Genomic DNA, 114,153 nt, shown 5'->3' on the forward strand with positions numbered 1-114,153 from the left:
AAAAATTGCATAGGTGAAGCAGATGACTTTATCTGCTTCACCTACACAGATAGACGTATGAATCTGCGTATGTGAAGCAGATACGTTAAGTTTATAAAGTCGTCTTCACGAAGAAGACGACCTTATAAACGCACGAATCGACATCGTAAAGCGTTTAAAGGCACTTCTCTCAGAGACATTGTCGTTTTTGCCTGTCGGCTGGCCACCATCTAGTGTTAGCCGCGGGCAGACGCCACGCGGCTTATAGAGACTGCAACGTCGGACGCCAGGGTTTTTGTTCGAAGACTTGGGAGCGTCCATGGTCAAAACTCTTAGTGTTTTTTCCACAACTCGATTCTGAAAAAGGCTGGACATTCCCAGACAGGCATTGGTCGGCTGTTCCAAAGCAACTTTATGACCCGATTCCGATCTATAATCTACGCACACTATCATCTACATTTACAAAGCCTTGCACACCTCAGAAAAATTCCGTCAACCTCCTGATTGCGCTCGGCTAAGGAAATTCCACTGAAGCATTACAAAATGAATATGGCCGGTGGTTTATTTCACGAAACCATTTAATGTCTGGATCTTTCAGCGCCTTTGGCTCCCATTTCAATAAAAGAAGGTAAATAGTAAAATAAAACGACGAAGACCGTGTCACACGAAATCGGGTGGGTTATATCCGGGGACTTTTTGTCTTGGGCCTTTCACGAGGACGGGCCCTTTGTCAACCCTGTGTCCCTCTCCTCAACTTGCCAAGACTCTGGCTGCGCCCCGAGCGCAGCCCGGCCTGGCCCTGCCAGGACCCAGTCTCTTATATAAAATGGATCAAGCTGCGGTTCTGCCCAGGTAAAACCAAGCTTGTGCCAAACTGGGCATGAAGTGCGGTTTTTCCGCGAATGTCGTTGCAGAGTGTGAGTGGGATCTGGTTCGGCTCAGGCCGATTGCCCAGTCGCATTCAAATTCTGGCGCGGCATTCGCCAGCGGCCGCACCACAGCTGCACTCGTACGTGCGGTGGTGTTAGTATTGTGAATGTCGTTGTGCGCGGTTTTCCTATGGTGTGAGCTGGGAAAACAAATCGAAGTGTGTTCCAGCCGTGCAAACATTCAGACAGGCTGACTGCATGCTTGTTAGGACACTCGTTGGCAACATGCAGCAGGACCAGATGAGTTCAGAAATCATATTTGAACCGTGGATTCAAAAACATTAGGTGTGCGTTATCAGCTCCCAACAAGTTCTAAACTATGACCTATACAATTACTTACGTTACTAAATGGTGATAACAAGGAATTAAACGACCATTTGACCTGTGGATCACTGCTTTTCGAGATCCCGTTCAGTTAACCGAGCATCCTCACTTTAACGATGTGGTCGGTGTGAGCTGTAGTACGTGGCGCCAGTCCAGCCAGAAGTGAGCCCTGTTTTGAACTCCTCAGCGGCGGATGATGATAGCATTGCCGGTGATAGAGGGTTCCAGTCATTTACGATCTGCTGGGTGGGTTCCGACAAACAAAGGTCCTGGCTTGAGGACTTCTCAGCTTACGCTGGTGTCGTCTTGTCACTTCCGTGTCGTGCCGTGTCAGGAAATCTCCCAGTGGCAAATGTATGCCTTCGTGAAACATTTGGAACACTGCAGCCATGTCTCCCGTTGCCACGTCGGTAGTACATCGAAGGCAGTTGGAGGAGTCTGAGCTCTCAGGACATGGCCGGTGCCTTACTTCTCGGACAAGACGAGTGACTCTTCATTGAAGCCGTTCTAGACCCCCCTGATCCAGTTTGTCGAACGGACCTCAGGTGAGGGTGTCATGCCCTCTAACAGCTGCGCCAAAGCGAGAATACCGTGGTCCTGGCAAGAGTGGCAGCGTGAAAACGTCAACGTTGGCGAATGACAGTTTCCCGACTGCCAACACCTGGTTGGTCTTAGAAACTGTGTCCGCCGTCTGTACGCGGAGTATGAGCCTGCATGAGCCTCCACGAAAACTCCATGACACTTTTCAAGGGGCACGTCCGCGATTTCGGCGTCGTTCAGGAAGTTGGTCAGTCGCGGGTTGCAAGTGCTGATGTGCATTACTTTACATTTGGATGCGTGGAATGGAAGCAATCGTACTTCTCCGACCATTTGGCCAAGCCATCGAGGTCAACATGTAGAGGAAATGCGGCTAGGGACCTCGGAACGCGGCAGAGCATCTTACCATCATCCGGGAACATCTTGACCACGCCTCGCACTTCTGGTAAATCGCTAGCTAAAATAATGAACAGCATTGGTGCCAACACCAATCCTTGAATGGTACCGCTGGCGGCGTCGGTCCAATCAGACTCCGAGCCGTGGACCCGCACTCTCTGCTGCTGGATGGAAGCAGAATACCCGCAGACCCGCGCCAGGCCGGCGAAGTTGACTTCCCGCCGCGGTTTTTCCAGTAGAGGTCAAAACCGAACGCTTGCATCTGCACAGAATTATCAGCACCTGTTCATTCATTGATTGCGTATCGTGCGAATTTGAAGCATTTATGCACCAAGATCAGCGACCAAGGTCAGGTCAAAAGAGGTCAACCTAAAAAGAATTGGCCACGCATACCTTTTTCGGGTCATTTGCCATTGTTCCAATTTGATTTTAAATGACAATTTGAAAATTGTGGAGTTAGTAACAAACCATGATAGTACCTATAGCTTGGAGATTGCGAAGCTGTTCAAAAAAAGACAGTTCAGTGACCTGAGGGCAGGTAAATTTTAGTTATTTTTCGTAAATAATGTAAATGTGTACGTATTTTTGTGTGGTTTAGGTATTTGTATACAAAGAAAAAAAAGTCAGCCACACGCACAATCATTATAGGATCACAGAGCACGTGACCTCGGCCCGGGTCGTGACCTACCTCTACGGATGCCTTCTACAAAAAAACATGATGAGCTTAAAATCGGTAGTTTTATAAGGTAATTTTGGATGCAGAATTCGAGCACCACTGAAAACATGTCATATCGTTATAATGAATGATGATGGCACAATAGGTCACGTGAAAATATGCAAGATCATATGAGGTCAAAGGTCAGTGACCTATGTTGTCAGTAGCGGAAAGGCCAGGTGGACGAGCGCGATGCGCGTGACCACCTCCTTACGTGTTTGTGAAGCTGATGACGCACAATTTCATGCACCAACGTGTATGTTCCTCGTTCGCTACGAATACATTACCAAGCGTCGAAGGTACCATGTATAAAGAAGACGACAGGTGTGCCATCTTGAATACCTGCAGATGTGCAACGCACAATCTCCTACCACGGAAAAGCATAACATGGTCATATAAACCCGGTTAGCATTTCAGCCTTTTCACTTAGATGGCTGATGAATGAAGCTGAGTTGCCTTCGGATGACCTCTAGATCAGCTTAAACTGACATTTGTGTGTCTGGAATATTTTTGTCCCACAGCTAAACCTAATGAAATAAACTTGGTCAGAAGCACGTTGCAAAAAAGTATTGTCCTTGTAGATTACTGGTAGACTAAGCTCGAATGGTGACCTGATCTGACCTGACCCTTGTGGGGGGACAGAAATGGTCGATATGGACTTCCCTCAGTCTTAACGCTTATTTCCATGCCCTCAATATCCACCCCGATGTGTTAACATAGGTTTTAACTGCATCCAGCAGAACGACCGTTTTTTTCCTTTCGTGACCTCTGCTGACGTCACATTTGACGTAAGGAAAACATTTGGTGTGCATTCTTCATGATTTGAGGACACTTTTACAACGGTTTCTTTGTTTTTTTCAGACGGCGTCTGGAAGTTGGAGATACTAGGGGGAAGCCAACTTCCCCAGTCGGGTGCGGTTGTCTTAGACCCCCGGTCGCCGGGTGCCTCTTTTTTACAGTTGCATCCACAACTTAAAAGGGCTGCGGGGTGCTGCAGTCAGTTGATCGCTCAGATTCAAGCGTTAAACTTCGAAAGGTCTTCCACCATTCGTAAGCTGGCATAGCATATGACTGAGTTGACATGGCAAAGAACGATAAGCCCTTTTCGCACCAGCATCCTCAGACATGTGACAGCACCTGCGAAGCACCTCCCCACCAACATCAGATCGTTTGCCATCAGATCTATAAAACTGTTCCGTAAGTGTTACTCTGAAAGCGATGCAAAAACTGCACTCGATGTTGCCGACTGTGAGGCACCCCCGTTGCAACGCTACGTTACTGGATGTCATGCACGAACGGTCTGCGGGGAAAAACCAGGCCATGCTTCCAACCACCACACGGCCGGAGCTGTCTCTGGGTTGACGTGTCTGGTGACGAGGCGCCAGTCGGGGCTTTATCAGTCATGTGTCGCCGGTCAGGGATGTCCCCTGTGGTGGCACTAAATCCGGCTGAGTGTCGGTGTTTTGTGGTGACGGCGGAAGTCAGGCATCCACGGCAGCCGTTGGACGTCTCTTGGTGCATTTCATGCATTATTGAGTGTTATTTCAATTTCGGAAGTGTCCGTTTAGCTCCATCATTCCTTTTTGGTGATCACGACTGAGATGAGAGAGGTGAGACGTGTACTTATTTTCCGGTGTGGTAATTTCCAGTCCCATGTGGCTAAGCAAACTCCCATCAGGTTCAATTCATCAGACATCCCCGACTCCAAAAACGACATCCACTCCCAATTAATTAAACTGTCGGTGAAAAAACATTGTCCAGCATTGTGGTGAGCAACATCTGTTCCATCAATGGCCGGTTGTCAACGGGCATGTCCTTTAAAAGTACCAAAAGTGATATAACTATTTTGGTTGAAGCATTGCTTTCCACTCTTTATTGCGCGTAATTAAACATATCGATCTTGTTTTCCTTTGTTTTTGTATTGTGTGGCTGCGATCCACTGAATGAAAGTGACTGGACTATTTCCTTTATTTGTGATGATATCTCGAATGCAAGTGATCTTTCCTGTCGGTGTTTCGTAGCGCCTCTAATCTGTGATTTTCCGGTGGGCTACTCAACACACATTACCGTTGACTTGGAATAGAGTGAAAAATGACCCCACCAGTTCATTGTGAGGAACCAGCCATAAGCAAAGGCGGTTTCTCGTTTGAAAACTTTAATTTCAAAACAATGACTTCTTAGTTCAAAATGGCAGAAGTAAAAAGGTGCATGCTTTCAGGCATAGTTCAGAAGGGCGACTATGCGAGTGCACATCCCTTGCCATAAGCTGCTGATTTGTATTTTTTAGGGAAAATTAAGAAGACCCAGCAACTACAGCGGTAACCGTAAAATAGATCCACGCAGCCATCTCCAAATGGCTCAAAGTCACGGGGCCAGAGGGGGGGGGGGGGGGGGACGCGCCTCCTCCGTGTGACGGGACTGCATGCCATTACACCGTTGACATCAGACCGTGCTGCAAATCATTTGGTGAGTGGAGTCTGCTGCGTCACGGGAGCTGACATTCACCGAGCTGTACCCTGCTTAGCTGCGAACAAAGCCAGTTCCTATGACGCACTGTTCACTGTAAAAGTTCGAAGTCAAAATGCTTCTTTGCAGCGTGGTATTTAGCTACGGAACTCGGGTTATATCGAGCGCTCCTCACCCACCATACTGTTGACTCATCCTTAATCTCATGTTTCGGCTGGCATTGATATTGATATAAGGGTAAGACCGTGAGGCTTGAAGCCATACATCGCAGCGATTGGTCAGTGGCGGGACATGGTTCATGACCTTGTTTACAAGCCTGCGCTATCTATTTTCCAAAGCTCAAGTATGTTTGATATTTGTCCGAGCCTTGCTAGCTTGCATGCCGCTTAATCGGAATAGTTGAAGAATATTTCTGAAGATGTACTGCAAAAGTTATTTAAAAAAAGACAATTGGCTTACATCAGATCCCACGAGGTCTTAACCGCAGTTTCGTATGACTTCTGAACGTTTGATGGGTGACGGTGAGATTACGAGTGACACATAGAATTGGGGCATTTCTCGTGTGGCCAAAACAATGCAGGTGTGAATTCCTGCACCCTTGGAGGCCCCATTTATTGTTAAAGGGTAGCTGGAAACCAGACTGCAAGACCAGTCAAGCCTGAAGACCCTGCCGAACGATGGCATTGCTAGCAAATGCAATCCAAAACGTCATGATCGTTATTCGGAAACGTGCATCATCGAATTTCGTTTTCGGAATAGGAGGACGGGATTTCAGGTTTACTCTCTAAAACGCAGTGAAGGTTGTTGGTTAATTTCATGCAATTCAAATTGACCTTGGTCATTGCGGAGTGCTTTCCGGAGTTGACAAGACTTTGGATACCTTTTCCTGTATTGTATGACCTTTTCAGATGACAGAAAAACATGGGTCATTTGGGTTCAGACTGTTTCCGAAGCATTTATAGAGCAGGAATGTATCCAAACTGAAACAACGCAGTGCCAGAGACAACTTCTCACTTAAAACGACCTTCGCTTCGGTCAGGGGATGTTAGGACCCAAATATTGAACTTTAAATCCATTTTGGCTTTACCTAGTACTAAAAACATTGAGTCAATCATCCCTCTGCGTGGGATGCACTGCGCACTCTATGTACCCCGCTCTGCTGCGCGAGATTTCTTGCTATGCCCAGCCCAGGTGCGGAATTGTACCCGGCTGGTACATAGCGCTTCTACCAGATGGGGCCAGGCAAGGTCCCAGCTGGAGCCGAGCGCCTGCCCAAGCCACGCCGATATCCCAGGCAGGGCCCCAACTGGAGCCCAGAGCCAGCCCAGGCCACGTCAATATCCCAGGCAGGGCCCCAACTGGAGCCCAGAGCCAGCCCAGGCCACGTCGATATCCCAGGCAGGACCCCAACTGGAGCCCAGAGCCAGCCCAGGCCACGTCGATATCCCAGGCAGGGCCCCATCTGGAGCCCAGAGCCAGCCCAGGCCACGCTGATATCCCAGGCAGGGCCCCATCTGGAGCCCAGAGCCAGCCCAGGCCACGCTGATATCCCAGGCAGGGCCCCAACTGGAGCCGAGAGCCAGCCCAGGCCACGCCGATATCCCAGGCAGGGCCCCATCTGGAGCCGAGAGCCAGCCCAGGCCACTGCCGACATACCAGGCAGAGCTCCAACTGGAGTCGAGAGCCAGCCCAGGCCACGCTGATATCCAAGGCGGAGCCCCAACTGGAGCCGGGAGCCAGCTCAGGCCACGCCGATATCCCAGGCAGGGCCCCAACTGGAGCCCAGAGCCAGCCCAGGCCACGCTGATATCCAAGGCGGGGCCGCAAACGGGGTCCAGCACCTGCCCAGGCCACGCCGTCATCCCAGGCAGAGCCCCAACTGGAGCCGAGAGCCTGCCCAAGCCACGCCGATATCCCAGACAGGGCCCCAACTGGAGTTCAGCGCTTGCCCAGGCCACACTGATACCCTGATATTTTACCAACATGTACTCAGCTGGTGCAAAGCTAGGCCGCAGGCAGACGGACCGGCTGTGGCCAGGCCGCGGCCCATCAAACAAATGTTGCAAGGCCCATCTGGGGCCGTACTGGGCATCCTGTTACTGCCCACCCGGTGTACCCGTCCGAGGCCCGGTCGAGTCGCGATAAAATGCTGGCTGGGCGTATGTGGGCGGACTCGTTGAGCATCCAGCATGCGCACGCCAGTAAGATCGCATGGTTGTTGAAGAGCCAAATAAATTACCAACGCTGTTACTGACGGGAGTTTTATTTGCCACATTTTCGAACTGAAGCGCATGAGGTTCGCTTTCCCGTGAGAGGCGCAACAGTTTGGAGCAGTGTCCCCTAGAAGTATAGCTGGGCCGCACTGTATATATATATATATATATATATATATATATATATATATTGTTTACGCTCTATTCTTATGAACACATTCACAAACACACAACAAATCACCAAGGCACATATGGCGAACTATGTCCAGATTTTCCTTTCCAGCATACTAGAGAGGTGCAACTGCATTCTTTCAGCTTTACAAAACGAGTGCGTTTATAGCAAACTGATTCAAACTGCCAGATGTCCACACGCAACTGCTGTACTGACTGGTATCCATATCAGCGTTCAAAAGGTAATACATGTCGAATGATATACGCTTACACATTTACTATACATATGCAATGAATGAGCAGAACATAAGTGGACGGAATCCGAGAAGAATTTCGCTTAGGTCCCCTTATGGCGGCTTCAAGCCCCTTTCCCTTCTGACTCTGACTCTGACCACCCTCCAATCATTTTGAGAAATCAACATCCATGAGAAATCGACGCCCATGGGTGCGAGTCTTGCCACCGCACGGTGCGACGCTTCCATCGCAAGTGCAAGTTCTGCCCGGCTCCGAGGTTTGAGTACGAGCACGACTTAAAGCCGGCACCGCTCGCCAGGAGGCCGGTCCAGGCCTGAGGCTGGTCCTACCAGGAGGCTGGTCCTGCCGGGAGGCCGCTCCAGGTCTAAGGCCAGTCCTGCCAGGAAGTCCGTCCTGCTGGGAGGCCGCTCCAGGTCTAAGGCCAGTCCTACCGGGAGGCCGGTCCAGGCCTGAGGCTGGTCTTACCAGGAGGCCAGTCCTGCCGGGAGGCCGGTCCAGGTCTGAGGCCGGTCCAGGTCTAAGGCCAGTCCTGCCAGGAGGCCGGTCCAGGTCTAAGGCCAGTCCTGTCAGGAGGCCGGTCCAGGTCTAAGGCCAGTCCTATCAGGAAGCCGGTCCTGCCGGGAAGCCGGTCCAGGCCTGAAGCTGGTCCTACCAGGAGGCCAGTCCTCCCGGGAGACTGGTCCAGGTCTGAGGCCGCCCCAGGTCTAAGGCCAGTCCTACCGGGAGGCTGGTCCAGGGCTGAGGCCAGTCCTGCCAGATAGCCGGTCCAGGCCTGAAGCCGGTCCTACCAGGAGGCCGGTCCTGCCAGCAGGCCGGTCCAGGTCAGGAGCCAGTCCTGCCAGGAATCCGGTCCGCGTCAGGGCCCGCTTGTGCATGCCTCAACTTCTGCAGTGTTGACGGTGTGCGCCGGGCGTTCCGGACATTTAGCATCGTGGTTTCCTGGGAGACTTAGGTCACAGTGTTGGCTTAAGCATCACTTCCGCGCAAGAGGGTCTTGGGCTCAGGATGCAACTCGGCCAGGAGCATTTCCGAAAAAGCGGTGGTTTCGGGGCGGGGAACACCGCGGGTGGCCACTGACGTTATTCGTGTTAGTGTGCTAGTATTTCGCTGCGTTCGTATTCTCCAAGATTTTGAGGAAGTTTATTGATAATTGTCTCACATATTGCGCGTAGGTTTGGGCGTTTGCGCGTAGTTTGGGCCCTTTCCCATATAACGCCGGGCGTGCTGAGAGTGCTCTGCGGTAGACGATAACAGGCCGACCGTGAACCCACCACGACCGCGGTGCGGGCAAGGCGCGGAGGGCCCCACGAGCTGGAATTTGTTGTCAAAAACTTTGGCTCGGGTTTGTGTGCTTAGCGTGCTCTAGGAGTCTAAACTTTATGCGATCTGTTACAGAAAAGAGGACGCTTCAATAACGGTCCTAACGAAATTGGTTTTACTACGCGCTTGGGTGGAAGCGCTTCGACCCAAAGTCTTTTCAAAATAGCTTCCGAACAATGCGTCGTAGCCGCGCCAAACTTATATGTCTGTAGCCAGTGGAGTAGCCAATCTTTAAGGAAAGATTTTGATGTACCTTGTAAGGTCGCTGACCTATGGCAGACATGTCGGGCCATAACTGTTAGCGAAGGCAGTTCTCAGGGAATCGTTCAATCTGATGCGATAACGGGGTGTTAGACAAAGCCATGCATCTTTGAGACGGTTTCTTCGACAATTAGATAATGTAGCTTATGATTACGACTGATTCGGTTGAATTACGGTAGGTATGTAGGCCTAGTCAAGGTCAAAACTAAATTGATTTTTTGCTGGGGACCTCGCCTTCTTGACGCTACTTTCTAATTTCTTGATCACAGGGAGGACGACAAATGTGTCATTTGAACCTCACAGAGATTAGAAGAGGTCGCTGACCTACACTAACACCAATATCCCCTTTTGACAGCGCAAGGAGGCCCTTATTGACTGCGAGGCCCCGACCAATGTGGATCGGGGCCCGGCCGTCATCTACCGAGGGAGCCCCTAATCGATGCAAAGGGCCCTCTCACTAGCATTTGAGTGTCCGGCCTTGCGGTCCTCAAATCAAGCCCCTAATCGGCGGTCCCGAGAGGCGCTTCGCGCACCTCTTCGGGCACCACTGAACGCTGTCCCTGGCCGGACCGATGCCCCAAAAATAGGACCCCCTGGTAAGTGTTCTGGCAACACAGGGGGCCCCTCATCGCTTAATGGGCACCGACCAATGTAAATTGCGGTCCACAGCCTGGTCCCTGCTTGAGAAGTGGGCCCCCGTGCCCCGATCGACGCGGACCCGACACGGACATCATGAAAAACCAGCGTAGTGCATGCTGCATATATTTGCACCCCTTCGCACTACGTTGTCCACGTGACACCGGAAATCACCTGGCACAGAGAAAGTAACGCACATTTTTGCTCCATTAGTACCGACATTCTAGAGCTAGGCGGAAGTCACATCCAACCGGGCAGCGCCAGGTTCTACGCACCGCGCCAGAATGTTGGAGTCTGCTTACGATTGACAGGGAAATCACCTCAGAGTGACACTAAGTCCGCTTCTTTTCAGCTATGCCCCTGCTACCTCACGCAGATCTTGGTGGTTTCATGACATTACAACCGATAAGGCTCTGGCACCGAAAAGCGATACTCTGCCAGAGCCATTCGTATGCAAGACACATGTCTGACAGGCGCCGACTACTCGTCGTCCAAATGACCTCAAATGGGAACTGATATATTTTTTAAAGAACACATAACCACATTATATGCAGAGCGAGCACTACAGAGAAGCCTGAGCACATCGAGCAGTAGTATGGATGTCAACAAACCCGAATTAGGCAGTTGAAAGAACACTTGTGTTCCGAGAAAAACTGACTGAACCATGCCCATTTAGATGATTTTGCATTGTTTTTTGTCCTCTTCATTGTACACAAACAGAAGCAGTTCCGGGATTCAACTAAGAAAACATCTTTGCTATTCAATGACCACGCAAAACTAGAACAACGTCGAAGGTTTCGACAGTACCTGCAGCTTATTGTGTACCATTTCTCCAGCATCAAGATAATCACACACATCGCACAAAGGCGACGCCAACTTCTGCGGTTATTAGAAACGTGTTTTACTCCAGGACGCCCATCAATGCAACACACCAATGCTGGATCCACTCACTCTGCCCACAAATGCGCTTCTCTGTTCATCACTTTGGCGAGTCAACGGAAATACGGCACGATTACTTTATCATCGGCCATCAGCGCACGACACTCCGGTTTACAAGTCGATGTGACTTGCCGAGCGAAATTCAAAACCGAGGAAACAAAATTCAACCCGGATGACGAAGACATATGCTGATCTTTGAAAATGTCTAAAACTGCCCCGACATATCTTTACTTCACGCATCACAGAGGAGGTATTCACCCCTGTCGAAAAAGCCAGGGAGACAATTTTCATCTTGAACACATGACTGATGTTGCTGAAGAATCATTCCACCCTCTGAAGGAACATAGTCCTTCGGCTGACCGATGTGATACAAATGGTAATCCGTCTCACTTTGTGATCCCTGGTAGTTATCCCCACACAGCACGATATCCATGGCGTACACTGAGAAGTGCACGTGACAAACACAGGAGCAATACCTAAACACACAAACAATCGAACGGAATCGAGACTAATGCATTGCATAACATAATACGCTGGGCCCGGCGCAGCCTGACCGCACGACCCGTTGGCTGACGTGCAACTTCAGGTTTACCCTCACCGACGCGCGGTTTCCAAGGCAACCGTCATCCAGCAGTCGGCCAACAGCTGGCGCGACCAGACGCGTTAGGCCGCCGCTTGCCGCACGGGCGGCTAAAAATTGCCCACGTTGTTCGTTCCCGACCAGCGGATCTGGTTTTCTAGGATCTGAGCCAGCTCCGGAGGATTGGGAATTCTCCCTGTCTCCAGCTTCGACCAGACAGGCACGTCTGGAAAAACGGCGACACGATCAGCACGCCGGCAACATGAAGCCGTCGCATCGGGTGAAAAACCACACACACACATCCACGTTGCATGCTAACATGTGGAACACTACACTTTTTCTACGGCGCTGCACGACGAACATATTGTTTGCACCGGTTTGTACAGATGAGTGGGCCCACAGCACCCACATGCTAGGGGGAGCTTTCTCAGATCAGAGTTGTGCCCGGTGCTCTAACGATTCCGAGTTAGTCTCCCCTTTTACGGAAACGATGGGAGAGCGACCAACGGACCATAGACATACTGTTATATGAAACAGAAATGTCGTCACAACCAGTAAGTTTTGTGCATTAGCTGCGATATGTTATGCTAAATACTGTATGAATATATGAATTGTGGGAAATATTCTCGAATACTTTGTTGTGCAGCTGCAAACAAACAAGTTCTAATGGCATGATAACAGGGCATTAAAACCTGAAACATTTCTATGCAAGAAGACTGTTAGAAGACTTACCATTGAACTGAATTTCAAATGCACCAGTTGATATCAGGTTGGTTTCAAAGAAGTTGCAGACAAAGAAGATCATCATGCAGCCATAAATTTTGTTTTCCACCAGCCAACTCCACCACTGGGGCGTGGCACGATTCAGAAACTCGAACGGACTGCCCCCAGCTACCACAAGCATTATGAACAGCAGCTTGGCCACACCCTGGGGAACACCCAGAACACAGTCAGATATTTCAACATGCTGGCACATATAGTCAAGCTGGCTGGAGAGAAGGCACCAACCCTGCCAAGCTAGCACAATATAAATGACTTGTGAAAATGTGCTGTGAGAATGATTAGATTGTTCCACAGGCATATTGTATTACTAACACCAGTGTGTGACTGACTGCAGACTTTATTCTAGCTTACTTATACTGTAACCTATTACACCTATAATTGGCATGCGTTGAGCTCTTTAAGGCAAATTAGGTGTCCACTTTTGCTGCACTACACATGTCAGCTTTGTCTGCCAATTATAGCTTCCATCATGTCCCATTTCCCAGTTTGTCATCTTACAATGAATTGAGCAAGTCCCATCTTCCACTGTGGGGGAGGGAAATTCTCCCCCTCCACTTGCAGATCAGGGAACTTCTCTTTGATGAAGCCAGCATACTGCTCAAATGCCTTCCTGTAGCCTCACGAGTAGCTGAAACACAGAACGTCATTCTCAGCTGTCTGACGTAAACTGCCAGCAAACAAAACAGAACACACTGTAAGGAACAACTAAGAAGCAAGCTTTTTAAATATCTGAAATATTTAAAACGCCAAGGACAGACCTGCTGCACCCTCTGCCTAATTTGTCATCTCCTTGTATCCAAAACACACACAAATGGGCAGCTATGATGAGGAACCCTTTTGTGCCTTTTACTCATCCCTTCACCTGTGATACACATCAGTTACACCATTGTGAGCTGTTGAGTGAAGAGATGGCATGGACCAAAAAAGTTGGGAGGGGTGGAGAAAGGTAGTTTTGACTTTTCTCTTCTTATCATGCAACACCATGCCTCATGGGGTCAGTGATGATATTGGTTGAGGCTGTGAAGCTCCTGGCTCATTGAATACCATGGCCATGGGGTAATAGTGATATCTGCTGGGGTTGGAAGACTGTGTGATCTTAGATTCACTGTCCCTGTTGAGGGGAAAGGTGCATGGTAGCACCATACACAACAATATGTGCTCTTGCAATGTATTTATAATCTGCCTTGTATTGCAACAAAATATATACCATGTGACATTTATGATGCTTTGATTTTATTTTGTATTCTTGTATTTGATATTATATCAAGTATTCTTGCTTGCACCCATTTACACTACAATTAAATGAGGGCTTTATTCTTTGATGCTGTAATTCAAGCTCATGTTGCATGAAAATAAGGTAAATCCTGATGCTGGTTGTTCCACCAGTATAACATTTCTTTCAGCTCAGTTCTTACACAATTTTCACCTTAAGAAGCTAACATGGCTTCAGTTCTACATCTACAGCTATACCTATAGCTATCACAGCCTTTTGTAAGATGTAGAACATCATCAGCAAGCTGTAAACTGTTTGCTTGCCTGCACCAAACTACAGTATTTTAAATACTTTTAAGACCAATCAGCACCTTGTAAATGAATGGATTTCTGGGATCTGATCTCACACTACTCACACAACAACTGCTTAGTGTGAGAGGCCCACTGAGACCTGACCCCTGCCATCCCACCACACAATTCCACATCAATGACATAATTTGGTGGTGAGAGCTTAACATGCCCCAATGCCAAGCACTATCAGTCAGGCCTTCTGACATCATCTGATCTTTACCACAGTATCTACCACTGGCCGATGGCCATATCTGTCAAGGGCAGATGGCAAATACCTAAAGTAACTCAAATTCACCTCCACAGGGTTTGAACTGTTTCATGTGGTTGTACCAGCACTAGGCCTGATTACCCCCTCCCCACAGATGGGTGAATCTGAAGGCAGGTGTTCTAACCAACTGAACCATAGCAATGGACAAATCAGTTGCATGCTATTAAATTATACTTTGATGCCTCCCTGATGATGAGCTCTGGCTAAAGAAAAATGGGGAGACTAATTGGTAGCCACAAAATAATCAAGTCTGTTTAAAACACATGATCTACACAATCTGCAAACCACCATAACAATTCTAAGTAAATATGTTACATCTGATTTCCTGTAATCACCACTTTATCACCAAGTCACCAGAATACCTGCCAATTAGCCTGTGAATGCTCTGTGTCAGTAGTTGGAGAGCAGGGCAGCATGTCACTTTAACTCCTCACAGCATTATACCATAAAATTGCTATTAAGATGCACCTAAGTAGCTCATTAAGTGTGACATGCTCTGGTGGAGTGAGTGGAGTAATTCGGCCTCAAGGTATGAAAACCTTGAAAACTAAAGACACCAAATGTACTTGGGAGGTAGGACTTATGTGAGATCACTTGTGTCAAATTTCCATGCTTCTAGATCCCAACCTTTATGTCAAATATGGTCAAACAAGTTAGAAAATGAAAAAATGTCTGAGGTCCCCTCAGACCTCTACAAACAACTTTAACCCAGATACATATGAGCCAAAGGTTACTTGATATCAGAACAGATCAGTGACTTTATTTGATATTTCAATGGCCATGTCATGATGGCCAAAAATCTTCATGATTATTTTGATAGTGATATTTTTTCATAATAATAATTATCCTGATTATTTTGGGTGGGGTAAAAACTGATTGAGCAGTTTGGAAGCATCATACCATAACAGGCCTGAAAACAATTTTTTGACCAACCATGTCATTTGATACCACACAACCTGTCAAACAATCATTTAGTAACCATCAAACCATCATCTAGTGATCCACCCTACATCAGTCACCAGATTGAAAGAGGACAAGTAAATAAGTAATGCTGAATTGAATGGTGAAAAATTCATGAAAATCAGAAGCATAGTTCTGAAGCATGGGCCTGTTAGCAAATACATTTTAACAAGTCACTTCAGACTTTGAATCCTTTCTGAAGTTACAATAGTGAAACAGGCTTCACAACTAAAACATGAACAGTCAGATGATAAAGGTGTAAACCCTTAATTTTGCATCATAGAATTTTCAGCAATTTTGTTTTACAGATTAAGTAGCCTGAAGTACTTCACTGCCTAATTTAATGATCTTGGCTGTGTTTTGTCATGTGACATTGAAAATGCAACATAAATGATCAGTCAGGACTTATTAGTATACATTTCATGCTGACTGGTGCTGTGGTATTTGAGCATAGGCTCATCAGCAGCTAAGGTCAGTTAAATAGATCCTCCCAGGCCTGTCATGGTTTGCAAAGTGACCAGAATCTTCTCCTTCCCATAAAATCCTAACACTGTGCCTGACAATTCTGCAACTGATGGACTGAGCCTGGGGAATAGGTGCCAATCTCATACCAAGTGAAAAGGCACTGAACTTAGTGATCACTATTTTGCTTCAAAAATGTTTTAGGAGTAATGATCCTTGAAATATAACACCTCTAGATATTAGGTCTTTACATGCTACAATTGATGGTGACCATGTGATGAGCTTTTGAGCTCTCAAATGTGTATGCTCTGAAAGCCATCATGTTGCTGCTACGCTGCACGTCTCCAGCGGAACACGTATTTTCCGCAGTCTAACACCCATCATTGTTAATGACCGATCGCACGTTTTAAAGAGAGAGAAAAAAATTATAGCCCAGCCACTTGTTGTAATGTGGGATAACATTCGCTTACTTACCAGTACAAAAATGTAACCGTCGGACCCATCAGTTTTGATGCGATTTTTGTCGGTGTGTCCCTGACGCTCGCTTCAACGCTGTTGTGAGAATCATTACCACCAATGAAATCTCTTACAACCAAAAGACAAAGAAGACCAAACAGTCCCAAATATGTAGTTTGATTAAACTCCGCCATTTCTACATTCACTCGGCCTCGCACCCCCACCACGGCGCCCCTTGACCGTGCTTCTCGTTACTCTGCGCGTTTTACGCCTCGTCATGCGCAGTGACGTAACATATGTTTCCTAAAATACAGACAAAAATTGTATGCCTGTTGACACTAACTATCGCCTTCTAAAATAAAGCTTTTACATGATATGACCTCTTTTGAGCACATAAGAAACCAGGCGGTCAGAAAACGGTGAAACTGCAACAGCTTTTCCAAAAAAAATAGTTTACTATGATATCCCACCAGCGTAAATTTCCATGAGGATGTGTTGGCCTGTATGGGTTACCCCAACTACCTACTTAACGTCAAATCATATGAAACTGCGATAATTTTTGCACCAGTATTAGCACCCAAACCATTTCTCCTTTCAGTATGTATAGCAACTAAATTCCCTCGGCGAAATGTTGAATATATATGGCTGAGTCCGACAAATGTAGAGGAACCATTCTGTTCATCTGCGCACGACTCTGGGGCTATGAATAGTCACCATGGTGACCTGTTGTTTAAAAATTCATAAAAGTTGTGGAAAATGCATGTTAGGAATCGATTTTTGGGGGTTTCTTCTAACCTGACGAGTTGTTTGCGAAGTTTGAGACTAATTACAGGAACAGCAGCGAAGTAGTGTCCAAGACGGTAGTGGCGTTGTCTTAATGTAATGGCGCAACAAAGGCCAAACCAGCGCACTCAGGGTAGCATCGCCTCGGCCGAAGGCGTGCATGTTGTTGATTGCGAGAAGTTGTTGGGGCTGGCTTGAATTCAAGTGAACGGAACAAATCGCGCACACATTACGGCGTCCACAGTTACATCAGAGGTAAATACCTGCCTGCATACCATAAACCAGTGGTGTTTTTGAAAGTCCTGATTGCGACGGTAAAAAGCCATCTGACTCCAACAATTTGAGTAGCATCTTAAATATAAGGCTGATATAAGCTGCTTATGTGTCAAGTTGGGTGACAGAAGAGCTAGTTTGTAGTGCAGCATCAGACTCATATTCCGTGCAGCAGGCCAGCAGGACAAACCCGACCAATGATACTATATAACCAGCAAATGACAGTCTTCAAGATTTAATGTGTTGTCACAACATCAAACAAGAACACAAACATCTATGAGGCACGACATGAGTGATACTTGAGAGCATCAAATCTTTGTTTGTTGCGGTGAGCACAATATTGATCTTTGCTAGTTCAAGTTAGGGTTAAGATGTTTGCATAACTTTTCAATGGCATATTGTACATAGGTCACCTTCCTTATAACAATTTGTTGCTAATAATCTCAGAAAACAAAATGTATTTATTCTTATCTTGCTGATACTATGATTATACTGATATCAGTATGTAGTAATGGTAATCATTTTCTGTAAGAGGCCGGTGTCAAATGTTATTGACTTATGATGGACAAATCACTGACATGAAGGTCAGGGTATACATTGCTACCTCATGTTAAGAAAGAGCATTGTACATCAATCATCATTTTTAAGGCAGAACATATCATAATTAATCATAAAACAGGTCATGTAAGCTCTTACCTTGGAACTTAAATAACTATGAAGGCGAACATCCAAGTGTAAACAAGCAGCAACCACGACCCTGGCGCCATTTATACGTGTGATTGCAACATTACTGTGTGATCACAACATTACTGCACATCAAGAACCATAAAAATGTTTGAGGCCAAGGTAGCAATAATTCAATAAGATGTGTTTCTTGGGTATCCAAGCAGTATTCCGTATTGTTTGTATATTGGTCAACAAGTTGGGGAAACATGACGTTTTTGCGTGGGAATGAAAAGCAAAATGAGAATATGGTGGCTAAACAGAACTTCTTAATATGGTACATATGTATGGTATGGAACATGGATGCCAATGGGACACTGGGTTGAAGGGGATAGGGTGGGGGTTAGGTTAGGTTAGGTAAGGTTAGGTAAGGTTAGGTTAGGTTAGGTTAGGTTAGGTTAGGTTAGGGTTAGCGTTAGGTTAGGTTAGGTGGTGGGTTGGGTTGGGTTGGGTTGGGTTTGGGTTTGGGTTGGGTTGGGTTGGGTTGGTTGGGTTGGGTTCGGGTGGTTGGGTTTAGGTTCAGGTTTAGTTTAGGTAGGTTAGGTTAGGTAGTTAGGTTAAGTTAAGTTAGGCTAGGTTGATAAGGTTAGGTCAAAGTTAGGTTTAGGTTAGATTCGGTTATAGGTTAGATTAGGTTAGGTTAGGTTAGGTTAGGTTAGGTTAGGTTAAGTTAGGTTAGGCTAGGTCAGGTTAGGTTAGGTTGTTAGGCTAGGCTAGGTTAGGTTACATTAGGTTAGGTTAGGTTAGTTTAGATAAGGTTAGATTAGGTTAGGTTAGGTTGGTTTGGTTAGGTTAGGCTAGGCTAGTTTAGTTTTGGCCATGTTCTGGACTATTCTGGCCTGTCTGTTTCAGAAATGTACCTAGATGCAATAAGAAACACGTTTCATTACATTGTTATTGTTACCTTGGTCCGGTACATTTTGTATAGTTCTTGATAAGTATAAATATTGTAATTACGCGACGACAGCGCAGAAATGGCGCTGGGGAGTCAAGGCGGTGGGGTGCATGCAGCGCTCGGGAGCTCGCTATCGTAAATATTACAATTTGAAGGAAGGAGCACGAATCTACCTGTTTTAAGATTATTTATGATATGTTCCACCTTAAACATGATGAATGGTGCACAGTAATTTTTTCTAGCATTATATAGGTAGCAAGCATAGGTTTCTAGCATTAGATAGGTAGCAAGGTATACATACACTGACATGAAAAATGTAGTGTGATATGTCATTCCACAGCCTCATGTAACTGAACTAACCTAACCATACCTAACCTAATCAATTATTGACTTGCAGCTTGTAGTGAGTACAAAATATCTTTGAATTATTTACACCATGTATAGAACTGGCACTTCAGAACCATTATTTGGGAGCAGTTGATAAGAAACATTATGTATTAGATGGTGTTAGTGATTGCTTTGATGTTTGAAAATCAGCAGTTTGTAATTCTGAGAGTCTGTGGCCTTTCAGTGTGGTGAATAGCTTGGTCCTATTTTTAGCATAAGTTTTATTTGGACATACTGTGCTTGAAAGTGTTGTGCACCTATTGCATAATTTACGGAGTACATCATCAAAATTTTGTGATTGTGATGTCATGCAAGCCACTACAACACCAATGAGAACACCAGGTACATTGCAGTTAGTGCAGCTACCTACCAGTCAAGGTATTATCCATCTTACCTGAAGGACATATGCTGGGTGAACATGATATCAAAATATGGTTCTGCAGCTATATTATATAGGATAGGATATATTATGTAGGATATATTATATGGGATAGGATTCCTAGATATATTTTATCTGAAACCAGAGGTGCGGTTCCCTTTTTGATTGGGGGTTCCCAGGCTGTGAAAAACTGTTGCTCAAATTTGTGAAGTCAGCATTTTTTAACCTTTATACTGGATTTAAAGATTTTCTCTGCTCATTTCCCATGCCAAAAAGTTACACCCCCATTTGGGGCCTCAGAATACAGCTGCTGTGTGATATGGTCCAAGAAGTCAACGCAGCAGGAGTAAAGATAATTCCTCTTTATGCAATAAACATGTCTTGCACAGTGATCAGCTGTTACATCTCACTACTGATGAGCCTGATTATGATTTTTTTCCCAGTGTGTGGTGTTGAGCTGGGTTTGTCTTTGGTCTTCATGTTTAGTCTGCATTCATTCATCCTGCTGTCACTGCATGAGCGAGATTGATAAACTCCAGGTGTTTTAGACAAATATCAGAGACTCAGAATTCTATAGGAATGGCACTGTTGTTTCAAACATAAAATAGTGTGCAGTGACACAGTGTCATCAATGACACAGCTGGTGTCAGGTACAATTTCATCAGTTTTGATGTTGCATTTCTGAGCTCTTGATGTTTTTCTAGAAATTATTTAGCTGCCAAACCTGGCCGGAATATAAAGAAGATTTTAAAAAAGCACATTGTTGTTAAATGTTCACTGCCCAATATTTTTGTACATAGTCAAGTATTACATCACATGTTTTCATACCAACAAAGAGATGTCATCAAGAAGCACTGTTGCAGCATGCATGCAAGATATTCTCTGTTCTCTGTGGTTTCCCAGGGTGTAGATTCCTATTCAATTGGGGGGCTTCAGCCCTGTGAAACTTCGAGAGAGAAATAGGCCAAGTCTGGGAACAACCCATTTGTTAGCAAATTTTGGGGTATGTTAGTTAAGTTTCATAATATCTCACCATTCAGCCCCCACCCCCAACTCACCTTGCAAAACTACGCCCCTGCTTTTCTCCCTGACAAGCCCATCTTCTGTCACCTTTGCCAGAAGATGGGCTTGTTGGAACGCAGTTCGCTGAGTGCTGTGTTTGAAGGCTTGTATGTTTGTAGGTAGGTGGATTGCATATGCTGGTGAGCAGGGTCGGACTTCGGAGCACATTGAAAAGGAGCATTATGTGGGATTGGCGATAAACTTCTGTTGCATCTCGCCTGCAGCATCCTTCTTTCATTCATGGGTGGTTTGTCACGTGGCACTACTGATGTTTGTGGACTCGCTCATTTCCATCTTGCGTCGCCTGCTGAGAACAGTTTGATGATCAGTTCCAGTTTATATTTGTTGAGAATAAAATGTGTTGGGGCCCAAAACATAAAAAATCAGACACTGCTTGCAGCCCATCGTCCTGTTGGTGGGTAATACATCCTACATTGTATTCTTACCGTGTTAAAGAGAGTTTCCCCATATATTCACGATCTGCAAGATAGTGAAGCAAACATCAGATGTGGTGAAATAATCCTACTTATACCTGTTGACACACTTTTAAGTGCAAAAGACTGCTTTAGACCGCACAGCTTTTCTATTTAGTAAATATGTTCCATGATGTGTCATCATTTGTGTTATTGTACTTCGCACAACATTTATTTTGAGCCAGTTGATGGTCATTTTATTTGGGAATTATGCTCATGACTGCCAGATATGAACAACTGAACAATTGTTTTCTTGGAGTTCGTTTTTGCCGGGCCAAGGGAATGACCACATTCGTGTGGTGTCATTGTGGTGTCATCGATGCCCTGCTAACCACGAAATAGTCTGCATAGTTTCCTGGACTTGTAGTTCATAAACCAGAGGGGTTTAGTTCTTCAGAAGGGCAGGGCTGTGCACTCCACCAAATTATCTTCAGCATGGCCATTTCAGCTTAAAACCCCAAAGAAATGTGGAACAATCCTTTAAGACATCATATTCAGGCTTGCAGGAATTATGTTTAAGTTGGGGGAGCGGCAAGCTCCAAAATGCCATAATGGGCCCTTGCAAGCTATTATGGCCCTGTACTGTCAAAAATGGACTTTCTACAGGGCAGATGGAGTCTCTACAGGACAAAATAGGCCTTCTGCAGTCAATGATGGGCCGGCCATGGGTCATAATGGGCCCACTACATGTCAGAATGGGACCTCTACTGGTCAGAATGGGTCCTTGTTGGCCAAAATGGGCTCTTCACAGCCAAGAATGGACATTCTTCAGGCCCAAATGGGCCCTTCTACATGCTAGCACTGGCCTTCCACAGTCAGTGATATGCCCTCTGCATGGCAGAACGGGTTCTCTACATGGAGAAATGGGCCCTCGGAAAGCCAGAATGGGCCCTCTATGGAACAGAATGTGTCCTCTTGAGTCAGAATGGACCTTCTACAGGCTAGAATGTACTCTCCCGAGTTAACCACGGGCCAATTGCTGGGCAGAAGGGGCCCTCCACAGCCAATAAGTGCTTCTCTACAGACCAGAATAGGCAATGCACAGTAAATGATGGGCCCTTTATGGGCCAGGGTCCTCTACAGGCCAGAAGTGGCCCTCCACAGTCAATAATTTGCCCTCTACAAACCAGAATGGATCCTCTGCAGGCCCGTTTGATAGGATCTGCAGTCAAGAATGGGTCCTCTATGAGCCTGAATGGGGCTATCTAGAGGTTAAAATGAACCATGTGCAGGTCAGAAGAGGCCCTCAGCAGTCATTGAATGCTCTACAGCTCATAATGGACCCTCTGTATATCATAAAAGATATTCTGCAGGCCAAAATGGGCCCTTTAAAGGTCAGAATGTGTCCTCAAAAGGCCAGAATGAACCATCTACAGTGAAGAATGGGCTTCTACAGGTTGGAATGAGCCCTCAACACATCAGAATGGATCCTGTACAGGCTCAGAGGTGCCTTTATTTGGTCAGAATGCATCTTAAGTAGGCAAGAATAAGCTCTTGACATGAATGGACTTTTACAGGGTCACAAAAACCCCTAACAGTTCAGAATTGACCCTTAATATGCCAGAATAGGTGTTAAGGCTCTCCATTTTTAATCATCAAGTGGGGGGGGGGGGGGGGGGGCAGGGGGCACCAACCCCAGGTTTCAGGTTGTGGGTGAAGCTGCCCCCCCCCCCCCCCCCCCCCCCCAGGTTCCCAAGTCCTTGGTCATATTTAGCTGGTATGTTGACAAATCAACCATTAGTGCACAAAAGTTCAACCATGAAAAGGTGAAATAAGAAGGCTTGTCTTGATACATTGTCATGGCCTTGAGTCTGCATTCTGCCATCAATATTAGAATCTGGCAGAGCTGTCAACATCTTGATTATGATATTGATAAATTATGGTAATAAAATACCACAGCTCTGATTGAAAATGATATTTTCAGCTATGAGGAGATTGATTGATGTGCAATACATCATTGTTAAGTTTGGTGCAAATCTTCATCTTGCCATATTTTGGGTTTTCATTGGAGGTTATTTTATTTTACCTGGTGCTATTTATGGCCTTGGCAGTGGCAGTGTGAGCCATTTGGTGACACAGTGCAAAATGCTGGGTAGAAGTAGTAGGCATTAGTACAATTGTAGTGAAAAGAAGGTTGTGGTAATGTCATTGTTGCCTTCTGGTATATGTATAATTTCTTTTGAATCATCTTTCTTCTGTCACTTATGGATGCTACTCCTTTCTGTGGCAATCATAACATGAATGGCATTCAGTGATGGCCCATGAACATTTAGAGATGGTTTTCAGTATCTGCTGTGTGTTGTGACAAAAACTTATAAATGGCTGTTGGTAATCTTAAATGAATGGCCTATAACACCCTTCTTCCTCAAGACAGATCCTTAGTACTGTTTTGAACTCTCCCAGTATGTGCATTTTTTTTATTGTCCTAGTAGTTTGCTGATTTTCTTATCTGCAGCTAATTGGCAACCACTGTGATAATGGTTGTTTACTCTAAGTGGTGCTTGTTATCAAACCCTCTGCCATGCCTTCCACCCTAGCTGACATTTAGGTGAAAATAGGGGAGTAGGATATGGTTTTGTTGTGCATTCATGCATCAAAGAAAGTCTGCAGCCTAATTAATTTGGTGCCTCCAGGTGAATTGGCCTTCAAAATTGATAACATGACAGGTGGGTGACAGGAAACATGTACAGAATGGAAACTGGTAGAAACTGTAGAACTGTAGCTTGTGGTCTTTATTGGCAACTTGGTCACCCAATCCTTATCATTTGCCTTCACCAATGTATGACAGGATGATGAAATGTTAAGTTTTGATATATTTATTCCCATCATTGCATGGTTATACCAGTATTTTCTTCTCATTTGTTGTATATGTAAAGAGTCTATGAGTCCTTATAAGTAGGACTATATAAGATATATAAGATAAGAGTCCTTATGCTATGCTGCTGTATTTGTACTTGTGTTGTTTTTGTGACATGGCATGTTGAATATTTTAGACATTCTTAAAGTACTTGCCAGGTCATACTGGGTTATTTTTATTGTAAGCAATTTGTGGGGGTTGATAATTGAACAATGTTGAGAACATTAGAATATACATAACTTGGTGACTGTTTTTTTCAGCCCATGGAGGACACAGAAGATGCAGTGAAGAAAACCTTCAGTAGGCCTGGGTTCAAGTTTGAGCCTGGCTTCCGGATTGATGTTCATGAAGCTGGGATCTGGTAATTATTGTGTACATCAGGTCACTTCTTTAAAGATTCTGGTGACTTGGCAAGTGCTATATGAAATCTGTGATCATGGCCTCACCATAAATGATGATTGAATTTGTTTGTAAGAGGCTTGAAAATAACTAGACATAGTGTGTCAGAAACATCTACTTTGTGCTCATTTTTACCCACTCTGTGTTTCTTCTTATGGCTTGTTAAGGGAGTGTCCTACCTTTTAAGCATATTTTAGAAACACTGGTGAAGCATCTTGACCACCTACATTTAGTTTTTAGTTAATCATCAAGCTTGCTGATGTTTGAACCAGTGGGTTACTGCAGACCAAGTAATGTCTGCTTCCCAAATTCAATGCACTTTGAAACAGGTGCTGTGCTTAATGCCAAAGAGGGGAAATAAAAGCCATGGTATGGCATTTTGTTGAAGGTGTAATAATAGGCACATTTTCATGCTTAATATTATATATATATATATATATATATATATATATTCCTGAATAGCATTTCAAGCTTTTATAGCATAAAGCACATGGCATTGCACAAATATTTTGTCCAATTAGTTAATTTCAAACATTACAGATCAAATATTGGAAAAACAAAACAAATAAGAAGCATTACTTTCATAGTGATCAGCAGGGTGCTCAGCAAGATTTCCCATGCCAGGGCAGCTGCTTCAAATAGAAATGCTAAGTTATTTAGGAGGATTTTGCAAAAGAAAACTGGTATGACTGATCACATTGGATGCATCTTACCTAACAACTTAACAAGAAGTGAAAAGTCCAAAATGTGGCATGATTTTTCAACTGACTGCCTTCTTAACTACTTGTTCAAAGTTCACCCAATTTGACAACAGTATTTCCACTGCTTAATTTCAAAGTTCTATCATGAACTTCAACATTTTGGCACAAGCTGTTCTGTTATGACACTCAATGAAACCTTCTCAATTTTACTGATGTTGCCACCCTCAGCTGCCTGCATAGGTTAAGTGTGGTTTATTTTGTGATTTTAAAACCCATTGGTATGAAGCATCAGTTCAAAAGGGCGGTTTTTGGTGCTCCAAATCAGGAATGTAGGCAAGCTGGCTACAGCGCCATCATAAGCTTCACAAAGTAACAGTTTCCTCAAGTGAGCTTGGGTTTGCACTATTCTGTTTTCACTGTCACTGATTTTGTTTTGGCCTTGATGTTGTATCACCGATGGGGTTTGGCTTCAAGTGATCTTGAACTTTTGACTTCAACTTTGTAACTCTAACTTTTTTATGTGCCATTACCATTTGGCCATACAAAAACAGTTTTGCCTATCCTATCACTCCAACATGCTACACAATGTTTTGAAGCTGCAAAGCATGTATGGCTCCAAAACCAGCAAGTCATTCTTGGGACCAATTCCTCCCTGGTGATGGCTGGAGAAGGTTCCATACAAAACCTTGCTGTGGATGCCACACAAGCTGTAACCTCGTGGTTATATCCATAACCTTGTCCCAGTCACTTGGCAAAAGGCTATGACATCCTTTGATCCTATGCAGTTATAGCAGACCCAAGAATTATTTTGGCTGCTTCAAAACAATGTTGTGCACTGGGTTGGCTTTTGGCTTTGGACTCAGTATGTTTAACTGATAGTTTGGCTCAAGCTTCGCATTTCCTAACTTGAAAGCTGCTGTTTTCAGCTTAAGCTTTGCGTGTGCAAAGTTTGAAGCCTCCGGCTTCTGATTCAGCTAAAACAATTTGAAACCACAGGCTTTGGCTTCGACACACAACTTTGAAATTTGTAGCTGCCAGCTTCAGCTTTGGCTTCATGCCATTGTCTTGGGTTCTGATTCTGATTCAAAGGTAAAAAAGCCTGGCTTTGTCTCTTTGCGTACTCTGAGCACATTTTTGTGAGGCCAATCACAGTTGTCTTGTATTATAGTCGACCTGTGAGTGTTCCACAAGACTATGTCATGTCTTTGCTATTGGTGCATAACTTTGCATATGTATACAGAGTCAAGCTATTATCAGGCAAAATATGTCACCATTTGTTTGCGGTGGGAAGTGGGACCTCCCCTCCAGTCGTGCTATCACTTTCTCTGACCTCCATTTGGGATGCTCAGTTTTTGGTCTCCATCAAGCAATGGTGATCACTCATCACCTAGCTGGGTTTTGCATAGGCACTAGCCATGTATACACATGCATACCTATATATATATATATATATATATATATATATATATATATATATATATATATATTTGTATATGTATATGTGTTTGTATACATATACATACACATATATACATATCTACTAAACTTAAGTTTATTCAGGAAGTAGTGCACCATCAAACTAAAACTCATTCAGCACATGCAAGGGACTCATGAGCAACTACACATACACACCATGCAGCCTTGGAGGCAGCAGTAAGGGCATGCAGAATGCAGCAATGAGAGCATCCACAACCTTGTGTGGCCATCAACCATTATGCAAGCCAATACAGCATGTGACAGCAGCAACACAGCACTATCACTAAAGCATGCACATGCACAACACAATATATGTGTGTGTGTATATATAATATATATTTATATATCCAGTAGGAATTAGGGGTGATATAAACTTATGTTGACCTTGACTGCATGATACTGGACATGCACTACAGTTGTCATATTAGGCTTTGTGAAGTGAAGCCAAATCATGCTTCACCATCTCTGCACAGCATTGTGAACATCTGCATAATAAAACACATTTTCAAATTTCAGTCAAAGCCAAGTCAAGTTCCCCTGGTTCAAGTCAAAGTATGCTGTCATTTGCTTCCAGTGTGCCACTTTGGAGTCATCTGTAGTCATTCCTGCCACGTCATTGACCTTGGTGAACTGAAAGCACATACTGGACTGACTGTCTGATGATGCAAAATTGACGTGAGCTGACGTGGGCCATGAATAGTACTCACAATTTATATAGGTTAACCATTTTGGTTCATGGTATAGCAGTTATGTGGACTGATTTGGTCCTTCGGATTCAGCCTAGTGTGACCTTGCGGTGAAATGACTGGAGGCTGCTAATGTAATAGTGTTCCACTGGCTATACCACCAGCCGGTATTCGGCGGGCCCATTGGGAAAAAGCCGCCGCCGGCGTTCCAACGCCGTGCAGAGGTTACAGTTGTCAAGCATTGGATATCAGCTCAGCGCCCCGACTCGGCCAGAAGTCAAAAGCACCTGTTGACCTGTATAAAAGCTTCATGCTTAGCTGGAGTGAATGCCGTTATGACCTGATGTTTGAGACCTCCGAAAGCACCGTCGGAAGGGTCGCTCAGAGACTGGCAAGTGTTAGATAATACAGGCTGTTGGATCTGGGATGCTCGACAGGATCTGATTTTCTCCCTGGAATGGCAGGTACACTTGCAAGATACTGCAGGTGGATTGGGTGAAGGAGCTCATCTTGATTCACTACGACCGATGGTCCCACAAGTTCGATGAGTGGGTACCCATGTCGTCTCCAGACATACGGCCCTGCAAGGATAAACATCGACAGTGAGTGCTCTCCCTACTCTTACATGTTATCATGCTGCCCCTTTTGGCATTGTAAGGTTTGGCAAAAATAAACATTTGAGTTTCTGCAGAGAAAGTATTGGCTGCTATTCGCATTTTTACATTGCTTAATGATATTTGAGTTGAGTTCAGTGAAGTAGGGTTGAATCTCCTTTGCTGCGCGAAACTTACGAATGATTAGGTACGATTAAAACCATTTTAAAGGTGGATAATCATTTCACCAATAGGCTGCATTCACGAGTAACCACGTTATTGGTTGGAGGCCTAAAAACCATTAATAATTGTTTTTATGTGATACGGCTCCCAAAGTATGTTACTGCCAGGCTGAGTCTACGTGTTTTCATAACAGCAGACAAATGGCAGCTGTGAATGTCGCAACAGAAAAGAAGAAACGGCAACAAACTGGGGCAGTGAATCGTCGCTCGCACCGCTCGGGTTGCCCCCTCCCTCCCCCTCCCCCTCTCCGTGCTGTTGGCATGACGACTCTCTGCTGCGCAGGCGGCACCACAGCAAGAAGTATTTCCGCGTGCGGGAGGACGTGTTCGCGCAGTGGGCCGACGGCCGGCGGTATCCGGGCTCCATCCAGGCGGTGCTGCCCAACGGTGAGCGTGACTGGGTGGCGCCCTGCCCGCGGACAGCGCCGTCCGGCCGGCCCGGCCTGGCACGGACGTGCAGTGTTGCGGTCATACCGCGCTCTGTCCACCGGCTGCGGACTTGCAAACGAGTGGATGTGATTGGCACGCCGTCAGTGTTGTCAGCAGAAGACTTGGGCTTGTGCTGTCAATATTATCAGCAGCGATGCGAAGGCGGTGTTGTGCTTCCTGCGTGCATCAGAGCATGGGGCCGTCACGCCTTAAGGAATGCTATTTGGACTAGCCTGCTTGCCGTATGTAATAAAGACCCTAGGTTTCCTTTTGGTATTGTTCACATTATATTGTCACAGGGGTTGCTTTGAACCCTTGTGAACATTGAGTTCTTTTTTTTACGTATTTCTTGCGACCAGTTCCATTTAGCATATTCCAGGCTGATATGACCCACACATTACTTCCCTGAAACGCGAAGGGTTTGGTCTCCACTTGAAGAAGAGATAAGTTTTCTATGCTTGCAGGCATCCGACAATGTGGATATTCAATGTGGATTCAGTCAAGCCTGTGTGGAAAAGTGCCTTCGTTTAATAACGTCTCAGTTGTAGGTTAATGCAATTGTAAATTGTAGCTCTCTGGCGAAGGCATCTGAGGGATATGGGTATTACAATTTCTATCCCCTTCTTGCCTACTTTAGTATTTGCTTCTGACCTGCGCCATTCATTTGGGATGATCAGTTTTGCAAAGCACATACGCTGTCTCATTTTCTAGTCTTTTTGTTTGGTCAGTAGTAAAACTTCAGTTACTTTTCCTCAAATGTCTTATTGTTCGTCTTATTATATTCCTGTGGAGGAAGATGCATGCCTGGGAAAGGTGAGAATTGTGCAACCAACTCTTACGAGTCAAGTCAAATTTCCTGACGTGAGTCTGTGTCCCCGATTCCCTCGTATATTTCCTGCGCACGGTTGCTGGCACGCCCCCTCTCCCTCCACAGACACATACCAGGTGATCTTTTACGATGGCTACGTGAAGAAGCTCAAGTCGAGCAAGCTGAGCAAGTGGACGCGTGAGAACGAGCAGCGGTTCGGCACTGCGGCGCTGGCGGCCGGGCCGGGCGGGCCGGTGCAGGCGCTGGCCGCCGTCGCCGGCGCGCCCGCCCCGCCCGCCCCGCCCGACCCGGCCGGCTTCGTCGCCGAGGTACTCGACACCAAGCGCAAGCGCAAGACCAACCCCATCGTCGAGAAACTGCTGGGCCCCAAGCGGGCGCGCAGGCAGGTGGGCACAGACGGGTCGGCTGCTGGGGGAATGACACACCTTTTGGTCAAAGTCAGCCGATAGGGCGTATCCGGAACAGTGGTCAAGATGGTGACATTGAAGATTTTGTTTGAACACTGGGGTTTTGTTGGGCTTAGCCATTTGATCATTATCACCTAGCGGTCAGACATTGGAAACATTTGCTTTGTGCAATGTGAGTTAGAGCATGTATTTGTTATCTGTCCTGTTGTGAAATGCAACACAACACAAGCATGTGTATCTGCTGGCGTTCTAAGCCATTGCACGTCTACTTTCCCAGTCCAAAGTTGAGCTGTTGCCATTACACAAAAATATCTAGTCTTCCTGTTGGCTGAGGTGCTTCCCACATCACTTGATAAAGGCCTCGGACAACGCTCTCCTTTGCACGCCTTGACCCTGGCAAAGCAGCCAGTGCCTGTTGAGCGCCACCGAGATTTGGCGCCAGGAGTGGCGACTGGACCGTTTGGGGTGTCACAAACCATTCAGGGTCCATCTGGGGTGTTCACGCTGGCTTGGCCCCATGGTGTGGGTCTTCCTCACCATTTAATGCCAATGTACGTGGCAGTAGCGTATCTCCTGATGTTGCAGCTGCGTGAGGAGAATGAGCACAGGCAGCGAAGTCCGTCCGGCCCGCCGTCCGCCGGCAGCGCCAGCAGCAACCCTGGCGGCAGCAGCCGCAAGCAGAGCTGGACCATCCGCTCGCGAGAGGACGCTGACGCCGCCGAGACCGAGACGGACTCGGAGTTCTCCGCGGATGACGCGGAGAGCGCCGATGACTCGGTGTACAGCGAGTCTGTAGCTTCCATGGACGGTATGCATGTTACATTGGCGGCTGGGAAAGGCGATGCCAACCCGAACCAGAAAGTTTTTGTAGCGTGCTGAAATTGTCATCAGCTGTAGCTTTATCAGCTGCCCGTGTGCTGAGAAAGGCATGCGTCGAATGGCAGGTCGATTCAGATCACTTTACTCTTATTATATGAATTGACTTGCTCTATGAATTGACCCCATGAATCTACTTGCTAACGTCGCATTTGCCGTTTCATTACAAAGTACCTTCCAAACATCCCCAAGCACGGCACTTGTAAGTCGTTTCCCGTGTTGGCCTACGATCGCCATCCACTGGAGCGCGCTGACCGGTTTTGGCGTGTGTGCTCGCCCGGCAGATACGGCCAGCTCGAGCCAACGCTCGGCCTCGCCGGCCACGCCGGACGACCTGCCGGCCGGCTGGCGGCGCCAGCTCTCCTCGCGCGCGCAGGGCAGCCGGCTCGACATCACACTCTTCTCGCCGGACGGGCGCCGCTTCCGGTCGCGGGCCGAGCTGGAGCGGTTCGCGCAGCAGGCGGGCCTCGAGCTGGACGCGGCGGCCATGTTCCGCCGTCCGGCCGCCGAGAAAGGTGGGCCGCACGGGGAGACAGAGCCGGCAGAGATGGCCAGGGCCGAGACTAGCTGGCGGCACAGGGTAGCTGCCCGAGAGGCAGAGCGGGCGGTTCTGACTGGGGCTGGGAACAGCTTGTGGCACACTAGCTGCCCGGCTGGAGAGCAGGGCCAGAACACTGCTAAGTACATTATAGCTGCTAGGCATGCCAGTTACCCCGGGGAGTGACGGCTGCCGACGACAGGTTTCTGAGGGTGTGGTGCAGCGTATATGATTAAAGTTCATTAGTCGCCAGGAGTAATGGACAGTGGCTTTTATGTGAAAGCCTAGTGCAGTCTGCAAGGGCTGTTCTTCATTCCGTTTACGGCATGGAGAATCCAAAGGATGGAGAATGGAGACAGCATGTCAGAGAAAACTGTAATTATGAATTGTGTCGATACCGATGGTGTATGTGCTGTCTTGGTTTGTACTGTTAGTGGACAGTTGTGCCACATGTTTCATACCCGCTTCGACGACAATGGTGAGGCCTCCATGTTACGGATATTCCCGTCGATGAGTGATGGAGCCGTGTGTATCATTAAGCACGTGGTTCGCCCGCCCGGTCGCCGCCGGTCGGTGATCAGCGCCGTGTCGTGCAGGCGGCGCCGTCCGACAACCTGCCGCGCCGAGACCGCCGCCGCCGCCTCCCCGGCCGCCGCCCCCGCCGGCGGCGCCGCCGCGTCGGGCCGACTCTCCGGTGCGGACGACGGTGTGCCGGCTGTCTTTCGCCGCCGAGCGGGCCGTCGGAGGGGGAGCCGGCGCCCCGGCCGCAGCCGGCCCGCTCACCAAGAGACTTGCCGCTCGGCTGGGCCTGTGAGTACGCCGGCGGTGCGGCGCGCTCTCGCCCGCGCGCAGGTACGTCACGCCCACGTCACGCCAGACGCCGGAGCGGCCGGCGAACGGGGTCGCGTCCCCGTCACCCGAGCCAGCCGTTGGCTGCACTGCCCACCCGCCGAGCCGCAGGAACCAATGTATAGGCGATGGCATAAGGGTTTCTCGTTATCTCCTGCGAAAGCCGGTCCCATATTGTCACAGTGTGGTGCTGCGCCGGCCCATGGTGTGGATCTAGAGCGTCTAGCGTTGCTGGCAAGATGATTGGCCTGTTCGTTCCCTGCAGTTGAGCCGATCGTGGACAAGCCGGTGGTCGAGCAGCAGGACTTCGCGTGCGCGGACCCGGACTGTAACAAGAAATTCCGCAAGGAGAGTTTACTTCAGGTGAGTAGTCGCTCTGGTGACCGCCAGTCTGCTGATTGGCTCTACTGGCGAGTCTATCAGCTGCTAGCCTGCTGATTGGCTCTACTGCCGGGTAGTCTTACGCCCTATGCGCTCATATCCGGGTGGTCTTTGATGTGTAGAAACAACAAACTCGCCGTTCTTTTGTCATGGCGTGGTCGGCGTGCCTTACAGCCCCCATCATCATCATTATTTTGTCGTGGTGAGACATTGAAGTGATTGATTATATGTTTAGCTGTGGTGGAGTTTTGGCGTGAGTTCCAGGTGTGACGGCAGATGCACGCTCCACGCGGGGGACTCTGGGCGTGAACACCTCTGGTCTCTCCAGATGCACATCAAGCACTACCACCCGGAGCTGCGGCACCTGGTGAATGTTCGGGCCGCGAGCGTGGTACGGCTGGCCGAGACACGCTCCATGCAGCATGACCTTGCCCCGGCCGACGAGGCCGTCGCCGAGCCGCCCGGCCGCTCTGCCGGCCGGCTGGCCGCCGCCAGCGAGTCCACGTGGGCGGCGGGGGGCGGCCGTGAAGTGCAGCGCAGCAGCAGCGGCGGCGGTGAGCGGGCGTTGGCGGCGTCGCCACCTCCGGAGCCGCCGCCGCCGCCGCCAGCCGCCGCCAGCCCGCCGCCGCCGCTGCCGGCCAGCCTGCCCGAGGATCCGAAGCTGCTCACGACACCGGTGGTGTCGGTGAGAGCGGAGGAGCGCGCGCTGACCGACTCCCTGCACAGCCCCTCGGCCGAGACCAAGGTCAGTGGAGGCGGCGCGGCACGCACTTCGGCCCAGTGTGCGCAATCCCTCTGCGAGACTTATGATTATGTGCATGCGCAGAACCTGTGTTACTCAGCAGAGACTGAACAGATTGGCCAGGCCGCTGCGGCTGGCCTAACCAGCCGCGTGTGTCGCCCCTGACCGGACCAAACGCTGTGTGTAGTACCTACTGACAGACGGGTTAGCTGCCTCTGGCCAGGGCATCTATATGTTTCCAGGGGGGGGGGGGGGGGGGAGACGGGGAGAACATCAGTGCACGAAACTGGTAAGACCGCTGCGCTGTATGTGTCGTCCGGACGGATCTGATCGTGCCTGCGCGCGTTCCGCCGCTGTTAAGCTGACATGCGGTGTCTGCCGGCAGCCGGCGTCGGCCGGGTCGGCGCCGGGCCGCAGTTTCCGTCGGCCGCGGCGCCGCCAGCCGACAGCCGACGAGCCGGAGCTGGCCGAGCTGATCCAGATCGTCCCCGCTGTCGATTCGGCGGCCAGAGCGGCGCGCCGGCCGCCGGCCGAGGCGCGCGCCGCCCGCCGCCCGCCCGAGCCCGGCCACCTCTCCTCCGACCCGGGCGGTGAGTGTGCTGTCTGCCGGCGCGCGCTGGGCCAGACGGGAGATGGGGTGTCGGCGCGCGCTGACTCCAGAGCTGCGCTGGCGCCGGCTGCTGGGGATGGGCCGGTTGCCGAGGTAGTCCGTGCAGCTGGCGCTGGAGAGGCGGCTCGCTTTCTGTCGCGTGCTGACGTCGACGCTCCCCTGTGTGTCCCGCTTGTGATAGGCTGTTCACCGGATAGCATGGCCCTTGCCAGCTGTCTCCAGTGACCCGAATTTGTCAGCTGTCGGTCGGTGCGTTGGTGCTGATCTGCCGGAGAATAGGCCGACGCCTGATGTTTGCGGACTTGGAGCTATGTGCCTGCCGGCCGCTATGCGGCGGACTGGCTGACTAGAATGTTTGTGTGTGGCCGGCAGATGGCTCTGGCGTGCTACAGTTTTACTCCACGCTGGAGGATGCGGGCCCGCCTGGCTCGCCGGCGCTATCCACCGTGTCTGTGCGCGACACAGGTGAGAGCCAGCCTCCGTCCGGCAATCAGAGCTGGCCACTCCTGCCTCCACTGGCGTTCTTTGCACCCAAGGGCACTGGATCTGGACGAACGCTCGTTTGTGAATGGATTGCCACCATTGTGGACAATTGCTATGCAGTGCGTTCTTTCAGAGTGATCATATCATGCATGCCGAAGTCGTGGTAGCGTGTGCTCCCCCCCCCCCCCTCGGTTTGTAGATCTTGAATCGAGAACATGTTGACCCTTTGGAGCATGTTTTCCTTTTCGCAACAAAAGCTGCCTTCTCTATTGGTCGTTGTCTTCCACGTGTGTGCGTTGTTGTATAATCTGAATGTTTTCTGTCATGGCCTTTGTCTGCGTCTGCACTGCCATCCGCGGTATTGCATCTGTATGCCGTTGTGTCTGTCGTCTGGTTTCAGTGGTCGGCTGGCGTGGTTGATGGACAGCCGATACGGTGGACTCTGTCTCCGTTTGTCCGGCTCAGTGGGTGGACTACTCTCCCTATTTGTCCGGACTCTGTAGGTGGATTCTGTCTCCGTCCAGACTCAGTGAATGGACTTTGTCTCTTTTTGTCCGGACTCATTGGGTGGAGTCTGTCTCTGTCTGGGCTCAGTGGATGGGCTCTGTCTGTTTGTCCGAACTCAGTGGGTGGACTCTGCCTCTGTTTGTCCGGCCTCAGTGGGTGGACTCTGCCTCTGTTTGTCCGGACTCGCCGGGTGGACCCGTCCCTGTTTGTCCGGACTCAGTGGGCTGACGGCGCGCGTGTTGCCGACAGACGCCGCTCCTGATGACGAGCTGCTGAGCGAGTCCGGCGCCGGCGACAAGCTGGAGCAGCACGAGGTCATCCGCTGCGCCTGTGGCCATCAGGAGGAGGACGGCCTCATGATACAGGTGTCTGGCCAAACTCCCGACGGCGGGCTCGGTGGCGTCCCACTCCGCGTCGAAGCAGAGCCTCGTGTGCATCCTGCTGTCTCGTGCCGGCGGTCTTGTACTCGTACGGAAGCCGTCGGCGTCTCACAGCAGTGGCCTTACGCCGGTATGGCGGCGCAAACCGGGCGTTCTGGCTGCACCTGCCGGTCCCACGGAGCCAGGCGCGGCATATCAATAGCCGGTGCATCCCGTGGATCTTACGTACGGCTATGAGCTCGCCTACGTGGCCGCGTATACCGGCGTACTGTGGGATGTATTTTGAACTTTGTCAAACGCCGATGTTTCGTATCCCTGCGACCAGAAGTGACGTGACCAGGTCTGACTCAGCGTCGGCGGCGGGGTGTGTCTCAAGGGTTTGCCGTCTCCGTCCCCCTGACCTGGCTGAACCTGCTATGGCCCTGACTTGGCTAAACCGACCTGGCCTGACTTGGCTAAACCGACCTGGCCTGACTTGGCTAAACAGACCTGGCCTGACCTGACCTGCCCCGGCTTGTCGGCAGTGCGAGCTGTGCCTCTCCTGGCAGCACGGCGTCTGCCTGGGCATCGCCAGCGACGCCGAGGCGCCGCCGCGCTACGTGTGCGCCACCTGCCGGCACCCGTGGCGGGTACGCCACACGCAGCGCTACGTCTGGGATCAGGAGCTGTTCCGCGACGGAGCACTGATGCGGTGAGAGACGCCGCCGGCCGCGGCCCCGGCCCCGGCCCCGGCCCCGGCCCCGGCCCCGGCCCCGGCCCCGGCCCCGGCCCCGGGACGACACTACGCTCTGCCATGGCGTGCGCCAGCGCGCTAGGGGGATGGTATTGATACGCATGATTATAGACAAGTTGTATGGCAGGCTTTTGGTGCTGGCACTGAATACACACAAGGCGTGTGTCACCAACCTGTTCTTGACCATCAGCTTTACCATATGCCATCTATCTTTTCACCATTAACCTTTTCACCATCAACCTCGTCAACACCAGCTCAGTAGAGGGTATAAGCGCTGGCGCTGAACACACCGAGGCATTTGCTATCGCCCTGTTGTTACCAGGCGTCGCTCATAGGCTCGTCACGGCTGACCCGATCGGCCGAGATGCCAACAACCATGTCGTGCTTCCAAGGCCAGTTTGTAACCGTTGTTATTCTTAACGCAGAATAGTCATTATATGTTATGCGAAATTCCACCTGGGACGTTGCGTGGCAGTGTAATGTCTGACACATGAGGGGGCTCGGGGCCAGCCCAGCGGCGGACCGGCGGCGGTACTGACAGCTGGGCGGTGGCTCCGGCAGGCTGCCGTTCGGGGAGGAGGCCTGGCGAGCTGGAGCGCGCCCAGTCGGTGATGCGGGCCGCCTGCGACCTGGTGGCCAACACGCTCTCCCTGCAGGCGGTCATTCGCAGTCTGCGAGCCAAGCTGCACATCGCCAGGTGAGGGGTCGGCCGACCGTCTGCTGCCGGGAGGAGCGCTGGGCCGAAGTGTCGCACAGCGCCTGATGCGGCCTTAGCGTCAGTGTCGCTCCATGGAGGCTAGACTCCGTTTATGTGTTATTTACCACGGACTCTGATGCGAGCCCTTACCTTGGTGAATGGATTGATAGAAATTTCTAGGTATTTAAGTTTGTGTCATCGTCTGGCGGTAGAGCTATGACTCGCAACGTCTGGCATGCGTGTCCAAGGGCACCTGTTAGCCGAGGAGATCCCCGGGTAAATGCAGGTTCGTGGTGGATACTCAACTGAAAAGCACCCCTGTCCATCAAGGGCTGACCTCAGCCACGTGTACGTTTTCAGCGACCTTAACCACCCGAAGCTGTACCTATGGGCTCGGCCGTGGTCTCCGCCTCCGAGCCAGTCGGACCCGCAGCCAGAGCTGACGGCAACGACGGAGAACCAGTCTGGCCCGGTGGCCGTTACTGGAGACCAGTCAGGTCCGGCAGCCCCGGCTGGGAGGGATGCAGAGCTGCTGGCGACGTCTGGTGACCAGCTTCAGCCACTGGCTGCGGCTGTGCACCAGTCGGAGCCGGCAGCCACGACTGGGAATCAATCAGACCCGGTGGCCACGTTTGGCAGCCAACCGGACTTACCAACAGCTACTGGCAACCAACCAGACCTGCCAACGGCTACTGGCAACCAGACAGATCTGCCAACAGCTACTGGCAACCAACCGAACCCTGCGACAACAGCTGGCGGCCAAACGGAACCGGCATCGACAGCTCGCAACCAGTCAGAACCGGCGCCGACGACTGGCGACCAATCGGAACCGGTGCCGACGATCGGCAACCAATCAGAACCGGCGCCGACGATCGGCGACCAATCAGAACCGGCGCCGACGTCCGGCGACCAATCGGCGTCGCTGCTGGGCGCGGCATGGGACAGCCCGGCGCTCCTGGACGCCGTCACGTCGGCGGCCGCCCTGCTGCCGCCGGGGCTCACCAACCACGTGACACCGGCCGACGCTGGCGAGCGCGCAGAGTCGGCGCCGGAGCCGGGCGCGGCGGCGAATGGCGTGTCGCGGCCGGGCGGCCCTGAGGCGGACCCGCTGGCCTCGCTCTCCAGCGACCAGACGGCGCTGCTGACGGCCGCCACGCTGGCCGCCGCCGGCCGGCCCGAGCCGGACGCCGAAGACCCGCTCACCGGCGTGCTGGACGCCATCGCCGGCCTGCTTCCCTCGCAGAGCGAGCTCGACCAGCTGATGGAGGGCTCCGAGCCGACGCCAGCGCCGCCCGGTCAGTAGCGCCCGCTGCCAAACGCGGGGTGCTGCTGCACGGTCTTGGAGGGACTTGACCTTAAGTTATCATCGACTGTTATGCCGCGGCTGCCCCCCGCCCCCGCAGGGTTCGTGAGATAAGCAGGACGTTGTTGAATTCGCTCAACGGTTGCGAAAGCAATACTAGCGGGAAGAAAGTACCAAATAACGAGGATAACCTCGTTATTTATAATAACGAGGATAACCTCGATAACCTCGGATAACCAATAAACGAGGATAACGAGGATAAACAAATAACGAGGATAAATAGGAGGAAAACCCAGCAAAAGGAAAGCTACCAAATAAATCGAGATAATGTTCTGAAATTTCGTATGCGCTTAACCCACAACGGTTTTGTCCGGTACTTATTTTCACATCCGTGGTGGCCGGACTGTGCCCTACCATGGAAACTCTCATTAGCCATTTCACCTCATTCGTGAGCATTCACTCTGTGTTGTTCTGGATTGGGTTGTCTGCTCGAGCTGGGATCTGTACACGACTCAACCAGCTGACCTGACCTGACCTCTGCCCTGCATGCAGTGGCGCCGGTGGGCGAGGCACGCATAGACCCGGCCACCTGCCAAGTCAACCTGCTGAACCATCTGATGCAGATGCAGCTGGCCCTGCAGCAGCGTCTGGACACGGTCGAGCAGCACCTCACGGGTAGGTGACGCCGTGCGCCAGCGGACGCTATCGGCCCGGGCTCCGGTGGCGGCGGCGCCCCACGACTCCTCGGCTGGCGTCACGCACTCCAGCTGGTGTCGCCGGCTGCCTCTCGCTTTGTCAGTCCCGTCTCTGTGCCTGCGTTATGCGTTTCTACTGTAGCGCTTTTTAGGCTGAGGCATGCCGGACGCTGTTGCGCCTGTCGCCGACTCCGCAGATGCGCTCGGCGCTTGTTTTTCGGTGACGTTTCCTGCTGTAGCGTGCCAGATGCGGCTTGTCGGCGCCGTGTGCCGACAAGCCGCGTCTGGCACGCTCGTGTCGTGTGGCGGTCACACCTGGTCGCCTCTGCGGGCTCCTGTCAGCCGCGCTCAGTCGGCGGCGTCCGCTCCGCAGCGCTGGAGAAGGTGGCCGACCTGGACGCCTCCTGGGGCGGCGAGCAGCCCGGCGGCAGCGCGCGCCAGCTGCTGCAGACCGTGCTGCGGGACGTCCAGCTGGTGGAGCGCATGGCTCAGACCAGCTGACGGGCCAGCACCAGGCCCGGCTGAGGCCGGCGGAGCGGCGCGGGCGCCGGCTGCTGCAGACCGTGCTGCGGGACGTCCAGCTGGTGGAGCGCATGGCTCAGATCAGCTGACGGGCCAGCACCAGGCCCGGCTGAGGCCGGCGGCGCGGCACCGGCGCCGGCTGGGGACCGTGCCCGCGGCGGGGCGGCTGCAGCCGGCGAGGAACACGCTGCGGTGCTCTGTTCGCGCCTCCCGTGCGAGTCATCTGAGCGTGTGGACGTTGGTAATGATGATTGCAGTGCAAGCCTGTTGTCGGGGTGAGCTGCGCTGAATAGTCGGGACATCTTTATTGTTTGTATTGAAGGTTTTGTGGCCATTCAGCGTTTGCTTTCGTGGACACCTCTTGGTGGTTATAAGTGCAAAGAGTGTGAAACTTATGTGTTTTTGTCATCTCACAGCTGGTCGTAAAAAGCGTGTTTGCCGTTGGGCGCCGGAGTCCAACTCGGCTTGTTGTGCGGGGCTGCACTGCCTGTGTTACTTGTGCAGGGCTATACTACTTGTGCTGCTCACGCGGGCCTGTGGCTACAATGCCGTATTGCGTTGAATGACTTGCTTTTCGCAAAATAAATTGATGCCTCTGTTCCTTTGAAGTTCGCGATGGCCATATTGTATCACAGTATATTCCTTGGAAAACATGGAGCAAACATCGCATACACGGTAATAAACAATTCGCCTCTTATACTAGCTCCAATCAGAAGCTAGTCATGATTGCGCCCACGAAAATTATGTCATTGTTAACCAATGAGAAGCGAGTATGACACCGTACGATCGGCTGCTCAACCAGTTATGTGGTGCAAATTGGTTAGAAAAATAAGCAGAATATGGGATCGCCTTGGACCTATCTGATGCAACTGCCGAGGCGCTGGAGGTGACTTTCAAACAAGTATCGAATCACATGGCGGATGGTATGCATAGTTATGTTCTGACGGAAAAGATGGCATGCGGCAAATGATCCGTTCGTCGGATGCCTGGGCTAGGACGGAGACTAGTCTAGTAGCAGCACATAACCCATCCGGGGCGGGCTGGCATAGGGTCGCAAAGTGGACTGGTTTGATGATGAAAAGTGGGCCTTGTGACACCTCCGTTACAAAGTCGTATGCTGACACTATTAACTCATTGGAGGGTCTCGGCTTTGGCGGCCTCGCTGAATACTACAGTCGTACCGTCGCCCATTACGGGAGGTGCGTCCCGAGCCCGCCCGACTCGTGTTCCGAGCGCATGGCGCCTGAGATAATCACCCACGCTTAACGACCCCACACTTGTGTTTCGCCGGGCCCGTGCAGAGCGCCGAGCACTCGTCGCGGGGACGGTAACCAGTGGCCTCCGATTAGTGGTCGGGTTACAGCTCGGGGGCGCCGGTGTGCGGGCTGGGGTCGGGGCCGTGTGACTGCGCCAGGCTCGCTCGGGCAGAGGTCGGGCGGTCGGTGGTGGCCTACGTGACCGGGAATGGTGGCACGGCAGGAGGCGAGCTGGAACACGTCTGAATGACGTATCGATGAGTCGTTACCTTCCGTGACTGAAGTGGGGGAGAGGAAGGAGGAATATCCCGAGAAATCAGGGGAGGAGCAACGACTTTTGAGCGGCCATATGCCATAGGAACCGTGCTAGATTTCTACACGGTGAGGGGTGGGGACGGGCTGCTGCTCCCCCTTCCCTTCCCCTGTTCCTGGGCCACCATCCGAGATGAAGGTGCATTTAGTCGATCACCGATATTTCCCATGCAAGATCATAGATGTCGACATCGGCCCAATATTCGATTCGGTGCGCCTGTCAGGAAGGCAGCCAGTATGTTCCGTGCCGTTTCTCAATAACGAGCCACGTACCACCGACGCACGGCTGTGACCGAAGCGGCGCAGACACTGGCCGAGCGAAGCAGCGACTGAAGCCCCGCCCCGCCGCCATGTAGGTCAGACGGCCGCGCGCCGCTCACGGCCAGCCGCGGCGGCGCGTGCCAGCCGCTAATGCGGCGGCCCGACAACCTGACGTGCGCCTGTTTTGTACTACGGCTTTGTTAGAGTTGATCACAGACCGCGGCCGCCGTCCGCCGCGTACCCGGAGCTCTGCATGCCAGCGTGGTCATGCAAGCCACCGGCGCGGCCGACAGGCTCGGGTGGTTACAGATCACCAGTGTCCTCATCCCTGCTAGCAAACCCCGCGCATTGGACGTGGCGACGCCCTCGCTGCTCGCGCGTGAGGAAGCGGCGGGAGGCTTGCCAACAACTCCCAGGCCCGGTGTGCGTCCAGACACGTCTGAGCCGCCGCCGTCGATCATGGCAGGCGGGCGTCCGCCCATCGCCGCTGGACAAAACATGGCCCGATCTCGAAAAGAGCGCGTGAGTCGATCATGGCAGGCGGGCGTCCGCCCACCGCCGCTGGACAAAACATGGTCCGATCTCGAAAAGAGCGCGTGAGAAACAAGTTTATTCGATAACCCACACAACCTTCCCAGCGCATAATTGTATATGGTTCCTCGCGTCACCGACCGTCACGGGGAGAATAAGTGGTAAATGTAATATCACGAACCACATAGTGGACAGGCAAATGAAAACACCCACACAAGCTCATATGGATGTGGAAACACAATTCACAGTACGGCTCACACATCGCCCCCGCGGGATTTCCCCATACGTCGGCTAACACACCTGGTCCTTTGGACAACTCCTCTCACAGAACTACCACGTGTGGTCCTCGGGACGTGTCCCCTCTCAGAGGACTGACCAGCACCTCCCGCCGTCATATCAGCGGGGTAGCTGGCGTGATCCGGCCAGCGTCCAGCGCCTCCACCAGAGTCCGGCGCCGAGCCTCACGCGCGCACCTGCAGCAGCGCCCCCGTCTGGCACATAGCCAGGAGCCTCCGCGGAGGCGCCGATCCTGCCGTCGCCGCAGCCTGGGGCCCGACGGGGCGCCTCCTGCGACGCCCGCCCAATCCCACCCGGCCCGTAAGCTCACAAGATACTGGACAGGATCTCCTTGGCGCTGCCCGACAGCGAGTCGGGGAACTTGATGTCGAACGTGACGATGAGGTCGCCGCGCCGATTCGGCTCCTTGGGGAGGGGCAGACCGCGCCCCTGCAGGCGCCGGGTCGTGTTAGGCTTGATGACCTCTCGTGACAGGTCGAGCGGCACCTTTTCGCCGGCGAGCGTCGGGATCTGCACCACAGTGCCGCACAGCGCGTCGCGCAGCCTCACCGGGCACGTGTACCGGATGTTGGACTCGTCACGCTTGAACAGCGGGTGCGGCTTGTCGCGGATGATGAACACGATGTCGGCCGGGATCTTGCTCGGGCCCTGGTCGCCCTCGCGCTGGAACGTGATCTTGGTGCCGGCCTTCCATCCGGGCTTGACGTTGATGGTGAGCACCTTGTCCTCGCGGCGCGACGTCACGCCGTCCGGGTTCATCACCTTGCGCGAGATCTTCATCTTCTTGGTGCAGCCGCGCGCGATGTCGTCCAGCGCGACGTAGAGGTCGTGCTCGACGGCCGGGTCCTGCTGCTTCTGACGCTGCTTCGGGGAGCCGGTGTTGAACGACTGCGAGCGGAAGGCGTTGGGCCGCTGCTGGCCCATGCTGTAGAACTGGCTCTGGCCGTCGTCCATCTCCTCGTCGAAGATGACGCCGCCACCCGGGCCCATGCCGCTCGTGAAGAACGTCTCGAACGGGTTGTTGCCGCCGAAGAACTGGGCGAACGTAGCGCGCGGGTCGCCGTGGAAGGTGTACGTGTAGCCGCCGGGGCCGCCCGGGCCGCCTGGGCCGCCGCCGCCCATGCCCGGCCCACCACCCATGTTACCCTTCAGGCCCTCCTCGCCATACCTGTCATACACCTCTTTCTTTTTCTTGTCACTCAGCACCTCGTAAGCCTCGGCGACGTCCTTGAACTTCTCCTCTGCACCAGCACTTTTGTTCTTGTCTGGGTGGTACTTGAGGGCCATCTTCCTGTAAGCTTTCTTGATTTCATCTTCTGATGCATTGCGACCAATGCCCAGCACTTGGTAAAAGTCCTTTCCCATGCTGCTTGAAGTTGTTCTCCGCTTACTGAAAGCAAGAAGCAAAAAGGTATCAGCTTGGTTCCAGCTATAATGATGCAATGCATTTCATACATATTGAAGGACAGATTATCATTTCTACATAAAACCATAGGATAACATCCATATACAAGCCCTGGCCATTTCCAAGTTGAAGTCATAAGATCTTTAAATACTATAAATGACACAAAATTTTGCTACTTGATTTGATTGCATTGGACAGTGTACTGTGCATGATAAGTTTCTCAAACACTAATAATATTCTTGGGAACTCTGAACAATTTTGGTGGGCCCCACAGTGGTGCACATCTTGCATCCCACACAAGTCCTGAGAGAGGACTGTTGCCTCATGGCTGCTTCCTTACATCCACCCCTTGTTTAAATAAGTGGCAGTAAAGTTGAGGATAAGAGCAAGAGAAGCTTTATATAGTTTGCAGACCAATAGAGGAAGTGGGAGCACAGTTACAAAAGGGAGTAGCATAAGGAGTAGGAGAGCATTGCTGCTGGAGCAAGGATGATAGGAGCAAAAGGGTTTGGCAGTAGGAGTGTAGGAGTATAGTCAGGTCTAGAAAGAGTGAGTAGGTTTGGCAGCAGGAGCAGGAGTGTGAGAATCATTAGCCCTGAGAGTGAGTAGGTTTGGCAATAGGAGCAGGAGAGGTTAGGTCTAGGAGTGAGTATGTTTGGCAGTAGGAGTGGCAGGGTGGTTATGTCTAGGTGTGACAGTGTGATGGTGTGTGAGTGATGATAGTAATAGTGATAGACTGGCTTAACTGAAGAAGTAGGACTGTGGTTAGTTCTAGGCCCATGAGCTTGAGAAGGATTGGAATAGTAGCATTAGAAGCATGGTTGGGGCTAGGAGTACGCATGGAGATGACAGGCTTGTTGGATGAAGAATTCAGGTGAAAAATGGCATTTGTAAACAGGTTATCTGATGTCAAAATCAACTGGCTTTTCATGATATCTTATCATTATCATGAGGTATTAGGGTGGACTCTTGCAATAACTAATGCTATTTTAACATCTTGCAATGCTTGGCTGAATCAATACACAAAAACCAAGCACTTAGCCTGTCAATGACCCAAAAATACATGAAAAGACCATGAAAAAGTGCTAAAACAAAGTCCAGTGGGAAATGATTGTTTAACATTTTGAGAGCATGAATCTCAATTTGCTTGCTGGCATGCACAGCACCATACATGAAGGCATTGTCAAGGGGCAGGAAAAAGAGCAACCCTCCCTTGTAGACTGTATATTTTTTACTCGCACCAAGGGTGTGCACTTCCTAGAGGCAAAATTTCTGAAAGCACCTTGGGCTTTAAGGTCAACCAAGAAGTCTCTGCTACCCTGAAATGGGGCCACACCTGAAAGAGAGGGCTAAATCCAAAGTTTATTTCAGAACTTTTAATGTACCAATGCAGTTCCCTCATGTTCACGAACCCTATGTTCTTTCCGACTTACAGCTGCTCAGCCTTTGGTAAAATTTACGCAATGCATGTAATAGGCAGTTCATTCATTAGCAGCAATATTTGTGCATAGTCAGGATTACACAATGTTATGTAACTGGATGTTAATTGCATGACTGATATGCATTGGACCTCTATTTGAAATACGCATGTCCACCAACCACACAGACCAGCAAAGACTGCAATGTGGGGAAGGGTTCCATGCCCACTCCAAACCCCCCTATACTGTTGCTCGTTTCCGATGTTTGCCCCTTCAACCAGAATCAATACGAAACAAGTCATCAACGCACTTTCAAACTCACCTCCAAAAGCAGCTTATCTATATGAAAAGACGCCTGACCAGGTCAGAGACTTGTAGCAGCTGTCCGCCCTCACTCCCACCCGCGGATCGGCCGTTGAACTATTTCCACGGCGACGGCGGCGTCGGATATAAGCCCTCTGTCGTAGGTTCTAGAAACTACGGGAAAAGTGGCGCAGCTTCCAGACTGGGTATACTAGTGTCATCTAGCGTGCATCTATGGCAATTTGAGTTTCATTGTACACACTAGTCTACACCTTTCGATGGGAAACAGGTTTACGTGGTTTCCAAGTGCGCTGATCCTCATTCAGGCATGAGACCCACAACCGGGGAGGTGGCGGGGTTGGTGGCAGAGAATGAGTGCCCGCCAACTTTCCCAGATGGCAGTAATAGACTTATTCGTTGGAGAAAAAACCAGGAGGATGGAGATCTAGTATATACATGTTTCCATTCTCCTGGTTTTCCCCCAGGAATAAGCCTATTACTACTGTCTTATCTATGTGAATAATGTTCCTCGCTATTGCACTAAACAACTTATAAATTTCCCAGAGATCAACATCACGCCGTGGTCGTGCTTGGAAGTAGTGGCGCTCACGGGGGGTACAGGGGTGCGTGCATCCACCCCCTCGGATCCCGATTTGAGGGGCCAGACGGTCCCGAAAAGGGCGGCCGGAGACCGTTTTAAGAAGTCCCGGCCCACGGCCGGGCACTTAAATGCCAGTCAGAGGCCCCTTTGAGCCGACCGAGGGTCCGCTGAGTCGATATAAGGGCTTCATATGTTGGTCAGGGACCACAAGTACCGCACAGTCGGCTGCGTGCCGGCATGGGCCTCAGGGCCCATTTTGCAAGCAGAGACGAATCCGGGGACAGCAGCTTACATTTTTCAGGGTCCAAGCATCTGAAAGGAGCCATCCGTGTCTGGCAGGGGCCCTGTGTTGGAAACTAGGATGTCGAATCGGCTCCAAGCAGCATTCGAGAAGCCGAAGAGAGCCTGAACGGCCACCGGGATCGCCTAGACGGGCTCGATTGGAGGGCCTAAGGGACATGAATGAATGACAGGAGTCTTATGATCAGGGCCCGACCCGCGGGGAAGGGCCCCTAAAATGACAGTCAGGAGCACTTTTGCGCCGATCGGGAATCCCCTGAGTCGACAAGGACCTCTGTCGATCAGGCACCATCAGTGTCGCACAGTCGACTCCTTTTCGCCATGGGCCTGAGACCTCTAAAGCAGCCACAAAGCCGGGGCCAACGATTTACTTTGGTCTGGGTCTGTGTGTCTGTCAGGGGTCGCAGTACCTAACAGGGGGTCTTGTGTTGGCAAGGGACCCCGAGCCAACCAAGGGCAGTGTGCAATGAGGCCTGGAGAAGGGCCAAGGTCCTAACTGGAGGGCGGGAAAGCTTGAAGAGTTGGCGGAGGGTCACATCAAAGATATCGGCCCACAGGGCCGTGATCTGAAATATCATTCGGAGGACCTCTCGCACCGACTGAGGACCCCCTGAGGCGAAACGGACCTCTATGTCGGCCAGAGACCATCAATACCAAACAGTTGACTCCATGTTGGTCTGAGCTCTGAGTCCTCGTTCAGGCATGAGACCCGCAACAGAAGAGGTGGTGGAGGTACGAGCAAAGAATGGGTTCCTCCAAATTTCCCAGATATCAACATTACGCTTTGGTCGTGCATGGAAGCAGTGGCACACGCAGGGGGCACAGGGCGCGCGTGCCCATACCCCCGACCCCCTTAGGTCCTGCATTTTCCATGCGGGAGCGAGGCCGGGTCCTGCGATTTGCATAGGTCTGGATCCTCGGAAGAGGAAGGGACCCTGCTTCGGTCAGGGGCCTACAGTGCGCAATAGGGACCATGTGTCGGTAACTGGAACCAAGCCGGTTACTTTTCTTTTTTGAGGAGACATGAAAAGGGACCAAAGGGTACCTCGAAAGGTCAAAGATCAAGGTCCCGATTGGAAGGCTGAGAGTCCCGAAGGAGCCGAAGAACTGACCGCAGGTCACATTAAAGACAGCTCCCGTCCGTAGGGCGGTAACATCAAATATGTCTGTCATAATCATAGCCATAGGGCCTCTTGCATCGATTGGGAACCCTTGGGCAGGTGTACCCGAACTTCGACCAGAGACCACCAGCACCAAACTGTCGCCTCCGTATCGGTCTGAGCTCTTGGGGTCAATTTTCCAAGCACGAACAAGGCCGGACCTCGATTTGCATTGATAAAATGACTGACTTAATTGTCAGTCAGGGGGCCTCTATAAGGGCCTTCTTATTAGGGTCCTCTATGGCGATGAAAAACGGCCTCAACACAGAGCCAACAAGTCGACTCCTTGTCGGTATGAGCTCTGGGACCCATTTCCCGAGCATCAGCAAGGTAGGGACCCTGAGATCAACAATGAGCTGGGCCCCTGACACAGTGAGTGGCTCCTGAGTCGGTCCGGGGCCTTCAGTTCCCAACAGGGGTCCTGTGTCGGGAAGTAGCCCCGAGACGGCCAGAAGCCTGGTTAAAGAGGGTCCAAAGGATCTCCCGAGACAAAAAGATCAGGGGCCCAATTGGAAGGCTGAAGGACCTGAAGGGCTGGCTGAAGGTCACGATGGCTCGTCACACGGCCCGGAGAGCCGTCATCTCACATACCAGTTGGAGAGCCTCTTGCGCCTATTTTAAACCCCTGTGATAAGCGCGTTTCTCTATTTCGTCCACAAATCACCAACATCGAATAGTTGGCTCCGTGTCGGTCTGAGCTTTGGGGACCTCTCCCCAATGTAGAGACGGGGCCGAGCCGAGAAAAATAGACGTCAAATACGGTATTCTCGTGCCATTATTGACTAATCTGCCACCTATGCAGCGAAAGCAGAACATGTATGTATATATATATATATATATATATATATATATATATATATATATATATCACTAAATGCTCTCAGAAAGAAAAACACCTTGGTTTATCGACTGGTTCTGATCAGGAAGATAGGTGTCGGTCCTAGTCAATCAAACCCGGTCTGAACCAAAAAAGACGGTTTTAGGCAGAATGTTATGGCCTGACACGTACAGAATAGAGCCTTTGTGAAAATGTTTGCATGCACTGTCAGAATGATATATTAGATATAAGGTATGATCTCTCGATCTTATCAACAGCCATGTCGATCAAGGACATATAAGATAAAGCCTGGCGACTGGACGCGTCATCAGAATGGCCGTGTCACCAAATGGCGCAACCAACGCTGTGGCCCATGATAGAAGTTGGTATAAGCGAGGAAGGCCTTGAGTTCAGTGTTTCGGCGTTATGAGATGGGAGTTCTAATGTTGAAATAATCGACCTTCAGCACACAAGGAGGTAGTGCCAGGTGAGGAGCATTGGGGGCTTATTGGAGCATTGGGGGCATTGTGGACACTGGGGAGGAATCAGCATTGAAGGCGATAAGCCCCTCTCCTCCCGAAAGTATATGAAGTGACACCCTGCTGCTGTTTAGTCAAGGCACAAATATCTGTCGGAGCCGTCGTCATCCTTTTCGAAAGTCGCAACTGCTCCTTCTTTATCTTAAAACCGCATGTGTCAGCCGAGATGAACTGAAAACCAAAGTGGCTTCGCTGGCGACAGCCACAGATGTTCAGTCTCCAACCAGTTACGGCGAAAAAGCCGTGTGTCAGCTGGAGATTCCGCTTAGGTCATGTGGACAGCAACACTAACTTCGACAAAATTCAACTTTGGGCCTAAAGCGTATACTGGACGTTTGGGAGCCAGCCACGCCCTGGCCCCTTCTGCCGCCGGCACCAGCGATTATTGCGCGCGCTGTGGTCAGACTGTGCAGAGCATAACTACCATTTTCAAATACGGGTCTACCCATGCATCACCAGGAGACCAAGGACAAACTTGAAAGATTGGCGTAGGACATTATGCTGTGGCCGACCTGTTCCCCGCCTGTGAGAAGATCACGGCTTTCGGCTCGGAGGACCACGCTTCGTGACATCACACTCCAATGGCGTGCCATGAATTCAGAACATTCTGCAGTACATTAGTAATGCCCCCTACAAGGCTGAAGTGTTGTAACGGCGGCGCATCGGCTTACCCCTGATCAGGCAGCCGTCCTTGGTCCGATCTTATCTTCACCACGGCTACTGACGTACGCTGTACGATGCCTTACACTAGGCACAATCTTGATTAAAAACGTCTAGATTACTGTTTTTTTCTGATCACACGTCAACTTCCTTTATTTTTTCTTTCGTTGGAAACCCAGCGAGTAGGCAGCAAACGCAGCAGTATCATGCCGGCTCTCACTGAGAACACAACTGCTCTCACTTAAAACAAAGCTAAGGGCTTGCAAAGAAACCTGTATTTCTCGTCACGTAACACAGCCAGGCACTTGTGAAATTTACCACAGGACAGAGAGACGGAGAACGATACATGAGACCATGGCACATCAGACGAACACAACGGAGCAGACGAAAGCAAGAAACTTCAAATGGCTCCGTTCGCAACGCACGCAAACTCCCAGAACGACAAACCTAGACAACAATGAGGAGGTACTCGCGCGTCTTCATGACACCACATTCAGAAAACTATTGCGTCAAATACTGAAGTGAGTATACATCTTTGCGGAATCTCCGGAATGAGAGGACCCAGAAGTCCCAACCCCACCAGCACTCTGAAAAAACGCAGCGAGGAAGAGCATGTGTGTTGTGTCTTCAGGCGGGCAGCCCGGCGGACGCTGCGCCCACCAGCGTCTGCAGCCGAACCCTGTCCTGTCCAGGGTCGAGCGTCTACGCATCATGGCACTACCTAGCATAGCCGGCGGGGTCCCTTTGGCACCTTGCGGAGGGGCCGGACTGCTGGATTGCAGGATATGTGCAGCACGGGGTCACTGAGCCGACCGACGGGTCACCGTCATCTGACGTCACACCACGGCCGTCGGAGGGGAGGGGTGGGGCATCCCGCGCCGGGGGCGGCAGGCGCGCGAATGCCGCTCGGCCCCACACCATACTCCACACCGAGCGGGCGGCACCGGCCGCCCGGCCCGCATCTCATCGCACCGCCGTCAGTCCGCTCCCCACGCCAGTCAACAAATAAATACACAGACACTCGACGCTGCGGCGCGGCGCGCACTCTGGAATGGCGGGGAGGACTCGGCTCTAGCGCGCGCGCCTTTGGCATTGCACGTGCCGGCGGGGCCGGACCGGCGCTATCACAGGCGGCCGCGGCCTCAGTTCGCCTGCCAGCGGAACTTGCTCTTCATCACCCACTTCTGCGCCGAGTCGTGCCGGTCACAGTCCTGCAGCGACAGCCGGCCGTTGTCGGCGCGCAGGTGCTGCATGCACCGACCCGAGTTGATGTGCACGATGCTCATGGCCTGCGGGGGGGCGGGGAGCGCCGGTCAGCGGAGCAGGTGGCGCCAGCGTCGCGGCGCTGCCGCCGTCTTCACGCTCGCTGTGGCCACACGGACGTCGCCACGCCCGTCACAAGGCGGCACACAGGCGCGGCCGGCACAGACAGACCCAGCTGTGGCAGCGGCGCTGAGGCTGAGCACGACCCACCGGCCTGCCGTACTTGTCAGGTCCGTCCGCGGCGCCACACACACAATTTATTGCTCGCAGCCAGGGCAAGAGAGCCAGGAGGCCTCATGTCGCAGCAGTGATGGCCTGACCCACCCGCCGAGCCAAGAGGAAAACCGATTGCAGCAATGAAACGGTCCGGGCATCCGCAATGTATTGAGTTGTGCGTGCATGTGCCCGTCTGTGTTATATGAATGGGGTTTTATAAAGTTCGCTGTTGTATTTTACTTGCCTCCACCTCCAGACAAAATTAGCTGACTAACGTAAGGCAGTTTACTTTCTCCCTTGCTCCACACCGGACGTTACGTGCCAGATTAACGTAGCTTTTTGCCTGGTGTTCAGCCCGAGGTAAACTTCCCGCACCCCGGATGTGGCTCTAGGTGCGCCGGGACAAAACAAAACAGGCCTGGCCCGACCACCGTTTCCGCAGGATACGCGGCTGCACTGGGAGAGCGGTGGCACGCGCGTCGGCAGTCGCGCCGCCGGCCCTCGGCCCGCCTACCGTCGTGTCGTACTTCCAGTGCTGGTTACCGCCCATGCCGTGGCAGCGCACCATCTTGACGGGACTGTCACCGCTGGCCGCGTCCAGACAGTTGTCGTCCGACATAATCTGGCCACGCTTAGTGTAGGCGAACACCTGGCCGTCGCAGGCAGACGCGTCACGTTACGCGGCCGCACAGCACGGACACACACTCAGCGGGCACAGAGACACACAGGTGGACACAGACACACACAGGCGGGCACAGGCGCACACAGGCGGGCACAGACACACACAGGCGGGCAGACACACACAAGCTGGCACAGGCGCACACAGGCGGGCACAGACGCACGCTCGGCGGGTACAGGCGCACACAAACGGGCACAGACACACGCTCGGCGGGTACAGACATACACAGACGGGCACAGACAAACACGGGCGGGAACAGATACGTCCGCTGGGCCGCGGCCGCATCTGATCATGACCCTCTGAGCATGACGTTAATGCAGTCGTCCCTTGGAAGGTATTGCGCCCGTTGGTTTCCTTGTTTCAGTAAACTGGGAGCCCATCTCCCGTAAAACACAAAACAGAAAATCACGGCAGATTACAGACGATGATTAACAGGCCCCTGAACACATTGCTATGACGAATGCTGCATTTGATGTTCATGTAGGCTTGGACGTAACTAGTTGCATGAGAAGAGTCCTGCATCAAACATGACAAGCCAAGGCCCCTGCTGGTGTAAAATGGGGCATCTAGGTAAACATAAGTGGGCCAAATATCATCACAAAACATTCCTGGAATAACACGGACGAGACTGTCATAGTCATGGAACATCGTGCAGTTTCTTTGCAAAGAAACAATGCATACCACAAACTGCACAGTATATTGTGTGATAAAAATTGTATATATGTATATACATATATATATATATATATATATATATATATATATATATAGTAACCAGGACCTCAGTACTGACCTGATTTCCGCCCAGGCCGTGGCAGAAGCCGGCTCCCACCGGCTCGCTGCCCTTCCGGCCCATCGTGTCTAGACATTGCTGCGTGTCGACGTTTCGGATCTGGCCAACAGATGGCGCGGTTAGAACTTAACCGAGACACGTATGAACAGCCGCAGCTGCTGTCCCCACCTGAACACAAAACATCTGTGCGGTGGCTGCTCCATATAGCGGCACGACGTGTCGTCCTGATACACAATCTCCCTCTGCCCACACCAACGGAGAACACAAGTGCCCCCGAAGCCGGTCAGTCGCGGCGACCCCGCCGCCTTTTGCGGCGCGGGTGGGCGGCCCGCCAGACAGCAGAGCCGCCGAGCTCGAGCGGTGCCGACGCTGCGCTCACCTCCCCCAGGTAGTAGTAGTCGAGAGGCATCTGCGACTCCGGGTAGATCTTCTCCAGGTACCAGCGGAACGACTTGCACTGCAGCCGCTTGCGCAGCTCCAGACGCTCCGTCACGTCGCCCATCTCGACATTACGGGCCCCTGGCGGCGGAGCCGGGTCAGGCACGGCGCAGGGGCGGCGGCGGCGGCAGTGCCACGTCCGGCCAGGCTGGCCACCAGTCGAGCGCATCACTTCAGGCGGCAGGAGAGGGCACAGGCGGCCACGTGACAGACCAGAGGTCGGGACGGGGCACTGGCTACCATCTGTCAGACGCTGCTCATGAGCTTTAGAACATGGATCACATGACTGCCGAGGAAATCAAGAAGTGGCCAGTGATGCTCGATTTTATTCCGCGAGCCGTTGCGTCACCCAGTCAGTCACAGCTGCCGCATATCACAGCAATGCAACAAACACCGGCCACTTAGGAGACGCGCCGCACCCCACCCGAAGCCCGAGCCGCCCTGACACCCATCCCAAGAGACACGAGTCACGACAGCGTGGCTCGACGGCCAAGGTCGTCTGTGATTCTTACCAGGCGAGCCACTTCAGTCAGCTACAAGAGCGTGTTAAGCTAAGCATTTTTTGGCGCGTGGTTGACAGAGCAGCAGTAATTGAAGCCGCAGAACTTTGACACTGCTGTGATCTCGAGATACGAAGTGTTTAGTTTCAGGAAAATGTCCAGGATGTCGGCTCCATTAAACCAGAACAGCTGCAGGGGGTGCTAAGTTGCAATGACAAGCTTTGTTCACCTAGAAATGCGAGGGCGCTAGAATGAAAGCCCAGAGCCACGCCATCTTTTGATCATGTGGCAGGATTTCCCAAAATCCCGGCGCACCTGGTCCGGTTGTTGTGCACGCAACGCTCCAGACGAAAAAAAAAAACATATTTTTGCCCGCATGTTCAAACAACGAGACCTTATTACTGGCACAGGGCTCCCCACCATTACACCAAGAGAGTCGTATGTTGTCTTCGGGGCTGCCCACAAGGCGGGGAAGGGGATCGCAAGGACCAGACCTAGCCAGGCTCCGCATGGGACCCATGTGAGTCATGGTCCAATGTTGGGGTACAGGACCAGTCTGGCCGCCAATCCATCAGCAGTGACAGACTGCTCCAGCAGACTGCTGACAGGGTGACAAATTGGTCCATCAGACTGCTGACAGGGGTGACAAAAAACTGGACCATCAGGCTCTGACAGGGTGACAGACTGGTCCATCAGACTGCTGACAGAGTGACTGTCTGGTCCATCACACTGCTGACAGAGTGACAGAATAGTCCATACGACTGCTGACAGACAGACTGGTCCAGTCCAGGCCTGGACAGTGTCCCGGCGCCTTCTGATCATTATGATGATTGGTGCTGCAATGTCTGATTTCTAGCTATTGCCTAAGCGGCTTTGGTATACCGAGCTTGGCCAACGCAGGACGCACAAAAGCAGGTCACGACCTGTGAGTTATGGGATCACCTTATTGGCCTGGCACCTGCCGAAGCGGTGAGGAATGAATGTGCAGATGTGGGGAAGGGGTGATATGAAAATGAGCAAGCAAAGAGATACTTCAAGTGGGACCAAGACGAGAAGACGACAGGAAGAGCAGGATGAGTTATGCGAGGTCAATTCAGACATAGCGAGCGTGAACAAAGAGAACGAACCAGAGCATCCCAACACAGAATGGGCCCTTGGACCCAGCACACGGATCTCGTAGCTCCCTCAACTTGGACCCGAGATTGGTTGCGAGCCGTTGTGGACCAACGTCCGGACCTGTCCGGACCTGTCTGGGGGACCTGGTCCGGACCATGGTCCACACTGGCCATGCGGAGACCACAACCGTGGGCAGATGACCGCCCGGGGACGGGCACCGCCCAGTGGGGCCGACGGCGCCACCGCGGGGACGACTCGGCCGGCACCCAACGGTCGCCCGCGGCCGCGCCGCCAGACGGACGCCTCCGCGCGGCGGGCGGCGGCGCGCCGGCACCGCGCGGCACCGCCGTGTGCGGGCCGAGCCGTCCCCCGCCGACGCACGCGCCGGGGTTAGCCGGCCTGCGCCACGAGTCTCACACCTGGGTTAATAGCAAAATAGAACTCCTTCCACTCGTCCAGCCAGACCTCCGCCAGGCGCGCATTGTTGTGGTTCACGATCCGCGACGTGCCGCCCGGGAACGAGTAGGGCGTCGACTTGCGGAAGATGTGCCCCACGTGGGAGCAGGGCGCGATCTCCAGCGTGCCGCCGCACATCCACACCTGCGCCCGCCGCCGCCGGGGTTAGTCAGCCGGCCGACGCCAGCGCCGCGTCGCGTCGCCGCCGATCTACTGCACATCCAGCCGACACTACTGCAGGTCGCCGTTAGGCATGCAAGCGAGCCGCCGCGCCCGGTGAGTGCTCAAGCCGTGCCGCCACCGCCGCCACCGCCGACTCACCAACCTGCGCTTACCTGCTCCCCGTGTGGCAGTGAAGACGTCACCTGCTCTCAGTGTGGCAGGGAGGATCTCACCTGCGCTTACCTGCTCCCCGTGTGGCAGGGAGGATCTCGCCTGCGCTTACCTGCTCCCAGTGTGGCAGGGAGGATCTCACCTGCGCTTACCTGCTCTCAGTGTGGGAGGGAGGTACCTCACCTGCGCTTACCTCTTCCCAGTGAGACAGGGAAGACCTTACCTGCGCCGCCGCCCCTGCCCGGGGCCGGGCCGGGGCCGGGTCTGAGCCATCGGGTGCCAGCGGGCCTCTACGTAGCGCGCGCCGCGCCTCGCCAGTACCTGGGTTCATCTCGTAATAGAAGTCGCGCCATTTGTCCATCCACACTTCGGCGACGCGCACGGCGTTCTTGACGATCACATTGCTGATGCCGCCGGGAAAGGAGTAGGGCGACTTGTCCCTGAACACGTGTCCAACACGCGAGCAGGGGATTATCTCCAGCTGGCCTCCGCACTGCCAGATCTGCCCGGTGGCGCCCAGACCCCGTCAACCGGGTCGGGTCGGGTCGGGTCGGGCACCGCCGCCGCCGCCGCCGCCAGCTGACCCCGGCTCAGGTCAGCTCAGGTCAGAGGGACGCGCCGAACCGGTGTGGCGCGTGGTCCAGTGGTTGATTGTTTTGACCACGGACTCAACGCACATAAGAGGCAAGAACTATTACCGCACTTGCGCACTCGGAGCAATTTTTTTAAATCACTCACGTGACATGTCACGCAGGCCCAAACGGCCTTGCTGAGTTCAGAGATTTCCGAGAGGATGTATCCCAGACGTGAGCCTGACATGAGGCCGGCAGCCAGTGCATCAACGAGGACCGTGCGGGTCCAAGCGCAGCCGCAGTAGTAGCGGGGTCACCCCTCTGACCGGAGAGCTGCGCCGGGTTCAGCCTGCCGCCGGCGGGGCCACGCTCACAGCCGGGCAGGGTGCACGCAGAACAACAAGCAAACAAGCCGAAAACCATGCAGACCACAGACAGAGCGGACACGCACCACCACTCGAGCCGCACAAATCCGTGCAAACTCCAGACACGGCGTTGCGTAAGGAGCGGGTGCCACGAGAAGGCGTCCTTTGTCCTGGGGATTCCGGCGAGGGCCCGAACATCTCACCATGTAAGCGAGGCCTAGCTCAAGGGGGTGGTGTCGGCGAAGGAGTCGGCATCACATGCAGCTGGCATTACTCGACCGACTCGACCCGCGGTAGCAACAGGCTAGGGCACCGTTCAGAGGGGAATTATTGATGGCGCTTAAACTCACAACGAGGACGGAGGCCACCAGAGACATCTATCTAGGAATGGAACCAAGCCAAACAAGTCTCCACTTTTTTCAGTGTAACAGCCAAGTGGTTAGTTGGCCCTGTGCCCGTGACTCGATGAGGAAGTTGTGGCAAGGCATCACGCGACGCCAGGAGTTTTCAAGAGCTTTACACCAATGCAAGTTACAAAAGCCACGCCCCAGCCTTTTAAAATGGGTTTGCGCTGTTCAGCACCTGCCCTCACGAGCCTCGGGGACCAGCGACGCAGAGACGGGGTGGGTGCAGGACAAAAGCGTGCCGTCCCGCGCTCAGAGACCAAGACTGGGGAGCCCGGCCGGCCGGCGGCGGCCGGGAGTGTCCCAGGTCAGCAGCAGCGGTGGTGGTGTCCGCACGGTGCTGTGGCGGCGGCGCCCAGCGGCCGCTCGCGACCGAAAGCATTCCGACAGACAACACAATGCACGGCTATGCAACCACACTCACGAGTCACACCCGACGACGAGACGACGAGACGACGTTAGACGCGCGCGAGCCGCCGGCCCATTCAACGCGGCCGCGGTGCCCAAGCAAGAGCGAACGCCTCCCAGTCTACGTTAGACGCCGACAATTACGGTATCAGCAGCGCACCAGAGACGCGACAGCGCTGCATTAGAGCCGACCGAGCGGCCGACCTAGCACGGCCTTCCTCAGCACAGATCGCCAGAGGACCAGCAGCTTACGGCGGGCGTCCCAGCAGCCAGCACCTGAGAGGCGGGGCCGGGCGCCCCCCCCCCCCTGACCGGTCAGCGAGCCGGCGTCGCCGGCGTCCGCTTACCCGGAACGACATCTCCAGATTCTCGCCGCCCCAGATGTCCATGCCCTCGTCGTACGAGCCGACCTCGTAGAAGTAGTCCTGCAACGGACGCCGCGGCCCGGTCACCGTGACGACGGGGCGCTATGTGGCCAAGACACGCCATGTCCGCACATGTGCACTGCCCAGCCGTGCTACCACCACTGCCCTCCTGCTGAATGTGAAAGCACGCCAATGAACGGCACAGTCTCGCTCCCCCACCCCCCATCCTCCTCCCCCGACTGACCGTGTCGCACACACTCGCATCGTTGCCACACCTGGGCTCTGTGGATTGGTGTAAAGCGGCGACAGAACCCCCGCCCCCTGCCCCTCCACCTCGCCCACCGCTCCGCGAACAGGCCACACCTGTACTGCGGCGGCACAATTGGCGCGGACGACAAGCCAGACCCGGGCACCGCTCCCTCCCGGGAACCCAATCGGCAGAGTGGCCCGTGGACATGGCGCCGCGCCGCCGTCAAGTGCAGTCAGACCTACTGACACCTGCCGGCCTCCGACAGCGGTAATACATTACCACGGCACGGCTGGACGGCCGGTAGGTAATTAACCAAAACGAAATAGTGTGATTTGTGGCAATGGGCACGTGAATAAATCACAGCAACACCAGGGCCGTTGGAATCGCAGGCGATCTACTATTGTGCATGATGTGTGCATGACAATCCGCGCTAAATGCGCCAAATTAAGCATGAAATGGGAGAAAATATCCAACAGAAGACTATTGACATCAGTCCCAGGGAGAGTTGAAGATATGCGGTGCATCGACCGCACACCCAGCACCGGCCCCATCCCCAGCACCGGCCCCATCCCCAGCACCGGGCCCATCCCCAGCACCGGCCCCATCCCAGGCACTGACCGCATCCCCAGCACCGGCCCCATCCCAGGCACTGACCGCATACCCAGCACCGGCCCCATCCCAGGCACTGACCGCATCCCCAGCACCGGCCCCATCCCAGGCACTGACCGCATCTCCAGCACCGGCCCCATCCCAGGCACTGACCGCATACCCAGCACCGGCCCCATACCCAGCACCGGGCCCATACCCAGCATCGGGCCCATACCCAGCATCGGGCCCATACCCAGCATCGGGCCCATACCCAGCATCGGGCCCATACCCAGCACCGGCCATATTTCCTGAACCGGACCCAACCCCTATACCGTCCCATCCCCTGTACCAGTCCCAAACCCTGGACCGGCCCCATCTCCTGCACCGGTCCCATCCCCTGTACCAGTCACGTCCCATGTACCAGTCCCATCCCCTGGATCAGTCCCATCCCCTGGATCAGTCCCATCCCCTGTACCAGTCACGTCCCATGTACCAGTCCCATCCCCTGGATCAGTCCCATCCCCTGGATCAGTCCCACCCCCTGCACCAGCCGGCGTCTGATACCCTGTCAATGGAGAACAGGCCGCCAGCCATGGTGGGCGTGCGGAGCGGCGACGTCCGGTCTCCGTTCCGCCGGTCCATCTCCCGTTGTGGCACGCGGTACCTGGCGAGCACAGAGAACACAGTCAAAGCGCGGAACACGATGCCTAGCGAGCTCAGCGAACACAGCGTTAGCGTGGACACGGTACTGTCGGGCACAGAGAACACAGGGTCAGGGTGCGGGACACGGTACCTGGCGAGCACAGCAAACACAGGGCCAACGTGCGGAACTTTGCCTTTTACGGAACGTCGCGAAAAGCAAAGTACATACACCTGGCGAGCTGTGTACTACCCGATACCAAACATACAAACAGAGACACAAACAGAGATACACAGCCACTGTCAGTCAACACACGGCGGCTGGCGTACAAGAAAGGGGTGTAACTCGGCTCAGGTCCAAGGTACGCTCATCTGCTCGCTGGAAGTAGAACTAATAAGCAAGGCTGACACGCCGACCCCCGGAGCATGTGTCCCGAAGACGGCCGGTCCTATACACCCACGCCTGCCGGCGGCGCTCCCTCCGCACCACGCCCACCACAGCTGTCGCATGCACGGTCAGCCATCGATTAACTCCAGACCGCGCTGGCCACCGCTCGGCCACACCGTGGGACTCGCTGAGACCGCTGACCGCACGGTCACAACTGGGCTCTCCGGTCTACCACCGGCTGCAGATCTGCCGGCCAGACCTGGACTCCTCAGTCTACCACCGGCTGCAGACCTGCCGGCCACACCTGGGCTCTCCAGTCTACCACCGGCTGCAGATCTGCCGGCTACACCTGGGCTCTCCGGTCTACCACCGGCTGCAGACCTGCCGGTCTCTACCACCGGCTGCAGATCTGCCGGCCACACCTGGGTTCTCTGGTCTATCACCGGCTGCAGACCTGCCGGTCACACCTGGGCTCTCTGGTCTACCACCGGCTGCAGAACTGCCGGCCACACCTGGGCTCTCTGGTCTACCACTGGTTGCAGACCTGCCGGCTGCACCTGGGCTCTCTGGTCTACCATCGGCTGCAGACCTGTCGGCCACAACTGGACTCTCTGGTCTACCACCGGTCGCAGACCTGCCGGCCACACCTGCCGGCTCGAATCTACCAATCTACTTGGCCCAGCCATGTCGGCTACACTCCCACGGGCCGGCCGTGCCCGCCAGGGCAGCTACACTCCCACGGGCCGGCCGTGCCCGCCAGGGCAGCCACACACCGGCGGGCCAGCCGTGCCCGCCAGGTCGGCCACACACCGGCGGGCCAGCCGTGCCCGCCAGGTCGGCCACACACCGGCGGGCCGGCCGTGCCCGCTAGGTCAGCTCCACGGCCAATCGATCGGAGGGCGTGCTCTCTGGGACGGTCCGGCCGGCCGGAGGTCGATGTCTCATTAGCCGGCGGCGGGCGCGAGGCGCGAACAGTCAGCCCGTGCCGCAACAGGTCCAGAGGAGCGCCGGGACGGGGAGGACGGCCGGCCGGCCGACGGAGCCAGCGTCCGGCTCACACCGGCTAATGATGACCATTAGCGGACCAGCCGACGGTGATGCGTCACTGACGGAGGGCGCTATGGACGGAGGTGAGGACAGCGGCACAACACGGGAGCGGAGAGCACGGGGAGAGAGAGAGAGAGCACGGGGAGAGAGAGAGAGAGAGAGAGAGAGAGAGAGAGAGAGAGAGAGAGAGAGAGAGAGAGAGAGAGAGAGAGAGAGAGAGAGAGAGAGAGAGAGAGAGAGAGAGAGAGAGAGAGAGAGAGAGAGAGAGAGAGAGAGAGAGAGAGAGAGAGAGAGAGAGAGAGAGAGAGAGAGAGAGAGAGAGAGAGAGAGAGAGAGAGAGAGAGAGATATATATATATATATATATATATATATATATATATATATATATATATATATAATATATATATATAATATATATATATATATATATATATATATATATATATATATATAGATCGATAGATAGATAGGTCACAGGGGAGGAGGAGGCAGGATGAAAGACAAAACCAAACAGGGCAAAGACATGAACAAAAAGATAACAAAGGAGGAAGTCAAGAAGAGCTGACAATAACCGATTCCGGGATTCCGAGCCGCTTTGATCGACTGCCGGCCCGGCGGCCTTCATTGGCAGCGGCGGGGGAGCGTTTTTGTGCAGCCACTTAGATGTCTTACTGGAATGCGGCCCTGAAATAGTACTGCGGCTGCGGGAGCGTTCGTTGGCTGGGTATGGCGGCGAGCTCCGTCTGGGCAGCCGTCAGCCGTCTGGGAACAGTTCTCCGCCTCCATACCGGGCAGCTGCGTCAGTGGGCCCCCGCCGTGCGTGGGACGCCACGCCAGCCCTGAGTCTCCAGCTGGGACGGCCGCGGCCCGACCAGGGAAGACCAGCCAGCCGAGGGCTGACGAGCCGCTACCCTCCCCAACCACGAGCCGGACTTGGTGCGCTGCAATCTGGTATGGCACACGAATACATGCGTCGTATATGTATTTCTATATATATATATATATATATATATATATATATATATATATATATATGACACATACTACCATACACAACTATACGCCTTATATATATATGCTCTATGAGCCTAGAGGTCTAGCTCGCGTCAATTGTAAGCCTGAGGCTGAATAAAAGCATGTATGATTGGATGTGCCTTGCTCTGCTCTTCCCTCGTGTTTTTACTGGGCCGATCCATCCAGCCGCGAGACCACGAATTAGCAACGTGCGGAGGCCTATGCGCCGACTACATACTGTCGGCAAGACGGATTGCGCCCGTAATGGTGCGAGCAAGCCGCGACACTATGCATAGAGCTGTGTCGCTGCAGCGCCGCAGGGTCACTGAAAGTCGATGGAAATGGGCTGCCGCGAGCGCCGACAAACAGAGCCGCAGTGCGGTGCAGTCCAACCAACGAGGATCCGAACTATGAAGACGGACTGCCGAAGGACCGCCAATGGCCCTCCGTACGAGTCCCAGGCTGCGGGAACGAACAGGACCGATTTGTCCTTATATATAGACTGACAAGCCACAAAACCCTGCGTGTGTCATTAGGGCTTTGCGACGCACTCAGCTGCTGAGGCTATATGGCGTCGCCTGCCTCTCCACCCTGGCAGGACGAGCGAGCGGGCACCACGTGGAATCCAACCCCCGTACCTCTGGTTTCCCAGACGCGCAGTGGTTAACGCAGATGCGTTAACCACTACACTACCGGCACCCCTGCAAAAGCCTATGACGTTGCCAAAATGACACACTGCAGAAGCAGGCGGGATGTACGCTGCGGGACATCATCAATATATTTCAAAGGTATTTACTCGTGGTCACGCAAGGAGTCAATTATTGTGACGAAAAACACCGGCCTGGGTTTTGAGTATTGCATGCAACCTAGCCTGCGATGGCATCCCTCCACTGGGAGGCATGACTGACCACGTTCCCCCATCATGCGAGCGATGTTGGCAGCAACAGCAGACCGTTCGTGATGGTTCACACAAACAGGAAAACCCCGCGCGCTCCCTGCTCCAGCTCCGAGAGCGAAGAGCTTCCGTTTTCCGCTAGACGTCCCACACTAACGAGATAAGCGCGGGACGGCGGCCGGCAACCGAAAACCATATGTGATCGGAACGGTGGCCCCGATTACCCAGCCTAAACAGCGGACGGAGCGGAGCACAAACACGCGGCGGCGCGCTGCAGCACGGCCGGCCGGCCAGCTCGCCGCCTGCCCTGATACTGGCCGGCGGCCCGTCCCGACACGTGTCCGCTCCAGACTGGACGGCCCGACGGGCAGCGGCCGGTCCCGTCGCTCCCGGCTGGACGGGCCGCCCGAGCGGCTGGACGGGCCGCCCGAGCGGCCGCGCCGCCGCCCGAGCGGCCGCGCCGCCGCCCGGCGCCCGCGTACCGAAGGCGGCGGTCGACGCCTCTCAATGGCGCCCGGCCTTTCGCACCCACACATGCATGAATATGGAACGGCATTGGCTGCTCAAAGGTTCAGATTGAAGTCAATCGACTTCCATAGAAATGGATAGTGGCCAGAAGTCAATGAAGCCCGAATGGTATTGAACGCCATTCCGGGCCGTGTGTGTGTCGGTCTGTGTTCGTCAGGATGGCTGGGCGGGTGCCGGAGGTCCCAGCCGCTGCGCCTGTCTGCCTGTCCGGACGTGCAGTCGCGCCGGGATCGCGGAGCAGCGCGCCCAGGGCCCCCGGCGCAGCGCGGACGGGCGGGCGCGCTCTGCGCAGTTCGTGCGCGGTCGACACCCCGCCGCGCCGCGCCGCGCCTCGCCGGTGCGGCCGGTCTGGTCCGGTCCGGCGCGGCAGCCCGTCTGACCCCGCCGCGCCCCGGCCGGCCGCACGGGCCGAGGCAGGGCCGCGGGCCGCCCCCAGGCCCCACTCCAGAGCGGCCCCGGACGGGCCAGGGCCGATCCGTCCAAACACAAGTGGCACACGGCCGTCCCGGACGACTTTCGCCGCCGCCGCTTAACCTTTCGCCGGCACGCCCCGCTGTACGCTCGCGTACAGCGGAGCGTGCCGTACCGCGGGACCGCGGAGCGCGAACCAAGCGCGGCGCGGGGAGATCCAGCGCGGCGCCGATGAGTCGGCGGCGCGCACCGCGGGCGCGGCAGTCCGGCTTCACCGCGGGCCGTCCGGCCACACCGCCGCGGAGAGCGGCGACGCCGCCGGCCCGGCCGGATGCGTCCGCTCCGTCTGCCGGGACGGCCGTTCGCCAGGTGGCGTCACGCGTGATTCAGCCGGCACGCTGCGGTTCGACTCGGCGAAAACCAGATCTGAGCCGAGGCCGGCTCTCATAAAAGAAGCACGCAAAACTACGCCGCTCCAGATCTCGCCGCGAGAGGGCGTGACCCGCCGACGCGTCAGCATCACTGGCGCGCCGCACGCAGCGTGTCGGCGCATCACGGCCCGGCGAGACAAGCGGCTAGCTCAGTCACGACGGCATCCACGGCGGAAGGCGGGTCGGCTCCGGGCTGTACACACGCATGCACGCGATCACGTGGGAGTAACGATCAGTGGACGGAGCCGGATCTGATTGCGTCACGGCAGACGGCGGACAGGAAGGCAGCCGGGCGAGCCCCGCCGCGTGCGGGGGCAGGCCGGCTGACGTACCATCGGAAGTTGAGCTTCCAGTTGAAGCCGCCCCACGTCATGTCCGAGGCGGTGACGTACTCGAACGTGTTGTCCGAGATGACGTCAATGATGGGGCACACGACGGTCTTCCTGCGGCACGGAAGACACGCGGGGTCAGCTCGTGAGTCCGGCCTGTTTAATGACGCCCTGCCACGGCCTCGAGCAATCAGACGGCTGCCAAAAAACACTGCCGGTAAAAACGGACGAACAACCCAGACACGTAGCCTTGGCCAGTTAACCTTGACGATGCAAGCGCCTGTTCTCATACCTTTACGACGCACATCACAGTCCGCACACACAGTGTAAACATCCGGACGGCACCAAGACGGCACGACTCAGCGCGGAGCGACAACACGACGCCACAGGTCAGGTCCAGTTCAGACACGTCTGCACCCGATGCGCCATCCCCGGCCGTGCGTGGCCGAGCGTGGGCGGCTCGCTCCCCGGCGCCGGCGCGGTCGGCATCAGCCGCCCGCCCAGACCGCCGCTACCGTCCGGGGACGCCATCCGGCCACGCAATGCGGACATCGGGCCCCCGAGGCCACGCGCACGCCAAGGGAAGGCCACAGCCCCGCCGTGCGGCGCGTGGGAAGGTGACATTCCGTGGCGGGTCACCAAGGCCGCGGAGCCTTCGCGGTGCAATAACAGGCTGGTATTGACCGCGGGTCGCTTTTTGTGGAGTTCGCGGCGGAGTGATCCATCGATGAATACGCAACACCGGCAGTTGTCCTGATCGATGGCTTTCGTGGCATCCCATTATTTCCACACGCCACGTTGTGGGTAATAGTTTTTTTTCTGCACGTAACCGATATACTGAATATCGGTAGTTCCCTTACATCTCCATTAAATACGTCGAGAAGAAAATAGGTGAAGCGCCCAACTGACGCGGCCACCACGTTCGCTCACCTGCAACACCGTCGTTACACTGGTGTCGTGCGCCAGGTCGCTCGTCTGATGATAAGGCTTAAGTGCGTGCCAACCGCCGAGGTCATTCCGCATCCATCTGAAGGGACGGCAAGTGCGCCGGGGCCGGTGGCGGCAGCGGCGGCGCCCAGCCTCCGACTCGCCCAACCGGGGCCCAACCGGGGCCCAGCCGGGGACGCGAGGACGGGTCACCCGGCCCGCCGGCCCGCTCACCTGTTCTCGGCGATGCGCGCCAGCATGGGGTCCAGCCAGCCCTCGGTGCACTCGCAGTGGGCGTCCAGGAACGTGATGACCTGGCCGCGCGCGCGCTTGGCGCCCAGCAGGCGGGCGCGGATGAGGCCGGAGCGCGTGCCCGTGCGCAGCACCTCCACCGGCACCGGCAGGCGGGACACGTAGTTCTCCAGCTGGGCGCCCAGGAAGTCTGTGGTGGGGTGCGCCGGTGTCAATGGGCACACAGGCACGCAGAGGTGGGGGGGGGGGGGGGAGACGAGCCATGACGTCGCTGCACGCAGAGGGCGCGGCGAGCAGTACAAAGGTCCTGCAGAGAAGGGAGACGATCGGCAGCGATTTATTCTGCACTAGCCATGGCTGTACAGCCATCAAACAGAAAAAAGACAACGAACAGAGCAGGGCTGTGTAGTCCCTGCTCACAGCGGCAGGACACGTTCAGTATGCAGTGCAGCGGTATGTTTCACAGCTGAACAGCACGCTTTGAAACCCAGCCAAAGCTGAGACGCACGCCAATCCCCTACCCCATTATGAACAGCATCGCACGAGCTGACGGCAGTCTCATCTCGCACGACACTGGCGCGTTTGGACTTCTTGTTTGCGTGTGATGCTGACCTTGAAGTCTTCCGTAAGCGGTACGCAGCCGAGACGGGCCCCTGACACAGGGGGGGGGGGGGGGCACTAAATTACCGGTTAGCTCCCACCCCATCCAGCACAAACAGCTCTGAAGCCGAAACCAGTCCCCCGGTATGGCGGCGTCCAAACACGTTACACACGGCGGCGGTGGTCTGTGGCGGGAGCTGACCGGCCTGACGGGAGCTGACCGGAGTGAGCGGCCGCTCCCGTGCCAGGCTCCGAAGTGGTGTGCCCTTAAGTGGCGTGGCCGGGCGCCCGGTGCGCTGTCGCCCGGCCGGCCGCTGCTAACGAGACGGAAAGCGTCCTCGTCGCTGCAGCGGCCCCGCATCGATCCCGGGGCCGAGCCGAGCTGAGGCCGCGCCGCCGGCGGCCGCGCTGCCCGCCGGCGGGCCGCGGCCGGGCCCGAGGACCGGCCGTGGAGCCGCAGTTGACGGCGGCGCCGGCCTCCCGCCCGGCGGCAGGCGCTGGAATGTCGTGACGGCGCCGCGCCGCTGACCGCACGCCGGGCGGAGGCGGCTGCCTGCCCCGCCGGCGGTCTAGCTACCATGGTAGCCCCAGACCAGGTGCGTCGGCAGCCAGGCCCGTCTCGCTGGCGGTCCAGCCACCATGGTAGCCCCAGACCAGGTGCGTCGGCAGCCAGGCCTGCCTCGCTGGCGGCCCAGCCACCATGGTAGCCCCAGACCAGGTGCGTCGGCAGCCAGGCCTGCCTCGCTGGCGGCCCAGCCACCATGGTAGCCCCAGACCAGGTGCGTCGGCAGCCAGGCCCGTCTCGCTGGCGGTCCAGCCACCATGGTAGCCCCAGACCAGGTGCGTCGGTAGCCAGGCCTGCCTCGCTGGCGGTCCAGCCACCATGGCAGCCCCCGGGCCAGGTGCACCGGCGGCCGGGCCTGCCCCCAACCAGGTGTGCGGCCAAGCGGAATCACGTGCTCCAGTGCCAGACGCGCCGCACGCACGCACGGGTCGCGTCCGGCCGGCACGCGGCCCCTGTGCACAGGGCAGCGCCCGCGCCCAGACCCACGGCGGCGCCGACACGCGACCAGCGCGGTGGCCGTGCTCTCTGCGCGCGGCCGCAGCCGGGCGCCAGCACGGTTGCGACCGTGTAATGCATGACGCATGACAGCGTAGGCACGAGTCCCGACCGATTTCACATGGCTTGGCACAATGCAAATGGGCCGCCGCAATTTCCGGTCGGTTTTGCGGTCGGCCGGCTCCGTTGGACTCGTTCCCGGGGTGTCGAGTGACGCGCCGACAGCGCGCTGGCTCGCGCGGTCGGCGTCCGCCGCGGCCGGCAGCCGCAGCCCCCGACGCCCCGGTCCCGACACCCGGACCTGTCCCGTTATCCTGCGCCCACGACTCGCGCCGCCCGAGAACGGGGGGCGCCTCCATCTCAGACCCGTTTTGGGCACCGGGTGCCCGGGCCGGCCAGGTGACGCGTTCATCCACAGATAGTGGCAATGACACGTGCGACGGGCAACTTGCGAGGCGAACGGGCAGATCTATGCTGGTGTCGCAGAGCCGCACCGGCTTCAGGAAACGGCGGACCCGGAAGACAGCGCCACGTGGAAGTTAACCGATGGAACAGCAAAGCTTGCGAGGAGGAAAAACAGCGCCAGCGACTGCTGAAAGCGTTTCGTTCAATGGCGAGCAGTATTCCATCAGACATGATTTCAAGTTTGATGCGGTGCCCACAGCATCCCTTCATGGCCGGTTTGACGGGCACCGCCAAAGCTGCCTACTGGTAACCCGGTAGCCAGTAGATAACTGGGCGGCAGATAGCGTCCAGAGTCGGCCATCACCGCAACGTGGCCTGCACTGCCTCCACTGCAGCCTGGTGCTGGTGTTTCGTCAGCAGATATTTGTGGCCCGCTGGCCCACCTGTGCAGGAAACGGGCGTCTCGGTCCGAGGCGCCGGCTCCCGCCGCCGCAGTCGCCGCCGCAGCCGCCGCTGCGGACGATCCAGAGCCGCCGCCGGTGGCAGCTGGGGCTCTGGCGCTCCGCACCGTCCGGCCGTCCCCCTGGCCGGCTCCGCCAATCGCTGGTGACCTGCGTCTCAGGATGGCCTCCTGCCGCGCCGTGACCTTCGCCCGGGGGACGTACCTCGTTCGCGCCGTGCCGTGTCCTCCGCCTCATCTGACCTGTATCCTTACTCGTGCCGTGACCTGTATCCGGGGGACGCACATCGTTCGTGCCGTGCACCTTACCTGAACTGTACCTTACTCGTGCCGTGACCTTTTCCCGGGGGAAGCACCCCATTCGTGCCGTGCCGTGTCCCGCACCTAACCTGACCTGTACCTTACTCGTGCCGTGACCTGTACCCGGGCGACGTACCTCGCTCGCTGGCGTCGTCCACCAGGATGATCTCCTTGACGAGGGCGCGCGGCGACCGGTTGATGATGGACCAGATGGTGCGCAGCAGCGTGGTCCACGCCTCGTTGTGGAAGACGATGACGATGCTGGCAGTGGGCAGAAGCGGAGGGTACTTCTTACTGCGACACCTGGCAACAGAAGCGGTAACTCGGTCAGACACGGGCCGGCCGCGCGCCGAGTCGTTTCGACGCGCGCCATCTGCTGGCGCGATAGGCGTATCACCCGCGCGGTGAGCGCGACACGCTGCCGTCTGCGCGCCGGCCGAGCCTCCAGCCCGTCCCGCGACGGCCCGCTATCGGAGCCTGCCGTGAGAGGCGGACGGCTGCGTCGGTCCGCGCGCGCCGAGCCGGCGCTGGCGGCGTGGCGCCTCGATGCGCTCGTGGCATCTGGCTGCCGTGTCGCCGCCGGCCGGTCGGCCGAAAACCCCACCAGCGCCAGTCTAATCGGCGACATACAGCCCTCGCCGGGCATGGCGTGACATGACCTTGATAAGCGCACCACAATGCGTACTTCAAGAGCCGCGATTCCGCTTCAGACGGGGTACAAAGATCATCCAATAAACCAGATCATCATACATTACGTGGGGCAGACACCATGGCAAAACATGACGGCCCCCGCCCCTGCCAGCGGGTGATTGTCTACGTTACAGTGTTGCATGCTTTCTGTTCTAGCTAGCATGAATAACTGAGTGCCGCTTGCAAAATAATTAGCGGAATGGAACAGCGATGCAGCGGCGGCATGCAATACGGCCGCGTACAGAGGCCGCACTGGGACGGACGCGCAGCCTGAATGCGATGCATCCGAGGTTATGTCAAGCACGCAGGTGTCCTCGCTCGGTCTCTGTGTGCTTGCAGTGAATTGCCACCGGGGATGTGCACCTTGAATAACTTAAAACTGCGCGGCCTCCAGGGTTGGGCGGGCCACTCCCGTGCGCATACAATCAGCAGGTCAGCGACACGTCTGGCGTTGGAAAGCGTCGGACTCGGTGCACGATCCGCACGTGGTCGGCGGCGCGCACGCTGGAGATGCCCGGGCGACCAAGGCGACTTCACGACTGAAGCATGCTCATGAACCGCAACTGAGGCTTTCGTGCCAAACTGAGTCCAGGGTTTCCACACATTCCGTGTGATTTATACGAGAAGCACCCACGTGGGAGCGCGGCCAGCCGCCTGTGTGATTGAATGCCGTCCTAATCAAACCAACACAAGTGACGGCAGATTGGCAACGGACAACAGACGGAGTAAACCGGAACCCAGCCGAAAAGCCCGAGCCGCGCACGACTGCTAGCATTAGAACTGATGACGCAACAACACCACTAGTTTTCTATCAACATTTCAATGAAATTGTTTCATTTTGCTTCGAAGCTTTATACCCGCATTCGTTGATTACAAGAGTGTCTTTGAAAGATAGTTTCATCTCACGTGAGTGCTCCAACACGTATTCCACGTACCCCGTTTCACACATCACAACCATAAGGGGCGGGCCGTGTCATGCGTTGATACCCGTGTCGTGTTGCGCTGCAGTCACGAACTGAGTATCTACCCTCACAACTATCCTCTAGAGGTTAGAGCCTCCTTCTCAGTGTCCAGGAGCGCCGCGCACCAAATGGTGCTTTAATCTGAGTTCTTTCGCCGGCTAATGGAGTTTTAATGGAGTTTTTTGCCAACCGCACGATGTCTGCACGCGAAATCTGCACGAGTGCAGGACACTTAACGAGTTCAGTATTATACATAGTGCATCATGATACGGCCAATGGTTCAGCATATTCAGAATATTGCACTGCACTAGCATTTCAAGCGGGTTTCAAGTGCGCATTACAGAATAACAACTACAGGTTAAGTGGAATTGCGAACTGGCTAGACTCCTTGAGCGGCACGCACATTACGAGATAGATTGTATCAACACCTTGAGACGACGCAGCTCGAGCGAAAGCACCGGGTTACTCCCAGAAATAAGCACACTATTACTTTTCACACCAGTGAGCAAATACACATGTTTGTGCCTGATTTTACCGCTTTAAGTTTTCGAGCCAGACACGGGCACTGTGATGGGCGAAGCACAACTCAAACATGAGTTTCGGTGACAACTGTAGCATGACCACGAAATTTTTGGGCATGCCGTGTCTACAAACGCGAAACAAGCGGAACGTTTTTTTCAGAGGGACAAATTAGACAAAAAGACTATGGGCTGTTTAGTAGACCTTGCTTCATGTTCAACAGCAAGCAAATGTACTACATACTTTGGTCTCACAAATACAGAAAATGTGGTTGCTATCAGCACGAACAAGCCATGCAACTCACACACGCCACACGAGGAGACCACAAGTTGTTGCAGTCATAGATTGTGATAATGCAATCCGTCAGGTTCGTCCGACCCGCATCGATGGTTACACGACAGGGCGTGAGCTCGCGGGCATATCCAATAACATAAATAAACAAAAAATACGATATATATATATATATATATATATATATTATATATATATATATATATATATATATATATCGTATAATATAATACCAAAGACATAAATTATTTTGATATGCGCATATCCATCATCTACCATATATATATATATATATATATATATATATATATATATATATATATATATATATATATATATATATATATATATATGTATAGGTAGGTAGATAGATAGATAGATAGATAGATCGATAGAAAGAAAGATAGATCAAACAGCAAGACCTTATCCTCCATATCCCCTCCGCCACCTGCTCACGCACCCCTACCACTGCGCACATCAACCATTTCCAAAACCTTAGCATATATGTCGACCCACATCAGCCCAACGGTCTAGTCTGCACTGCCGGGGGAGGGGAGAAGGTCGCGGCGTGAGTGCACCGAGGTCACAGCAGTTACGCTCACAGAGGGCCGACGGCGTGCGGCGCTGAGCGCTCGGCGTCGTTTCCTGGGACGAAGCTGTTAAGCGGCAGGTGGCCCACCGCCACCATCCAAGGACCGCCGGCAACGGGCCGCAAAATCGAAAGTTTTCGCGTGCCTAGCAGAGCAGACAGTGTGGGACATCTCGTGACATCCACGCGGATGCCCGCAGAAACAGACAGCGCGCCAGGCCAGAGTGGGCGAACTCAGTTCCGGTACGCGCGTGGCGGCCTCGACCTGCCCGCAAATTGCCACTTGACACGCCGAGTGAAAACACCGAAACTGTTTCATGACCATTTAAGGATTATGTCATCTATTTCGAATGTCGTCAACACCGGTAACCGGTATTGCCTGTGAATAACTGAGACATTCGCTGATATCAAGCCACGCCGCGTCGCTGGGCACCCGCCCTGTTCCGGCCGTGGCCGCAGGTCGGAGCGCACCGCCCTGGGGGCGCCGGTGAGGGGCGAGAGCCGCGGCGACCTCCGACCGGGCAGACACGGGACACGGCCGCTCGTCCCGCCCCGCCACTGCGGCACCGCGTGGCGCGGCGGACGTGTCGGCACCGCCGCCGCCCCAGCCTTTCACCTCGCGGGTGCGGCCAGCGACGGCGCCCCGGCCGACTGCTCTGGTCCGGCAGAGGCTGGATATCTGACAGCTAGAGGACAGCGCCCAGTCCGGCAGAGGCTAGAGGTCTGACAGCTAGATGACGGCGTCCCGGCCGACTGCTCTGGTCCGGCAGAGGCTGGATATCTGACAGCTAGAGGACAGCGCCCAGTCCGGCAGAGGCTAGAGGTCTGACAGCTAGATGACGGCGTCCCGGCCGGCTGCTCTGGTCCGGCAGAGGCTGGATATCTGACAGCTAGAGGACAGCGCCCAGTCCGGCAGAGGCTAGAGGTCTGACAGCTAGATGACGGCGCCCCGGCCGGCTGCTCTGGTCCGGCAGAGGCTGGATATCTGACAGCTAGAGGACAGCGCCCAGTCCGGCAGAGGCTAGAGGTTTGGCAACCAAAGGACGACGCCCCGGCCGGCTGCCTCGGTTCGGCAAAGGCTGAAGATCTGACAGCTAGAGGACAGCGCCCAGTCCGGCAGAGGCTAGAGGTCTGACAGCTAGATGGCGGCGTCCGGCCGGCTGCTCCGGTCCGGCAGAGGCTGGATATATGACAGCTAGAGGACAGCGCCCAGTCCGGCAGAGGCTAGAGGTCTGACAGCTAGATGACGGCGTCCCGGTCGGCTGCTTCGGTCCGGCAGAGGCTGGATATCTGACAGCTAGAGGACAGCGCCCAGTCCGGCAGAGGCTAGAGGTCTGACAGCTAGATGACGGCGTCCCGGTCGGCTGCTTCGGTCTGGGATAGGCTAGAGGTATGACAACCAGAGGACGGCGCCTGCCGCAACGGAGCGGCCGCGGCCATCGCTCATGTTCGGGATCGGCCGGCGGCAGCGGACGGCCCGCTGGCCCTACACGATACGGCTCCTGGCACTAGACGGCGGCAGCGTCCCACCAGACGTCCACGGACATGGCACCAGATATCTATGGCCATGGCACCAGACGTCCGTGGCATCTCACCAGACGTCCACGCTCATGGCATCAGACGTCCATGGCCATGGCACCAGACGTCCGTGACCATGCGACCACACGTCCGTGGTCACACATGGGACCAAAGTCCGTGGTCACGGCACCAAACGTCCATGGCAATAGCACCAGACGACCGTGGCCACGGCACCAGACGTCCGTGGCCATGGCGCCAGACGTCCGTGGCATGGCAACAGAAGTCCGTGGCCATGCCATGAGTCCACGTCATCAGAGACCGGATCTTACTCACCAAAAGCCTTCAACACGAGTTTACCACAGCCCGGACGTCATAGCCCTGTTATCCTACGGTGGCAGGCTCACCAAATACTGTCGCTGCACTGTCATACGTCGTGACCCCGCACCCATCCGTGTGGATGTGCCGGCCCCCTTTATGACCGCGGCCCCGCGCCCCGATTACGGCGCGCGAACCCGCTGGAATGTTTAAGTCACAAGGCCTTGTGAGGGAGAATGTTCTGTAACACAGTCGAGGGTGTTGGTTTGCGAATCGAAAGGTACCCGGCCCGTGGCTTGGCACTCGTTGTTATGGCTTCCATACTGCGGTCGGAGCGGGGAACCACGACAAAAGCTATTATGGGAGCATGTGTCGCAAACGAAATGAAAGTTTTCTTCCAACTTGTCCCGTTGTGCGGTATTTCTTTGGGACTCAGGTGAGCTTGTGATTGTTTTGCATGCCCAGTTCCCATAGAAAAGACTAAATCAACCTGCCCGAGCCGTGCAAACGCCCACACCCAATCCGCCCTCAGCACGCTTAGCCAAGGTGAAATCAGGCGTCTGTTCGTGCCGACCCGATTGTTGTCCGCTGCCGAAGCCCTCTGCTCAGCACCGACTCAGCACCGGCCTCAGCCGCCGGCCGACCGTGCAAAACGGGGCCGCGCACGGCCGGCGCCGGACACGGCTCGTCGCGTCCCGCCGCTGCCTCCGTCCGCTCCCAGGCGGTCGCATGTACGGCACGTCGCGGCCGGCCAGCGGCGCCTCGTCGGCAGCGACGCGTCGATCGTTGCGGGGCGGCGTTTGTGACGCGGCGGCGCCGGCCGCGGCGGCGTGACGAGGGTAGAGCGCTGCCACCTGAGGTCACCGGCGTGGCGCATCCGCCGCGCAAGGCCGCCGCCGCGCGGGATCGATTCCCGGAGGTCAGCAGCGGGCGCGTGAGGGTCCGGCATCGACGACGGCATGCCGGCTGACCAGCCTGCACGCTGGCAAGCAGGACCGGACACTGAGCCATCCTGGATCGATACGCACCGCCGTGGGTGTGGGAGTCGGCGGCTCGGCGACGGTACCCACGGCCGCAGCACCGCCTGCCGCCGCCGTCCGACAGTAGGCTCCCACGTCTCGAGGGCGGCATACGTCACCCCGCTCCGGCGAGAGGCTGACCTGCACCCTGACCTCCGGCCGCTAGATGGCCGGCACCGCACGCGCCGCGGAGAAAGCGACGGCCGAGGGCGCCGCGTCGCGGCCTGGGGTGTGCTCTGTTACTGGGGCCCGGCTGGGGCTCGCCGGCTGGTGACACCGGATCGGCGAGGGCGCGCGTGCCCAGTCCGACCCCCTCCCCCCGGACACGAGCAGCTATTGCGACCAACAGTCAAAACCATGGCCGTGGAGGGTCTTAACAATAGTGCTGATCTGCGCCATTGGGATTCCGTCAAAATCCACCATGGAGATGAACCGTATCATCAATGATGGAGACCAGGAGGTGCCGTGGTAGCTGCATCGCCTATCCCATCACACCATTATAATTGTTCACAGCACCTTCGCCTGGCAAAACAGCCTGAACATCGGGCGTGATTCGCCGCTTGACAAGCGGAGCGTATTAATCTCCAGACTGAGACAGCAACATCACTGGCATTCCCGGAGGACTGAAGCAGAAAAAGCCTTATCATCAGAAAACCGGACCCTGGTACGGTCGGCCAGGTAACCCCTGCAGCACGACAAGCTCAGCCTCGAACCCCACGGCCGAGCCACGTACCGCAGCACGGAAGCGGCAGCAGTCGGCTTTTGCCTCCGGAGTGTGGGAGCGATGGCACTGGCAAGTAAGGAACCAGTTGAGGCCCTGCACTCGGCAGATAACTGTAGATGACATGGACGTGCTAAAAATGTCATCTGTTGACCACGAAACCCAGTCCAAGGACACATGTGAGAAGAGTCAATCAATGTAAAGCCGATTTTGCTTAGATCTGTTCCATTCGTTGCACGGAACGTCCAAAAGCGAAATGACGAAGCAGGGTTTTTATTTTCGTTTTCCTTCAACATACGGGGGCTTGTAGGGTAGAACCATGCCGACATTTCACAGCCCAACGGTTCAGTGTATTTGAGCGAACGTTTCTGAAATGTCAGTGGGACTGTTAAGGTACGGCTCACGTCGACAAGCCTGACATAAGTCTCGGGGACATCCACAAAATCTCTGGGCTAATCAGCGGGTAAGACAGACATGGAGCCAGGTTCGGTCAGATATAGGTCAGGTCAGGTGCAGTATAGGTGCCTCTGTTGACGACAAAAGGTCACGTTCACACCCGGCACACACCCGACAGTTTCCCCAAACACGGTAAAGCCAGCCTTTGGCGATGCACGAACGGCGAAACTACCGGCGTCGCCCCGGCAGCGCCGCGGACAGGCGCCGACCCGACCGATAAGGCAGGCCGAGCGCTGGCCCGCAGAATCGCGGCCAGGCCGGACTGCGCGACGGAGCGTGTCCGCCCGAGCCGGGGCCGGGGCCGGGGCCAGGCCGGGGTAGGGCCGGTTCGGGGAGCGCGGAGCGTGTCGCCGCGCTGGCCAGCCCCGCCCGCCGGCCCCGCGCCGAGCCGGACGCGGTCCGGGCGCGACGCGGCGTCCGCTGCGGCCGCGCGCCGCGCCGGCTCCAGTCACTGTCGGCTCCCTCCCCGCGCCTAACGGGACCGGCCCGATCGGACCGGCCGGCCGGACGCCGCCGGCCGCGCAAAAACCGCCCGGCTCGGCGTCGCATGGCGGCCGGTTTTTTTCTCGGCCGGTCACGGTCGGGGCACGCCGCGTGGAGACGCCCCGGCGCCGGCCGGCCGGCCCGTCATCCCGCTCTCCGCCGGCCCGCGCCGACAATGGTCCGGGCTGCATCCGGCCGTGCCGCGCCGGCGCGCACCACCCGTGGTGGCCTCTCGCACATGATCGCCGGGCGTATGACGGCGGCCGGCGTCACAGCGTCACGGTGTTACGGTGTCACGGCGTCGCGGCGGACGTCACGCCGGATGTCACATGGTCTCCGGGTTGTGCCCCCACCGACCCCGTGTCTGGCGCACGGTGTGGGACGCTCCTGCTGCGACAGTCGAGGCCGCGTGGCAGCGGCGGCAGGCGGGGAGCTCGGCCTGTTCAGCCACACTGTCGTCAGGGCACGCAGTAGCCCGCTGCCCAGCCCGGCTTACACATTGTCCGTTCTGGAGATGGGGATCTTGAAGGTCTACTCGCAGCGACTCGGACGACAAAGATATGCCGTCCACGTCATCCATGACATCATATCCCAGATTCTGCTCGTTTTTGTGTCAGCAGGAACCCGGGCGACATAGATTCCACGTGATGTCACGTAGAATATTTAGTGGACGCGCAAAACCTTTTTCTGCTGCTTGATCAAAGCGAGACAGAAGTGTGTTATACGTTGCAAACAGCATAATTTGCCGTTTCCATTGTTAGGAACACGCCCAGCACGTGCGAACGTAGAGCCTAGTATTTCGCATGCGCAGTTATTGCCACGAAAGCTACAAAGATGTTAACAGAAAACGTGCTGCGCCGTGAACGCGACGAAAAATGTTTCTGCGTGACGTCACGTAAAGCAGAACATCCTTGGTGCGCTGCAAATACACCCAATTTGCAGCGCGTTCCCAGACTTCTGGGCCGTTACGGCAGTGCCGCTGACAAGCACCGCGGTCGCTTCCGCCGGCCCAACGCCAACCACGGAGCCGAAGCGCCGTGACGAGCCCAGCGGTGCGATGGCCCGACAGTCGCCCGGCCGGCCGTCTCCACGGCCACGACCGATCGGGGCGAGCGACCGTCTCTGATCGAGCGCGCGTGCCGGCGCCCGGCCATCTGCCGCGGCCGGCGCCGCTCCGTCGCCCGGCATGGCCTGCAAGCGCCGGTCATCTCAGCTGTCGCGTTAGCGGTGCCGATGGCGGCAGGGTGGCGCGCATCTGTCGCCGCTGCCGTGACGCCCTCGGGCAGGGTGCCCCGGGCAGATCAGGATGGAGGTAACGGCGCCCTCCAGAGACGTGCTACGGCACCCTTCAGAGGAGTGTCACGACACTTTTCAGGGGAGTGCCACGCATCCTTCACAGGAGTGTCACGACACCTTTCATAAGAGTGCCACGGTGCCTTCCAGAGAAGTGTCATGATGCTTCCAGGGTAGTGGCACTCCCAGCACCTCTCTTCCTGGAGAGACTTAGTCCCATACGCTGCGGGACGCTTTTGATGTCTGTCAGTCGACACTCCCGCTTTTGCACGCGGAAATAAACCCAAACGCCCGCTGAATAAAATCTTGATACAACTTCACGCCAAATAATATCAAATACACATACTGGAAGTTTTACGATGCGCCTGTAGGGTGGTTTTACCTAGAGTGAACGCTACCAAAATGTAGCCTTTTCGTTTCAGCACATTTCAAGCTGTAACCAGCCCTAAAACAGGTTTGATTTTCTCACATCAGCTGAAAAGTTTGTTATTCGCACGCTTCTTTTGTAATGAGCGCTAAAACTTACAATACGAAACAGCACGTCCTACGTCGTGTGAAAGTAGATTGATGCCAGTTTAAAGCCCGTGCCAAACCTGTACCAATACCCATCAGATCATGCCTAGCATCTCCATCGAACGACACCAGCTGTTTTACATGAGGCCAGACGCCCGAGAATAAAAAAATCCGAGACAAATGTGCAGGGGAAGCGGCCGCCGATTCAACGCAAACGGCGAACTGTCAGATCAAGTGGACGATCTACCCCATATACGTCAGCACCGGCCACCCAAACGGTCCGTTTTGCAACATAGCGAGCTGTCAGCTCGACCTGTGGAGATTGTCATTGTGCCGCCTCACAGGATTGCTTCATCGAGACAAGGTTGGGCCGCACGCTCTCGCAGGCAGTTTCAGGGGCGGAAATGTCACTTTTCCTGGCAGCTGTATTTAGATGTCCGCGTTGAGCAATACGCCACGTTCGCTGAGAGTAACGACGGGATGTGGCTTCACCGCTGCGTTAACAGGCAATGCACGACTCATGGCAGCGCCCATATCGGTGGCATTTGGGGTTCGATACTTACGGTATCGGCTTTCCATGACGTCGGTCAGCAATAAATGATTACTCTGGCGTGGACGCGATATACGTAAACGAGATTATATTGCGTCAGCCCGTGACACAACTATCCTTTCCACTACACAGCGTATGGCACTTGTACAATAAGCCCAATTTCACCTGTCTTAGCCAGGATGATCCTACATACAAGTGAGCAAGAGCGCATGGGCGCGCAGGCTGCTCGGCCACACCGCGTGCGAGTCACCACCACACTCTAACCCCCGCGCTGGCGCGCAAAGGAGCGGCCTGATCAGTAACGCCCCTCCCTCGCGCGCCGACGGGCCGTTTCAGCCGGGCCCCGACATCGGCGGCGCTGGCGGAGCTGGCGGCGGCGGCAGCGGTGGCGGTGGCGGAGCTGGCGGCAGCGGCAGCGGTGGCGGTGGCGGAGCTGGCGGCAGCGGTGGTGGCGGCGGTCGCCGGCCGACGCCCGACGGCTCGGCTCGCCGTCCGCACAGCCGGCGCCGGCGCCGCGCCTGGCCGGCCAGACAATAGGCCGCCCTCCAGACGGCAGCACGCCGTGACGGCACCCGTCATCAGGTCGGCCGGCGGCAACGGCCTTTGTCACGGCCGGCCGGCGGGGCGCGGCGGACGCCGCGCGGCCGCAGCTGACGTGGGGGCACTGGCGGCGCCCCCGGCACCACGCGCGCCAGGGTCACGGGCACCGGCGTCCCGCCACGGTTCGCCAGCACGACACCCCGCACGCGGCCGGAAACGGCGCCAACACCAGGCTGTCGTCTGACTTTGGATTAATTGGCAGGAAGTGTACGTGCTAATGCCGGTAACCGCACAACGCCCGTATGCGTCCTAGTGCGGCTCCCATATCGGCAGCGGTAAATGGTACCGCTTCTGGAACACGCCCCCAGTAACCATCCCACCGGAGCAGCACGGCCGCCGGGCTGCAGCGTCCCCCACCGCGACACATTGCACTTAAGCCGCAACAGATCTCGCACTAACACGTGACAACAATGATGTTATTTGAAACATTCAACTACGCGTGTAACTGCTGATCATTATCGACGCATTTTCTCACGCCAATTGAACCGGCTGAAGTCTACACACCACAGGCCATGTGTGGGAGCCACTGGCAAAGTACGTGCTCGTAATTGGACCAAGGTTGATTGAAGATGTGCCGTGATGATACATGATTCTGCGCCAAACAGGTACGGACGCAATTTGGGGAAAAACAGGTCCATATCACGTGCTGTTGAGATCCTGTTTTGACACCTTTGTTCACTAAAGCGACGCAACACGGGGTCTATAGGTGGAAAGGAAAACATCCAACGGCGGCGTCCCGCGTCCGCGAAGCCACGACCTCGCCGGGCGGCACGCACGCGATGCCTGCTTCACCGTCCGTTCACTACCAACCGCTTCAGTGCGACACTTATCGCGGCGATACTATTGAGTTGACATGCATAACAAAGCAGCTGGATAAGATGCTGTCGCTGCTTTCACCTACAACGTACTCAGGGTTCAGTTCCAGTCCCACCCCCACCAGTCATCAACCCGTGTCTTATCAGGTCTATTATGCTTTCAAAAGTCACATATCCAAATCAGATACCGGGTTTTTCAATACTTATTCCTGGTAAAAAACGGAGATAATGTGGCAAAATGAATGGGGAGTGATCATAACAGTGGTATGAATGGAGTGCGACACAAGCTATCGAACAACATATCAGGTAGGATGGCGTTTCTATTTTCCAAACGAATCAACCGTTCGGTTTAAGATAAATTTAGAGATGTAGGATGGATCAATGCTGGCATTGAAATGAATATTGATGCAGACCATTGCACCATTCTGAGAACATATGCTCATGACGTTCCCTGCGGTTCATAGCCAACTACCCAACGACATCAGGGGCGTGGTATTTTCAAACGAGTTTGGAGGGGCTGAACGAAGAAACATCACTCTACCGTCCCCAAAATGTGCCAACAAACATGTTTCTCCCAGATTTGGTCCACTCTTTCCCAAAATTGGGGGCTGAAGCTCAAGTTGGGAGGGAGGGGGTACAGCCCCCCTCCAAATGAATAGGAAACTACCCCCTGAACGACATCCAGCAGGAAAAATCGCATTCTTGAACAGAGCACGTGACGTGTTTGCCCACATGGCACACTCACACACGCAATTTTATGAGGACACGGAGGATATGCGTAGGTCTAGAGCATGAGGACATAGTGAAATTTTGAGCTCCGGGAGGCTGCAAATGTCTCTTGAACATCGATACAGGTTAACCACAAAAACGTGGCGACGCTTTAATGGAACTTAAAATGGAGCACGCATGCCGGCGACCATCCCCAATTTATTAAACCTGAAAAAATTATATTTTCACATGGGCACGCAGTAAATGACGCACCGAAATTTGGGAACTCCAGAACGAATGCAGTGCGACCCAAAGACTAACTTTAGAATCCACTGCCGCAGTCTACCATATACGGAACAGCCAACACCAGCAACGCCCTAACACAAACGCTGCGTGTGTGGTGACATTTAGCCCGCTACCGATTAAGGAGTGGGCTTTCAGGAAAACTTCACCGCGGCAGTTCGGGTGCAGCTGAATTGTTAACAAGGCTTCGTGCGTCAGCAACCAAACTAGCCAGGGCCTCCGAAAACGAACCGCGTAAATTGTGCCTGATGCACATTCTGGCGAGGACCAGTCTCCTGGTTCAGCTTACCCAACGGAGTAGGCTGAATGCTCCGATTTTGAGAAAGACTTAGTTGAAATATGCTTCAGGCGAATAATTTGCTAGAATACTGCAAAAAAGCCGCGTAAAGAATGGCCACACAACCAGATAAACAACAGCCAAAGCAAGTCCGGTGATCGTGTCTTGCCCATGAATATGTAACGTCAATATGCTGCGCAAGATGCCACCCAAAAACCGGACCGCTATCGTTACGCCGATTATGACCGGCGCGAGTGCCGACGCTGCCGGTGTCCAAACCACTTACACTGGCCTGTCACGTTGGGCTAATGAAATATGCAGCGCCCCAGAACTGAACCTCACTCCATTCGATCGATCTGACCACTCTGGCCATCACGCCGCTTGTGATATATTGCCACGTGACTCTGGCCTGCACGCTAGCGTTTAATGAAATAGCTGGGCCCCTTGAGCTTCATATGGACCGCGCGAAAACGGCCGGAGCCAAGTCTCAGCTCTAAGCAGGCCTTAGTGCATGCGTCTTGAACGCCAGCAGTGCTAGCGTTCGCAGCGAGAGGTAGATGGAAACCATCGTCACCTCCCCAGCTCTTTCAGGCCAAGTGAGAGAGCAGCAGGAGCTTTAACTGAAGCGTTCTGGGTCACGGTGCGACCAGCCCGTTCTCAGGCGGTTTCCCCCCGGTCAGCTGCTTGACACGTGGGCTGGGCCAGGCGGACAGGCGCGGTTTGAGAGTCGGTGGGAGACTCGCCGCAGCCCGCAGCTGCACGTCTTCCGCGCGATCAGCGGAGCTGAGCGGGCGACAACTGATATTGATTTTACGTGGGCCGCGGGAATTGATTGCGGTTATCTCGCCCGCTCGACAGAATCCAACCCGCGCTCCGCCACAGGCGCGGTGGCGCTTCTCCCGTCCGACCGCAGCCCACAGCTCACGCGCAGATGCTGCCCAGCGCTGCCCACATCCCGACCTCTCCCTTCTTCGTCCTGCAAAGAAACCGTTCGCCGTGACCGCGGCGGCCGCAGACCGGCGGCAGACGGCGGCGGCCGCCGGACCGGCCGGGCCGTGGCACTCACCCCTCCAGGCGGACGTCGGGCAGCGACCGGTTCAGCGAGATCATGTCGCTGGCCATCAGGTTGAACTGATTCTCCTTGAACTTCTCCTTCACTTTGTCGTCCTGGTCGTGCGGGATGCGCACGGGCCGGCCCATTTCGCCCGGCTGGCCCGGCTTCTCGGCCACGACCGGCGCCAGCTCCCAGCGCACCAGCTGCGCCCGGTCGTAAGCCAGACTGTTCACCGTGTGCGAGAGGGCCAGCGCCTCGCGCTTGCCGCCGCCGCGCTCCGGCTCGCCGTCCGTGCTGCGCGCGCCGCGCACGCCCATGTTGTCCGCGTAGTACATGAGCACTAGCACGTCCACCAGCAGCCAGACCAGCGACGTGGCCAGCACGATCTTGCACGTGTGGTGGCGGAACTTGCGCAGCATGGCGGCCGCCGGGGCCGGCCGGGCCGGGTCGATCGCTGGCAAGCACTGGCTGCTGCTCCCGTCCTGGTCGGAGCGCTGCGGCGCGGCCACCGACCTCCGCTCACCGCCGCAGCCGCCGACTGGCCGAGCCGCGCCGACCGCAGTCAGCTGGCGGCGCCGTCAGCTGGCGCGCCGACGCGGCGTGACGTCATGCCGCCCTGCGGCGGGTGGAGGCGGAGGGTGAGAACTGAGAGTGGCGGCGGACGCGACGGCCGCCGAAAGGTGGCGCCAGTCGCGCACAGGAACAGAGGCATGATGGAAACCGCACGGCGGCTGGCGCGTCAGGCTAGTGGTGCGCACAACGTGCGGTGACATGATAGCTGACCAAGAGCTTATATCTACCAGGGGCGGGTGCAGGATTTCGTTAGGGGGAGGGGAGTCACGCAACATTGTGGTGCCCAAGAGTTTACCCCCCTTCCCCCGCCCGAAAGAAAAAACAAAATCATCGCACTCCGGTCATCAAATTGATTCTCGACATGCCGTTTTGTACACGGAAACCCATCTCACTGTACGCAGCCGTAGAAAACGAAGTGTTCTTCGTATGCATATGCTTCGAACATATCCATTTTCCCCAGATCACGGCGAATCGTGCCATTTTTAAGCTAAATTTCGAGAAAAACAGCAAAACAAACGTACGCTGAGTGCTAAATACCTACAGCTAAGGGGCTGGTCGATGCGATCAGCTGATGGCCGACGACAAATGTAGAGTTTTTGCTTTGTTGTAATGAAGGAGTACGAAATATCCTATCATTTAATATCTATTAAGAACGTGATTCAGAAGTAAAGTAGCTGTTACAAATTCAATAACCAATGGAAAAGTTACATACGACGTCAGCGGCATGTGAGATCATGTTCGACAATTGCGCGTAAAAATTCATCGGCGATATCTGAGTGCCGCTCTAAGGTAAAGGCACCAAGGCCAGTAAGGACGCAACCCGACCGATCATGGGCGCCGCGGCATACCAACAAAGAGGCTTCCGTCGACAAGTATAGGGTCGTCAGAGCAAGGGAAAAGAACCCAAGACCAACGTGGTGGATCCCTGAACGACCAGGCGTGCCCCGGCAGGCTGACATATGGGGTCCTGGTCAGAGCACAGGGCCCTCTGAACAAGGAGGAATTACCCAACACCGGCGGCGTGAAATAATGCCGCTGCGCGTTCGAGAGTGCCCGGGCAGGTTAACAGAAAGAGTCCCGATAGACGTGGAGGCCCCCCCCCCCCCGCAAACGAAATCGAAGGGAAATAGCTCTACATCAATGTAGACAGCTCCAGAGCATCGAGTGGTTCGGCGCCTTTCCTTATATTAGCCCGGCAACAGCAAAAAATCCCTCCGAGCACGTAGAAAGAACCCGGTACTAGCATGAAGGACCCCTGAGCAGCTGAGTGGACCCCAGCACGTGCCATCCTAGTAAAAGCGTACAGAGCCTTTCGGGCAATGAAAAAATCCGTGAAGGGCCCCTGATGGATCAGGAGTGCTCAGGTATGTTAGCAGATAATGCCCCGACAGCAGCGTTGGGCTCTTCGAGAAAATGCAGATACCAAGGGTAACGTGGAAGGCTCCTTGGCGATCGCATTGACCCGGCACACAGACGTATAGAGCGACAACAGCGTGACGCCTTTGGACAGCGTAATGGGTTTGTCTGCTCACGGGCTTCACTTTCCATTGTGACTGTTCTTGGTCGTCTGGAGGCCCAAGACGTCCGATTTAGTTGTGCTTTGTGATTGAAAACTGCGTCCGTTCGCCTGGTCATAGGCTTCTTCAGAGCCTATGGGTCCCTTCGGAGCACAACGGGGAGCACGGATCCGTCCCCCCTCCCCCCTCTGGATTCGCCATTGGCCCTAACAGTTTGATAGATGGTGCCCCGGCAAAAAACGTTGGGCTATCCATTCCAATAAGAAGTGCCTTAGACACAATATAAAGGGCCCATGAATGATCAAGTGTGCTCGAACAGGTTAACAGATGGGGCCCCGACAAGAGCGTAGGGCCCTGCATTCAAATGTGAAGTGTCCAAGGCTCAATGGGGAGTGCCCCCGAAAGATCGAGTGTACCCGTGCAGGCTATCAGATGGCCCCCACAGGCGCGTAGGGCGCTACATTCAAATACCAAGACCCATTGTGCAGGGCCCCCCCCCCCCCCCCGAACAATCCGGTATGCCCCAGGGGGTGGGTGATCGTGCCCCGACAGATGGGGCTCCAGACAAGTGTGTGGGACCCTCCATTCAAAAAGGAAATGCCCAAGACCCAATGTAGAGGCCCACGAACGATAGTGTGCCCGAGAAGGATAACAGGCGGGGCTCCCGACAAGAGCATAGGGCTTCTCTATTGAATTAAGAAATACCTACCATACAATGTAGGGCCCCCAAACGACTGAGTGGGGAAGAAAAGGTTAACAGATTGGCCCCCGACACGTGCACAGAGCTCTCCCTCCAAATAGGAGGTACCCGAAACCCCATTTGGAGAGCCCGAACGACCGAGTGTGCCCCAGCAGGTTAACAGATATGAGCCCCACAAGAGCATAGGGCCCTAAGCAAGAGATATCTATTCTATATAAGAGATATAGATATTCTTATAAGAGATAGATATATACTTATATAGATATTCTATATCTATATAAGAGAACTGGAGGAACCTTAAACCAATTCGCAGCGCCCATGAGCATATCGTGAGTGTGTCGGCAGGTTGATCACGACCAACGTGAAGGGCCTCTGAGCAACCGAGAATACCCGGCAGGTTATCATATGGGGCCCCGGGCTCTAGAGCATAGAGCGTTCTAGAGCGAGCGTAAAAGAATCCGTGGAAGGCCCCTGATTCACAAGAGTTCCAAGATACGCTAGCGGGAAGGGCCCAGCAACAGCGCAGGACCCTCCGAATAAATGCAAAGAAATGAAGGGTAACGTGGAAGGCTCATCAACGATCTGATTGACCTTGCAAGTGGCCCGGAAAGTGGCCCGGATATAGAGCCCCGGAAACAGGGTAGGGCCTCTGGAGAGCGAAAGCAGTCTCAAGACCCCCCAACCACCACCCTCTCGATCATCCAGGAATCATCTTTGTTTACTCTTAAGCCCTTCGCTTTCGCTTGCGACCATTCTTGGTCGCCTGGAAGTCCAATCGCGTCCAATTTTGTTGAGTTTGTGTAAAAAGCTGAGTATGTTCGGTCGGTTATGGCCCCCTTTGGGGCCCATAAGGGTCAGGGGCACAAGGGGAGGAACATGGCTCCGTGCCCCCCTTCCCCTCTAAATCTACCCTGACATATACATGTATTATGAATTATCCTTAACAATAAAACACTTCTTTGTTTTTCGAGCTCTTAGTTTAAAAATCAATTTAGAGACTTACAAACTTTGCACGAGTGAAAAAGCGTCACCTTAGCGCACTGTCTCCCGCGATAACGCTGTGCACCAAAACACCGACGTAATTGAAGGGCGGCTACCAGGCGTACTCGTCTTCAAAAAGGTTCAATGACAAATTCAAAACCTTCCAGATGTGTTCCAGCTTAAGAGCAAAACTCACGGTGAAAAGGAACCTGGCAAACAAATCGGAATAGCATGTCGTTACTTTAGTGTCCTGAAATCCGAAAATTTGGGAGGAAATTAACACACAACCACATTGTTTTTGAGCTCACTTCAGCCTTTAGATGCAAAGGGATTTCGCTGGATTCCTTGGCTTGAAGGGGGCAGATATCGAAGCACACACAACAAACGTCGGCAACGACGAAAACCTCAACATTCTTCCAGCACCTACCCACCTCACGGCATACCCCGACCTGGAGCATAAGCCCGTATTTCCCGCTTATAAACAGTCTGTATTTGTCTTCAGTGCTCAGCAATTGTAACGCTATCAAAACGATGCTTCCACATTACTGCCAGATTAACGAAAATAGCTGGTTCTCTCAAATAAATGCGGAGCAAAATGGCATCGAAAAAGGTCCGCTCAAACCCACCCTACGTTTTCACAGTTTCAAAAGATAATTTGTACTTTGCATCACTAATTTCGAACATTCTGATGTTTGTCCTCACATTACAGGCACTTTGGTCTTTTTCCACCATCGTGAAATGGCTCAAAAGTGCTCTTCTTAGGTGTTAAGCTTTTTCATAGTGTTAAAATCTGTCATCGCTTCAGTCAGGAATATTGCAAATAAGCAATTAATGTGAGTAACATCTGTTGCGAATGTTCGTCACCCAGGACCTACACAAGTTCGCAGATGATCACTTTCGTGATTTAGTACTACCTTAGCGGCAACTTATGGTTACTTTCTTTTCTTTTTCAGGAGTAGCTTGCAAGACCACCCGAAAAGTAAACACGTCCTCCCCAGGTGTTGCTGATACTGTAAGTTTTAGTGTCTACACTATTAGTTATTGTTTAGCAGGGGCGGATCCAGAGGGGTCATGGCCTCCTCGGGTTCCGAAGGGGACCATATCGAAGGGGACGCTAGGTTCCGAGGCTCATAAGCTCATAGGCTCCTAGGGGCCATAACCGGCCGAGCAGACCCAGTTTTTACACAAAACGCAACAAAATTGGACCTTTTTAGGCTTTCAGGTGACCGATAACAGTCGCAAGGTCTGTCGCAAGGTAGGTCTTAATACTGCTCACGCCGTTCAGAGGCCTTGCGCTGTTTCCGGGGACCTACATGTCCACTTGCTGGGTCAACCTGACCGTTGAACCTCCTACGTCACGGGTGTCAATTTGCATTTATTTGTGGGGCCCTGCCCCCTCCCCCATCCCCACCCCCCAGCCCCATGTTGATTTGAGTTACCCCAATGTTGGCTTGGCCCCCAAGGTTTTTGGCTGCAATGCTAAAAAAAACATGGGTAAAAGGTGATCATAACACAAATTCTGTCTTCTTTGGAATTTATGCGTAGTGACATTTCGTGCCAATCTTATAACAAGCAGTCATGGTTACTGTCACCACATGACGCAAATCGTAGCAGCTGAGCGGGTAAACGATGCTATAGAATTCACATAGCTGGCGCCATAAGATACGCGATGATTTGTGAGGCGTAAGTTAAAAACTCTGGAATATGGGGATGACCCAAGTCCTTCATAGTTAACCCCGTTCCCGTGTCCACAACCGAAATGCGCGCCGCCTTCCATGACCGCCATAGGAGAGCGCTATCGGCGCCCTAAGGTGGCCTTTAAAGTTGCCGCCTTCACGTGCCGATGAGAAGAGACGCATGCGTCCAGTGCCTGCTCCCTGGATCCAACACTGCACGACTTATATAATGCTTAAATTAATGATTTTTATAAATTATACAAATATTAAAAGCATCTAGTGTGTCTAATAAAAATGAAGTGGGTTAAATCCGGCGAGAAAAAGGGGGTAGGCTGTCGGGCCTTTGGTTCTGTCCCCCAAATAGTTTGTAAAAATTGACACCCCTGTCCTACGGTGCTCTTGATTTCTTTGCATTTGCTCGGAGGGCCTTGCGCTATTGCTGGGCCCTTCTTACCAGTGTGCCAGGGCACTCTTTGTCAATCAAGAACCTTCCACGGATTGTTTTCATTTGCCCAAAACGATCTATACGCCCGGGGGCCCCATATGGTGCCATACCGGGGCATCAGTAGCGTAGGTAGGAGTCACAGGGGTCACGTGCCCCTCCTCTCTCCCCTCTTAGGTTCCGAGGGGCACAAAGGGCCCCTCGGAACCTACGATTAAGGACCGATTTAAGGACCGGAGGGCTCGAAAGGCCAGCCGAAGGTCTCATTCAGGGGCCCTGGCCCGCAGGACTGGGCACTCCAATGCCAGCCAGACGGCCCCGCGCGCTGATCAGGGGCCCACTGAGTCGATAAGGGCCTATATTTCGGTCAGAGACCACCAGTGACACAATCGGCTCCATGGCGGCATGGGCCTAAGGTCCATTTCTCAGGCAAGGACGAAGCCCAAGCCAGCGATTCACATTGTTCAGGGTCCCACAGTGCCTAACAGGGCCCTGTGTTGTCAGGGGCCCCCAGTTGGCCAGAGGCAGTGATCGAGGGGGCCCGAAGAGCATAGAGGGCCCACCGGGTCCGACGATCAAGGACCTGATTGAAGGGTCTAAAGGCATAAAGGGTTGGTCGGAGTCTAATTCAGCGGCCCCGACTTGTGAAGACGGGCCCTCAAATAACGGTCAGGGGGCCCTTTGCGGCAATCGGGGACCCCTGAGTCGATACGGGCCTGTATATTGGCCAGGTACCACTGTACCACACAGTCGGCTCCGTTTCGGTATGGGCCTGAGAACCCACTTCCCAATCAGCTATAAAGCCGGAGCCAGTGATTTACACTGATCGGGGACCTTGTATCTGTCAGGGACCCACAGAGCCTAACAGGGGGCCCTGTGCTCGCAAGGGCCCAGAACCGACCAAGGGAAGTGTTCGATGAGGCCCGAAGAGCGGCCAGGGCGGCCCACCGGAACCGACGATCGAAGGCCCGGTTGCAGGACATAAGGGCTCGAATTCATGCGCCCACGATTTTCATTAGTCGAACTCCTGTTCATTTTTTACATTTTTACAATTTACATTCAGGAACCCACAGTGCTTAACAGGGCATTCTGTGTCAACAGAGGGCCTCGAATCGGTCAGGAGAAGAATGACTCAACGTGGAGGGGGAGGGGAGCCCTAATGATAGAAGGCCTCTTGCGTTGGCTGTAGTCCTCTGACAATGAAAGGAAGCATGATTACTTATGATCAGTGCTCACATTGAGGCAATGGAAGAGTCCTGTGCCGGTCAAGGCCTCCAGTACTGAACGCTGGGCCCTTCATCCCTGTTCCAGCATGGGTCCGTTAAGCCCAACTGAAGTGTCAATTGGAGAGTGCCAATTATTTGACCTCCTGCGGGGAGCAGGGATGTTGTTGCGTTAATGACGGTTCATGCGTCCATTCGGGGTCAAATGTGTGGGTCAGGGGGTGCTGAACTGCTCTCCCCCTTGTGCCCCGGGGATCCATAGGCTTTGAAGGGGCCTATGATTAGACGAACGATCGCAGTTTTCAAACACAACAGAACACAAGCACAGCAAAATTGGACGTATTTGGGCGTCGAGACGACCAGGAACAATCACTAATGAAACTGAAGTCCTTGAGCAGACAGACTCATCACGCTGCCTAGAGGTGTTACGCTGTTGCCAGTGCTCTATATGTCTTCTTGTCGCATCAATCCGATAGCTAAGAAGCCTTCCACGTTGCCCTTGATCTTTTCATATTTTCTTGTAAGGCCTTACGCTGCTGTTGGGGCATTATCTGCTAGAATGTCGGGTTCTTTCCACTTGCCCGGTGGGTCTTGTGCTGTTGCTGGGGCCAATGCAAGGTAACGTAATGAGCCACTCGATGCGTAGGGGCCCTTTACATCGATCTATGACTTTTTCCCTTTTATCCCGTTTGGGGAGGACCCTTCACTGCCATTGTGGCCCTTTCCATTGACCTGCCCGGGCACTCCTGATTGCACGGGGCATTCATTCACACACACTGGCCTTGAGTGCGTTCACGCCCACTGGTCCGTTTGCTAATAGGGCGCTGTACTCCCGCTGGAGAGTCCACTGTACCGCTGTAAAATAGTGAGCGCCAGCAATTTCTTTCATACAACCGTCTAACGCATGGTTTCTTCACTTCATCAACTACAAAATTTAGTCAGAATTTATCTCGCGGTGGCTTCTGGCTTCTTTTTCAGTTATAGAAGTAAAAAAGGAAAATATCAATGAAATGCACGACCTCATTAATAAATGGGCAATATCTGACATTTTTTCGCGGGGGGGGGGGGCTTTGCACATCAGGAGGCCTTTGCCAACCATATACCTTCTCGCCAAGGTTCTGGCGGTGCGCCCGGGGTCAATGGATGCAAATTTGGGGCGAGCGCAAGTTATATCAGTATACATTCTCACAGCTAAACGCACCAGATGAATTAAAAACAGCATGGCATGATACTACCTGCAATTAGAAAATATGCATGCAAGCGTAATGATCACTTCGTTTATTTTCATGATGATCACCCTCCCCCCCACCCCCCCCCCCCCCGAAGTTGCGTCCACGATCGCCACACGGCGTTCATCACACGGCTGTCCGAGGAATTCACGTTTATGCTTGTTGGGGATAATCGTCTATCGCTTAGTGCTCATACGCATGCCCTCCTCCTTAAAGAGGAAGGATGCATGTTCCCTTCCCCCCAAAGTATTTTGTAGATACCTCTCCGGCATATTATGCGAGTCTCTGAGGCATATATTGCGCGTGTTTTGACGCCAAAAATGGCTCCCTAGCATTTCTGGTCCCGAGCAGCGACGGTTTTTTAGGAACACTGCACGAAAATCCGCTGCCTGAGCAGGCGGCGGCCAGCAACCGACGATCCCGCGGGCCCGCATGACGGGCCGACACTCGCTTTCCCTTCATTTGGCATTTCGTTTTTGCTGAGAAGCAGTAAATCTGGTATCCTTGGTCTCAATACGGGCCCAGCGAGGGATTAGCGTCGCATTCCGATGCATCCGTGGTGAAAGTGTTTTGCCAAAGATGATACTTAAAATTCGACATAGGTCATGAGCTCAGGCTTTACTAGGAAATGGGGGGAGGGAAGTGCCCGTTAGATGCATTTTGCTCGATCTATGTATATTGAGCAAGAGAACCTGTTGGCAGGCCAAGTTCCCTCGAATTCCATGGCACGCTGTGAAAAATTGGCGTCTTCAGCGTCTTCTGATTTGAGATCGTGGCAACATGGTTTCACCGGTGTATGGTGCATTGTTTACAGCGGGGCTGAGAGAAGATTTTAAAGGTCATTGGGCGCCTAAGATGCATTGCCTACCAATTAAAATCAAAAGGATATTGGTTAACGATCGTAAGTAGCTACCACACTATGAGCATGCGGTCTTCACTGGATGGTAGATGGTGAGAAAGTTTAAAATCGAGAAGTACTTGACCTTCGGTGGGATACCAGATCAGTAGGATGGTGATTGGGCCCTGCAAAAGAGGAAGGAATAGAGGACACTTAGTAAGGAGTCACATGTTGCATGCTTCAGCTCATTTTTGTGACGTTAAACGTGTCGACAATAATATAATTGTTTCACCTCCCTTCAATAGTGGTATCACCCCTCTCGCACCAGTGAGAAGTAATCCAGGCCACTGCGTTAATCAAGTATTTTTTTTTTCTAAAGAGAACGCGGCGCGAGCCACCGTACATTCGTTCATGGATCGCCAGGGAACACGAGTATGGGCTCTTGGGCTGTTCCCCTACTCCCCCCTCCCACGCGATGGGCCGTAAGACGATGTTTCGGCCGGCTCAGCCCTTGTAACGGGACGTGCCGTAGGGGATTTGGCGCCCACGTTTGCAAGTACAAAATGTTATATTACAGGACGTGGCATATGACGTTTGCAAGCGTTCTTCATTGGCATGACAAAAGAGCGTCGGTGCGTGCGTCTTTTGTGCGGTCGTGTGTCTGCTCCACTTCAGCGGCATCAAAAATATGTGACCAAAGAGATTGCGCCTTGCGTCGAAGCATGCGATGATGTGACGCTGGATTGGCGCAAAGGATGCTGACGGCATCGCACATTGCGCCGAACGTCCTTCGTATCCCCGCCTGCTGCCCTTAGCCCTTTCAACGCGTCTGAAAACCTGCCGTCTTTGGACACGAATGTCCCGAAGACCCCGGCTGTTCCGAGGACAGCCGCCTCGAAGCTGAAAACATCACCTTGTGCAGCATCGTCGACCGGGTTTCCGTGATGCGTCCTGGGCTGGTACCTTTCTCAAGGGCTTTAAGGGCTCTTCCCCGCTCCCAGGGCATTCTGCACGTACCGGATCCACAAGAGGTCCTTGCTGTCCCCACCTCGCCGCCTAAGTCATCCGTGATGAGCCGTCGACCGTATTGTGGCCGAACTAATCGTCTCGAGGAGCTCTCACCATGTCATGCTGACACATTATGACCTGCTCACGAGTTCCTGTGCAGATCCGCGAGCAGCCAACCAATGCGAAAGTCATCTGGATTATTATGCTACGGGAGGTAGTAATAATCTCGACGCAATTGGACAAGATCACGCTGGCAAATCAAATCCTGGGGATGAACTGTGCGTTTCTGTTGTAACGATAACGTTTGAGCTGCTTGGGCCAGGTTTGTGTCATCAAGTTGGACGCAGAACAGGTGATGATGATGTCATTGTAACAGCAACAGCTAGACAAAATTACTCTTTTTGTCCTCTGACAGACAGCGTTCGGTACATGGTTTCACGCCACGTCCCAGTCGTCTGCACGCGATCTGTCGCTCGCGGGATCTTCGAGGCAGATGATCTGCACTGACAGCGAAGCGGGTGACGTGCCGTAATCCCGCCCGCGGCGAAAGCGCGCGGCGTGCGCGCCCTCAGCGCTCGGCCGGTACTGGCGCGGAGACGGCAGGTGGCTGTGCGATGTCAGCGTTACACCGGTGACATCCGCTCTCCCGGCTCCCGTTTCTCCTCCGTGCGTGCCGGGAAGTAATGACCAACAGATCGCGCTTGGGGAAAAACTGTGCCGCTCAGCACTTTCGGTCTTTCATGAGCGTCGCTGGGGCTTATGACTAATGCTCGTGGATGTAGCGGGAAGGCCCAGCGCTGCCATGACTCAGGTACAAGCGCGAGGTGAATATCGTCAGAATAGATGCCTGGATCTGGACCTCTGGAGGAATTGAGCTTCGAGTGACAAGGGGGGTTAGTGACTTCCATCTGGCTCGACATCTTCCTCCCTAACCAATTTCGCAAAACTAAACACCTGCCTCCTCACTCAATGGCCATGGGAAACGTAAAATGTTCTCTTCGCGAAAAAATAAAGAACATGGATGAAAATAGGTCCAGCTCGCGCCGAACAACCATCGCAGCGCCATGATACCACCCAATACTAGAATATATTATACGCGGCGGAACGCGCTTTGCATCCTTTTGGGGTTTTTATGTTCAAGCTTAAGTCCGAACCTTTTCAATGGATGGATTTCTTGGATGAAATTTGACTCCAAGCAGTGCATGTCGCTTGTGCCTTGACACCTACCATCCGACTGTAAAATTCCAGGTCAACGACAGAACCTAGTGGCGAAAGTTTAGCGTACCGCAATAATCGGCACGATCCGTCCAGCCCTCTGACGTCACCTGACCTTCAGCGCGGCCGAGGCCGCGGCCACCGTCACCGGCCGCAGGCCATCCCAGTTGGTGGTAATTGGCAAGCGCCTAATTGGCTCGATCCCCTCCCCCCCCCCCCACGGTTGGGTGGATCGAAAGGCAGGCGCTCTTGCCAACTGAGCCATCGCCTCTCTTGCCATCTTGTCATCATCGGGATGGATAGACGTCCAGATGGTACAGGTTGTTTCATTAGCAGATTAGGATCTCACCTGCTAATGACCTGACCTGATCTGCTCCTTCTGAAAGCAGAGATCAGAAAAGTAAGGAGGCCCACCCGAGCCCGTGGAGTGGCCGGTCAGCGGAGCCAGCACGGCGGTCGGGCTCACCAGCACCAGCGCGACATCCCGTCTCTCCAACGTCAGCGCGGCGGCAGGTCCCAGCAGAGCTACAGCATGACGACAGATCTCAACAGCACCAGCGGAGCGGTCCGTCTCGCCACAACCAGCCTGACGGCCAGCACCGCTCAAGAAAACGTGGTGACTGGCCTTACAAGGGTTGCCTTGACTGGTGTGGCACGCGGCCGGTGACAGCGGCCGCGCTAAAGGTCACGGAGCGTCCGAGGACAGGACGGACCGTGTCGAATATTGGGCATGTTAAGCTTTCGCCGCGAAATCTTGCGCTGCCCCGAGCATCATGATCGGGTGGTGGGATCAGCGCGCACGAAACAAGCACTGATTAGCGAGGGCGCTAATTTAAACAAAATCCACTAAATCAACAGGTTTGGACTAAATCTCAACAAATAGCTTGGGAACGGGGGTCGCCTGACCACCCCCAGCGGCCAGCCCCACTAGAGACAGCGCGGGAGCCTGATGGACCGAAGCCAGCACAGCGCCCAGCTCCACCAGAGCCCGGCCAGTGATCGGCCTCACCGGAGCCAGCACAGCGCCCAGCGTCACCAGAGTCAGGGCAGCGGTCGGCCACACCGGGGCCAGCACAGCGCCCAGCTTCACCAGATTCGGGGCAGCGGTCGGCTTCACCGGGGCCAGCATAGCGCCCAGCTTCACCAGAGCCGGGGCAGCGGTCGGCCTCCCTGGAGCCAGCACAGCGCCCAGCTTCACCAGAGCCCGGCCAGCGGTCGGCTTCACCGGAGCCAGCACAGCGCCCAGCTTCACCAGAGCCGGAGCAGCGGTCGGCCTCACCGGAGCCAGCACAGCGCCCAGCTTTACCAGAGCCGGGCCAACGGTCGGCCTCGCTGGAGCCAATACAGTGATCGGTCCCACCGCTCTTCAACGCCGGTCAAAGGCCTGCGCCGGTAAAAAGGACGTGAAGAATGAGCCATGATGTCACCTTTCTGATTCGATGGGATGCAACTTACGGCGACTGCAACGCCAGAAAAGGACGTTCATACTTAACTTCAGACGCTTTAAATGTCTCTCACCTCATTTTGCGTTCGTAATATGCCGCAATCCTAGAAATGCTTCCGCAATTTATTTGCACGTGTAATGTAACATAAAAGGGGTCGTTCACAAGTAGTTCACAACCTAAAACTGACATACCGAACCTAAGAACCAGCCTAATGTTACCTTGCTCGCCGCATTGCACTGCACCGGGTTCAGATTCATTTCCGTTGATTTCGGTCAGCTTCCATTGAGATTGGTTGGGTACTTTGAGATGAGTAGTGTAATATCAAGTATTGGTCACTAGTTTTGTAAGCACTGTGGACGTGTTCCTACAATTCGATGATCATTTCAGTGCTGGGTTGGCTGGACGACGTCAAATAAACATTGTATAGTGCTAGGGTAATATAATAAAGTGGTCGATTCTGTTACCATTTCTAACTTAACGATGTCGTCTCCTGTAAATAGAATGTTAAGCTACCTGGGTCTAGTGCGATGCCGCAGAAACTGATGGACAAGGACTAAACGAGTCGAACTTGCGTCATCGCAAAAACTCAGTTGCTAGAGGGTCTGGCATTCTGAAAAATGTGCACATGGCTTCTCATAGCAAAACTGCGCTCACGTGGATCATTGACGACGTCTCGTTGAGAGTTGTCGAGGAGAATCAGTATGAAACAAAAACTGCCGGTGAAAGCCATTGCGCAGTACGATACCGGGCTCACCAAAGCACATTCTCAATTTATTTCATCAAATTCATTTTCGAGTTCAACGTTCTTCCTCCGGAAACAGTTTTCGCACCCAGTAAAGCCCTCGCAGCTGTAATGTTTCTACTTAAGCATGTGGTTGCCGGCCGCGACGCTGTGGACTAAAACGTTGTCATGCGAAACGCACCGCCAGAGGGCACTGGTCCCCATATGGGCCGCGATGAGGTCAAAACGAACTTTGCAGAATGCTACCGCGGAAAGGGAAAGCCCCCTGGCAAAATAAAGATGGCATATGAACGCGTAAGGCATGTTGGAACTTCGTACACACTTAATGAACAGACAACCTTGAGCCAGGCTTAAAACATTTTCAGCAAAAATGATCCGTTACAATGCAAGTGCTTTATTGAGGTGGTAAAGTCACGGTCTTTGCAACAATCTATGCTTATCCTAAACGCGGATCTGAAAAGCATCCCTGCCAAACATGTGGTCAAACTTACGTGAGAGGTACTCGGACTCAATCACCCAGGATGCGGACTCAGACGTGGAGTCATGAGCCGCCAGTGACAAGTCACGAGTTCTGACTCGGGTCATGTCCCAAGTGTGGACTCGGGACGCGGACTCCAGGTGCCAAGACCCGCACTCGGGGTGCACGCCACGAACTCAGACCCAAGCCTGCAGAAGGCTATCAGAATTCCGTCTTTTTACCGACGCAGCCGGCCGCGCCGCACCACATCCGGTGTCACGTGTTACGGCCGATAAGACTCCCGGACAACACATCCCGATTAAAGACGCACAGTCCGCTGAAGCCTGGTGCAGGAAATGTCACTGAACGCAGACTTTGAACGGATTCCATGAAACGTAACAATGGTGGGCGATAGAGCAGGGATGTTAGGATCAGATGCAAGTGCGTTTGACATGTACGTAAACCAGAACATCAAGGATGGGCACGCGGGAGAGCAGGATGCTAAAACACTATCAGTAAAGAGAAGTGCTCGTCCCATCTGCACTGCAGCTGAGGATTCGGATTCGCGGTATTTGAACAGATACGAAAAGATAAAATTCTGTGAATCCTCGAGCTCCAAAAACGATGAATCGAGCCATGGAAATCAGGGTTCGAACCCTGAGAACTCATGGCAATTTTGAAAGTAGTAGTTTGAACAGGTAATTAGCTATATTAATGCGATCTCGGGTCACATCTCCTTCAAATAAACAAACCATGGCAAGTAATGTGATTCTGAATTGCATTAGTTCGGCATTCCCATCCAAAGATTCGACTCTCTAGAATTTTTATTCAAATATGGAACTGCAACCCATCTACCACAAGATTTGAACCTCAAAATGTCACGAATTGTCAGTCCTCATTTGCGCGTCTATCATATTATGAGCCCCAGGGTATCAGGGCATGCGTGTGTCTGGTCGAGATATTGGACTCCTTATAAGATGCATCGCTGTCTATCTATGAAATATCCGAGAATATTGCTTAAATGGGCTACAAATTCAAAATTCGTGCATCCATAGCATGGATTTCATACCCGTCACATTATCATGCCACAACTAGAGCTTTCATGAAACTGCGCGGGAAAAAATGCAATCATATGTCACCGAGATTCTACTCTAGCCCAACGTTTGAGATCTTCTAAGCCGGAGTATACTGAATTCGCTGATAACGATATAGACCGGAGTCATGAAATCGCATTGTTTGTAAAACATTCGTGGCATCGCGTAGATCTAACGGCTTTCTGCTCTACTGGAAATATTACTAAGATTCAATTCTGCTTTGGCGTCGAATAAGTGTATATCTAAACAAAGTACTTCGTCATGCAGTTCACACAGTTGTTCGCCTCTAAATACAGCCGTATATAGAAAAACAATGCCTCATGACATCAATGTTCATAAGCTGTACAATGGAGTGCGTACAATGGTGTACATAATATGCACCGATGTCAAGAATTGCGAGCTACCCAGCGAGTACAGCTAGCACACGCAGGGCGTATCCCACACAATGTCCAGAACAAGTAGTGGTTTAGTACTGTGCGTCTTCTCCCGCAAACAGCTGTGTACCGCTGAATAGTGTAACAATATAAGAATGATTCAACTGCAACAATAAAAATACAACTAAAGACCTTTTATGGCGTGAATGTACAAATGGCTACCCTGCAGGACTGATGTTTTTAATAAGGCATATATGTGCACGATTCCATCAAACGCGGCGTCGTTTAAAGAGTGTGCTCCACATTAGCATGAGATTTTGAACTGAAATAGCTGTCTTGGAGAACAACCGATGCAGTCCACAGCCCTGCCCTCATTTAAAACTATATTTCTCAAGTTTCTGAGCCATACGCCCGCGAAGGTGTGCAGACTATTTTGTGCAACTATTTCTAGGTCATCCAGGTGTCCATGGTGCCATAATAGCGTCATGCAGATCCTGTCATTCCACCGCCCATGCAGCGATCAAGGCTAAGAAAAATAGAAGGATAGTCGAGTCGTTCACATCTGGCGTTCGTGAGCACGCATTCCAGATATAACGGCCACTTACTGGCTATAAAGCATTATTGTACAGGGTACAATGATGCAATCAAACAGACATATTGAGGAGCACGTTTATTAAATAGGGAAATTGTGTTCTCTAAAGCAGCTATTTTCACTTAAAAGTATACCATTAGTTATAAGTGAGCTTATTTGATCATATCCGATGCTTGCCTTAATATCTGCAAACGTGGAGCACTCCTTTTAAAGGGAGTAGACTACTCTTTTGTGTTTTTCGCTTATTGTTAGAAAAGACGCCTTCGAATTGTTTGTTTATACCGATTTTCTCGAAATCCTTCTGCAAATCTCAGAAGTTTGATTTATAGTAGCCGCTCCTTTCGGAGAAATCTCACTGGACTTCCCGCTCACCATTATGAAAGCAATAAATGTAATTTGCGTCCTCTTTTAAACGGGTGTGTTTTGCAGCATACTAATTTGTCAGAAATGCAAGATGAATACTACGAAAGCTTGTAACCCCCCGTTTAGATCGAAAGATATGCGAACATGAGACTGTTATCCCGCGAATTCAATGAAACCTTATATTATAGCTTTGATTTTTTCCTATGGCGTGTACCACAGTGGCTCTTTTCGAGGCGCACTTTGGGTTTGGGAAACGAAGTATTACATGGTCTGAAGTGACGCACCGGCTCAAACTTCAACCGAAGTGCTGCTCGGTAACTGGCCCTTGCCGCCCGCTGTACCAATCACAAACGTACATCTGTACTGATGTCACTTACACCAGTAGAAGCGCCACTTTGAAGCCCGCAGGCCCGTAATGTGCGGGTTTAAACAGCTCAAAAGTGGTATCTCTAATCCGTAACAGCTGAGAACGGCCCTCACTAGATCCTGCCGTCGTCATGATAACAGCAACTGCGATAGCTGCAGTTGTCCCGGACTCGGGATGCACTCTGGGGCTACTAAGAAAGGACGAAGTCTAGTGCTGTTACAAAGCGTTGACAACGTAGAGTTGGACTTGACAATAGGTAAATTCAATATCCTGAATATATTTCGATTGTGCTGCAGTGACACTTTTCAGTGCTTTCACTAAGCGTAAATGGTCCTGAAGTTTTAACAAGGTTATGTTTTTGAAATGTGCCCCAGAGGTGGAACACTCTTACTCTAGGTACATTCAAAGTTAATAACGTACAACTGTCCAAACATTCAAAGCCGCAAAGCCGCTATGGGGTTAGTAAATCCTTGTTGTTTTATTTATGTTTTGATAAGTGAACGCGACGGAAAATGAAGCGCACAGAGGACCGGATGGCGAGCATGTGCTGCGGTGGCTCAATGTTCAAATAAACCACTGTCACGAGCCGGATGAATGTTACAAGACAGGCATTTCCTTTGCAGCTGTGACAAGAGCGTTGGAGTTGATTGCGGGTGTTCTTATGAGTTGACTGTTATTTTGATCAGACAGTATGCTGTGGGCGTCCTGGCCCACTCGAGTGTACCTGGCGATGATTTCCGCGTGGCCTATCACTTCTTAGCCTCTTGACTATCCCTTTCAGTTCGTAAAAGCGTTGCGAGTTTGCGTTATTTCCAAGACCACTGCCTTCGCCGCTGCTGGCGCATGGCACCATGTACGGCAGCATTCACCACTGCCTCTCTCGCCCCAGGAAAAATTGCAGCGTCAAGTCCTGAGTGGGTACGATCAGAGCGGTCAGCCACATCTCAGATCCCATAGAGCTGCTCCGAACATTACGACGTCGTTTGGAGATATCGAGACATAAATCCCACTTGGATTCAAGCTTCCGCAGAGGATTAAGCGTTACTTTGAGCAAATCGGTCGAAAGCGGAGAGGTGTCATTTGCTTCTCAATCCCGTTGGGCGAGTTAACCGGGCCCCTTCCGCGCCGTGCTCCGGCGTTTTCTGGCTCCCACGAGCGAACGCAGATGTCACAGACCACGATATTATTTAGAAAACTGTCGCATCAGATAATTGTAGCCCCCTCGTCAAAAACCAGCCAAGCGAGGGAGCGAGATGGTGATGCGGCGCCGTTTCTGCTCATGACTGAGGAGATGAGACATCCACTACGTTGCAATCTGCGATCTTCCTCTGCTGTATGGCAGCGTCAAGAGTCTTGTGTGTGGGACACCCAGCTCAAACACTGATCTCTGATTGCCGTTCGCTTAGCTTAGCGTGGCAGACACTTGTTCGATTACAGAGCCATGCTTGGAAATTAAAAAGTTATGGACCTCTTTCCCAGCTCTGGGAGAGTCCAAAATGGAAAGGCCTGATTTAGGCTCGCCATCGGTCACCACTGACAGGGAGCAGCGCCTTCGAGGGAAGGGGGGGGGGGGGGGGGCGTCCGCCTCCATCGTCGAATAGCAGGGGATAGTTCCCTCCTATCCTAACAATCTTCTTGCAGGAGATGAAATATATTATACGCACAAATGTTTTCGCTAAAGGGCCACTGTGCCATTTTTAAACATTGCCGCGAACACAAGTACGATACTATTAGGACAGCAAAAGGACGCTCTGGGATTTCCCCGTCATTGGCCGAGCACATTTAGTGTCTTTTTCTTCCCTGTCTGGAATTTAAAACAGATAGATACGGGCATGCGATTTCGAGTATCTTTTCTGTTCATTGTGAGCCTTGAAAATACTGTATACAAGTGCCTTACATGAAAGCCTCATTACATTATGTTGTGTTTATCCATTTCTGTGCTGGGGCGTTAATTCGGATGACAACTTTGGTAATTTTTTTGTTATAGCAAAGTTTTATTGCAAATGAAGGCAGGGTCTGAGCCGGGAACGCCGGGGGTTACAGAAGTCCATTCCCCTTTTTGTTTCCGGGGCTTAGGAAAAAAAGTTGAGCATGGTAACACAGAGCTTTGGTGCCTTTAATGCATCCGTTTTGTAGACGGGGGAAAATTTTAAAGTTCATAGCAGGTCACTGCGCTGGCCGAGGTTAGACTTAAGTCAGCGACCAAAAATTAGAACCCTCATACGTTGTTTAGGCACGGAGAAATTGGGTGAATGTTACAGAAGGGTGCGATGTGTGTAACCATGCGTAATTACTAGTTTAGCTTTATCTTAAGGCATTGTATGGTTTTATAGCTTGTAGTGGAATGACTTTAAAAAACTATCGCCCTCCCCCCCCCCCCCTCCCCGCCACACTCGTTCGCTCGATTTACCACTCGTCACTTCCTCCCGACAGAAATATCAACGAATGCTTCTCACTACACCCGTAGATGGCGCTAAGGTAACGTTCTACCCTCTCTGACTTCAAAGTAAGCCAACGCATCAATTCACCGACACATGCGCACGCACGCGCATACGTGCGCACGCTCATACACCATGCCATGAAAGCATATGCATTTAAAGTTGCACGCATAAGCACCCAGGCGGTTTCCGAACTCTTGCCGAACGTCTTGGTGGGGAACCAACTGGCGGCTCCGTCCAGCTCTCCGCCTCCGAACGTCTTGGTGGGAAACCAACTGGCAGCTCCGTCCAGCTTTCCGCCTCAGAACGTCTTGGCGGGGAACTATCCAGGGGCTCCGTCCAGCTTCGCCTCAGAACGTCTTGGTGGGGAACCATCCGGGGGTTCGTACAGCTCCGCTCAGAACGTCATTGCGGGGACTATCCGGGGGCTCCGTCCAGCTCCGCCTCAGAACGTCTTGGTGGGAAACCACCGGGGTCTCCTCCAGCTCCGCCTCAGAACGTCTTGTGGGGAACTCCGCCAGCTCATGCCTGAGGCCTCCAGCTCCGCCTCAGAACGTCAATATCCGTCCGTCATTCCGAAACGTCTCGGTGGAAACCATCCGGCGTCTCCATCCAGCTCCGCCTCATCTGCCAGCTCATACCTGAGCAAAATCTAGTGATGATGATCCACCTACCTGTGTCCGAGTCCCACCCCGTGAGAGCTCTCCGCCAGCACGGATCTAGCGGGGGACAGGGAACTCTGTCGGTTCCACCGCCTGTCTTCCAAGGTCACTCGTGTCTCCACACTCTCTCCGTACGGCTTATTACACTGTGCGTCAGGCGGTCGCACCCACACGCCGTAACCCACTTCATACGAGCCGGTCCCACCGCACTGCGGCCGAGCTCTGTTTTCCGTTCCCTCACGGGCTGCCGTACTCAATTCGGTCTTTCTTTCTTCGACAGCTGCTGGATTTGCAGCGATGCCGCAGGTTGGTTCATAACCGCTTCGGGCGTCGTTACTGGTCCCATGGTGTGATGTGCCAGTACACTGCCCTGGCTACATTACAGTTCTTTTGCACCGCGGTCGCCTCATGACACATCATGCTGCGCTCCGTATTGCAACAGTGGCATCCAGGAACTCTCCGACGGCGGACCGACTTGTCGATCCCTCGAGCCTCCTGTAATCACGAGGAGAAAGGGTCTGGGCCTGAGATATTCCTGCAAACTGGCGCAGTTGCCCGACCACCCAACAGGAATGTGGGTGTTTGGTGCGGCACATTACGCATTTTTTGACTGGAAGAGTGCATCTTCAGGATCATCATGAAGATGTTGACAGATAGGTCGATAATAGATTTTGGTGCTGGATGCGCATTTGTACAGGACAGTGTCCCCAGTATTTGGCTTTCGCCATCACTGCATCTCGGTTTGCACCTCTGAACCAGCAGCCATTTGGGAGGGTTGTATTTCATAGGGTTGTTGACGATCTGCATTCGATGTTATCCAACTTTCTTAGTAGTCTTATGGTGTTGCAAAATTCGTATCCATCAAATTCCATCGTTCAGGACATTTTATTCCTGTTCACTATGCTGTCACGAAGTGGGAAGGACATGGTGTACCGCTGGACACCGAGTCTCGTGGCTTATCGGGCCAAGGGCTAGTTGACGTCGCAGCTAGGCGTGTCATTCAAGCAGCTTGCATTCTCGTCCTGAGACCCCCTGCTAAAGACCTGTATCTAGCAGTAGCAATGTTTGTGCACAGGCAGTGGTAAGTGAGCTAGAACGGGCATACTACTAACAGAGAGCCTTAAGCCTCGGTTGGCATCATCGGCGTCAAGCTTCCGTGAGTTGAGGGGGGAGGCAGCTAGGCTGCGCCGCCTCAGAATACTGGATGCATCGCTACCCACCGATGCCTGCTACGTGGTGGCAGTCTAACCGCGCCGCCTTCGCTGAGGTGGTCGCTGCACCTCGCGACACGCCTTGATATAACGCACCCTCCCTCCTTCGCAGTGTGTGCGCCATTTCGGCGAGTCAAGCGTAATGCGGGAAGGCAATATTTTTCGGTTTCTTGACAAGGCCAGATTCTATGTCATGTATGTGACGTATCCGTGTCCTCTTAATGTGACCATTTAACTGTTGAACAAAGAGTAATTCATGGGGGCCAAGCAGTCAGCACGCCCTCACACTAAACATAAACGTCATCATCATCGAGTGTTTGAGGCGTGCGTCTGGGCATGGTTGGCCGAGCCACGCCAGAGGACGCGGGGCAGGTGGCACCATCAGCACCACTTTTACGACCTGGAAGGCCGCATCATGCTGTGGAGTCCACCTCCAGATGTCATGGAGCCTCAGATCTTGAAGCGGATGTGCCGCCAGGGCCAGCTCGCTGAAAAAACAATGTCAGACTGGTCAGTTAACTTCATATATGTAAGATCAGAGACAGGTGACGTCTTGCGATGTCGGGAAGCCTGCGATGGCACCCACTTTGCATTCGTCCGTTATGCGACGTTGCCCTGGGCAGATACGACACACCCTGGGCAGGTACGACACACCCTGAGCAGGTACGACACACCCGGAGCATACACAACGCACCCTGGGCAGGTTCGACACACCATAAAAAGGCACGATACACTTTGGGCAGGTACAACACACACTGAGCAACTACTACACACTGCAGGTAGGTACGCCCCCCCCCCCCCCCCATCCCTAGACAGGTACGACACACTTTAAAAAGGTATGACACACCCTGAGCAGATGTGGCACACCCTGGGTGGGTACAACACACCCTGCGAAGCTACGACATACATACCTGGGCAGGTACGACACACCCTGGGAAGCTACACATACCCTATGCAGGTACGATGCACTGAGCAGGTGCGACATACCTGGGCAGATACGATACGCCCGTAGCACTCACCGCTGAACTTCACGAAGCTGAACTTCTTTGGGTTCACTGCTATCCCTGCAGCGTCACGCCGCTCCACGACAGCGATCACGTGACCCGGATGATCCCAGCAGCAGTCGTCACATGGGCGGGAAGTTGCTCACTACTTCGAGCGTCTCTGGCACATCCCTGATCGCGTCAGCACCCATCCGGCCGCACGCGTCGCGCGGTGCTGACAAGTCGCAGCCGGTATTACTGCAGACACGGCGCCTCGCTCGAATTCAAGCACGGCTTTGAAAAAGCTGGTGATCGGAATTTGCAAGTCTGTGAAGTTCAGTCGCTGTATGTGCCGTGCTTGGTCGTGACTGGCCCGGGAAGCATAGAGTTGCAACACTGCAGCGCTAGACGATACCCGAAAATTGCTGGCGGTGGTCGGCGCCTATTTGTTCAACATGTCCCCTCCGCGACGTATTTGTCAACGTCGATAACCGGTGAGCGCGCGGCGCACGAAGTACGGTAGTATGTAAAAATCGTCGAATCCGGCCTCTGCGCGAGTAACTAAGTGCATTTGGCAGCACTGCTTTGGTGCCATATCGCGATGCCGACAACTCTGGTCCGGCCGCCGTCTCATATATCTTTCATATGAATCCGTTGCGGGGCGTGATGAATCCGCGTGTGGTGCGCCATGCATGGCAGCGTTGTAAAACTAGCTATGATCGGTCTCAGGGAGTCTCATCGTTGATCAGTGATCGCACGTGATCGCACATCACGCAGGATCGCGTGATGGCATTTTTTGTGCAAATGCATAATACCCGAAAACCAGGCCTTATTACTCGCCCATCTCGCATTGCTATTCTAGGTCAGTGGCTTGTCATTGTGTGGCGCATAAGTTATGCAGCGTTTAAAATGGTTGAAATCGGGCGCTGCAAGTACAGTCACGCATGTTATTCAACGTCAGGACATGGTCGCCGACGTATTTTTCTTATCATATGACCCGTTGACTGCGCATTATTCCGTGCACGTTGAGTAAGACTCGAATCTGATCCTCACGAGGGGTAAAACCTATGCCCCCCCCCTCGGGGAACACGCTGTGATCCGAGACGTTAGGCTGGCTCGTTCATGACGCAGCCGACGGCCAGCCGAGGCGCCGGCCGTCGCGCGGAGTTTCGACAGACCGGATCGCATGATCAGCAGGGTGACGGTCATCTCCGCGGGGTAGGGGTAGGGGCACACTGGTCACTTGACGCCCGCTAACCAGTCCCGGCCAGGGCTGTATATTGGCCTGGCAGCCGATCCCAGAGCCAAACGCAGTCGAACAGCCGCCGGCAGCGCGCCACAGGCAGAGCCCGGGCCTTGCGCAAGTAAGACGAGGTGTTGCGCTGTCACGGGCCAGCCAGTCTCATGAAGCGATTTTAGAAGTCACCAGCCGATTGGCTACGAGATCACCGTGTGCGACGAAGAAAAGGCTAGCGTTCCAAATGCGCACCGGGATCCAGAAAGGACGTGTTGTGAATTGTGCGATGTCGCTCGCGCAATCGCTCAGCTGATTTACCTGGGGCATTGCGGCGTTCCCGGCGCACCAGCCCACTCAAAGGGTGCAGCACTGCCAGCTACAGCATGCTCTTACGTTAGCGCTCTCCTGACGTCCTGAATAAGTTGACTGAATAAAAAAAAATAAGCTCTCCTAATAAAATAAAAAATAAAAAATAAGAAATAAAATAATAATAATAAAATAAAATAAAATAAAATAATAAAATAAAATAAAATAAAATAATAAAATAAAATAAAAAATAAGCTCTCCTGAATCAGTTGACGTGCGCTTATGAGGCTATCTCTCCGGGAGAGCAGCGGCTGATGAGCCCGCCTTCACGGAAAACAACAGCTTATGAGCCCACCTCTTCTGGAGAGCGTCACAACGGCCGATATGTCTGTTGGATCACACGATGTATATATAGTCGCAGAAGCGGAAGCGCCCATACTGGACATTTTCTTTTTCAATATAGATAGCATTCATTATTACTCCTTTTTTAGTGTATCACCTCATCTTGTTCAGTGATGAAGGTCAAATGATATCGAAAGGCTAGTGGATAAATTATCGTCTAAGCTGTCCAGCGGCATTTTTGGGAGGGCAGTTTATTACCTCTGAGGTCGAGCTTGGTCTTTGGGCTCAGGTCTACTCTGTTTCGCTATAATGCTTGCATACTAATATCGGTCGCATGGTGTTCTTCAGAACGATACTAATACGCTGTGCCGTCAAAAACAATCTTGTGAGTGCAGGTGCCAAAAGTCTGGCGGAAGAATAAGTTGACGTGTTTGGACTCTCTTGACCTCGGGTGACCTGACTCCTCACCCTTATATATAGCCTGGCAGAACTGCAATAATTACGGTCATAGTTATCAGACGAAAAAGAAGTAGCATTATCACACTGGCGGCACGTCAAGTGTGTATTCGAATATTTGACTGTGTATTCATTAATTGTATATTTTTATTGTATTTTTATGTTTGTGTTATTCGAGAAAAATAGAAACATTACCACATTCGCGGCAACTGAACTGTCTATTCGATTTGGCAAGAAACCTGGCCGACATGACGTTCATAAATTACTCACAAATCAAAGCCTGACCAGAACAAAATGCTGGCAACATGACAACCGTGATTTAAGTATCACAAGGCCAGCGACGGGACACAAAGCATGACGTCATTAATGGCTACCGTGTTATTCAGGATTAACGTTAGGAGGGGCCTGGCAAGCTCCCCCCAACCTTCGTTGAGCAAAAGCTAAGAGATATGTTGGGATATTCATACCGTAAGGAACTGCGTTACACTTGGAATGGCATATGCATTATCATAAAGGTTTGTACAGGCCGGGCTTTTTCTTTATGGGGGGGGGGGGGGGGAGCAACTGATACTTGTGCATGTGACGTCACAGTTAAATGGTTCCTAAATCTAAATTTAGTGATAAACTGCATAAAGTAGCGTGACCTGCTGACAGATGACAGCTGGTCTGGCATCATCCATCTGGCCTGCTGGATGATAACCTTCCGAACAATGACGTCACATGCGATCAATATCTTCATTTTTAAGTGAACGTGACGCACGTCGTCGCGCACCTCTTGATGGAGCGCCAGCGACTGCAGAGGCCATATTAGCGCTAATGGGCATGACGCAACTGGAGCTTGACGCCGGGCGGCCTCGCGAGGAACCGAAGGCGCTTATCACCCGTCCATTACGTCTCTAGGGGCTAAGAACACGAAAATGTAACATTTTGATGGATAATAACAAGAAAAAAGCGAAAACTCTTTATCATGATTTCCGAAAATTGGGCGTTAATTGAAAGAATAGGTGTAATGGGAGGAGAGGATATGAGATATGCGTCATTCATTATTGCGCGGATGCCTGCTGTAACAATCGCTTACTGGCAGGGGTAACACCACTCTGACCATTCCTTGCAGCCTCCACAAGGGACGAGGACGCCCTCCAAAGGACGGATGCCACATATCGGAACCGGAAGCTGGGGATCCACACAGCTACTTTTTCTTGATTACCTTCATACCAGACGTTAAAAACCACAGCCGGCAAATCATCAACCTTGGCACTCCATCATGTGGGCTCGATGAAGCATATCTCATCAAAGGTAAGTACAGCGGTACGTGATGTATTGACCATTTCTCTGCTTCGCGTACAATCGGCGAGATTCGTTTGCTGTTTGGGTGCAGATCATGCATTTAGTCTCAAACCTCGGTGGTCAAAGTTACGAAATCTAAAAGCATTGGTATCTTGAGCTGTTGTGACACCGTCTGTCGTGTTGCCCTCAAGGACGCGGGCAAGGGAGGACCACGAGGGGACATCCCCCCCCCCACCCCCCACCCACCTTCCGGGGTAAGGCGTTTAAGGCCAGAGGCTGGGTGATTTCGTAGGATTCGGTCGAAATTCCAAGAAATTCGCAGGACATTTTACATTTTCTACAGCATCGAGCAAAATTCTGACTGCGTACTTGGCTGTCTGGCAGGTTTCAATGACTCGGATGTGCAGGCCTTCTACGGCTGCGTGGTGGACATGATCGTGTTGACGGGGCCGAACCAGCCCGCGCTCAACAAGGCAGGAAGCTGCGCTTCGCTTTTAGATGCAACTTGCCAACGTGAGGCCACAAAATTTGAGTCGTTCACTGATTTGCCGCATGATCGTCCCGCATTTGTGTGTTTGGAATACGTATTTGTAATATCTCAATAATATTTATACGTAATTATCGGAATACGTATTTATCTGTAATTATGACCAGCTTTCGGTATAGGGCGTGGACCCAGAGGCGTGCCGATGTGTGAGCGGGTTTTGGCTAGTCGTCACGTCCACAGATGTCGTTGGCGGGGAGGTGGACGCAATGTTTTCCGAATCTACGACAAAATAACCCTCGACGAGCTGAGTCAACTGGTGCCCATTGTCCACTGGGTGGACTACATCAATGAACTTCTGGAGGACGCCGGATACCAGATATGCCACACCATGCTGACAACAGACACGGTTGGGTTGGAAAAGCTACATGCTCGTTTGTTAGCACGTGATGGAGTTGGCTTCAGCCATTGCTTTACACGGTTGGTATCACTTCTTGTTACTCAGTCCAGACTCAGATTCAGATCCAGGCTATATTTCACCACAAAGTCATGACTGCAAGGTGTTTCATCGTCGTTTATGACTGCGCTCACTCACCATCAACACCGTTTGTCATCCTAAGCACTCATTCGGCGCCGACTCAACGACAGTTTGCTCCTCTTTGTGATGTGTGTTATCGCCAGAAGGTTTAACGGTGCGTTACGAACCTACTGGCGTTTCAAGTATGTGTGCCTCAGACATTCACGGTTTTACCTTGCCCACTTTTGCAGAATTTCTGCTTGAATGATGCTGGACTTGTCATGCACGGCAGCCGAGACCAGCCGCTGCAGCACTGTTTTAGAACTCCTTGCTTCTTGGACGGCACAGGCAAATGCATCTTGCCGAACGCGTAATGTTTTGCCCACATTGCAGACCCACGATAACCAGGGACGTGCCCTCTGCTGCTGCCTTTATTTTTATTTTCTATCTATCAGCCAGCAAGGTCGTTTATCAACTGACAGGCTATTCCTTATGATGTAGCACATGAGCTCTTTCGGCCTCATCGAGTATTGGTGCTTTAGTCACTAATTTTTCACGAACTAGGCATCCAGTATTCAGGTATGCTGCACATCCATCTCTTTGCTGCAGGTCACCAGGTCACCGCCAGTGAGAACTCGGTGGATATTTGTTGCCGAGTTTCGGGTACCGAGTCTGTCAATGTCCAGTACCCGGAGTTCTTCGAGATGCTGCCGGCGCTGCTGGAGACTACATCGGAGAGGTAACGAGCAAAGCTCGTGCCGATTTCTGCCGGTCACCACAGCGTGGGAATTCCCCAAGCGGAGCGTGAATGGTCGACATGGCTGACAAAGATAAAATTTGCATGCAAACAAGAAAATGGCAGGTCGTTTCACAGGCTGCCGGTTTTGTCCACATGGGGCCAACTGCCTCTGTAGGCGTCTATGACAACGGATGTGTATGAGTTTTCATCGTCATTCTGCCATTTACGCGTGTAAACCTGAAGGGGGGGGGGGGGGGGGGGGGCAGCAGTAAACATTATGCGACAGGAATAAGTGGTCTTGCTCACTCGCTCACTTCGTGCGATCTCGCTGCTCTCTACCGCGCGGTTTTTTGCCAACAGGGTTCAGGCTAACTCATTTCTTTGGCGTGTGGTGAGTTCGTCCGTGAATGAGTTGAACCTGACGGCCCTCGACGCGCGCCTCAAGCTCTTCGGTCAGGTGTATGGCACCACCGAGCACGGGCCCCGCTGGAAGGAGTGTCTCGACGAATTCATGTACCGGTGGGCATGACGCAGGGGGTTTTCGCTTCCGTCTCGACTGGCGCTCAAAAGGAGTGCGCATATTCACGTTCTCCATAACTAACCCCACCGCGGTCACCAGACTATCGCAACGCGCATGAATTTTTCATGGTGTGGTTCTTGTTGTGGAAAACATAGCTCCAGATCACTATGCATCGAACCTCCGTGTTCTAGGTTTCAGTATCTCAGTGGGATTGCTGCAATCGCAGTGCGATCGCTGTGAAGAATCACTTCGAACAGGGAACGAAAACGGCGGTCCTGAAGCTAATGTCTATGTTCACAAGGAGCTCGGTGCCATGCTGCAGGGGGTCACCCGGATGGATGCGTCACAAGGTGTCGTCACGTTTCCACCTAAGAGGTAAGCACCAAACATTTTCAGAGCATGAAATCTGTGAATGCGAGTTTTTGATGCCCCATTTGGTGGATGATGCTCAAAGTTTCAGAGCAGTTCAGTGGCAACTGTTCTACCGGTTGCCTGATCGAATACCCTGGACAGTGAGGCCAGTTCAATTGGTCTGTAAATTTTATCTTTTTTGAACAATTTCCAAACCCCGAAGCAACTGAATTTCAAGAAATTTCTGCTACATGCTTGCATAACACGTTTTGAGATACGGTAATCTGCTCCGGAACGACCATGTTACTGTCGATTTGCGAAGTATCCTGAATATTTCTGGTACCAGAAACATTCTGCTAGAGTCACAAGACAAATGTCTAACTCCTAGCGGTCGCCGAAGCTCTCTCTCCTTAGCGGCCGATAGAGTCTTTCCGGCATCTACAGACATGTACATACACCTGACGTCCTGTTCTCCGGCAGGCTGCAAGCAAGTGAGAAATTGAGGGCCGTTACCTATGCAGTCGCCTACCTGGACGAAATATTAAACGACACCGTTGTGAGCGAGCTCTATGAAGACCTTCAGCTCACCGACGCCGATTTCCTCCGAAACAAGCTGAACAACACTATCTTCAGCACCAACTGTTCCTACAGAAAGCTGCGTGAGCCCTGGGGCAATAACGACCGGAGATCAACGGAGGCGATCGCCGAAGCCATCGCCTTTGCCAAGAGATGGGATAATAACATCTGTGAGGGGACTTTCCCCCGCCATAGCACTGGCCAGCTTTCAGCTTCAGCTCAGTTACCAGCGGCACGGCAAAAGGAACACTCAAGCTTCTCTCCGCGCTAGTTTGTATGTAACTGAACAGTGTCAACTTACCTTGAACTGCAAAGCTGTTACTGCTGCTTTCGAATTAGTTCATTGTTCACGACATGGGCTAGTTTTTTGCTGTTACCATTTCCATCGATCTGCCTTCAATCTAAATAGATGTGTGAAACTATTTCCCACTTCACGGTGGACTTAGGGACAACAACTAAGTGGATTGAAATCCTACCTTATGTGATGCATTTCCAGATAGCAAGGGGACAGCCTTTCCACCAGGCATGCGCGGCGTGGCATTGCATGGCACGCGGCGGCTCTCAGTGCTGTTGATATTATTTGACTTCAAAAACCAATTTTATCGCTATATTAGCTAGATAATTGGATGTTGACAGCCCTAATCCGTATGTCAAATATCTGATGTAATTTTAAACCCTTGCAACTATTTTGGCATTGCAGGGTTATCGGCGGGAATTTTGCAAGGAGGTTTTTACAGCAATGACAGGCCTAAGCAAATGAGCTACGGAGCCTTCGGATTCCTGATTGGTCACGAAATTACGCACTTGTTCGACGACCAGGCAAGCATGCGCGTGAATTCTAAGTTTAAACGGTCAGTTGCAATTACTGCTTAGTCTTACAAGAACTGAAAAACTGCCCGATGCGTTTCTATCCGATTTTTGGCAACGCACCTTTCGCAACGGGTTTAATGGCGGCTCGCAATGCAGCGATAAACGTAGACTTGCTCTTCAGTAGAACAACATTTGAACCTGTTCACGTTGGTTTCTTCTGCACAAGGGCCTTTCGCGCATTGTCTCACAAGAAGGTGCACATGCCATAAACCCGGGAACCGTCTGCTGCCTGCATATTTGAACATACACCTTCAGGACTGGCCGTGCGGGTCACTCACATGGTGTGTTCACCACTAGGCATGACGCCGCTCTGGCCATTTCTAACACATTTACACAGCGTGGAATAGAAAAGCTAATTAAATTTGCGCAGGACAGTCTCTGTCAAGTGCGCCAACGTGCGAAAAGCAATTCATTGGCTTAAAACTGTTGCTCACATACTTTACATTGATGACGAAATCGGCCAACAGATGTGTTGTGTCTTCTTACAGTGTCGCTTTGCGCTGTCAGTAGTCAGGTGATTCGGTTGAGTTATATCTCAAAATGAACTAACCTGAACCCGGGCTGTCTGCAGCTCTTGTTCCTGCGAACTATGAATGCCTTGATCTGTCCCATCAATAAATCGTGCACTTTTTATCTTCATACCTTGCTCTGCCAAAAATGAGTCATTTTTAAGCCTGTATTTCGTCCGGCCGCAAGAACAAGTGGACTTCGCGCTGATCACGCCTGGCATTCAGTACTGACCTCTCTCCGCTGGGCAGGGTCGTCAGCTTAACGCCGAGGGCGAGCTCCAGGAATGGTGGGAGCCGGAAGCGCGCAGCCTCCTCCTGGACAGCACCTAATGCATCATCGAATCAGCACAGCAACATTGCTGTCGACAGGGTCGACATGCAGGCACGTGTGGGCCCGCGTGGGAGGCGCGCGGTGGGACCTTTAATGGTGGTTGCACCCCTAGCTCCTATAACGGACAGCGAACGCGGAAGTTACCGACGGCATCCAAATGTGCGCTATCGGTACTTGTCACCACAGGCTCTACATGCCCGTAGAGGATGACTTGGCCTATCCACGATTATTGGACCAGTGGTCAGGGCTTCAGAACAGTTGGGCTCATTTACGTATCTCCGCATAGATCTAGAATCATAGCGCAACGCCCGGAAAATGCGAAGATGAAAACATTGATGATGAAAACATTACATGACGTAACAAAACCATTTGAGATCGTAAAACCTATAGGTGAATATGTAATCTAACGTATTGAGAGCCATACATGGCTAAATAGTGAAATTGATAAGACAGTAGTACTAGTCTTATTCCTCGGAAAAACCAAAAGAGTACAGACAAAGTTAGGTTGATATTTCTCCAACATACCGTTCTCGAAACAATGGCAGAAGTGAATTGTATTAATATTATTATTATATAACCTTTCCTTTCCCTTGATAGTGTTTAAAGGGTATATATATATATATATATATATATAAGGATGTTCTTAACACCAATATTCACTTTGCTATTGTTTCGAGAAAGGCATGTTGCAGCAATATTAATCACATGACGTAACAAAACGATTTGAGATCGTACAATATAGAGGTGAATATGTTATCTAACGTATTGAGAACCATACGGAGCTAAAAAGTGAAATTGATAAGACGGTAGTGTTAGCCTTATTCCTCGGAAAACCAAGAGAGTAGAGACATAGTTAGGCTGGTATTTCGGCAACGTGTCTTTCTCGGAAACAATAGCAGAAGTAAAGAGTAGTAATATTATTAAGATGTACCCTTCCCTTTCCCTTGGCAGTGTTGAAAGAGTATATGTATATATATATATATATATATATACATATCTATATATCTATATATATATATATATAATATTATTATCAATATTCACTTATGCTATTGTTTCTAGAAGGGCATGTCGCCGAAATATCAATCTAACTATATCTCTATTCTCCTTGTTTTTCCGAGGAAAAAGGCTAATACTGCTGTCTTATCTACGTGACCAATATTCCTCGCTAATGCACTGAACAACTTACGCAATAGTGAAATTGTCTTATTTAGAGCAAATTTGTTACACCTAAAAGCATAGCACTAGTTACAAGTGACGTCTTCCTTTCATATCTGATGCTTTTCGTAGTACCTTCAAATGTGGAACATTCCCTTAAACGCAATCTGGGAAAAATTTGGTTAAAAACTATATCCAGTGAGGGTAGCATCAGCAAAGTGCAACTTTCGTGGCACCGTCATTTCCGTTTTTTTCCCCTTTCTGAGTGAGCCGCTTGTAGGGTGTGATCCATCCCTTAGTCTCGTAAGGATTACGGAGGTTCGCCAACCATACCGAAAAGTGTTAAAAGTGTTGAATGATGGCATTCACCTCGTACCTCTGAATATGCTAGAACTAGAACTATATATACTAGAACCTGTAGTATCATCCACGAGGTTTGATATTCTGAGTGAGAGCGTCGATGTTCCCCGTTTTCCATCCAGTGCGACACAAACACCATTTGCTTCCGTGACCACGATCTGTGTGCCCGACACATGTGGACGGTGTCATGGCCCAGAGCCAGAAGATTGCCGACAACGGCGGCATGCGTATGGAACGCCGCGCCTACAACCGCTATCAGCGCAGTGAGGGGCGCGAGCCGTCGCTGCCCGGCCTGCAGCAGTACACCAACGAGCACATGTTCTGGCTGGGCACCGTCAACACCTGGTGCGCCGCCTACAGAGAAGAGTACCTCTGACAGGTGCTCCACTCGACAACACACGCGCCCGCGTTTGCGCGTCTGAACACGGCGATCGGGAACACCGAACAGTTCGCGCGCGACTGGCAATGCCCGGCCGGCTCGCGCGTGAATCCCGCTGAGCGCCGCCGCGTTTGGTGAGCGACCGCGGAACTGTTAGTTTCCAAGCTGCCGATAGGATGATCTCCACGACTGCGTATCCATCCGAGGAAGCGTACACGGCGTTCGTGCGACGAGGGTATGAGAGAAGGTTGCTGTCTGTCCGCATCACTGCATGGAAAGGGGCACGGTGGGATCAACTACGCGTCCAGCTTTTACGACCAAGCTTGCGTATCTATTAGCCTGATAGCTCACTAGCTAGGTATGCATGATCATGTATCACACACATTTCATTTCATTTGAAACTAACGCTGGAATGTTTGCTGTGGTGAGCTAGTTATTATGATGGATTTGATATGGCATAAATCTGACAAGCGAAAGCTGCTGACTTTTCTAAAAAATAAAACGCAAA

At 53.3% G+C, this 114,153-nt stretch overlaps 4 protein-coding genes across 5 annotated transcripts; 1 reads left to right on the top strand and 3 right to left on the bottom strand.

Annotated features, from left to right (window-relative positions):
• Nucleotides 1-10,312: 10,312 nt before the first annotated feature.
• SelT (selenoprotein T) lies at nt 10,313-16,481 on the bottom strand. The gene is given in 4 exon segments (XM_037219415.1): nt 10,313-11,947; nt 12,454-12,649; nt 13,003-13,132; nt 16,232-16,481. Coding segments are annotated over 4 exon segments (618 nt in total). The 5' UTR covers nt 16,408-16,481; the 3' UTR covers nt 10,313-11,831.
• Nucleotides 16,482-36,990: 20,509 nt separating this feature from the next.
• On the top strand, nt 36,991-39,728 carry LOC119096706 (uncharacterized). Its single transcript, XM_037219602.1, has 4 exons — nt 36,991-37,023; nt 37,703-37,898; nt 38,459-38,581; nt 38,975-39,728. Exons 1-4 carry the CDS (start codon nt 36,991-36,993, stop codon nt 39,100-39,102), a joined length of 480 nt encoding a protein of 159 aa, XP_037075497.1. The 3' UTR covers nt 39,103-39,728.
• Nucleotides 39,729-41,549: 1,821 nt separating this feature from the next.
• LOC119096667 (dnaJ protein homolog 1) lies at nt 41,550-45,045 on the bottom strand. Its single transcript, XM_037219559.1, has 2 exons — nt 44,926-45,045; nt 41,550-43,170 (listed from the first exon to the last, which is right to left on the bottom strand). The coding sequence occupies exon 2, from the start codon at nt 43,143-43,145 to the stop codon at nt 42,087-42,089; it is 1,059 nt and encodes a 352-aa protein (XP_037075454.1). The 5' UTR covers nt 43,146-43,170; nt 44,926-45,045; the 3' UTR covers nt 41,550-42,086.
• A 4,191-nt stretch (nt 45,046-49,236) lies between these two features.
• Pgant5 (polypeptide N-acetylgalactosaminyltransferase 5) lies at nt 49,237-81,621 on the bottom strand. Of its 2 annotated transcripts, none has more exons than XM_037219250.1 (11): nt 81,106-81,621; nt 67,554-67,720; nt 64,575-64,782; nt 63,417-63,527; nt 58,294-58,393; nt 56,874-56,951; nt 54,408-54,588; nt 52,314-52,453; nt 51,935-52,033; nt 50,977-51,111; nt 49,237-50,272 (listed from the first exon to the last, which is right to left on the bottom strand). In XM_037219250.1, exons 1-11 carry the CDS (start codon nt 81,510-81,512, stop codon nt 50,126-50,128), a joined length of 1,773 nt encoding a protein of 590 aa, XP_037075145.1. In that variant the 5' UTR covers nt 81,513-81,621; the 3' UTR covers nt 49,237-50,125. The 2 variants fall into 2 exon arrangements, with proteins under 2 accessions (XP_037075145.1, XP_037075144.1); XM_037219249.1 differs by lacking the exon at nt 54,408-54,588 and adding an exon at nt 55,099-55,279.
• Nucleotides 81,622-114,153: the final 32,532 nt, after the last annotated feature.

This window comes from Pollicipes pollicipes, unplaced genomic scaffold (assembly GCF_011947565.3).
Source record: "Pollicipes pollicipes isolate AB1234 unplaced genomic scaffold, Ppol_2.1 Scaffold_4295;HRSCAF=5057_pilon_pilon_pilon, whole genome shotgun sequence".
In the NCBI taxonomy this organism is placed as follows: Eukaryota; Metazoa; Arthropoda; class Thecostraca; order Pollicipedomorpha; family Pollicipedidae; genus Pollicipes; species Pollicipes pollicipes.

Bases quoted from the DNA above. Each gene is read 5' to 3' on its own strand.
- LOC119096706 (XM_037219602.1), top strand. From the start codon at position 36,991: ATGGGCTCGGCCGTGGTCTCCGCCTCCGAGCCA. The intron at 37,899-38,458 runs GTCAGTAGCGCC...CCCTGCATGCAG, and splicing joins GCCGACGCCAGCGCCGCCCG to TGGCGCCGGTGGGCGAGGCA. The intron at 38,582-38,974 runs GTAGGTGACGCC...TCCGCTCCGCAG, and splicing joins GGTCGAGCAGCACCTCACGG to CGCTGGAGAAGGTGGCCGAC.
- LOC119096667 (XM_037219559.1), bottom strand. From the start codon at position 43,145: ATGGGAAAGGACTTTTACCAAGTGCTGGGCATTGGTCGCAATGCATCA.
- Pgant5 (XM_037219250.1), bottom strand. From the start codon at position 81,512: ATGCTGCGCAAGTTCCGCCACCACACGTGCAAGATCGTGCTGGCCACG. The intron at 52,034-52,313 runs GTGAGCGCAGCG...TCTGTTGGCCAG, and splicing joins ACTACTACTACCTGGGGGAG to ATCCGAAACGTCGACACGCA. The intron at 51,112-51,934 runs GTCAGTACTGAG...TGCGACGGCCAG, and splicing joins ACGGCCTGGGCGGAAATCAG to GTGTTCGCCTACACTAAGCG.